Source organism: Phaseolus vulgaris, chromosome 8 (assembly GCF_000499845.2).
Source record: "Phaseolus vulgaris cultivar G19833 chromosome 8, P. vulgaris v2.0, whole genome shotgun sequence".
Taxonomy (NCBI): Eukaryota; Viridiplantae; Streptophyta; class Magnoliopsida; order Fabales; family Fabaceae; genus Phaseolus; species Phaseolus vulgaris.
The window spans coordinates 2571784-2701105 of record NC_023752.2 but is presented as its reverse complement, the minus strand read 5'-3'; the positions used below and the strand labels follow the sequence as shown (position 1 = coordinate 2701105).

Sequence of the window (129322 nt, the reverse complement as noted above, 5' to 3'; positions counted from 1 at the left end):
TAGTGATTTAACGAGTCATGGTACGATTTATAAATAGTTGAAAACAAAAGATGTTTAAGCATAAAACTAGGCATTAAAATGGTGAAAATTGAAGTTGTGTCTGAATTTCGTTTGACATATATTTGGTTAAGTTAGCAGGGTGTTCTCACTGAAATTGTGGTGTGTTTTGTATATATTTGCGTCATGTATGTATCTCTTGCTTCGGAACTCAGAAGTGTTGATATCTTATTTCTTTCTCAGTGACCAAACTCTGAAACTAGTACCATCACACGCTCAGAATCAATAAATGTACTAATTATGCTGCACACGTGTCCTTTTAACTGTCTCTTCTCACGCCAAGTAAATAATTCAACTATTATTATTCCATTTTTTTCTTGCTCGCTATTTCAATTTCAGTTTTTCAAAAATAATATTTACTTTATCTCAGTTTGCTTTAAAATAGCACTAAAATCTAAAATAAAAGTGTCCAAATGAAACATTTCCAAAGAATAAGTTATTTCAAAAATCACAAAATACAAATACACGATCCTACTGTGTAAATATTCCTACACATAATACCATGTCATCATCATCAATTAATTAGTTGATGCTGCTCTTTTATTAAATAGGTAAAATAATTCATTGAATTAAAATATATATTTAAAAATAATTATATATAATAACAAAAAAATTTAACAATGGAAGAGAAAAGTAAACATTATAATTAGTTATATAATTCATATAATCAATAAAAAATTATTAATTTTAACAAGAATTTGTTAACGGAGGTTACAATAAATAACCTACAATAAAACACTATGTAAGGGAGTTTTTTCTAATCCATGGTAAGTGTTGACGTTTTTTTAATAAATAGTAAGTTTTTATTATTTTAAAATTTTAAGAGAGCGCACGGTACTATATCTATAAATATTTTTTACACACTTCATCAAGCTTACACAGTGCATGAGATTCATTTGAGGCAAATCATAGACTTCATCACTTTTACGCAACACAAGTTTCATTTTATAACTAATCGCGTTTTAGTTCGTGAATATTTTTTTTATTGTATATATCTTTTAATTGATATTTTCTCTGTTTGTGTCAATTGATTTTTCAAAATTAATTTTCACTTTTCCCATTTCTCACATCCTAAATCATTATCTATGATTAACTCTTAATATATTTTTGTTTTTTAACAAATTATTTTTATGTAGTGCATTGTCATTCTAGATTGTGGTGTGTTTTTTTTTAGAACTACAATGCTTTTCTTGGATTCGATGCCTCATGTCTTTCTGGTTTGTTTGTTGTTTCATCTCTCGTTTACGTTGTGTATTTTCAAAACTCGACATTTTATCGACTAAATTTGTTTTTTTTTGGATTTTTTTCATTGTTATATATATTAGTATTATATTTATGTTTTCCTTTATGTTTAGATTATTTGTTTCTAATAGTTTAGGATAACAATGTATCATCTTCTTTTACTGGTATATTTCATTATTTACTCATATAGTGAGATACTCAGTAAACTACATGATTTTTGGAATCATCATTTGTATCTGGCGTGACTGATAAATTTTTATAGAAGTAGAATGGACTAATAACTCTTTAAGTACTTTTGAGACTCCATCCATATTTGATTTTAAAAACAATAAGTTTATTTTATAAAAAATATGAATAATGGTGTGTTGTCAGACAAAATCATGGATCTATATATTATATTAATAGGGTCCTTTAATTTTATTTAATTTTTTTATTAATTATTTATTGGTTTATTGTTTTGCACTAAGAGTATTATATAACTGATAATGAAAGAATAATGTTTGTCATACTACTTATGTGTTACGAATTGACCAAAGTCGTAGTGTTGTGTCACGACTTTAACTTGAAATGCTTATAAGCCGAAGTCGTATTATGTGTTATGAATTGACCAAAGTCGTATTGTTGTGTCACAATTTTAACTTGAAATGCTTATAAGCCAAAGTCGTATGCATGTAACACAATTTTTATTTTTATTTTTTTTGTAATATGTAAAACAAATTTCACCAAAATTGTGCTAAAACCAACATGAAATACTTACTTGCTTAACCTTTAAAGAAAATTCAAGAACTATGAAAGAATAATATATTGTGGTTGCGAAGCCAAAAGAAAATGTATAGTGCATCTAATAACACAGATGGAATGTATAATGAATGTAAAGAGGATTGAATTTATACCATGGAAGAAAACAAAAATATTATAAGAATGCTGACAAATTACTATTGATATCATATTAAAAATATATAAAATAATTCATTAAATTAAATGTTTGAGAAAAATAAAAACTATATATAAATATCAAATATACTAATAAACTGAATATAAAAGAAAACTGAACTAATTATATATGATATCTAAAAATAATTATAAATAACTAATTATATATAACATCTAGAAAGTAAACAACTCATTATATATAATACCTATAATATCTTAAAACTGAATAATCAATTATATATAATATCGAATTACATTTTTATTCTAATATCCTTTCCTAACCTGATATTTAAAATTTGTTTGACTATATTTTTTTATTCTAATATCCTTTCCTAACCTGATATTTTAATAGTTTTTCACATTATTTAATTACAAAAATTTTCTTTTATAAATTTTTTCAAAACTTTACAACAACCCGTTGTGGATGTATATTTTTTCTATAACTTGAAGAAAACCATGTCTTAATTGTAGTAGGTGTTGATATTGATGAGTTTCTGAGTGATTATGAGGTCCTTGAAAGTTTAACTTTATTTTTGTTGACCATTGATGTTGAAATCACTGTACAACAACGGAAAAAAATAAAAAGAGGGAAATATAAGCGCGTTTGTTGAAGCTTTGTCTGAACGTAGCACAGCACATGCAAGGTTACAGAAAGCTTTTTGCAGCTGAGATTAACACGACATGCATGAATCCCAAGCACCACAGACACCAGACATTTTTTTCTACCTTCTCCTCATCGTTCATTCGCCATGGGAAAGCTATTTTGTCATCACACAAAAAAACAATCATGAATAATAATAATAACTTGTCTCACTCACCTCATCAAACACACATAACGGTAGACTTAACTAAGAAATGACACTAATGTTCCACTATATGTACATTATTAAAACCAAAGTTATTAATATTCACAGAAACAGTTTTCTAATATAATAATTAAATTTAGATTAATATTTATTTCACAACGTATAACCTAATAAATATTAATATTTTAATTATTTATAAAAATTTATAATTTTATTATTATTTAAAAAAAAAAATTCTTTTACGTTTTGTATGTATTTTTATTAAAGTTTTTTTTTATAAATATTAATATTTGTGGTTGTATTTTCACGTTGGTTGTGAAAATATCATAACTTTTAAATTTATGATAATCTAGGATGATTATGTTAGACTCAAGTAATATTGTTCACAAAACACGCAACTAAACAAAATTATACAATATGCATTGAAATTTCAAAATAACCAAATTTTTGAAATATTCAAGTTTTGCTTTGAATTTGCTTATGAAAAATGTCTACACTCATCATTCTTTTTATTTAACGTAAAAAAACGTAAAAAAATACTAAAAAATTATTAAATATTAAATAGTAACTAAATTTAGAGATAAAAAATAATTTGTAACTATATTGAATAAATTAGATACTAATATAAAGACTAAAAAATTATTGATATTTAATGTGATTTCTATTATTAATAAAATGTTATAAAATGATTTCTAAATGGGCATCTAAATTAGCTATCAAAATTTTAACTACCAATATTTTAGATTCTAAATTAGTCTTTAAAAAAACTAATATAAAACATAAATAATTAATAGATAAAACCTTGGTAGCTAATAGTTAAATACCAATTTATAATTTTTTACGAATAATAGAAATTATTTTAGATACTAATAATTTTCTAGTTTATAAAATGGTCTATAACATAATTAATATACTAGCTAATTATTTTGGTATCTAAAATTATTTTTATTTAATAATTTTCTTGTAGAGTTAAACGAGTTTTTTTTTTCTAATAATTTTTATGAAAAATATAAAATTAATTTTTATATCAGTTAAAATGAACTATATATAAGTTAAAAATAAATATTTTGAAAAATTATATAAAAGTCTCTATAAAGTTACTTGTGTATAAACTAATTTTAGCCAATCTTTTTTTTCCTTTTGTAAAAACCCTTTACGCTATAATATACTCTTAATTCCTAATCTAATTTCATGTTTCAATGGAAGTCAGAGTCAACGCAGGATAGCAAGAATTTAGCTTAAGAGTAAAATATCTTTCCTTCGACACACTATTGAAGGAGTCCTATTTTCCAAATTAGACCTTAAACACATTATTATTTTCTTTTAAAAATTAAACAAATATACGTTAAAGAGATTAATTAGAAGGAGAATTATCATTTTACAAAACAACTACATGTTAACCTCATTTCAATTAGAAAATATTATGTTAAAGTGAGTCAGAAATATTCAATAAAAAATACCATTTAAAATTTAAATTATTTGCATAGTGGTTCTATCAAATAAATTGGTTATCATAGCTGTAATTATAAATATGAATACATGTTGGTCCAAAGACATGTGTAATAATTTCTAAGAGGACCATTTATTTTACTGTACAAAAATGTCAAAGATATGAATGAAGTCGTCGGCTATAACAAACTATATTTAATGCAACCACGGACTCTTATTTTGAGTAATTAAGAGTGTGTGTATATATATATATATATATATATATATATATATATATAGGTTTCATATTTGTATAATTGTATTTGTATACGAGTTTAATCACATATTTAATTTTAAGTTTTTAAAATTCAACAAGTTTAATATAGTTTTATTATATTAGTTAGTTATTAACAATAAAAGATGACTTAATAATAGTAAAGTTTAAAATCATTTTCTATTAATAATTAAATAACATATTAATGGTAAATCAAAATGAATGGATTTTTGAAAAATTAACAACTAAAATAGGGGATTAAATTAAATATATTCAGGAAACGAAGAGAATATTGAACAAGTGGATTAACAGAAAGTAATGTGTTTTTTGAAGTATTTTAACTTTTGAAATGTGTGTTTGGTGAAAGGAGAAGCATTGAACTACACTGTGATAAGGATGCAGGGCGACATAATAGTAATTGGTACAGAAGGCACAGAGAAGAGTCCAATGTCTGGAAGCTAGCGACGGGAAAAACAAAGTTCTGAGAGTCCCATTAACCTACGAAATTAGAATTGTTGAATTTGAGTTTGAGGTGGTTGTTTGGTCCATTTTGAGGTAGCATAAGGCTTTGATTATTTGGTGTGAAATTGTGGGGAGAATATGAATTTTATGGATGAGAAGAAGGATATTGTTTGGCATGTGCAGAGAGAGTTTGAGTGCATGTGGTTAGGGAAGAACATGTGAAACGAGGTGGTATGGGGTGTTGTGATACAGCAGTGGAAAGTGTGGAGTCATGTTGGTGCAATGCAGTCAAGTGGAAGACAAACAGTGTTGTCTCAGGCCTCCAACATTACTGTTGTATGCAATAGTTGGTGAACAAAACAACACTTTTTTCTTCTATGCAAACACTTTATTTTATAAAACAGATTTTGCTTACTTCACTTCAAAACCTGTTTTCTTCTTTGGTATTTTACTTTTTCTATATCTTTTGAATTGAAGTGTGATTAATAATTAGTCTATGGTATCTGTCAGCAGATTCTAAATCATTAAGATCAATTTTTTAGAAAACTATATATGAGATTCATCAGTGTGCCTACCTTTCATAATAAAATATAATTATTTCTTTATTGAAAATCAACTAAATATAAAATCAAATTATAATATAGAAATATCATAACTTAATTAATTTTTAATATAGTATGAGAGAATCTATTGTTTCATCTATTAGTTGGCCGATTTGTGTTGCAATAAGCATATAATAGAAGCCTAAAGCACAGATTCTTCTCCTAAGTTGCACCGTGTGTCTACCCAATAGAATATGAACTATGCACGTCAACTTCATCTTAATAAGTGTTCAACCCAATGCAAGATAACAACAAATGTTCCTCATATTTTTCTTGGGTTTGAGGTTGTAATTATGTCAAGCACTCGACAATGTTCGATGAGTCCAAATAATGCTTCAACTTGTTAGTGGAAATGGTCCTGTTAACACATTAGTTGGTCAGAAGTGTGAATATTCTGAGTTATATCTGACTAAATTTTCATATTATAATGCAACTGACTTCACTCTGCTTAATGCTTAGCTCCTTTACCTAAGGTTTCTCTTCCAGCATCTGCTAGTGTCATCTTCTCTACTTCATTGTTGACATTGCCATAATCACTGCACAATCGATTACAATAAATAGGCTAACTTTTTTTTTTATCGACAAAATAGACTAACTTACACTACCAGAAAAAAAAAGGTATTAGCTTTCAAAAAAAAGTGGCATAGATGTTATTATCGTGGGTTAGAAGAAAAATAAATTCTAAGTATAGTGTGGGCCAAAGAAACAACAACAGTAATAATAATAAAAATAAATATTAAAGATAGGTTTAAGCCACACTACCATTTTTGTAAAATATAAATAAAAATAACATAATAATAATAAAAGTTATGAACAGAAGTTAAGAAGAAAATTGATTAAAAATAAATAAATTTATGAGGACTTAACAGAAATTATATTTTATTTATGTTAGCGTGGGTTTCACAATGTTGAGGTTGAAAAAAACGTAATGGGTTTTTTCTCACATCCACAATCCTAAGGCGCGTCTTCCCTATTCTTATTCTTCTCTGAATCCCAATCCTAACATTGCTTTCCACAATCCCTAATTTGCATCTTCCTTCTTCTCCTCCCAATCTATCTCAAATTTTGGAAATCCTAACATAAACCTTGCATGTTTGAATCAGTGAGGATTCGAAGGTGAAAGTAAGACGCACTTGATGAGGAGGCAAAGGCTTCACCGTTCTTGGTGAGGAGGAGGAGGCATGTTATATTGTAGACCTTCAATCATTCAAACTCCCAACATGGTCAGAATCCACGCATCCCACAACTAAGGATCACCTGTTCATTACCAAAAATAATACCTTTTTTGTGCCCTTTAGTGCTTTAAGAGTTGAAGTTCTACTGATTCCAATCTCAAGTAGGTAATCAATGAGTTAGGGAATAAAGGCACACAACTCAACTCATTATTAATTCCATCAATTTTCTATTATTGATTATTGAACGTAATTATTGTACGCAATTAATTTGATGATGATATAATCTCATTAGTAGTGAATCACAAACATAATTAGTTTGTGTAAGTGGGAGAGAGAAATGTGTGATTTGATTATTTAATCATATACGCAATTATTATTGAACGCAGTTATCATACGTTATTAATTTGATGATGATAGAATCACTATATAATTAACTTGTAAGCTGGAGAGAAAAAATTTTCATAGATACATGTGGTGGGATTTGATTATTGGATGAATTGAACCACATTCAAAATATTTTTATAAATTTGTGAACGACTTGACAACTTTTTAAGATCCAATCACCAATCTTCTTATATCCTATCATTTTTTCTAACATGCACAAAGATTAATATGTCTTTAGATGTTTTACTTTTTCTAACAATGTTAATCATTTTAGAAAATTAAGAGAAAACTATTTATTCTTTAAACGAATGTCCTCATTTATTAGTATTTTGTTATAAATTCACAATTATAACACTTTTTAAATTAATAATTTTCTTTAACAATATACAATAAAAATAATTTAAGACAGAAGAAGTAGAGTCTTGTTTATGAGTGTGGTATGAATATTAATTAATAAATCATTATTTTTTTAAAACTATGATGAGAATATATTAATTTATAATAATACTAATTATTATTACTATTATGATGAGAGTTTTAGATATTTTATTTAGTTAAAAAAAATCAAAATCAAACTATTAAATAAGTTTGAAATTTTTTTGAATTTGAGTATTTTCGGTACAAAAACTAATTTGGGTTCATATACCTTTTTTGTTTTGTTCACCTAAGTTTTTAAGGAGCACCACTAAAGGCCTAAAGCTAGAGGTTATACATATTTTTCGTGGCTCTTTCTTCCTGCACCTCCATCAATAGCTTCTCCCACCATCCATAGGTCAGGTAAAAGACTATTTTATCCTTTAAAAAATATATTATCATTCTATTATCTGAAAATATATTTTGTTTTTATCCACATTTTAAGTTGTAGAATTTGAAAATACATTATAGATTATTAAATTAAATTTTTGAAAAAATATATTATGGATTAAAAAATTAAGAAGATATTCCCAATTCAAAAATCCAAAAATGTGTTCTAGATTCTATAATTTTCAAATTTCATAATTCAAAATATATGTTTACAAAGTAATCCCCTGTAGATTATAAAACTGAAGTTTTTCCAGATGACTAATTCTGAAATAAAAAACACCAATAAAAAAAATACTTTTAATATTTTAAGAAATATACGGTGACACGAGAATGGAGGTAGGAAAAAAAAAACATAACATTTTTAGTAGGTACAAATGAAGTGATTAAGGAGGAGTCTGGAACACTTGCTTCTAAGATCCACTTTACGCATTTTTTATTTTATTGTTAGTAAAAAAAAGATTTAGGTATAAATACCTGCGACAACAAAAATAATTATAATGGAAGTTTGGATTTTGCTTTTCAGGTTTATCTTTTTAAGTTGACATTGTATCAAACACTGCTATTTACATAAAGAGTTGTTCTGCGGTCCCTGGAGCATTCATTTCTGCCTCTTTATTGACCCTTGAAAACTCTGTATTACCAAAATAACACCCTTTTCAAGCACCAAAAGGTACGAAAATGATATCATATCTACAAGGGAAGTTTTGCTACCTTTATAGTTTCAATGAGCTTCACCATCATTCCTTTGACTTCATTCCCAAAGCTCTCACAGGATTGGCCTCTAACACTGCTAAGCACCCTCCAACCGTTGACAAAATACAGTGAGTTATGTTGTGTTACAATCACTATAGGAATTTGAACTTGCACTGCCCTAGATTACCACTGTAAACTGCAAATTTTATTACATTATAGAAAAATCACAAAACTCAATTCCACACAGCAGATGAGAGATACAGAATTTCAGAAATTACTGCAAATTAAAACATTGACAGGTACTAGCATCATAATTCCTTGGACATTGTTGATCATTTTATCTTGTCCAGAAATTAACTTGTGTACAACTTATATCATGAGTCCTTATCTGCTGTGAATCCACCACAAGAGATTACTGTAAGAGTTTCCATCATCAAAACCTTTCAATGTTCTTATATTCTGCAGTGCTGTTTGCTTATCATAAACTCCTTGCAAGGCATAGGTCATTCCCTTCCACCCCTCACTACTTAAAGAGGGAAATGTCCATTCCACAAGCTCCTTCACATAATCAGCATCAGAGAACAGTGTCTCAGTGATAGGCAACAAGGGTAGCACTTGGATTCCAAGTCTGCATTCTCTACAGTCTGCACCGGCCCACCATAACTTACTATCCCTCTTATTAGCCCACACAATCCCCACTATTCTATTGTCTTTTGCAAATTCTTCTTCGTACAAGTTGTCTTCCACTTTCACATGCCACCAAGTTTGTGCAGCTAGAATTTCCAACGCCACCAACGTTGACCCAGTGGCAACAAGACTCGAGTCACCATATGCCAGACCCACCAACGCTGCTGAATAGTATGCATTCACAGCTTCACTCGTGCTTTCTTGATTCCTACCATCTTCAAATTCAGTCACTCCCGCAGCCCAAGAATGTAACGTATAAAGGTCAAAACACCTTAGACGTGGATAATTTCTGTTATACCTTTGACCCAAGTTCATAAAATCTGTCACAAGTGAATAAACTTGTGGCTTGTATTTTTGTCCCCACTCGGGATCAATCTTTGCAAGAACCGCAATTCCATATAGAAAGTACCCCAAATGGTAATGGTGATCATTGTAAACTCCAAACCCAAAATCAGCGCTTGAATCCGTTGACCCCAGTTTGGTTACAAGTCCACCCCATTTATTTTCATATAGAAAACCGTTCCCTTCGAAAGTTCCATCTAACCAAGGCTCAATGGCCTCTTTAAGAAAATCCGTAACCGTGGGAACAACCTTTGAAAACGACACTTCTTCCGCTATCAATGCCAACCTTGCGGCCCTTCCAACGCGCTTTCCATAAAAATAAGATGAAGTTGTTCCTATTGCTGAAGAATTAAGCGCTTGCACGTCCTTAACAAGCGCTGAGACAATCTCATCATATGAATTTGTTTCCACTCCGTTGTTAGAATACCATGTCACAGGAATACGATCCGTTTGCAATATCCATGAATCTCCAACAACACCAACAAGATCACCATCAATGCTTCTGTACTTAAAATCACTCAGCAAAGTAACATTCCCGTTATTATTATTTGATAAAAGCTTAACATGAAGAGGGTGAGCCAGCATGAGCAAATCCCCAGACCCTTCCTTTTGCCATTGATACACCACACGGGAAGGCTCCTCTAGTGTTGCATCACCCAACAAAGGGTAACAAGAGCTGTACTTGTCAAGAATCGTCTCATAGTTAGGATTTGGCAGCACTGCTACACGAATGATGCCAGAAAATGGCTTGGACGTAGCCTCTGAAGCATTATGGTTGAAATGGATGGGGGAGGAGGTGTATATGAGCCATGTCTGAGTGTTGTTAAGCTTAAGGGTGTACTTGGTGTTGTTCTCATTGTTGGAAGACAAAGAGAGTATGGTGTACAGTGTTGTGATAGAAAGAGATGTTGAAGAAGTGACGGAAGCAGTTATAAAAGGGCTTCCTCTTGAGAGAAAGAACCTGAGGTTGGAGGAGGGAATATCCAAAGTGACACCAAGGTCACTGAATGATGAGATTACACGGTTTTGTTGCTGTGAGTGTGTTTGAGTGGAAGAGATGGTGAGATCTGGCACAAAAGCTTGGTACAAGAGTGCTGTGGTGAAGAGGAGAAGAGGGTATGAGGCTGATAGTGAGGAGTTTGTACTTTTGATGAGGTAAGGGTGAATGTACTCAGGTTGTGACCCGTTTGGGATAACATAGTTTTGGAAGAAAGAGTTTGTGGGAAGTGGAGATGAAAGAAGGTTAGAGGAGAAGTAGGTTGAAGGGTCTGGAAGAACTGTGGATTGAGTTTGAGGGAAGAGAAAAGAAGATGAAGAAGACATTGTTGTTTGTGAATGCTTCTTGCAGTGTTGTGTGGTGCCGCAGCCTAAGCCACTTTATAAGCAAAGAGATAAGAGTTTGTTTGGCATATTGGTTGACTTTTATAAACGAGAAATTCTAAGGTATAATGAAGAAAAGAAGAGTGATACTTAAAACTTCTACCACTTCCTAACAACTCTTAATAATAACTATTTATTAAAATTTAATTTATGTCTTAGTTAAGGAAAAATATCTTATTCATTAAATACATTACTTTTAACTGATTTTTCTAATAAAATACTGTATTCCAATAAAATAGTAATATATACAATTACAAGATGAACGTTAAGAAAGAAATACTTTTAACTTAATTTATTAATTTATTATTTTAATCGCAGTTTTGATATGAAATTATTTATAAAAATTGGTGTTAAAATATTTTTTCCCTTAGAGAAAAAAACTATTTCAAACATGCATTTACAACCATTTAATAATTCTATATACTAATAAAATATTGAATTAGGTTATTTAATTGAAATATTAATAAAAGTAGTTGCAAGAAGGGATAATAAATCTTGAAGTGTTAAGTTAACACAACACTTCCCAAATTTATAATCTTGCCCGGCTGCCACTGTGCAGTGTTTATTATTAAAATAGTTTCATTAAAAATAAAATAATGTGTTGATCTTATTATTTCTTATTCTTTTAATCGTTACTAATGCTGAATGTCATTTTAGAGTCTATAAGTGGAAACAAGCAAGATAAAGAGAGAAAAACAATTAATAGATATAATAAAGAAGATGAAAGAACAACTAGATGTATGATAATCATATATAAAGTATAGGTCAAGTTTGACATTAGCATATGATAAGCACATTATCACATTTTTTAACACGATTAAAAATTTGTCAAGTTTACAAAGACTACAATTTTGTGGGTAGATTATTGATGAATCAATAAAGAGGTTTCAAATAATTAGTAAGATAAAGAAATCTTAGAGATCAAGTTTAAATCTCATTCAATCCATTAGTTTATTAGATATATAATTATTATCTTGTAAGTAATATATTTGTTATATAGCAGTCTAAGTTGGATATGTAATACCCTCTCTCAAATTCAGGATAAGATTTATCGACATAGTGATTGCAAAATTAAACATTTGTATGTAATTTGAACAACAATAAACAATGTATAGAAAAGATTTTAACATTATCTCAACACATGAATTTAAATTTAATTAAATTTCACATAAATTTATAAGATGAAGATTTTAAATACAAATTCTCATGAAGATAACTAGATATAGAGTATTAAACATTTTACATGTTATTATTATGGAGTTAAACTAAATTCAATCTCAAATTTTAAGAAAATATTTAAATATATTTTAAATCACTTATTATGTTATTCACATGGTAAATCCACTAATATTAAGGATATGATGGGATATACTATTTTTTTAAATATTTCACATTAATTATAAATAAGATAATAAAAATGTGGGGAGTAATCGATTATGAGCGAGGTCGAGCGAAAAGAAAAGTTGAGAGAATTACTGAAACAACATCTTTACCTTCTTGTTTTATAAGTTCTCAAGTGCTTAGAGTGAAAAGATTCATGAAAAATATTTTTGAGATATGGTGAGTTTGAGAAAACATGTCCACCTTCTTCTTTTATAGGTTCGTAGGCGCTTACAATGAAGAAGATTTGTGGAAGATTCTTGAGATGAGGTTTGAGAGATCTTCATATCTAGGTGAAAGAATAAAGTAGGACAAAGATTTGAATTTTTTAGGTTTAAGGTTGTGAGAGATGAAAGGAAAATGGAAAAAGAACTTTATCTCATGATTGAGAATGTGAATTTTTTTAACATCCTTAAGGATAAAAGCGTACAAATAATACAAATTGAAAGACAACAACTTCATATGCGCCAAAATAAGGGGAAAAAGCAAAGTATAATGGAACATGGAAGACAACACATGATTGACGAACTTGCATATGTGAAAGTGGTGAAGTCAAAAGCTACTACACAAAAATGGAAGTCAAGGATGAGACTTCAAGACCATGTTGAGAAATGTAATGATACGATAATAAATTCAGAGATGGAAGAAGAAAAATGACTTACAGAAAGTTGGACGAGAAGAATCAAAGACCTAACAATGTTTGATAAATTAAACTACCAAGTATTGGAGTGGATTTGTGGAAAATGAGAGGAATTATATTATCTTATTTTAAGGACAATCCAACTTGTGATTTTTGGACAAGAGAATAAGATAAATGACATGTTTTTTAGTAAAGGGGTATAATTGGGGGCATGTTCAATAATATTTACAAGTAAAACTCATAATTGTTATTAGGTAATAAATTAGTATGTGATTAGCCTTATGATATTCCTTTTTTTTAGCAAGAGTGTTGAATGCATAAAAAAAGTGGTAAGAATACGATGTACATTCTTTTATATAGAAGGACACAATAAATTCCCCATAAAATTAGAGTTGAGGGGTATTCATTAGGACATCAATCCTATATCAAGTTTCTCATAGAAAAAAAGCTTTAGTGGAGTTATCACCATGGAGGATGATGACCAAATTGTATCAAATGATAGATCATAGGGTATGAACCAATGGAGTTTGAAGATTCATCTATGGCAAGCAAGATAAGTGTGGAAACTAAGTCACAATGGTATGATACTAAAGATAATTGGGTGCACTAGCGCAAAAATGCTAATCAAATGCGGCTATTTTACATTTACAAATGCGGCTATAGAGCCACATTTGTAAATGCGATTTACGAATGCGGTTATTTGAAATAGCCGCATTTGTATATTCTTCTGAATGAGCTAGGGTTTTAGGGGCACGTTGTTGGTGAAGAGTGGAAGGGGAGAAGAGGAAACACGGCAACGGCGGCGGAGCGGCGAGAGCGAAATGCGACAGCGACGGAAGCAATGGAACAATACACCTTCAAAATGTAGAGCGAAACCCATTAAAAACGAAAGCAATATGGAAAGCGAAAGCCATTGGAGTTCAATGCAGTTGTTAGGGGCAATGGAAACAAGAGAATGAGGGGCAATGCAGTTACGTACCTTTGAAAATGCAGAACTTCGCAACCAGAGAAAACGAAGAACAGATATGAGCACAAACAGAGAATGAACGAAATTGTTGAGCGCGTAAAATTTTTAGGGTAAAAACCATTTACAAATGCGGCTAAACGTAAAAACCGCATTTGTAAATCAAGCTTTTTTATTTACAAATGCGGCTATTTGAATAACCGCATTTGTAAATCAAGCGCTTCGATTTACAAATGCGGCTATTACTTTTAGCCGCATTTGTAAATGGAAGCTCTTGATTTACAAATGCGGTTATTTAAATAACCGCATTTGTAAATCAAAATAATTTCAAAAATGCCACCGCGTTTTTTACGAATGCGTTTAAGCGCTGAACCGCATTAAATAAGGAGAGCTCTTTTCTTATTTTTGTACTAGTGGTGGAATGGACAATGGAGGAAAATATACATAACATGCAATGTGGGAAGAGGAACAAGGTAAAAAACCAGGAAGAATCAATTGTACAATTAGCACAAAAACCTTTAGACCATAGTGTTACGTCTAAGGAAAGTACAAAGATAAGAGATATAACACAACAACCTACAAGGAGTGAGGAGGAAGCTAGTGTAAGTGTGTTTAGATGGCATTGGGAATGCCAAAACAAGAATGTGGAGGTCTTAAGTGGACTAATGAATTGAGCCGAACAAAACAAAACATTTACGATAATGGAACCATTCTGTATGGTCCAAACATAAATATTGTGTAATTATGTTATCAATCTAGGTCAAATTGGACCAAATTAGCAAGAGTGTCTTTAACAGAAATATAATAAATAAGTATGAAGATGGGAAAGTCCAACAATATGATAAACTTAGAAACAAAACACTTATGCACAGTATTGGGACAAAAGGTAATTTGTTGAAAGATAACATTAGGTCTTTGCATATACACATGAAAATAAGGAACAAACTCCATGTTTGGAGAAATGTGTATGAGGGTGAGAAAAACGAAGGCAACAAAAGTGGAGAGAGCCATAATAGACCTAAGAGAGTTACAAAGAAAATAGACAAAAAAAATCAACAATAGTACAATGTCATTATGAAGATAACAAATGGATCTCCTCAATCTAACATTAAAGATTGCACTAATTACTACCTTTCAATAAACATATTTCCCTCTAATAGAAATAATCTTAATGCTAATGTTAATTCCCAGAATAATATATTATATAAAAACAACATATAAATAGATAAAAAAAATTGGAACATTTCAAGAAGAGGATGTGTTTAGGTTTGTTGGTTTGTGTGGAAAAGACACAACCAAAGGTTAAACCTTTCATTTGGAGACTATTATGGATCTTGCTGCTGAACAAATACAATATGAGAAGGATGGACATTGTCCAAGGAGAGGAGGATTTTGTATGCCCTTTGTCCAAAGTTATAGGAATCAACAAAACATGTATTTTTTCTTTCATGTGTTTCAACTTATGATATTAGGAAATCATATTATAGGTGGATTAATGCTTATAGTGTTCTACACCGTGTGATCCAAAAATACATTTGTGTCAACACTTCTCTAGAAAAAAGTTTAAGAAAATAAATAGAAGATCCTATTATATGTTGTCACATGGACCTTGTGAAAACAATACAACATATGCGTTTTTCAAGGTGAAGAATTTTATAAAGATAATGTCAATCAATATGTTAATTAGTTGGTCTTCATTAGCATATATAATGGAACCATGTCATTGTTCACTTTTATTTAATGTGACTCTTCCTCGTAATTATGTTTCATAAGATAATGTTTGTGAAGTATGTTATATTGTTGTAGACATTTTAAAATTGATTGTTTTGATTATTAGTTATTTTTATGTTTTGAGTATAAATATTCAGTAGTAAAAAAATGAAACTTTCATTAATACTTTATACCTCTTATATATATATTTATTTATTTTACCAGTTTTTTTATAAGACTGGATTAATTGGAAACTCAAAATTTTAAGAAATTGTACCACTACAAGAAAATCATGAAATAGAAACCAATTTTTAGAGACCAAAATAATTAGTTACAATAGGAACTAAAATAAAGACCATTTTAAAAACTAAAAAAAAATTAGTTTCTAAATTAGTTTCTATTATTTTGTATTATTGTTAAATAGTTTCTAAATTGGTATCTAATTAACAACTAAGGTTTTAGATACCAATTATTTAGTTTCTAAATTTGGTTTCTAAAACCTTGGTTGCTAATTAGATACCAATTTAGAAACTATTTAACAATAATAGAAACTAATTTAGAAATCAAATTTCTTTTTAGTTTCTAAAATGGTATCTAATTTAGTTACTATTGCAACTAATTATTTTGGTTTCTAGAAATTAGTTTTTATTTCATGATTTTCTTGTAACACGTACATTAAAAAAAACAATTGATATCTTTCTTTATATTAAAATGATTATAACTTGTTATAGTTCATTCATATCTCTCGTTTATTACATTATTTATTTTTTAGCATGCGTATAATTAAAATTAATAAGCTATTTTGGAAAATTTTAAATAATAAAAAATTATTCATAGAAAACGAAAAATAATACTACTTTCGAATTAGTACTTCCATTCTCATTTATACGCATAAAAAAACTAATTTTACATACTACATTAATTTTATTAATCTTTTAATATTTCTTAAATATCCTTCTCTTAAAATTAAGCATTATTTGATAGTGTAACCAAAATTCAAAGATTAATTAAAGTCAATTTTTTAAGATTATTAAATAAAGTAAGATAAATAAAAAATATATATTCAAAAGTAATAATGGTGAAGGTAAAATGTTCTTCCTTTATCTCCTTGTGTTACAATTGGTCCTTACTAATAATCTGGATAGGTGGAGTATAAAAAGTATTTTGATATCTAAGTTAAAGTTTGATTTGAGGTAGATGAAAATAATAAATATTATTTAATATATTTATTTGTGTTGATTGTTGTGTACATTTATAGAAAAAAGTTGTAAATTTCTAACATTAAACTGAATCATCAAGTTAATTTCCGATTTTAGATAACATTTTATACTGTAATTACTTTAATAATTTTGTGTTAAGGAACATTTGATTTTATAAAAATTATGTCAATTATGTCATCATCACATGGTATTTGTTTAATGATATTGTCTGAGACTCTAAACCTACATTAAACGAAATAAGATAAATAAAATATATGTTTAAAAGTAAATATTCTTTCCTTATTAATAATAATCGAGGTTTACCTTTGTTTATTAATTTTGGATTTAGTTGTAGAGTAAGTTGGAGGTCTGAATGATTGATTATATTTTATAGCATAAGTTTCCTACCCTTACGAGGCAGAGCATGTGTTCATTTCCAAGGCACATGAAATTCCAACGATGGAACCAAAACTTTTTCATTGCATTCTTCACTAATGTCTTTCTTTTTTTTTTTCTTTTTTAAATACCTCCGATTAATGTTTACATGTGCCATGTTCGAATAACTTCTGTTAATTGATTGAGCCATAATAAATTATCATCTAACTCTACTTTACTAAAACATAACACACTATAACACATATGTTATGTTTTAAATTATTGTATAATCGAATTTAAGTTATACCTAATCTCTTGAGAACATATATGTTATGTTCACTTTAATATTAGGATTTTATTTTAATAATTTGTATTTTATTATTAAAAATATGTTTTTAAGATAGAAAAATTATATTTTATGTTATATTAGTATATTCTAATGTTAAAATTTTGTAAAATCTAGATCTACAATTGTGATCTCAATGGATGTATATTGTTACCATACCAAATCAATTAAGCATTAGTTATCGGATTCAATGTGGAATAGTATTGGTTCATATATTTTATAAAAAGGACGGACAATATGGTTGAAGAAGGTCTTTTAGATATTTTTATTGGAGATAATAAATAAATTCCTCATTTCAATTTTAGTGAATATATAATTCATGTATAGATAGATATATTACTGTTAATGAAGATGAATATTCTTTGTCTGATGTGGTGCATCAAATGGAATGCATGTAATCACACGAAATCGCAATGGAAAAAGAGAGGTTCTGATGAACCCTAATTGCAAATGAAAAAGAGACAATGACTGAGAAAAGAAAATACAAAAGAAACTTTTATTTACTTGTGTATTAGAGAGTAAAATACGTGGTGTATATATAAAAAAAAATAAAACCTAACTAAAACAGAAAAGGAAAGTTGGGTCAAACGAACAAAACCCAATAACTTAAAACATAAAAACTAAATATGTTAACAAGATAAAAGTAATATTTGATATTTTAAATTGATAATGGGATAGAAAAAAGTAGTTGTGATATCTTTATCATGATTTTATTTTCTATCAATTTTCACTTATTTAATGATGCAAACAAAATTATTTTCTTTTATTGTTGGCTCTTAATTACATTTCATATAAAGAAACTTCTTTTTGTAAAAATAAAATAAAATTTATATCTATCAAAGTTTTTTTTTTTTCTAAACATTTTATAAAGATAATAGATTTTGTAATTGTCATGAAACACTACCAGCAAAATATGTAAAATACTAAAACCTAAAAACTAAAAATCGATTTAAAAAAGAATGAGTAAAGTTGAACTTACTCTAGATATAAGATTCTAATTAGACATTTTTGTAGTATTTGTTGTCAGAAGTTCGATAATGAACTTTGGTCGATGACGAAAATTCAAAAAGTTAAAAAAAAAAGACAAAAGAAAAAAAATTTAAAGAACAATTATTCTTTTAAAATAAATTCTGAATATTTTTTTATATACTTTTTCACTTTAATAATAAAGTATTTAAGTGGAATAGTATTACTATTATAAAATTACTTTTAGGTGCTTATATATTAAAAACCATCGTTTTATTATATAACATAACATATAACTTGGCTTAGGAAATCATATAAAAATATTTATTAGTACAATGAAAGCCTTTTGTTTCTGTTTTTGGAATAAAAAACAAGTAAGTGCATATTTGAACTTTATTCAATTATGAAAGCCTTTTGTTTCTCTTTTTCGGAACTTTGAACTTTATTCAATTTGATGATTGGAAATTTATACAAAGAGAAACATACATTAAGATTTTTTCACAAAAAATATTTTTGCATGAAGTAATTAGAATTTTTTTAATAAATGAATTAATCATGTAATTTAAAAAGTAAATTATATTTTGAAAATATTTTATGAAGAGGAACTGCTATTATAAGTAAAAGTTATATATGTATTAAAAAAATAAAATTGATATATTTGTGACGAAAACGAATTGTGACTTAACTTTACTTATAATAACGTTAATAGTTCGAGAATTATAATTATGAAAATGGATTTATTTGACCATCTGTCCTAACTCGAGAAATAATTTCTTAATAATATCTATAAAGATGATTTATCAAATATAGAAAAAAAAATAAAAATTCCCCTTCAATATACACAGTCCTTTCTGATCTTATCCCCATCACATGCCATGAAACAATCTTATACCTTCGTGTTAAAATTCGAAACTGCTTCAAGCTTTTTCATACACAAGAATTCAAACTTTTCAAGATTTTCTATACACAACATTGTTATAATACCTTAAAAAAGACTTCAAATAGTCTCTTAAAGTTCTCTAAAAGGTTGATGCATTTGAGACCACCTTAAACATGCCTTCATATAAATGATAAAGTTAAGTAAATGCTTTTATTTTTTTTATCTTCAACATGATCTCTTTTCTATTCGGTCTAAAGATGTTATAGACCATATTAAAAATCTTAAACAAGAGTTAAACTTCAATGTAACAAGGAGCAAAGTCTATATATAAAATATTTTATTTTCCAGAACAAGTTTAAAAATATCCATAATAACAAACTAACATAACTGATATGAGATTCAAGGTTCCATGCATATGTAGCTGCAACCTCAATTATTGAATTGAAACATTTTATTTGTTCAAACTTATGTGTATCATGAGTTCTTATCTGCTGTGAATCCACCACAAGAGATTAGTGTAAGAGTTTCCATCATCAAAACCTTTCAACGTTCTTATATTCTGCAATGCTGTTTGCTTATCATAAACTCCTTGCAAGGCATAGGTCATTCCCTTCCACCCCTCACTACTTAAAGAGGGAAGTGTCCATTCCACAAGCTCCTTCACATAATCAGCATCAGAGAACAATGTCTCAGTGATAGGCAACAAGGGTAGCACTTGGATTCCAAGTCTGCATTCTCTACACTCTGCACTCGCCCACCATAGTCCACTATCTCTCTTATTAGCCCACAGAACACCAACTATCCTATTGTCTTTTGCAAACTCTTCTTTGTACAACTTCTCTCCCACTTTCACATGCCACCAAGTTTGTGCAGCAAGAATTTCCAACGCCACTAACGTTGACCCAGTGGCAACAAGACTTGAGTCACCATATGCTAGACCCACCAAAGCTGCTGAATAGTACGCATTCACAGCTTCACTTGTACTTTCTTGGTTCCGTCCATCTGCAAATTCTTTCAACCCTGAAGCCCAAGAATGTAACATGTAGAGGTCAAAACACCTTAGACGTGGATAATAAGCGTTGTGTTGGTGGTCCAAATTCATAAAATCTGACAAAAGTGAATAAACTTGTGGCTTGTATTTTTGTCCCCACTCAGGGTCAATCTTTGCTAGAACCGCAATTCCATAAAGAAAGTAACCCAAATGGTAATGGTGATCATTGTACACTCCAAACCCAAAATCAGCGCTTGAATCTGTTGACCCCAGTTTTGTTACAAGTCCACCCCATTTATTTTCATATAGAAAACCGTTCCCTTGGAATGTTCCATCCAACCAAGGCTCAATATTCTTCTTCAGAAACTCCTTAATCGTTGGAACCACGTTTGGAAAAGACACTTCTTCCGCTATCAACGCCAACCTTGCAGCCCTTCCAATAAGTTTCCCATATAAATAGGAGGATGCTGTTGCTATTGGTGAAGAGTTTAGTGCTTGAACGTCCTTGGAAAGTGCTGAGACAATTTCATCATATGACTCTTTTTCCACTCCTTTGTTAGAATGCCATGTTACAGGAATATGATTCATTTCCAACTTCCATGAATCTCCAACAACGCCAACAAGATCACCATCAATGCTACTATACTTAAAATTATGCAAAATAGTGTCAGTACCAGTATTATTATTTGATAAAAGCTTAACGTGAAGAGGGTGAGCCAGCATGAGCAAATCCCCAGACCCTTCCTTTTGCCACTGATACACCACACGGGAAGGCTCCTCTAGTGTTGCATCACCCAACAAAGGGTAACAAGAGCTGTACTTGTCAAGAATTGTCTCATAGTTAGGATTTGGCAGCACTGCTACACGAATGATGCCAGAAAATGGCTTGGACGTAACCTCTAAAGCATTATGGTTGAAATGGATGGGGGAGGAGGTGTATATGAGCCATGTCTGAGTGTTGTTAAGCTTAAGGGTGTACTTGGTGTTGTTCTCATTGTTGGAAGACAAAGAGAGTATGGTGTGCAGTGTTCTGATAGAAAGAGATGTTGAAGATGTGACGGAAGCAGTTATAAAAGGGCATCCTCTTGAGAGAAAGAACCTGAGGTTGGAGGAGGGAATGTCCAAAGTGACACCAAGGTCACTGTGGGATGAGATTACATGGTTCTGTTCATTTGGAAGTGTTTGAGTGGAAGAGATTGTGAGATCCGGCACAAAAGTTTGGTACAACACTGCTGCAGTGAAGAAGAGAAGAGGGTATGAGGCAGAGAGTGAGGACTTTGAGGTTTGGATGAGGTAGGGGTGAATGTACTCAGGTTGTGACCCGTTTAAAAGGACAAAGTTTTGGAAAAAAGAGTTTGTGGGGAGAGGAGAAGAAACAAGGTTTGAAGAGAAGTAGGTTGAAGGGTCTGGGAGAACTGTGGATTGAGTTTTAGGGAAGAGAAAAGAAGATGAGAAAGACATTGTGTATGGAAGAGCAAGGGAATGATTGATCCTTATGCAATGTTCAGTGTTGCCTCCTTAATATACAAGAGATTGTTTAGAACATGAAGATTGAATTTAGAATCTCAATAAATATTGCTATATATAAATAGAAAATGTAATTTTCCATATTTATTACTAAATTGCACTTATAAAAAAGAAAACAAATGGTGGTGTATAGAGGAGAACAAATGTCTATATATATATATATATATATATATATATAGACATACAAAATTAACAAAGGAAAGGAACAGATTAATAAATGAGATTAATACTGAGATAGTTTTTGTATTTTTAAATTTTGTTATATATACATATTAAAAAATATTTAATTATATAAATATTTTAAAAACTTTAATTGAGGATAAATTAAAATAATCATTTAAAGTAATCTGTTATAATTAATAATTAAAATTAATTTATAGAAGTGTTTATGATTTAAGTTATATTGTTTTTATAAATTTGCATTCTTTAAATAATATAGTATAAAAAATATTTTATTTTATTTTTAATTTTAAAAATAAGCTAGTGGTGTCCTATCAATTTGACGAGTTAGATGAGACAAGTTATGTTAGAAGGTTAAAAACAGCATATCAAAATTTGGCAGGTTAGCGGGCCAAAAGTCCATTTTACCATCTAAATCCATACAAAAATTTGTTTTACAAACCAATTTAAAATTCGGTCCTTCCACCAAATTCCTATACGTACTTTTTTTTTAAAGAAGCTTAATTTTTTCTAAATAAATTAATATTGTGCATTCATCAATTCAATGAATTATTAAATAATTTAATTGATAAATTATAAAATAAAATTAATAAACAAATAAATAAATTAATAAAAAGGAAAGGAATAAATTATTAAAAAGAGTATGAAAATGTGTACATTGTTTAAGGTTAAAATGGATAACATTAAATTGAAATAAAAATAATTTAAAGAGACTATAATTAAAATAACATGGACATTATAAGAAATAAAAATAAACTTTTGATTTTTATAGAAATTAAAATCAAACTTAACAAATTAGATAATGATTCAAACTGTAAAGTTAAAAATCACTCAGAACATAGAATAAAGCTCGTGAGTGGAGAGTATATATTGAGAAAATTGGAAATCTTTAAGAATCTTGACAATATTATTTCAAGATATTGAAATATGTTGAGTTACACCATCACTAAGTAATTGTTGAGTGAATTTAATCAAGAAACTATTGTGGGAGTGGGTAATACATAGTTAAAACAACATAAACAAAAAAATTATTAACTAATATTTAATACATTATAAATAGTGTAACCTCCTATATTTTCTCATATCTAATAATTATAATTTGTATTAAATATTAAATAAAATATATAATAATACAAATATATTTACAATTCTTTCATATTATGTTTCAAATTATCTCTCTTTATAAGACTGGAAATATTTACATAAAAGAATTAAAAACAAAATTTCAAAAGAAAATAAACATTTTTCATCATTCATCTTCTCACTGAGAAAACTTGATCACCTGTAATATCATCTGCTCTCGTGTAAAATACACGATCATCACAGATCAAAGAAAAACAACCACAAAACAAAACAAAGGGTAAGCTAGGTATTTTTAAAACTTATAACATAATATAACTATAAAATCCACATAAATCCATCATTTCTCATGCATTCCACATAACCATCAAGTGTCTATCAACAATTTCAATATTCATCTTTCTCATGTCAGACTTCTACTGACTCATAACACATAGACACTTAACTCGTACTTCTTGAAGACTCGTGCGTTGACTTAGACTCAAAGATCTGCACCTGTCATACTACATCACTGTGAAATCCACACAACTATGCGCATAATTAATCTCAATATCATCTCTCTCCTAGTATGACAGGGTTAACTCATATAACAGGTCAAGTTAGTTATCTTTCAAACAACTTACCCATTCATATGAACCTCCTTCGACTTTCACCACCTTAATAACTTCATCTATATGATTCCATTATTTCAGTAGAGTCAGGATATCTCCTTCTAGACGAATCCCTAGTCAATGCACATCCTAAATAATCTTAACACGGTATTTTCTTTCCTGAAAATACTATGTATTGATTAAAATTCATATTTTGAACCTCATAATATCCAGCATCAAACAATCAAATCATACCAATGTTTAGAATATCCAAAATACACAACAATTCATTAACTAATCATATAAATGTCTAATTAAAGAGATTTTCAATTAACTATACATGAAATAAAAGTTTGCATACTTTATAAGAAAAATTATATAGAATTAAATAAATCAATCTTTTAAAAGCAAATAAAAATTAGTTTAATATTTTTATTTTCATTTATTTATTTATTATTATTATTATTAAACTCTAGCTTGAGCTAGAAATTCGCCAGAGAGCAACCTGAATTTTAGCTTGAGCTAAAATTCGCTAGCTTGAGCTAAAATTCGCTAGCTTGAGCTAAAATCCACCAGAGAGCACCCAGAATTTTAGCTTGAGCTAAAATTCGCTAGTTTGGGCTAAAATCCTCTAGAGAGCACCAAGAATTTTAGCTTGAGTTGCTAGCTTGGGCTAAAATCCTCCAGAGAACACCCAGAATTTTAGCTTAAGCTAAAATTCGCTAGCTTGAGCTAAAATCCTCCAGAGAGCACCCATAAGTTTTTAGCTTGAGCTAGAATTCGCTAGCTTGAGCTAAAATCCACCAGAGAGCACCCATAATTTTTTAGCTTGAGCTAGAACTTGCTAGCTTGAGTGAAATATACAGAATTCTGCATAACTTAATATACCTATTAGATTATAAATCAATACCTCATTTAATTCATAAATTATAAATCTACACATTACATTGACAGTTCTTGTTCAACATGATACAATCACTCTCATTGAATCATTGAGTTATTATGTCCATTTATACATTTATATGATTTCTAATTCCAAAACCATTTAAATCAAACAACCAATTCTCAATCACAACACTTCCAAATTCAATCAAACTACAATCTACTCATAACAAGAAATCTTGCAACAAAATTTGGAATTGGTGACCACGTCACACTCACATTCAAATCTTCTAACCTAAGGTTCTATTGAAGATTTTAAACTAGCTTCCCTTACCTGGACTTTAGTAGATGCTCACTAAGAGCTCCAAACCCACCAAAAGCTTAAGGATACCCTAACTTGCACCACAAAGTCCTGATCACAAATCCAACTATATCACTAAGACTCTGAGCTAACAAAGACTAATTCTGAAGATAAAAACCTCACATGCAAACTTAAACTAAAAGGCAACCTAACCAGATCAAAACTAACTCAAAGGAAAATGAGTCAAGAAAGAACTTGATCTAAGATTTTGATCGGTCAATCTTGTAGAGTTCACTGCCAAGAGTCCAATGGCGGACTCCGATCGTTGATCTGATGAGCGAGGAGGTCGGGATTTTAGAGATAAGGCAGAGGAAAGGAAAAAGGAGTTTTTAGAGAGATGATGGTTCTTTTTAAAATGAAACCTGAATAACTAAATTTCTATTTATATAGCATTTTCACTTTAATAATAAAATATTCAGGTGCCATTTTAATTGTACCATTTCTACTCTAAGACTATTTTTCTCTGTCGTTACAAATAGGATGTAGTAGATATATTAGATGATAAAATATATTTTTAAGAAAATAATAATTATCAAATTATACTCAATTTATTGTATATGCAATTAATGTAATAATGATAGAATCTCATGATTAGAAGACACAATTAATTTGGAGAGAGTATTGCATATATTTTGTGTACATGGAGTTATGAAAACACAAGAGAATAAAATAAAGACATCTTCCATTTTTTTTACCATCTTTTTATATAATTTTTTTTATCAGAGCACCGATATTGGTGCTTTTACTGCCTCTCCATTTTTATCCGCTACTAAATAAGAGATCATGTCTGCCAAAAAAGGCACCAGTAACAAGTCCGATGGAAACTTGTACAAGGTTTCACTGTCGAGCAAATTCAACAATTGGCAAAGGCGATTTACTCGCTCGAAATTGGAAGACAAAGTCTCTTTCGAATTTAATCTCGCAAGACTTTCCACATTCGCATTTAAATGTCATCCATGTTACTGAGTTTTATCATTCAGGGTATCCTGTAATAATACAAAGAACATTAAATTAAATTTTTTGAAATGCATTAAATTAAATGTTAATCAACCTAACCTGAACCAATTCTATCGGTTTCTTATCTTCAGATCCCCGATTATTTCACCCAATTTACGTTGTATTTTCCTTAACTGCACTATGCGTGTCTGGAATAAAAAACATCAACAATTTCGTACCCGTGCTTCAGTTTCTGGATTTTAACCACCGCGAGAACCAGCAAACCCAGAAGGAAATAATAATGATAGAATCCATTATTAGTGGATTCCTATATAATTAGTTTATAATTTGGACAGAGAGTATTCACTTATATATATTTCATATATTTTCTGTACATGGAGTTATGAAAATACACACAAAAGAATAAAATAAAGACATCTTAATTTTTCTTACCACATCTTATACCGATGGAAACATAATAGAAAGCTCCACTGTCGATCAAATTTAGCAATTTACAATGGCTATTTACTCGCTTAATCAGAGTAAAGAAGCTTAATTTTTTTCTAAATAAATTAGTATTGTGCATTCATCAATTAAATGAATTACTAAATAAGTTAATTAATAAATTATAAAATAAAATTTATAAACAAATAAATAAATTAATAGATTAATAAAAAGGAAAGGAATAGATTATTAAATAGTATGGAAATGTGTACATTGTTTAATGTTAAAACGAAAAACATTAAATTGAAATAAAAAAATTTAAAGAGACTATACTTAAAATAACACGGACATTATAAGAAATGAAAATAAACTTTGATTTTTATAAAAATTAAAATCAACTTAATAAACGGTCTAAGAAGAATGAAATACTTGTGACACGAAATTTATAATTATTTATGTTTTAAACAAAAACAGAAGATGTTGAAGAGAGAATGATTTAAAATCATTTTTTATAAGAAATTACAAAGTTGAAAATGTCTCATTCGAGAACATAGAATATATGACATAAAGCTGGTGAGTAAAGTTTATATTGAGAAAATTGAAAATCTTAAGATTCTTGATTTAAACGATATCATTTCAAGATATTAAATATGTTGAGATAGACAATCAATAAAGTAATGGTTGGGTCAAGAAACTATTGTGAATAATACATAGTTAAAGCAACATATACCATAAAAGTGAGAAGTTACAAAAGTTTATTTTATTTTTCAAAAAATTATTAAAGTGAAAGTTGATTTATTAGTATGTTGTCTAGGTGAGAACCTTTGTAGATTTGAAGGAGATCGAAATAGCAGAAAAGCGTAAACTCATCATTGAGAATATGTCGAAGGTAGGACTGCTACCTAGCCCACGATATGTTCTTTAATGTCTTGGCATCCTTGAAAGTGATATCTTCATAAAATATTTTTTGTTTTTGTAAAAAATATATAATAAATTTTGTACTTAAAACAAATATTACTAGACACAGTTTTGTTTTTTTATTACATTTTAGTTACAAAAGTTTATTATATTTTTCAAAAAATTATTAACTAACTGTTATTACATAATAATATATTTTTAAAACACTCAGTTCTTCAAACATATTAAGAAAATAATAATTATTAAATTATATGTAATTATTGTATGTAATTACTGTACGTTATTATACACAATTATATGCAATTAATTTAATAATATGATAGAATCTTATTATTAGAAGATCCCTACATAATGTAATTTGGGGAGAGACATAGTTAAAACAACATAAACAAAAAGTGGAAAGTTACAAAGGTTTATTTAAGATATTGTACGTAATTATATTCAATTAATTTAATCATCATAGAATGCCATGATGATTAGAAGATGCCTGCATAATTAACTTATATTTTGAAGAGAAAAAATCTCCATACACTTGAAACTTAAAGAGAGAATGATTTAAAATCAATTTTATAAGAAATTGCAAAGCTCAAAATGTCTCATTCTAAAACATAGAACACATAAAGCTGGTAAGTAGAGTATATATTGAGAAAATTGAAATCTTAATATTCTTGACTTAAACGATATCATTTCAAAATATTAAATAGGTTGAGTTAGACAATCACTTAATCAAGAAACTATTGTGAAAGTGAGTAGTAATATATAGTTAAAGCAACATAAACAAAAAAAAAAAGAGTGAGGAGTTACAAAAAGTTTATTTTATTTTTCAAAAAATTATTAAAGTGAAAGTTGATTTATTTGTATGTTGTCTAGACAAGAACCTTTGTAGATTTGAAGAAGATTGAAATAGTAGAAAAGCGTAAACTCATCGGTAAAATATGTAAGTCGAAGATGGGACTGGTAGCCATGATATGCTCTTTAATGTCTTGGCATCCTGGACGTGATATCTTCATAAAATATCTTTTGTTTTTGTAAAATATATATAATAAATTTTGTAGTTAAAACAAATATTACTAGACACAGTTTTGTTTTTTTATTACATTTTAGTTACAAAAGTTTATTATATTTTTCAAAAAATTATTAACTAACTGTTATTACATAATAATATATTTTTAAAACTTCAAACATATTAAAAAAATAATAATTATTAAATTATATGTAATTATTGTATGTAATTACTGTACGTTATTATACGCAATTATATGCAATTAATTTAATAATGATAGAATCTTATTATTAGAAGATCCCTACATAATGTAATTTGGGAAGAGACATAGTTAAAACAACATAAACAAAAAGTGGGAAGTTACACAGGTTTATTTAAGATATGATACGTAATTATATTCAATTAATTTAATCATCATAGAATGCCATGATGATTAGAAGATGCCTACATAATTAACTTATATTTTGAAGAGAAAAAATCTCCATACACTTGAAACTTAAAGAGAGAATGATTTAAAATCAATTTTATAAGAAATTGCAAAGCTCAAAATGTCTCATTCCAGAACATAGAACACATAAAGCTGGTAAGTAGAGTATATATTGAGAAAATTGAAATCTTAATATTCTTGACTTAAACGATATCATTTCAAGATATTAAATATGTTGAGTTAGACAATCACTTAATCAAGAAACTATTGTGAAAGTGAGTAGTAATATATAGTTAAAGCAACATAAAAAAAAAAGTGAGGAGTTACAAAAAGTTTATTTTATTTTTCAAAAAATTATTAAAGTGAAAGTTGATTTATTTGTATGTTGTCTAGACAATAACCTTTGTAGATTTGAAGAAGATTGAAATAGTAGAAAAGCGTAAACTCATCGGTGAAATATGTAAGTCGAAGATGGGATTGGTAGCCATGATATGCTCTTTAATGTCTTGGCATCCTTGGACGTGATATCTTCATAAAATATCTTGTGTTTTTGTAAAAAACATATTATAAATTTTGTAATTAAAACAAATATTACTAGACACACTGAAAACACACAACACACCATGAGAATAATCATCAATAGGATGTGTGAGGTCATGGACTGATCCCAATCATGTGGTTAAATGGTATTAGTCTCGATCTTTGGAGTTAATGGTTATAAACTTATCAACTTTATCGTCTTATGTCTGAAGCTGAGAGTTGTGAGGTTATGAGCCAAGGTAAAAACAGACCTAATACCGATATTTGGAAATGATGAAAAAAATATCATTTACTCATCATACATCATAAAGAGGAAGAGTACGTTAATTACATATATTGATTGAATATGCGAGATTGTTATTAATTTGGAAATATAGCTTAAAACAATACCAGATACAAGAAGAATGGGGAAAACACTATTTTTTTTTATCAGCGATAAACAATAAATTAAATATGAACCACTCAGGGTAGTCCAACCTACAGAACCTGACAAACCTCGCAAACCAACTCTAGTGCTACCGTGGCAAAATAATTCATCACATAACTAGTCTCATACAAACCAAATGATCAAAATAAGAGAAAAAAAAGCAGATTGTGACTTGGAGGTAACTCAAGACCAAACCTTTAATTGAATCATAGCGAACAATTCTAAATTGTCAACCACACCCCATTTGAAAATGACATTATTCATTATTCATGTGCTTCCAAATCTCACTAACTACTACAATCTAACCTAAATTGAAAAAAGTTTAACAGTGGTTCATTGTGACTCACTGACTTTACATCAAGTCAAACAAAACATTGACACTGTACTGACCAAGCTATTCTGCACTCAAAAAACAAGTGGCGACAAGTCTCTTCCTCCACTACACAAAGACTACACAAAAGACTTTCAACCGCGATCCCACGCCTTTCTAAATTGACCCTAGTAGTAATCTTATTTTCCAACACCGGGGAGAAAAACTATTGTATACAAAGAAAAGAAGATGACCTAGTCAAGAAGAACAACTTAACTAAAAACCACTATATCTGACTAAACTAAATGTTTGAGTTGACAAACATCCCTCCTAACCAGATATAAAAAAATTATTTATTCAATCTTCTATCCTTCCTTTTTTGTTATTTAAGCTTTCCCTTTCCTTTTTAAGTCTTCTTCATTTACACTTACTTTTATGATATAAAATAGGTTGTTTATTCATGTTACAGGACACTAAATAAAAATGTTGAAATTAAAAATACTTATATATATATATATTAAAAGATAATATTTTTTTCATTAATATTAGTATAGTTATTGTTTACATAAACCAAAATAATTATTCAGTGAATTGTATTATAATTAATTATGAGTTGAAAAATAGAATATTAATATTTATAATCAAAGAATTCATTTTTTTTTTACCTTAGATAGAGTGAAATAGTAAACTTTTTCCCAATCTTTTCCAAAAAAAATTATAAGAAAAATTTGTGAACGGGACTTAATGGTTTTTCTTTTTTTGGCTAAATATAATCATTGTTACTAAAATATATGCTTCATTTCTATTTTGTTTAAAGTATAATGTGTATGTTGGATAAGAAGTGTGTGTTTTAAATAATATGAATAAATTAAATAAAGGAAGTTCTTAATTAGGTGTAAGTTACATTTTTTTAAATTACCGAATTGAATAATTTTTGTTTGTGCATCTAAATTTTGTATTTTTATATTTTGACTCATTTATAATATGTATTTCCTGATCTCTCGTTATTTAAAAATGGCCAAAATTTGATTAATGTCATTGATTAGCTCTATTCTGATAAGTTGTCATCAATTCTTTGTGTCATTATTTACTTACGTATATTATTATTAATTTTTACTTAATTTCTAAATACACAGTACAAAAAATCGTAGTGCCATAAAAAGACAAAAAAAAAATCTTAGTTTGAAGATTTGAAGCTGCAATAAAGGTTTTGTAATTATCTCCATTATCTTCTTGGGAATATGAAAGTTAAGAAGCATAAAATAATAGGCCTGCTTAGAAATTTTTACTAAGTAGTTGTACGATAAGAAAAAAATTTATAAATTAAAAACTAATTTAAAATATAAAAAGTAAAACATACCATAACTTATTAGGACACAAATATTAGAATAAGTTTCGAATTTTCCATGCTAAACAGATCACTCTCAATCTAAATTTAAGTTCTACCATCAAACTTTCATTTCAAATATAAATTAATGATGCACAAAAGAGAGGGAAAAAAATCATATCATAGTATCCGTATTTTAGACTCTGAATCAATATGAGATAAGCAAATATTGACAAATTTTTCCTCCACTGGATTTTAAAAATCTGGAATACAATTCAAAAATTAAAAATTTATTTGAAAAAAAAATATTGAAATATAAAAAGTACATTCCAAAAAAAAAAATCAAAACACTAGAAAAATATTTTTGGAAAAAATTAATGAAATTCAGAAATATGTTGTGGAAATCTAGATCTGATAATATATTTTGAAAAAAAATTATGAAAGTATATTTTTTATTTACTTTCCTTCCTTTAAGGTCATTTTCGTTATTTTATAAGAATATTTTGTTACTTTAGAAAAAAATGGTACAGTTTAAAATTGATATGGTGCAGTTTAAAACTGATATGGTGCAGGAAGAATTTTCCCAAACTATTGGATTAGGTTTATAGATCTTAATCTCTTATTGGACCCTAATGGCCCATTCTCTAAAACACCATGGCAGTTTCTTCCTGTACTCCTACGTTTTTCTTCTTGCACTCTGCACTCCTACGTTTTTTTCTTCTTGCACTCCCCCATTGTTATGCAAAAATAAATATATCCCTAATATTTTTAAAAATCCTAAAATGCAACAACACTCACCCCCTACTCTTTCTTCTTCCTTTGCACATAGGCTACACACACGGACTGCATTGCTCTCTCAACGACGGCACTACTCTATTTCTTGGCATAGGAAGACGTTTTTCTTGGTGGTGACCAGTAGTGTCTCTAACGACTTAGTGGTGGTTTGGTGGTTTCTCTTGACAATTATCTATTCGAAGAAGAAGGTAAGTAATTTTTTTGTTTGGTTTAAGGATCTATAGTTTTGTTTTTATTGTGAATTCTCGTTTCTGCAGTACATATGTTGTGATTTCAGACAATGCATTCCGCTTGATTTACGGAATAGGGAATTTCTACTTTGTTTTTTATCTTCCAAAATAATGAATCTGCAAAACTCCCACCTTGGTGCATCTATAAATCTTTCGGATTGGTGAGTCCAATAATCTTCCAAATTTGTGGATCCGTAATATGTTTCTGGATTTCAGAATCTGTAATGCAAAAAATGCATTCTAGATTCACAAATCCATAATTCAAAAAAATGCAGATACCCTTTTTCAAATAAAAGATCAAGGCTAGTTTTGAAATTTAAAAAATTGTGAAGGTGCGGAAGAAAAATATAGACGTGCAGAAATAAACTCCCAAAATCCATTTGTTTTAAGTTAAGCCTATTGTTAATTACTAACTAAACCTTCTCTAATAATTAAAATAGTTATTAAATCTAATATTGGGATGTTACAGCGTGACTATGACCAAAAAACTTTCCATATGCATCAATCATAATATCACGGATACAATATTCTCAAACTTTTCTAACTTTCTTCTCAATAATTGGTCTGCAACATTCAACTCTGTATTTCTAATGAAAGTTTTTCATCATGCACACAGTTTCCGTGAATTGAAAATATACTACTCCACTCACCTAAATAAAATAGTTCTTTTTCATGTGAACTCTAAGGTAACAACAAGTTCTTTTTTAATCATTTTTTTCTCCTTCACAGTTCTGGATTCATAATAATGCAATATTATTTATTGTCAAATCTGATGAATCTGCACATGCCAATCTTTTTAGTTCACAAAAATGTCATACATTCAAAGAACACATGGGAGAAGATAGCATTGGAGCATAGATACCACAACAAAATTATTTAACTCACTCACCAAACACATGGCCCCTATATTTGTAGCATAGTTGCTTCTTGTAGGTATTATACATGAACTATTATTTTTGGCTTTTGGGTCATACATGGCTGCTCAAATTATTCACAAGCTTGACTTATGCGTCAATTCCAGGATCTGGACAGCTTATACAAAATTTCATAATTTAATACTTTTTTTAAAGATTAATTTCTACATTTTTAAAAGACTAGACAACAATTACGTTAAATTAATGAAGTAAAACATATTCCTGTGATACAATCAAGCTTAAAGTTACTAATATTTTTGGTGATACAATCAAGCTTAAAGTTACTAATATTTTTGGTGAAAGAAATACGTGTGTTGATAAGTTGGTTAATTTATGATTTATTAATAGAGAATCATTTCATTGGTATAATAGACTTCCATCTAGTATGTTCTTAGAATTCTTTATGGATAAGTATAGTCTACCTATGTATCGTTTTTGTTAACGTATGAGTTTTGGTCTAGTCCCCCTCATATTTTTTTATTTTTTTATTTTCTTTTTTTTTTTAATAATATTTTTTTCATGTGATGACAGATGATTGTTGTTACTTGAGGTGTCAGCCTTGGTAAGATGTCAAGTTGTATAATGATGCCTAACATGAAAATTTTTTATAAAAAAAAATAAAATATTTCAATAACTTGTGATTATTTTTCAATAACTTTTTTCTGCATTAGCTTTATAGATACTCTTTTTATATACAAAAACCAACTTTTTCATATTGAAATAAATTAATTATCTTGTAATTTTTTTTACTGAAGATAAACGAGTATTAACGGATTATAATTAGTTATAATAATTCATTTTTACAGCGTAATAATGACATATACTATGTATATAGTGTTCTAATTGTAAAAGCGTTAGTATGTGGAAATGCTTTAAAACTATTAAAATAAAAAATAATTGACACAATTGTTTATATGTAATTTTTTTTTACCGAAATGTTGTTGAAGAAAGGAAATGCTGTAGAAAAAAATATACACAATGAATTACTGAAACAAATTAACTTTTACTAATATACCAAACAAAACCTAAAGAAAGAAAAGAACACTCTTTGCAAGTGCAAAGCACGTTATTGAAAAAGCAAGACTTTGTTGCTTTTATTGAAACGTCAGTATTGACTAAAACTGAAAATCAAACATATTTCAAAGCAATTGCAGGGAATTTAAGAAAAACTATTTTTTAAAAAATTTAAAATAATAGTTTATTTATTAAAAAAACATTGTTTATTATTTTTTAAAGTGTTTCTTTTGAAAAAAAATATAATTGTTTTACTTTAAACTATTTATTAACAAAAAAATTAATTAGTTAATTAATTCAGGGATTTTGTTTGATAAATAATAATAAAGAAAGTTCAACGGTGGTTTTTTATTTTGTAGTTTGCTTTAGAATATGTAAAAGCACTTTTGTCTGTGAGTTGAACACATTTTTGTTTGTTGTTTAACGGTCACCTGCTACGTCTTCTATAAGGGAGCGTTGTAACGTAAACCATCGATATTTGATTTCGTACGGACTACGTTTTTTATTTTTCATTTTTAATTGAATATCTCTTTTAATTTAATATTTCAAAAAATAAATTTTCAACATTCCCTCTGATTTTTTCTTAATTTCTTAACCAGTGTTTTAAGACACTACTCAACCCGATTCATAATATTATATTATAATTTAACAATTAATGAAGAGTTGAAGATTATTGGAATAATTTACATTATATTAGTTCAACGGTCATATACATCATGCTGCATCTTACTTACAACAACTACTTATTTATTTCTCTCTACACAATTTTAATTTGATTTTTACTTAAATAATTGTTTATAGATTTTCAAAGAAGAATACATTTAAATATATTTTTGCTAACTTGAATTTTTTTATTTTCGTCTAGAATTTTTTTTCTAGTCCTCACATTCAATATAATTATTGAGTTTTTTTTTTTATCCTTCAATATATCCTCAAGTCGATCTAAATATACATAATTTTTGCAATTTCTAAACACTAGAAATAAAATAAACACTGAAATAGCAACATTAAATCTACAACTCCAGAAAAAAAAAATACTTAACCCTAGCTAATGAACAAATTTTTTTATAAGAACAACTTAATAAGATGATCAGATAAAAGTTCACAATGATTAGAAGAAGAAAAAGTAATTCAATGACACTTTTAGCTGATATCAATAGTTAATTATGAGTAACCAATTATATTATGGGTTATACTTTAAAATAATAGTTAGATAAGAATAAGTCTTTCTAAACCCTCTAACAAGTTCTTCCTGCTACTTTTCTTTAATTGGTATAGTAGATAAATAAATATATTGAGCCATTTATGTTTTCTTAAGATGTTAAATATTTTTTTTATCGAATATTGTTTATAAATATTAAGATGATTTATACAAGAATATATCATTGAATATTAAACAATACATTGAAAACTACAGAGAGAAAAAGAGGTTTAACAAAGCGAAGAAAAAAGTTCCTCAATTTGAATAAGCTTGGAATCCATCATCCATTATTTTCCAACCAAACCGCTGCCAAACACAAACCAACAAATGAAAAAAATACACAACTATTTATAATTTATAGAATGAATGTTTACACTTTATAGAATTATTAACTCTGCTTTTCATTTTTAATATTTTTGACTGAAGATTTTTCTATTAAGTGGCATCAGAATATAATTAACATGTTCATTTTTTTTCTTTTGGTTCAATAAATTTTATATGTGTGTGTATATTACACATCACTTAATTATTATTGTATTGACAGTCATATACAAATTCTGCAGTTTTATAAGAGAGAAAAAAACTATTTAAGCTTAAATTATAAATGTATAATTTACCTACTCAATACTTAATTACATAGCTTTGAAGTGTGAGAAGATAAATGTGGTTTTACCATTGCTTAACCAAACACAAGGATTAAAAAGCATTATTCTAAAGTCAAGTTGGGAGGTGAAAGAAGCTTAGTTTGGTTTATATAAGAGACAACAAGCATTGCAGGAAGCAATGTCACAATTCCCCTTCTCTTCCTCACAAACAATGTCTTCTTCTTTTCTCTTCCCTCAAACTCAATCCACAGTCCTCCCAGACCCTTCAACCTACTTCTCACCAAACCTCCTTTCATCTCCACTCCCCACAAACTCTTTCTTCCAAAACTTTGTTATTCCAAATGGCACAGTGCCTGAGTACTTTCATCCCTACCACATTCAGTCCTCAAACTCCTCACTCTCTGCCTCCTACCCTTTTCTCTTCTTTACAGCAGCTGTGTTGTACCAAGTTTTTGTCCCAGATCTCACCATCTCTGCCTCTCAGACATACTCAAATGCACAAAACCGTGTAATCTCTTCCTACAGTGACCTTGGTGTCACTTTGGACATTCCCACTTCCAACCTCAGGTTCTTTCTTGTCAGAGGAAGCCCTTTCATAACTGCTTCTGTCACAAAGCCAACCTCTCTTTCCATCACAACCGTGCACACCATACTTTCTTTGTCTTCCTATGATGACAACACCAAGTTTATCCTTCAGCTTAACAACACTCAGACATGGCTCATATACACCTCCTCCCCAATCTATTTGAACCATGCTGCTTCTCAGGTTTCATCCAAGCCATTTTCTGGCATCATCCGTATAGCAGCTTTGCCTGATTCCAACCCCAACAATGTCGCAACTCTTGACAAGTTCAGTTCTTGTTACCCTGTGTCGGGTGATGCAGCACTCAAGAAACCTTTCCGTGTGGAGTATAAATGGCAAAGGAAAAGGTCAGGGGACTTGCTCATGCTAGCTCACCCTCTTCATGCTAAGCTTCTATCACACGATTGTAACGTTACCGTTCTGCACGATTTTAAGTATAGAAGTGTTGACGGTGATCTTGTTGGTGTTGTTGGAGATTCATGGGTGTTGGAAACGGATCCTATTCCTGTCACATGGCATTCTAAAAAAGGCATCGATAAAGAGTCATTTGGTGAGATTATCTCAGCGCTTAATAAGGATGTGAAGGAGCTAAATTCTTCTGCAATAACAACACAGTCATCTTATTTCTATGGGAAGCTTGTTGGAAGGGCTGCAAGGTTGGCCTTGATCGCAGAAGAAGTGTCTTATCCTAAAGTGATTCCCAAGATTAGAAATTTTTTGAAGGAAACCATTGAGCCCTGGTTGGATGGAACTTTCAAAGGGAATGCTTTTCTATATGAAAGAAAATGGCGTGGACTTGTTACTAAACAAGGCTCCACGGATTCAACTGCTGATTTTGGGTTTGGAGTGTATAACGATCACCATTTTCATTTGGGGTACTTTATTTATGGAATCGCAGTTCTTGCAAAGATTGACCCTGCCTGGGGCAAACAATACAAACCGCAAGCCTATTCACTTGTGACAGATTTTATGAACTTGGGCCAAAGATATAACACAGATTATCCGCGCCTAAGGTGTTTTGACCTTTACAAGTTACACTCTTGGGCTTCAGGGCTGACTGAATTTGAAGATGGAAGGAATCAGGAGAGTACAAGTGAAGCTGTAAATGCCTACTATGCAGCAGCATTGATGGGTCTAGCTTATGGTGATAGCCGTCTTGTTGATACTGGATCAACACTGTTAGCATTGGAAATTCGTGCTACACAAACATGGTGGCATGTAAAAGTGGAAGACAACTTGTATGAAGAAGAATTTGCAAAAGATAACAGGATAGTGGGTATTCTGTGGGCTAACAAGAGGGACAGTAAGCTATGGTGGGCTCCTGCAGAGTGCAGAGAGTGTAGGCTTAGTATCCAAGTTCTACCCTTGTTGCCTGTCACTGAGACCTTGTTCTTTGATACTGTTTATGCCAAGGAGCTTGTGGAATGGACACTGCCTTCTTTGAAGAACAAAACAAATGTAGAAGGCTGGAAGGGATTCACCTATGCCTTGCAAGGAATTTATGATAAAACTACAGCATTAAAGAAAATAAGAATGTTGACAGGTTTTGATGATGGAAACTCATTCAGTAATCTCCTGTGGTGGATTCACAGCAGATAAGGGAGCAATGTAGATAAGTTTTTGAACAAGTTCTTGCAATCTTACTCTTCAATTTGATCCTTGTCAACGCGTTTTGTTCACTGTAATTTACGAAATTCTACATCAGTCATTGTTAATGTGGAGAGGTAAATTTAATATTTAATAATTTTCAAGAATTTTACATACTTTGCAGTTTAGCAGATTTTTCCTACTGTAATTTGAGGTTCAGTTCCCTGTATTTTTTAACAGAATTTCTAGAGCAGACAAAACTCTTTTTATGTTTGGCGTCAAGTGATGATGGAGCCTAGTGAACCTAATTAACAAATGATGTTCAAGCTTATTGATTTCACAGCAGCACTTCAATGCTTTTAATGAAAACTGAGTAGTTTTAATTTTCAACAGAGTTTTGAAGTTCAATTTAAATGATCCAAATTGAATGATAAGCCAACCTCATAATATCAGTATAAAACTCTTCTAAACAAGAATTATGTCTAAACCACTCATCAACTAGTCCAAACTGATTAAACGTTTTGTTACACCAAAAAGATCTGAAAATCTGATATATTGTGTTGAGAAAAGTAACATTAGACACACAATTCATAGAAAAATCTTCACACATTCTTTGTGGTTCACTGGACAATGCTTGAGTTGGAACAAAAATATTAATAATTCATGTAATTGATCCCCATTCAACTTCGGTAAGAATCTCCAAGAGTATATTACCAAGGTAGAGAAGCCAGAGACATGCACAGTTTGTTCAGAATTTGGCTTAGCTACCAGAAGTGTTATTGAGAGATTGCAGAACTGAGATTCAATAAACAAGTTAGAGCTTTCATTAGCAACTTAAGCTCGCTTCCTAATTCAATAATATGTAATAAAGAAATGATTGAGACAAATTTTTGGTCTAACAGTGCAACAACAGAAACAGAACTCAAAGTTATTGAACAAAAGAAATGAGATTAAGCGTGTGTTTAAATTAACTTAAAAAATTTCGTTATCAGTTCTAAAAACAAACTTAAGTGTGATATCTTGAATCAAAATTAAAATTTCATCCTGATAATTAGTGTCAGCTTTTATCAAGCAAGTTATTGAAGTCAGAGTAGAACTCTAACTTTAAGGATTAGAACCCAAAAAGCATCTAATATATTATTATGTTTGTTGTCCACTTATGTATCCAAAGAAATATCTATATAAAACATAATTAGAAGAAAAATAAATCTTATTCTTGTTTGTGTGCACACTTTAAAACTGTAGCATACATTACAACATACTATTCGCAGACAAATAGCATTGACAGATACTACCCAACACACACTGCCACCAAGCACCACGAAGCACGCCACATTGAAAATTTTCCTTCCCCAATCACACGTTTCTTCAGTCATACAAATTATGTCATATTCACTAATTCATTCTCATGAAAAAGGAAGAGAAAACGCATGCACCTCTAGAATAATATTTTGAGACACACTTTATCATTAATTAAAGTAATAAAATCATAACTGGATTTCATTATTGAAAGAAATTATTCTCCCATTTGACATTCAACCAAACGGTTCAACCACGTCACGTGAAAAATAAGATTCTTCAATGCATAATTTAGGATACATATTTTGTTGTCTAATTCTTCCATCGTTGTATCTAATCGATCCTTATACATTTGTGAAATTTATCATTTCAAAGTAAAAAAAGTGTTGAAAACAATTGCATTTCTCTTAGACCCAATCAGCAATTTTCCAATATACAAACACATCAAATGGGCTTTTTCTTCCTTTATCTCCATATTTTCGTTCCCTATCTTATAAATATGTAATTTTTTTTTTATTATGCAATTTAAAATTTAAAAATGTTTCAAATCATATAATTTGGAAGAACTTTTGGATTATACACTGGAAGTTATTTTTTTTGTTTACATATTATACAAGTAATTTTTTTCTTAAAAAAAATCTCCTATACAATTTGAAAACTATTTTTTTCTTTAAAAGAAAGCTTTTAATTGTACAATCTAAATGACTTCTAAATGTGTATTCAAAAGTAAAAAATAACTTCTGTAGTTTGAAAGTAAAAATTACTCTGAAAGTCAAAGATGATTTCTGAAAACTAAAAATAACTTTTGAAATTTTCATACTTTAGAGGTGCAACACAAAATATATGGAGGTGGAGGAAGTAAAGAGCTTTAAGAAGGAAGGAGCCACAAAGTTCCCTGGACAATGCATTCATATTTTCTAGCTGCACCCATAAAATTTGAAATTCCAATTTTGCTCTTTTAAGAGATTATCAAATGCCTAAAATATCCTTAAATTTTTTATTTGAAATAAAGAAGTGAGAAGCTTGGTTCCCAAAATTGGGTTGAAAAGACCTTTTTAGAATAAGCAATCTAGAATATTTTTGTATATTTTACTTTTAAGAAAAGAGAATTCGAAGTTGATTTTTAAATAGAAAACCTATTAAAAAAGGAAAATCCAAAATGTTAGTTATATTCTAGAATATGAGTTTTAAAAGAAGAAATTTGACTTACAAATTTGAATTTCCGAAAGATTTTTTAAAAATTTATGAAAATATTTATGTCATTTTATCTCTATGATATAGTGTAGGTTGCAAAATGATATAGAAGAAAACAAAAATCACTTATGAATTGTATTTTTTAGAAAGCTAAAAGTTGTTGTATTTTTGTTTCAAATTATATTCCAAAATACAAATCCATAATGTATAATTCTAGAACGTGCACTTAAATTGTATTTCTAAATCTAGAATTATATTTTAAAGTGTACATTTAATGCATTAATATACTTCAAATTACATATTTCAAATTAATATATTTTATATTGTATATTTCAAAATCTATTCTTAATCCAAAAACATATTTATGGATATTCAATTCATAATGTATTTTTTTTTTAATAAACTTCATAAAAATTTAAATTTTGTATAATTCGAAAACAAAATTTCCAGATGGTACATTTGGTTATACACATTTTGTATTATAAATGATACAATTCATAATGAGAATCTAAAATATAAATTTCAAAAAGAGTAAAATTAAAATTTCAAGTTTTATAGGAGATAGCTTCAAAATATGGTACACAATACATCACTTCAGTGGCATGTCTTTCAAGCATGGTCACCGTGGCCTATTATGAAGATTGTAGGTCAGAGACACTCCAAAGTGTGCATGGTAACCACACATTTTAAGGCATTTATAAGCATCTACATCACCATCTACATCACCATTATTTACAAGAAGAAGCACTCCATGGGAGCAAAATAAACACCATTATTTATAAGAACAAGCACTCCATGGGAGCAAAATAAACATTCATAAATTCTTAATCAAGACTCATTTTCTTAGTTGTGCTTCAAGTTTGAGATATATCTGCGTTCATGAATGAGATTAAGACCCCTAAACATATCAATTATATATTTTTATGAAATATAAAATAATACAAAAACAAAAATTGATTATAACTTAAGATTTTATTAAGTTATAATCAATCTTTCCCTTTCTTAAAGATAGATTTTTTTTAATACTATTTCATTTGTAAAATATCCAAACAATAAAACATGAAAACTCTTTTTTGCTCGCTTTTGTTAGTTTAAAGTGTAGACACTAATTTTAACCCCAAAAAAATTGTAACATGAATTTACCACTAGGGAATAAGAAGAAGAAGAAATTGAAGAAATTTAGGTGGAAGGAAACTAATAAATATCAGAAAAATGAAAACTAGCCAACAAACTCTAACAAAATCATTGTACCTCCCGTTCTGAGGGACAATAACAAAGGGGAAGAATACCTGAATAAGAAATCAGATTCTTTAATAATAATATATTATCTATGATTTCAAAGGATGAACTGAACTGAACTTAAACATAAGATGCAGATTAGAAGTCAAGGTGAGTTCAAGAGTGAACATAGGAATCAATTGAGTAAAAAATTAATGACTCATAGATTGGTTGGTTCTTTCTCTTGGCATCACAAAATGCTTGGACTAACAACAATATGCTTCAATGGGTTTGCCACGTCACCGCCACCAGCATGCTTAACAAACTCTGAAGGGGTGAGAAAACTGCCATGGCAAACACACACTATTCTCACCTCCTCACCTTTCCCATACCGGTAAAGAAAACCTTCCACTCTTCTTCCATTAGGACCATCACCTTTTGTGGAGACACAGGGCATGTCCTCCAACAGGTTCCTCACAATGTCTTTGGTTCTGTTCTGGGGTGGTGAATGTTTGTTAGATTGACTTCTCATAGCCACTGCAGCAGCATTCTTTACTGCGTTCTCTGCAACACTTGCTTGGGTGGCAATTGGTGATTTCAGCTCCCTGTCTGGCACCAAGTTGGCACTAGTAGGGCTTCTAACATCCATTGGTGTTGGTCCTGAAGTGTACCAAAAATGGGTTACAAAATAATTTAAGATACCAAAAATGGGTTTGCAGACAGACTAGTAATTAGATCACAGAAATGTTATAGATCAACTTGTCATGATAGAGCATGCTCAATCAAAGCATTTCATGAATTACAATACTTCTGTGATTTCAAGGCATTCAATTGTCCACGTAATATCCTTGTAAGGAATTCAAAATAAAACAATGTAAAATCATGATCATTGGCATATTTATACAAGGTATATTATTATATAGAAATAGAATTAACTGCACCCTCTAATGTTGTTGTTAAGGTTAAACTATGAAAGCAAATTCTTTTAAATTTTTTGCTACAATTTAGCTTACTTATCAAACCTTATATACAGTAAAATTTTCAGTAGAATGCCAAATTCAATATATAGATCTGTTGGAACAAACCTTTCTGAATTCTTCACAGGAGGCACTTAGAAGATATTATTGTGTAGCGCTACCAAACAGTGGCAGAAAATCTAAAGAACTCGGCAACAGTGATTGTACACAACCATTTCTTAAAGCTTACATGTATACACTACAGAGTAGCCACAATGGAAGTAAAGGGTAATGGTATTTGCTCTAAATTAATGAGCATTACAGGAAAAATAACAATTAAGTTTTCAACATTCATGTTCTCCCACTTTCTAAGCACCTGGATTCATTGTCTGCAGCCATCATGCCTCCAGGATTGGTATTTGATGATTATAAAAGGTAGATATTTTGCTGCACCACTACTACTCCCACTGGCATTTATCAAGGCAGAGTAAAGAAAATTGAAATTTATCGAAGTGGAATAACTGCCTCTTTCGGGAAAAGAAAAATAATGACTGCCTCTTTATGTACATGCATGTTAACCTCTGGCGTTATGTTTATCTTTTTTTGGAATAGTAGGTCCATGTTTTGGGGTCTTTCTCAACATAACAAGTGTCACCCCAAGGTATGCATGCACAGAGGACCACGGTATACTGGTATACTAGCCACTTCCGATGAGGCTAAGAATGAAAACAATTACCAATCCAAGATTATCAGTTCAAATTAGAGGCCAGATTCAGCTTAAACAACAATAGTTGGGTTGTTACAAAAATTACCTAACAAATACAAAAGTGAATTAAGACAAAACTTAGATTCTTTTTTTCTGGCACAGACATGATCTGACATCTGCATAAAAACTCACTCGTCTTGATCATCACATTATGTAACAAATTAGCATCTGATAAAAAACAGTCCTTCCAACTTTCATTTAAGAGTTGAAAAGTTAAACCCCAACCAGAGGCTGACTTCTCCCAATTTCTCTTTTTTGGTAGAAATTGACAAACCCGATATCATAACCTAGGACAGTGGGGGACCCTAGTAGGTCTCACCCTCCCCTAACTTATTTCCTCACTAGAGGTGAAAAGTTAAAAAATAAAAATCAGCAAAAATATTTCCACTTTTTTCCAGATGACTAATATCCCAAAAAGAAAAACAACAGGAAAAAAAATGAAAAAGGACCAAAACCAGAACAGTGAAAGAAAAGAAGCAAATGCAAAAACAATAACCATAACCCCTTGAAAAAAAGTGCAAAATAAAAATAGCAATTAATAATTATTACCTTGACCTTGTTGAGACTCAAGTTCTGAGGTCCCCGAAGAACCAATGGAACCCTGCGAAGGTGATGGAGGCGCCAACACTACTCCACCCTTCTCCTTCTTCTCTTTCTCACTGTCCCCATTCAAACCGAGTCCACAAACGCGTGTGGTCAACGACACGGTTCTCCCCAAGGGTGCAACCTCAGGGTGAGCCCCTGCACCTTGATCCACAGGATTATTCCCTTCAGACCCAACCCTCTGTTGCTGTTGTTGTTCTCTGAGAGCCTTCAAATTCCTCTGCTTCTCGGAGCGCTTCCTCCGAGCCTCCATGCGGCGCAGCGTCTGCAACTCCTTCCTCTTCCGCCACTCCTCCTCCGTCTCCGTCGGCAGCGAGCACGTCCTCACCAGAGTCCCCGTGCACCCCACCACAGCGTACCCCATCTCCTCGTCTCTCACGAACTCAGGAATCGACGTAGTTCTCTTTATCTTCTTGGCAGTGGGGTCCACCCCAAATCGACCGTTCATCGAAAGCCCGAGACTTAGCTCCAAGTCCTCTTCTTCCTCTAACTTCACCACCGGCACAGGCAAATTCTGATGATTAACATGGTGGCCGTGATGATTGTTCACTCCCATGAAGGTTCTCAACAGATCTCGCGGCAAATTGGTCATTGGAGATTGTGCTGTTGTTGTGGGTGTTGAAGAAATGTAATGATGGATGCTGTGAGTGTTGTCTCGGTCTCGTGCTTGTGGCATTGAAAGAAAGTAAGAGACACTGAGAGAAACAGAGAGAAGCTAAAACCAGGAAAGAAGGTGAAATTTGAGGTGGTACTATGTGGGTAACGCAAGATGATTCATTGTGAAACCGACCAATTCATAAGTTTCTGTTTGGAAAAAAAAATATTGCATTTCTTACATTTCAGTGTGTTGCGAGAAGGGTAGAGAGAGAGAGAGATGGGAGAAATAAGAGAATTAACGAGATAAAGTGAAAAGAAAGAAGAATGAAAACTGTGAAATGACGAGAATGGGGTTAAGGGATAAGGAAACGACACGTGGGGAGGGGAGGGAGAGTCTGAAGGAACACGTGGCAGTGTGAAAGAGTGGTGAGGTGGCGCGTAAGAGGCAACTGTGTTGTTGGGTTGTGTTTGTTGAGAGGTGGAAGAGAAGAAGAAGTGATGGAGAAAGATTGTTACAATTTTCGATGCACACGTGTCGCTATTATGGCAAGAGTGAAGGAAACGAACTACACGTGATGGAATGAGAAGGTGACACCTATTGGTTAGAATGAATACTACGATACAAGATAACGTCCATACCCAAACAACACCCAGCTAGCACTCACTCTCTCACTCATTTTCTCTTCTCCTCTAAAGATAAAACAAAAATTTATATTTTATTTTATTTTATCTATTCACATGACTGAATCAATCCCAGATTTTATGTCATCTATAATCTAACACATATCTCTGTCTCATTCTATTTTTTCAACACTTCCTAATCCTTTAATACTATTTTATAGTTTCTTAACTCATATTTTTATAGTGTTAAATGTCATAAAATCAATTTATCAAATGGGTATTTTTATAGTTTTCTAATTTTTGTTTTAAATAATTATTTTTTCAGTTTTTGAATTTGAAGTTAAAACATATATACGAATAAACTGACTGAACGAGCTTGAACATGGAGCCTACATGGACAGACAGTGAACAAGGAATGATCAATACATGTGCTCCTGTCATTCATGTTGCCATCCTTTTCAATAAAATATATTTATGAACCTTTTTTCATTTATAGTTTTGCATTCGTCTTTTTAATTAAAAAAACATGTTTTATTTTCTTTCTTGTGACACATAATTTGATGATTACTCTGAATAGGTAATGATGTCCCACCAGTTAATTGAAGTTAATTTTGTGTCTAAGTGAACAAATAAGAACAAATCGATAGGGTTTTCTTTTTCTGTACACTATACCAACTAGTTCAATTGAATGCTGAATCATCACACACTTTCATCGGTTATGACACCTTTCTTTGCCAATGCATGTTCTTGCGTCTTTGTTTTTCTTCAAGTACGTTTCTACAACAACCTTCCAACTTCAAAACCCTATGCTCTCAGACACTCTCGGACACGACAATTTTTTTCAACAATTTCCTTTGGCTTTTCCTTTCACTCGTTTCAATCACCTCTGCACCATTTGTTCTCTCTCTCATTCTTTCCCTCCCGAGATCTAATCTAAGGCCGTGTTTGCCTTCTACTTAATAAACTATGCTTTTGTCTACCAAAAAGTGATTTTTTACTTCTGTTCAGTTAGTGTTTGTTTCTCGAGCCTATTCAATCATGGTTTTATAGAAGTATATATTTTTAAATAAAACTAATCGGAGTATGTTCCATAACCACCATTTCATCTCTTGAAAAAGTACACTCTATTTTTAAAAAATCTTTAGAAGTATGTTTGGCACACAAACCTATCCAAACACGTCTTTATAAAATTCCAATGTTTTGATAAAAACAAACTCGGAACTTTGCCACGAACACGTGTAGTGTATATGTAGTAAACCTTAATATTTTTATATACATTGTAATATTTCCAAGAATGGAACAAAAAAAATCAAACATCGGAACAAATACAGGTTTTCCTAAACTCAAACGCTACCATGAACTCAAACTTTTTGCTAGCATCCAATGTCTTGAAACTTGAAAATTGCATGCAATTCAAGTAGTTCAAAATGGTCCAAGAGATCACGATTTTTCATGAAAGAAAAATATTCCTATAAAATATTTCAGTTTTAATTTGCGTTATTCTTCCATGAAATTCACATATTTCGCAATTTCGCATCTGTATTGTCATACGTATGTAATCATTTGGAATAACAAAAACTTTGAGAGATTAAAAATATATGAAACTTATAGAGAAATGAAAACTAAATTTTTTTAATTGTTTTTTACTAATGTTTGTTTAATGTGTATCAACAACACAAATATTTTCATTTATTAAATTTTCATTCAAACAATCACTTCATAATCAACATCTTTTTTTTTTCTATTATATATTCTCTTACCCAAATCTTTTTATTCCTCTCAATCAAACAATTTTTAAAATGACTTTATTCTTCATAAACTTGTCTCTTATTTTATTCATTCATTCTCGTACGAGACAGAGTATTAGTGATTTTTTTAACCAATTGCTATGAATTTAATCAATCATCTATCTTACATTGCTTGCTTGGTATATATTCGATTATTTTTTTCTGATCATGGTTCTATTACTGTTATTTTGAATGATTATAAGGAGCAGAAAGTATATATAATTGTGTTGAAGGGTATTTGAGTGAAATATATAATATGTTGAAGTAATTGTTTAAAGGGACATGTACTAGTATAGAACATGGTTAAAATCCAAATATAATAGTGTGTGAAAGGAGTTGTATTTACATTTTTGTCCTCGCAAATTAGCTAGGATCACATAAACGTGTGTATAGATTGAATGAAAAAGAAAATTGGTAGGAGCAAGTTGTGTGAGGTAGGGAATCGTGGAGCGTACGTTAGAAGAGGATGATTGGGATCGGAGGGTGGAGAATGGTTGGGGACAGACAGAAACCCAAGGAATCTCCGGACAACACGGCAGCAGATGAGATATTGAGATCCGGCGGTGGGACCCAGCAGAGAGGCCAACTTGCACTTTTCCTTTTCTGCGTTGAGCGGGTGAGTGCCACGCGTCCATGTACGGTTGGGGAGAGGAGCAAGTTGCAGAGAGAGGGTGACGTGGCTAACGTGAATGTGGTGAAAAAAGCGTAGGTTGTGTGTCAGACTGAGGTGACTGGTGGAACAGAGTTATTAGTCTCTACAACGCAACCACCCATCTCTCTTCGACACGTGTCTTCTTCTCCTTCCTTTAAACCCACTCCCTCACTCACTTTTTTTTTACTATCTACTAGATACATACTACATACAAAAATATATATAATATTTAATATGTTAAAATAAATATACGCGGTATATTATATAATTATAAATTATATAAATTGATAAAAAAAATATAAATAAATATATTTTAAATTTTTTTAAACAGTCAAATATTTTTTTATTATTTAAAAAAATTATTTTTTATTTTTATAATCACAATAAAAAAATATAATAAGTTTAAATTTTAAAAAAAATTAATCTATATATTTTTTTTAAATTATATTAAAACAGTATTATTAAAATTGTCAAAATTTAATAAATATTTTTTAAATTACATACTTCACCTAGTCTTAGTTTTAGTATCTAATACAGAGACACATAAAGAAGAAGAAGAGTGTCTAAACTGGAAACATAAGATGATTTTGATAGATTATCATAGTTTTCTAACAACTCAATATTTAATCGAACCAAAATTTACATTTTCTTCTTTTAATTTTAGTTTAATGATTTACTGTTTCTTTCTGAAGAGGTTAAGAGAAGAGAAATGGAAAAAATTGTAAAACAGATAACTCAATACAAAACATTGACCACTAAACTTTCTTTGTTAATGCTTTGAAGATTTTGTGATGAAAGTTTAGATAATCAATTATACTTTATTTTAATAATTATATTATTAATATATCTTGATATTTATAAAAATATTTTAGTTTATTTTTTTAACTATGATTTTAATAATTAATTTTTTTATTTAAAATTTATTTTAATTATAATTTATATTTTTCAAAACTTTATATTAATTTTTTATTTTATCACAATAATTAAATTATTTATAAACTTTCATATTACTCTCTACTTAAAATTATTCACTTTTCCGATATTCAAACAATTTAAATTTCTATTATATTTTCCTTCCTATCTTTTTCTTTTCACTCTCACCCTAATCAAAACAAATTCTGTCTTTTCTACAGTATCAGATACTTATTTCAACAGACACACGCATGATTAAACCGAACTCTTCGACAAATACTTAGCTTTTAAAAAAAAATGATGTGAGGGACATCAAAATATACTCTCTTTTTTCCTCACTTTTTATTCTTTTTTAATCCTTGTATTATTCTTGTAAAGTATTTATCGAATTTCAATCACATTGTATGTTTTTTATTTTAAAGATTCGGACACAAACATTATTCATAGAATTCAAAGTCAGTTCCGCATAAGCCAACATGTTCATACTCACTTTTTCTATATCAATCCAAGTAAATATTAAGCGTGTGAAAATAGCTTTTAAGTGTTATCGAATTTTTATTCGATAAACACGCGTCATGTAAAAATTATTGAAAGGTCAAATAACCAATTTTGTTATTAAACAGGTAAGATGTTATCAATTTAGTCCTTAAAAAATTAAAAATTAATTTGAGTTTCTAAATATGTAAAAAAGTTATTAAAATATAATTATAAAAACCAAATCGTGAGTAAATCATGATTTATTCTATTATAAAATTGATACTATTTTAATAAATTAGATTTTTAACTTTTTGAAGATTAGATTGGTAGTGTTTTACATATTTAAGGATGAGATTAGGAAATAAATAAACAGCTTTAAAAAAAGTGATTATAGAACCATTTTACCACTTTACCAATATAATATTAACCGTTCTCACTTCTTCCTGATTCAACCAGCTTCCATCTATTTCTTCCTCTGTAGCATCTTGCAAACAGAGCAGAAGATATAAAACATCAAACAAAAATTGGAACCAATAATAACCCTTTTTAAATTAAAATCTGAAATTGGATGTAAAATTGTTGCATGATGGCAACGAATAAAAAAAGGAGTGATGGTTAACCTAATGTGAATTCCAGTGACAGCATCTGTTTAAATTTAAAAAAAGAAAAGAGTATACCTATTCCTGATCACTACTAACTCACTAGGATGAAAGCAATAACAACTAGAAATACTACAACTGTGCAAATGCAGTGCAAGAAAGATGAGAAACTTTGGAAGGTTGAGAGTGGGAAGATAATTCCAAGAATATGCATGCATGCTTGTAACTGACTGAAAAAAGGGGTCACAGAACAATCTCCCAAAAATCATCCACTACTTCAGTTCGAAACAACGGCATTCTGTTTTGGTCCGCTTGACCGGCCACCTCTCCCTCTTCCTTGGTGATAGCTTTCACCATGACTGCGACCTCTACCAGAAAACTCACCATCACCATGACTGCGACCTCTACCAGAAAACTCACCATCACCATGACTGCGACCTCTACCAGAAAACTCACCACCACGGTTTCCATAATCATTTCGACCGTATCCGCGACCGCCGCCGTAGTTCCCACGGCCCCTGAAAGAGTCATTTCGTAATCCACCCCTACCGGGTGGGATCCTAGGTCTTCCAGTATTGCTAATGCCACTGCCAACTGAAAGAGAACAGAGAGTTAGAATTGTGAACTATAATGGAACTGTTTTTATTATAAAAGCAGTTAATTCACTCTTTATCTTCTTTGTGGAATGAATGACAACAATCTTATTCATAATAGTTAAGCATCAAATTACCTCGAGTAGTGGTTCTCTTTATCTCGACTACAGCTTGACGCCCCCCAATAGGAATAGGTGAAGCCTGAGAAAATAAACTGTATTAAATAATGCTCAAAGATCTCAAGATTTTTGCATCAAATTTTTAAGTAACAAACGGAGAAATCATTTAGAAAACACGGATAACTTCAAACATGATATAAAATTATGTACATTGAGATGTGCCAATACAAATTACAAAAACTGATCAACTGATTTACCAGACTGGAAAATCATTCTGCATTATATTTCATCGACCCCATTTGCCCTGAGATATAATACTCTTTCCCCTTTGAGGAAAAGATGAGGAGAGAATGGGGAAACCACGGATTTGCAGGTAATATGTGACCAACAGGGTAGGCCAATGTTATAAACTCATTTCATTTGAGTAAAAAATAGAACACTAAAGAGAAACAGTGTTAATGAAAATGTGTGACTCTTCCAACAATTGTCTAAGCTATGATACATTTTCGCAAATTTGTGACTCTTCCACAAAATATAAAAATTGTTACAGGTTTTATTTGTAATACACGTATGGTTCTTACACACTCGAGAAATATTCATCTGCCGTGATATATAGTTAAATAATCATTCATAATGTTTATGCACACACTAAATCCAAAATACAATAGAAGACAAATTAATTAGATGCCATATCAAAACACATGAAGATCGAAAGAAACCCAAGGACACTAAACCAGGATATTACTAGAAAGTACTAGTATAGCACAGATTAAAGAGCTGTCATTGTTTTAAAGAATATATGTACAATAGAGCAGCGCAGCTGCAGGGAGCTGTTCTTGCCCACTACAGGTGCTGCTATGGCGGAGCAGTTCAGTGTAGTGGCCACATAGACCGAATAGTGAGATAAATGGCGGCACTATGTGTTGATTCCAAAAAGGAGGTTAGAACAGAAACATTAGGGCTTTTCTGGAGGGCTAGTTTGGGATTTTAATTTTTCAAAATTGAAACTTATAGATGTAATAATAGTGAAAATGATAAAAGACTTGGATTTAGAAGATGATACTCATAATTCCAATCTAGGAAATGTGTATTTGACTTTTGTAGGAGCTGCTTACTTGTATGTTTTGTTGAAGACACCTATGACTTTTTATTGTTAATTAATTATGAATGTTATTATTTTTGAATAATTTTATCAGTTTTGAGAATTTATATATAAATTCAAAATAGCGGCTATCTATCTATATGCTATCTCCATACAGCGTTTTCTGAGCCGACCGCCATCCAAGATTGCCTCAAACTCAAACAAGTGCATTGTAGAAACTACCACCAGCTAAATGTAGAACTATTGCACTACCAAGAATGAGTCAGCTATAAAGGAGCTGAGTTGTAGGCTTCCAGCTTGATGCAGAGATGGTTGAGGTTTGTGTCAATAGAAGACTTATGTAAAAAATAGAATAAGCTTAAGTTTCAAGTAAGATTTTTCTTTATAATTTTCTACATATAATTTATATTATGCCAAATTGTTACCATCTAATGGGGCGCGGATATTTATAAATTATACATACAACTGCATCCAAGTTCCAAATTGAAATTACTCCCATTTTCAAGCAGCTTCAACATAATAAATATAGTTAACTACCATGATTAAAAGCCAACATTCTAGAAATCTAAGCTATCCACTGGTGTAATGAGGACCATACCTGAATTGCACTATTCATAGAATTTAGAGATAGGAACTCAACAAAGCCAAAACAGTATCCCTGCTGCTGTAAAGACAAATAAAGTGTTTCCAACAAAACTGCATTAGGACTGAAGATTAGGCAACAAGACAATTTGAAAGCCTCAACCTGATAATCACCTTGTTATTTCTGACTTGGATGCCGTCTGGCTTGATGGATCCAAATTTCTTAAACTCCACTTCCAACTGACCAACAGTCACGTTTAAAGGTAAATTTCGAATATAAATGGAGTGTCCTTCAACTGTTGGCAGAATTTGTTTATCAGAAAGAAGCACAAATATATTTAAGAAAAAAATATGGCTGAGTTGCAAACAGAGAACTTAATGACTTTACAAAATTAAATGATGTGTTTAAAATTAATTATCTCCAGAACTTTGAAAGACAAAACATAGCATGACGAATGTGAAAATTGAAACAAATAACATGTACCTTCCTCATGAGCATCACTACTTTCAGGGTCGTTAACACTGTCCGAAGCTGCTTCAGGAACTTCACTAGATTCTACTGGCTCAGCTACCAGGCTCTCAGTTTTGTTAGACCCTGACTTTAGCGTATTAGTAGGCACATAAACTTTAGTTGGTACCGAACTCCCTTTTTGGACTTTCACCTGACAACAAAACTAATAAGCTTCAAACTTGGAATAATAACAGTGGTTGTAAGAGAATAAATACTTGTAGAAATACTTACAATTGATGCATAAGACTGCTTTGGAGCATCCTCCTGGGCTAAAGAATCCACTTCTGTGGCCTGAGAATCATCATTTCCATTTGACTGAAAATGGGATTCTACATTGTCTTCATTTTCAGCAGGTATCTGTCTCTCGTGATGATTAGATGGAGCATAAGCCTTCTCCACAACAATTTGACCCTTGTTCACAATAGAATTTGTGGAGTCTGGGGCAGGAGAATCAGCAACATGACTGGATTCTGTAAAGAAATAAGAACATCATGAATACAAATCTTGAATAAACTCTACCAGAAGATACAAACTTTTAAATTATAATCTTGCCTGGTTCTGGGATTATTTTAACAGCAGCTGCATCACCATCTCCATTAACTGGAGGCAGTTCTGATGGTTCATCATCTTCTACATACCTAAAAACATCATTAAGAACAAAATAGCCATTGTCTTGTGGAGCAAGAAAGAACGACTGTGCAAATTTTCTTCTCATGTTATCCTTGCCAGTCAAGCATCCAGTCACCAGCACAGTTACTCCTTCCTGGTATGATTTTTGAGCATCTGCAGTCTTTATCTCTGCTTTAAATTCCTTGAAATTTAGTGAAACAATCTTCTCATTAATGCCCTGCACCGTAAACACTTACACTTAGAGATTGGCAGAAAGCTTGCGATATATCCACTAAACATTTACAGAAGCACCATAAAATCTAAATGAATAATGTTTCACCCTTCTAAGATAAAACAAAGGAAAATAGATGTATAAGTTAACCCATCAGCTGCTTGAAGAATATAATATGAATATGAAGGGGGTGGTGACAAAAGAATTAGCAATACATTAAAGTCTAGTAGATTAGTATGAACATACAGCCGTTTATTTAACTAGAAATTAGATATCAAAAGGTGGAATTACATTATATTTACAATGTTTCTTCTCTTTCAATAAGGCATCAGAGGAAACAATCTTAGGAATAACAAGAAGTTATAGAGGCACCAGTTTTGTATCAAAAAACTTACTTTCATGGTTGTAACTGATGTCATCACACCATTGGAATCAGGACGGCTTATCACACTAGAGTCCTGGTAAAACCGATAAACCAAATCTGGTGAATGGTGAAGAATGTGGTAATATTGTTCAACAAATGCATTACCCACGACTTGGGCACTGGGAGTAGTTGGAGGAGTAGCTGTCTGCAAGGCCATCTGTCCAAAACCAGTTGATCAATATTTCGAACTCGAGAAAATCTAGATACACAAAAATTGAAAAAACAAGGAACGTATTTCTATTTAGTTCTGAATGTTCTCTCCAAAATATTTTTTTTTGGACAAACACAGTGGTATCATTTGATCCAAGTAATTGAACTCACCTTGTGAGAAAGGGCGTTCGTTGTTGTTGTATAGAACAGATATGAGTTCTTTTAGAGAAACATGATCCATATGTTCAAAGTTCAATATGTATAAATGATAAAATAAACCAACAAATCTCAGCTAGGCATAACATCTCTAAGATCAACATGTCAAGATATCCAATACAACAATGAGAGGTATATCAGAAATATAAACCATGTAATTGCTGTCTAGGTGATATAATATTCCTACATTGTTTTTGTATGACATGTAGGAGCAAGTAAATTAGGCAAATTAAGACAAAAGGGAAGGCAAGGGTAACTATTAGAAGATGAAGCCTGACTTATAAGAGATCGGCTAGCTAGATTAAAGCTGAGGGGATTAGAATACTAGAAGCAGTCCTTGAGATAACTTCTTAATTTTACCAGGTTGGAGGCATAAAAAATTCCAACTTAGTTAAACTAGCTGCGAATCCAAGAGTCGTTATGCTTCAGTAACTGACTCTGATGTTTAACTTTCAATTTTATGACCACTTAAGAAACTTACAGTAGTAAGTAACAAGCAGCATGCATATAATCTATAAGCAATCTTCCCTACAAGACTGAATGTAAGAAAAGGAACACAGTTAACGCAGACGCATAACACTGATGGAAATTTGGGTTGACTAATCAATCGTGAATAAAAAAGGTTCGAAAATAAGAAAAATAATATAACTAAGAGAAAAGGCACCATATAAAACGACAACAAAACACCCACATTCTCAAAATGAAGTGAGATCACCTTAATTCATCATGAAACCAAATACATACATTCCAACGAAAAACAATAATCAAAGAACCTAGTTGTATTACCGTACTTGTCTCGGCAGATTACCCCAGATCCGACGAGAAACAAAAACCTCAAATCTAAACCCTAAACCGAACTCACAGCACGAAACAAACAACACCCATTTGAACTGCCAAACGAATCATTCATTACGCACATCGAAAAATCCAAACTTGGACGAAAGGAACAAAACTTCAAAAAGGAACTCATTTCACTTCAGCCAACAATAACATCCCACAATCACTAAGCCGTCAACAATGTCTGATCAATACTAAGAGAGAAGAGAAAAAACGATGTCATTGTCGAACCGCTAACATAAGAATCACGGATTTGCGAAGATAAAGGAATCCGTAAAAGGGAATGAAAAAAAAAAGTGTGAAAAACTAGGGAGACCCAATTGCAAGGAAAATGAGAAGAGAGAATGTAGAGTACCTGAGAATGTGGTGGTCGCGGAGAAGGGTGTGATTGTGAAGATGATGACACAGTGAGAATGTGATGGGAAGTGCAGAAGGAAGCAAACAACAGGAAGAGTTTGGCCACGAAATAAAGGGAGTGTGCGAAAGCTACCTGTGACTGTGATCAGTGAAACAAACTAAACTCTTAACTCACTCCAAACTTATCTTTGGGTCAGGTTGTTAAATTAACATGTACCAGAATCGAATCCTAGAACTTAACTAACACATATATAGTTTTTTTTTATATTATTGTTTTTTTATCTAAATCACATGATTGTTAATTTAAAGATCATTGATAAAAAAAAAAATAGGGATCCTAATAGAAAAAGTATGAAAAAAATAAAATTAACTTTTTCAGAAATTAGAATTTGTAAAATTATTTGGACATACTTTTTCAGAACTTTTAATAAAAAGCAATATGAGAAATTGAAACTATTTTTTCATAAATTAAAAATTGTGAAACTAGTTGACAAGTTTTTTAAGGATTTCTAATAAAAAAATATGATAAAAGAAATTTAACTTATGCATAATTTACAAATGAAGATTAAAATTAAAGATATAGAAAAATTATATGATAGAATTTTTGTGGATATATAATTTCACTAAGTTAAAATTCTTTTCAATGAATTTTTGTTTTTGACATAAAAACATGGATATGAGACTTTACTAGCATGTGATTATAAATCACCAACTTTTCTTTCTTATAAAAACTTTATGATCACAAAAATACATCTATATACAATAAGTCATGATTGCAATTTAGTTGTTCCATCTTAATTAAACTTAAACAATGTGTCCTACATTATATGCCATTCTCACAATATTAATTATTGAAAAATACACTCATAAAACAAAAAAATACTTTATAGAATTCAATATTGAGATTCTTGTCGTGTGATTTCATTAATAACCGAACATGAAAATGATTGTGTCCTTCTAAATATGTCTAGATTCTCTTGTGAGGATTAGATATTTATTGTTACCAATAAATTAAAGCATAGGATCAATTTATCGATAGTAGAACACTTACTATATTTAATTAAAAGAGGTTTCAAAATTATAAAATAGATTTTTTTTAGTTCATTACCTACTAATTACAAATTCACTTATAATTTCTTTTACAAATATTAATTCGTGGCTTCCAAAGCTTAATTTGTTAGAACTAGTACACTGCTTAACTAAGATTAAAAATAACCATCAATTTTACATCAATTGTAATAAAAAATTCAATATAAAATAAATTAATAAAGTCATTCGTTTTGTTTGGATCAAAGGAGTGGATAAAGAAAGAAAAGAAGAAAAAGTGAATGAAAAAAATGAGGTTATTCAAGGGAATATAATAGAAAGTGAGAGAAAAGTTTGTAATAATTTTAATTAATGTGATAAAATAATTTTTATATATATATTAATGTATTTAAAAAATAATTTAGTATAAAAATAAAATTTTGAAAATAAAAAATAAAAAAATTAATATTTTAATATATAAAAACTAAATTTTAAAATAAGAATACATTAAATAAATTATTTTACTTGGTATTAAAATTAAAATGAATTAATTTTATTTATTTATTGTTTTAATTATGTATTTACAAATTATTAAAAAAAATAGTTATAATTTTATACGATTGTAAGATTAGATATAACCAGTTACATGAATTGCTTTTTTTCTTCTCAATCTTATATGAAAGATTAAAAAAATTCTATTTTCTTAATTTTTTATTGACTTTTTTTTTCTGTGTACTTTTAAACAGGAATTTAAACTAACCCATTTTAAAAGGAAAAAGCTAAATTTGCAACAAAAATCAAAGTAGGAAACAAACCAAAACATCTTAATTTGCAACAAAAACCAAAGTAGGAAACAAACCAAAACAATTTAATGCAACAAAAATCAAAATAGGAAACAAACCAAAACAACTTAATCTGCATGTAAATAGATCAATTAGATAGTTATTTATATACACATACCTTAAGCACAATTGCATCAAGCTTACTAATAGATTTTGAACATGTGGTCACCAAATTTCTACCAACAATAACGTTAGTTTCTTCCATAAAAAACATTGAAAAGAGTTTGTATTAATAAAGTATAAAATTTGCATACACTTTTACACGAGATTCCTTGTAATATAGAACATACACTTTCACACATCAAATTAAATTACATATTTTTTTCATTCTTGCTTTCTATCAATTCTTCTTTTAATTCTTGTCACATGTTTGAACAAGTTCTTTTGTTGGTACCAGAAAATAAACACTGCAAGATTGTCATAAACAACATGCAAAGTAACTATGAAATGCATCATAAGTTTAGTATTCAAGGATATATCTGAATAAGAGAGAGATATCCTGTGAAAGGAGATATTTTATAGCTCTGAAATCCTGCTTCCATAAACAGTTTCTTCCACTCTTCTTCTTTTCTCTCTTTTCCATTAATAAGACATGTCATGCTTACATCCATGAGAAGTTTTAGTTCATTAAGTTCTTCCTCATCTTCGTTCGTGTTCATCACAGCATCTACCACGATTACTTTTCCTCTTTTACCTTTATCAAAAACAGCTTCTTTACAGTTTTCTAATATCTTCTTGCAATCCTTGTCATTCCAATTATGTAAAACCAACTTCAAAATAAAAAAGGTAGAAGATTACAAATTTGTTAATAACATATGTCATCCTATATTACATGAAAATAATTAAATAAATATTAATTTTAAAAATAAAAACTAATTAATTACTATATTAACTAAATTATATACTATTTTAGAGACTAAAAAATTATTGATATTTAATAAATAGTTTCTAAATTAATATTTAATTAGCTAACAAGTTTTAGTTATTAAAAAGTTTAGATACGAATAATTTTTTATCTTCAAAATAATATATAATTTCATTCATATAGTAACTAATTATTTTTTATCTAAATTAATTTTTATTTAATAATCTTAAAATTTTAATAATGTAAAACAAAATAATAAATATGTCTTATATATAGGTATAATGCACACTATAAAAGAATTTTACTAAAATACATTTTGTTTATATTAAATAAATAATATAATTTAATAAATATACAAAAGATATATTGTATTTTTTATTTAATTTATTCCTATGATATCTTTTAAATATTATAAAAAATATTCTCACATTAAAGCTTAAGTATAATTTTTTCATTTATTAATATAATAATAATTTGTAACTTTGATATTTTACAATTTCAAATTAGGTTTGTGGTTCTTGTTAAAAGAAATACTTTTAGTCTACACGTATGACCATAGGTCAATATATAATAAGTTTATAAACATAGCACATGAAACAAAATAAACACTAATGACCAAGAACACAACAACTTTGAATCACACATAACATATTCTAATACAAAAAGAAACATGAAACAAAATATATAGATCTTGATTTGCAAAAATAATATAAAAAACTAAGTAGAAAAAAGTAATGCAAGTGGAGTTTTTATTGTTATCTCCTAATAAACTGGGGTCTAAGTCACCACTTCTCCCAACTAGGCCTAGAGCTAGACCTGCTCTTGTGAGAAATGAGTTATGATTTGGAATAGTTAAACAAGTTTAGTAAATATTTGTCTGCAAATGCATACCTTAAGCAGAACTGCATCAGCCTTTGGAATAGATTTAAACATGTCTCCACCAACATATGTCAAATTGTTGGTTCCTGACAAGTTTTCTATAACACCTGGACGTTCCAACACAATGCATTTCATGTTAGGAAATGCCTCACATAGTATCTTGGCTGTGATTCCAGTTCCACCACCAACATCCACAATGGACTCCACTCCCTCAAACACCCAATTGCAACCTTTCAATGCCATGTTCATCATCTTAGAATCAGCAGCCAATGTCTCATTGAATGCCTCGTCAGATGCAGGATTTTTATCAAGAAATTCCCACAGATTTGATCCTACTGAGACACCAAATAGTGTGAGATCATCCTCATAAGTCCACTTCTTCAGGTTAGACCATACACCAGTTAAACCTGGGTCAACAAAACCCTCTACCGTTGGTGCTAGACAAAGGTCACTGTCTTTGACAAGAAGCTGTGATGCAGCAGTTAGAGCATATGCTTCCTTTTCCTCCATATTCTCATGGACACTAACTATCTCAAAGAATCCAGTGTGTGCTAGGTAGTGTATGAGACTCTGCACACCTCTAACTTTGGTTGGTGAAACTTGTAGAATGGACACCAACTTTTGAAATGTAATAGGTTGACCATGGTTGTGGATTATGTCTGGTATGCTAAGCTCAACCATCCATTTAAGACTCATAGCATCTATTGTATGGGCAAACAAGTGTTTGTACAAGTGAACTTGACCTCGAAAGATTTCACTTGCTTTACTGCCATCATTTGAAACCATAATTGCATGTGATTTGGTTGTGTTTGTTGTGTTTCAGCCCTTTTATAAAGTTTCAATAAGCTATAATTGATATCTTAGAAACTCTAGTTTTAAACTTTCCACCAATTTAAAATGCAGTGAATGAATTGAAAAGTGCTGATATCATAAGTACTCAACTTGAACGCAAAATCTTTTATACTGAGAGTACAAATAAATTATAGAGTTTAATTATATAATTTTTCCAGAGTTAAATTTTTTAATTTAATGGGCTGAATATTGCCGGCCTTTCTATTTTAAGTAAACGTGTGGACGGCAAGTGCTCATGTATTTGGTACCATATATATTTGTCGCAAATGAAAATATTTTAAGATTATGGAATCTTGGTTAATATCTGTTTAAGAAAAACATTGGAAAAGTTCAAAAGTAAAATAGTATAAGAAAAATGGAAGTTTGAATTGGAGGGTTGATTGGTTTATTGGTCTGTACGTAGGATTACATTTAATTAATAAAGTAAATTTTTAATAAGTTTTGGGTTTGTTATTGTTGGTGTTTCCGAATTTGATCTGATTGGGTTTATATGTTGGTACAACAAAACTACGACTGTTTTCTCCACTTCTATAAATTTTTTAATTTCCAAAAATAGTCCTCTATAATATTTTAGATTACGTAATTTGGAAGTCATTTTTTAAATTTGTAATTAACTTCCGGATTATATAATCTGAAAGTCTTTTTTCATATGCATGATTACTTTCTGAAATACATAATCTGGAAGTCTTATTTAGCTTCCAGATTATGTAATTTGGAAGTCTTTTTTCAAATGAGTTTCTGGATTACATAATCCGGAAACTACTCTATGGGGGTGACACAAAGGATAAAAATGTATTTTCATATTGTGTATGAAGGTGGCAGAAGAAGATATGAAGGTGCAGGAAGAAACAGTCCAAAACTACCTAGGAGGTGGATGATCCATAACTCCAATTAGGTAGTTGTGATGTTTGTATGATGATGCATGTTTCTCTTCTATACGTGGTGGTGTGTCCCACTTGCGTGGCACAAGTTCTGGACAGTGTCACATAAGGCAGTTTCTTTCTGTACCACTACATTTTTCTTATGCACTCCCATAATTTTGTAAATTTCGAAATTGACCTCCACCTGTTATTTGAATTTGGGATCTGGAAGTGTGCTACGGATTCATCAATTCGGAAGTGAATCATGTTTATTTCCAGATGAGGGGGTGTTCCAGAAATAAAGTTTGCATAAATTGTTGATTTTCGGATTGTTGAATCCAGAAGCCTAATTTCTATTACGGATTGGTGGATTCAGAATGATTTTTTTTTCAATTACGGATTTCTGAATCCAAAATGCATATTTTGAATTATAGATTGGCGGATCTGGAATGGTTTTTTCAATTATGGATGTTCTGCATTTTTTTTTATTTTGGATTAACACTGTCATTCATGTACTACCAAAAGCACCAATTCGGGAGATTACTGGACGCGTCAATCCAAAATTTTACTAGAAACGTCAATCCAAAAATTTATCGAATTTTATAATCAGGAATACAAAAAAATAAGTGTACAGTTTTATATAAGAACAATTTTGTCTTTGCACAACCTTATGGGAATACAAGAAAAAAAATGTAGGGGTGCAAGAAGAAATTTCCGTCTCATAAACACTAAAAGTATTATATATTAGTATACTTCTCTTGCAACGACATTCACTACCTATAATAATATTGGTCAATGTTAATTACATTGACTAATTAGATCGCAACTTTATCTATCTTTTTAATTGTAATTTAGTTTTTGGAAAAAAATATTGCAGTATTAGAGGAAAAAACAAGCCTTCATCTAATTAGTTAGCTTGATTCAAATTTGGATAAATTGAATAAAGCATTAAGCATACTAGAAGCATAAGCAATCACGGTCAAATGTTTTCTATAATCTATCTTTCCTTCTAACTTTCTTTTTTTTTCTTGGCATCCAATGTCTATTTATTTCCTCTTATATTATATTTGAATCAAATATTTATTTAAATATCATATTATACTAAATAATTAATTGAATGATTACATATGTTGAAATGTATCGTTGACACGTTAAATTTTTTTTACATGGCAAACAAATTTTCAATGTGAAGTTTATTAAAACGTTCAGATGGAGTCATTGCCCACGTCAGTAGAATCTTTGAGATATTATAGATTTTATTCTCTTATTATTTTTCTTAAATTTTATTTTTTGTTTTGATTCAAAGAAACAACTTGACCTTTCTCATATTCGGTCCACTCACAAAGGTCAAAACTTTCTTCTACTCTAAAAATACAAAATTAACATAAATAATAATTAAATAAAACCAATAAGATTCATCTCAATTAAAACAATGAATTTATTCATTATTAAAGTCCAATAATCTATGATTATAGTCCAACAATATGCCATATGTCATGTGCTAGGATATAATCGAGAAAATTTGGAGTTTGATATTCAGGAGATAGTCAATCCCCATCTCTGACGCCAACCTATATTGTTTACGGTCAAATTAAATGAATGGTGGTGTCACTGTGGGGAGTTTCAAGTTCATCGCCTCCCTTGTCTTCATGTCATTGTTGTCTGTTCCTATTGTCATTTGCAACTAAAGACGTTTGTTCATCCATTTGAAAGTCTCCAGATTAATTATAGGGCTTATGAGGCCCAAATTTATCCAATGCCAAATGAGGATTACTGGTATGCTTACACTGGACTGAATTTCATTTCAGACTCCCACATGAGACGTACAGAATTTGGAAAACCTACAATTAGATGCATCCATAACAAAATGGATGAGTCAGACCAAAACAAACTAAAAAATATGCTTTTACTGTAAAAATAAATAAATGACACAGTAGGAACAATTGTTTGTATCGACATTTATAAACAAACACATGTCTGTTTTCTTATATTATTTATTTAGCATAATATGTCTGTTTTCTTATATTATTTATTTAGCATAATTACATGTCATTAAACTCATTCATGTAATTACCAAATATAGATAATATCATAATTTACAAACAATTATAAATTAGCGTATTATTACATATAAATTTTTCTATTCTTTTCACTTATATATATAATTAGTATATGCAATGTACTATTTAAATTACAAGCCTTAAAACATTAACATCATCCCCAACCCTAAACACTACACATTTAGACCTTAACTCTAACCTTAGAACTAAACCTCAATCCCTACAATCTATTAACCCTAAAAACCTAACATTTAAATTCCAACGACTACACCATTAACATTGTTCTTTATGTTAACACCAGGTTTTATTTCTTCTTTCACTTACCACACATAAGTCATGTATGTCTTATATAAATTAAGTGTAAAAATAATACAACTAAAGTCCTACATGGATGACATGACTTTATTTAAGCCTTAATTTTAGAAGTTAAACAAATTCGTTCAGCCCTCCTGACTTCTATTTCATACGATTTCAACGAAAGTCGTAGATAAGTGACACAACTTTGGTTAATTTAAATTCCTCTAAAAGTATACCAAAAAAAACACAAGAATTAAGAAAATATAAAAATTTAATCTTTTATATAAAGTGGAGAAGAAAAAAATAATTGATGTAATTGGTTATACTAATCTTATAACTCATTTTAAAAGAAAAAAAAAAGCTAAATTTGAAACAAAAATCAAAGTAAGAAACAAACCAAAACAACTTAATTTTTATATAAGTCAATTAAATCATTATTTATACACATACCTTAAGCACATCTGCACCACCCTTACTAAGAGTTTGAACATGTTCTTACCAAATTTCTACCAGCAATAAGGTTAGTTTCTTCCATAAAAAACATTGAAAAGAGTTTATATTAATAAAGTATAAAATTTAAAGCTCACAAGTCACAGTGAAGTAGAACATACACTTTCACAACATACATTTTCACACACCAAATCAAATGACATAATTTTTTTATTCTTGCTTTCTATCGATTCTTCTTTTAATTTTTGTCACAATTTTGAACAATTTATTTTGTTGGTACCAGAAAATAAACATTACAAGATTGTCATAAACAACATGCAAAGTAACTGTGAAATGCATCATAAGTTTAGTGAGTATTCAAGGATATATCTGAATAAGAGAGAGATATCCTGTGAATGGAGATATTTTATAGCTTTGGAATCCTGCTTCCACAAACAGTTTCTTCCACTCTTCTTCTTTTCTCTCTTTTCCATTAATGAAACATCTCATCCTTACATCGATGAGAAGTTTTAGTCCAGTAAGTTCTTCTTCATCTTCACTTGCATTCATCACAACATCTACCACAATTACTTTTCCCCTACTACCTTTATCAGAAATAGCTTCTTTACAATTTTCTAATATCTTCCTACAATCCTTGTCATTCCAATTATGTAAAACCAACTGCAAGGAAAAAAATGTAGAGGAGTACAAATTTGTTAATAGCATATGTCATCCTAATCCTCAAAATTCAATAATGTGAAATAAAGTAATAACACTACAAGAAAATCATGAAATAAAAACCAATTTTTAGATACCAAAATAATTAATTGTAATAGTAACTAAATTGGAGACCATTTTATAAACTAAAAAAAAATTGGTTTCTATATTAGTTTCTATTATTGTTAAATAGTTTCTAAATTGGTATCTAATTAGCAACCAAGGTTTTAGAGACCAAATTTAGAAACTAAATAATTTGTAGTTAAAAAAGGTAATGCAAGTGGAGTTTTCATTATTCTCTCCTAAACTGGGATCTAAGTCACCACTTCTCCCAACTAGCCCTGCTCGTGCGAGAAATGAGTTATGGTTTTGAATAAATAAATTTGGTATAATTAAACAAGTTTAGTAAATATTTGTTTGCAAATGCATACCTTAAGTAGAATTGCATCAGCCTTTGGAATAGATTTCAACATGTCTCCACCAACATATGTCAAATTGTTGGTTCCTGACAAGTTTTCTACAACACTTGGACGATCCAACACAATGCATTTCATGTTAGGAAATGCCTCACATATTGTCTTGGCTGTGATTCCAGTTCCACCACCAACATCCACAATGGACTCCACTCCCTCAAACACCCAATTGCAACCTCTCAATGCCATGTTCATCATCTTAGAATCAGCAGCAAATATCTCATTGAATAGTCTATTAGATGCAGGGTTTTTATCAAGAAATTCCCACATATTTGATCCTACTGAGACATCAAATAGTGTGAGATCATCCTCATAAGTCCACTTCTTGAGGTGAGACCATACACCAGCTAAACATGGGTCAACAAAACCCTCTACCATTGGTACTAGACAAAGGTTATTGTCTTTGACAAGAAGCTGTGATGCAGCAGTTAGAGCATATGCTTCCTTTTCCTCCATATTCTCAAGGATACTAACTCTCTCAAAGAATCCAGTGTGTGTTAGGTAGTGTATGAGACTCTGCACACCTCTAACTTTAGTTGGTGAAACTTGTAAAATGGACACCAACTTTGGAAGTGTAATGGGTTGACCATGGTTGTGGATTATGTCTGGTATGCCAAGCTCAATCATCCATTTAAGACTCATAGCATCTATTGTATGAGCAAACAAGTGTTTGTACAAGTGAACTTGACCTTGAAAGATTTCACTTGCTTTGCTGCCATCATTTGAAGCCATAATTGCATGTGATTTGGTTGTGTTTGTTGTGTTTCAGAATTTGGTGCCCTTATATAAAGTTTGAATGAGCTATAATTGATATCTTAGAAACTCTAGTTTTAAACTTTCGACCAATTCAAAATGCAATGAATGAGTTAAAAAGTGCTGATATCATAAGTACTCAACTTGAACGCAAAATCTTTTATACTGACAGTACAAATAAACTATTGAGCCTTTTTATTTTAAGTAAACCGTTTGGACGGCAAGTGCTCATGTATTTGGTACCGTATATTTTTGTTGCAAATTAAATTATTGAAGATTATGGAATCTTGGTTAATATCTATTTAAGAAAAACATTGGAAAAGTTCAAAAGTAAAAATAGTATAAGAAATGGAATTTTGAATTGGAGGGTTGATTGGTCTGTATTTATGATTTTTTATAGTTACGTACTTTTGAACTATAAATATCTTAATAACTGTTTTGATATTCATAATATTGGTCTATGTTCATTATATTGACTAATTGGATAGCAACTTAATACATATCCTTTTAATTGTAAACTTTTGGTAGGAAATTTGCAGTTTAGTCTCTATTTGACTAATATAAATTGTTTTAGTTTTGTTTGTAAAAGAGTTGAGATATCTTGTCTAATTTTATTTACTTATTGTTAATAAAAAAATTATAATTTAGTATTTAAAAAGAAATATTGAAGAAGTATATTATTTTGAAATGACTCTTTAACATGATAAAGTATTTAATTATTTAATTAATAATTAAATAAATTTAAAATTTATTTGCCAAAATAGACTCTTGTATATAAAGAAATTCCTCTATACAAAAACCTTCTCTTTTTGTCAAATAAAGAAAAAGATCGTGTATATTTACAAAAATAAAGTAAAAATAATAATTAATGCCATTGGTTATAAAGAAAACTTACTTATACTTTATTTAGTTGAATATCTTATTTTATTCGTTTTTTGAATTGTCTATTTTACAGTAATCATGTTAGTCACAATACAAATTTAAATGAACTTAGTTAATAAGCTATAATAACTTATAAAGATATATCTATCCATGGATAGAAAAAAAAAATACACAAATCAATAAGAAATATAATTTTATGTACAATAGTGGAGAATTATGGGAGAAAAGAAAATCCACTTGATTTCATATATGTTACAGCTCAAAGCCATTGGTTTGAAGAACGAAAGTATATACCGAGAATATATAAAAAAGATTAAAAAAAATATGAGATTGTATAAAAAGTTATATACAAATTCATAAGAATATCCTCGAGAATTGGACAGATAAAGATTAAAAAACAATTTATTTGATTGGCAACTCTAAATAAATTGAATAATTAGAGACAAATATGTAAAAAAAAATGTGTGAATAGAAAACTAAATCTTCCTAACTTACAAATGCTTACACCCTAATATTTATTTATCTTAAATTCCCTATATTTATTTCTTATAAAACAAAAATTATTCTCTTTTTATTGTCCAAAATTTATAACACCATACCTTCTGATTGATTAATTATAAAAAAAAATAGCACTTAAATAACCATTAAACTCAAGTATTTGCGTGTCATAGTAAAATAATTAATAACGTAGCAATAAAAGATGAACAAAAGAGAAAAAAGAAATAAAAAATATGAGAAGGAATATCTATTTGTTCTATTTTTCTTTTCCTTACTTAAATCAAATGAGAAAGTCTAAATATATATAAACAATACACTCATTTTAAGTCTACTTAAAGAGATATAATGTAAAACAAAAAAATCAATAAATGGTAGAATAAGAAAAGACAAAATAAAAACTAGACATGTGTACTTAGAAAAATAACTAAAAATTATTAAAAACAAAATTAATATTAACTTACTTCTAGAAACTTTCTATCCATATCTTTGTTAACTTAACCATGCATCCACAACAATGTCAACATCTTAAAATGAATTTCTATATTTAACACATCTTTATTATTCACTTAAAGTTGCACGGAACAATTATAGAGATAATAAGATGTTTAATTACCAAAAAATAAATTTAGAAACTATTTAATAATAATATAAACTAATCTAAAAATAAAAAATTATTTTTGTTAATAAAATAATCTCTAATTTAGTCATTATATCAATTAATTATTTTTTTTCTAAAATTTGTTTTTATTCAATTTTTATTGTAACGCTTACTAATAGATTTCAACATGTATTCCCCAAATCAAATAAAGGGAGGATGCATGTCATTCTCTGCTGTACACTGCATAATTATGCAGTTTAGAAAGTGTTGTTATATTGTGCAGGGAGCAATGTGCAGTTTTTCTCTGTTTTTGGTGTTCGTATTGGTAATGTGGTTGTTTGTTAGATGGAGAGAGAACAGATTAATATGCATTATGCAGTACCGAGAGAGTCTGCAGCAGTTCAGCTTTGAGCATGAGAGGAGCTGTTTTTGCAATAGATGGACCTGAATCAAACTTGGGAAGAATGGAGTGAAGGTGCAAAGATGCAGATCAAGACTGGAAGTGATATTAGGCAGCTATTTAGAATTATGCTTATGGAGCTGGAAATATTTGGAGAATTCGATGCAGGAAAATGTGTTGGAGATTTCACATATACTAGAAATTAGAGCTTTACATATTATATAAGTGAGTGCAAACCTCACTTCATTGAGCCAGTTTTACGGAGTTGAGTTAGACTTAAAGTTCAATTCTTAACAAAGTGACAACTGATGTATGGTCAATTATAAACACTAAATTTATCAGTTCAGAAGGGATCTATGGGCATCTCAGAGGTCTGCATACTCCAGTTGTTGGTGAGCAGTAGTCTACTTCAAAGCCAGCAGTATTCTATTTATGCAGGTTGATTTGTGTTGTTTTTTTTCCTTGAAAGTGAGAAAAATATTTGAATATGGATTCGAACATTCTTGAAATTGTTTATTTTTTAATTTATTCAAATTTCTACCAACAATAACATTAGTTTCTTAAAAAAAAAAAAAAAAACATTGAAAATAATTTATATTAATAAAGTATAAAAGTTACAACTCATAAGAGTGAAGTAGAACATACACTTTCACACGAGATTCATTGATAGAACATACATTTTCACACATCAAATTAAATGACATATTTTTTATTCTTGTTTTTTATTAATTCTTGTCACATTTTTTAACAAGTTCTTTTGTTGGTACCAAAAAATAAACATTGCAAGATTATCACAAACACGCATGCAAAGTAACTATGAAATGCATCATAAGTTTAGTATTCAAGGATATATCTGAATAAGAGAGAGATATCCTGTGAAAGGGGATATTTTATAGCTCTGGAATCCTGCTTCCACAAATAGTTTCTTCCACTCTTCTTCTTTTCTCTCTTTTCCATTAATGAGACATGTCATCCTTACGTCATAGAGAAGTTTTAGTTCATTAAGTTCTTCCTCATCTTCGCTTTCATTCATCACAATATCTACAACAATTACTTTTCCCCTTTTACCTTTATCAGAAATAGCTTCTTTACAATTTTCTAATATCTTTCTACAATCCTTGTCATTCCAATTATGTAAAACCATCTGCAAGAATAAGAATGGTTCAAGATTACAAATTTGTTAATAAGATATGCCCTCCTAATCTTCAAATTTCAATAACGTGAAACAAAATATTAAATATGTATTCCTATTTACAAATACATTGCACACTGAACATAGAAGAATTCACGAAAAACAACATTTTGTTATATTAAATCAATAATATAATTTAATAAATGTAGAAAAGATATACCGTATTTTTTATTTAATTTATATGCTATCTTTTAAAAAAAAAATTGCCTCACGTTAAACTTTAAGTATAATTTTTTTTATTTGTTAATATAATAATAATTTTGTAACTTTGATATTTTACAATTTCAATTTAGGTTTGTGGTTGTTGTTAAAAGAAGTACTTTTATTCTAAGTATGATCATAGCTAAATTGATGGAAATTATGGGACAAAGTAGGTAGGTACGTTGATCCGCATAAATAAAAAAATAATAATTTTTTAAAAAAAAAAAACATATCTCATACATCTATTATTATTGTAGTGTGACCTTTATTTTATTTTTAAAAATTGAATCTAATGTACTAAAAAAAATATATTTTATTTTAATCATCTAAAAGAGTTAGTATTAAGAATGACAGAGAATTTAGTTTTAAGAAAAATCTTATATTTAAAATTTGTTAATAAAAAATAATATAAAGAAGATATTTTAATAGAATGGTTAAAAAATTAGTCATCTTTCATTAAAATATTTTGTAGCAAAACTTTAATAAGATACTCTTATACATTACATAGATATATAGGAATAAGTTTTTTTATAATTAATGAAATTTTAATTTATTACAAAGTGGACTTTAAACTTAACTCAACCCCATCAAACCGACTCATGGGATGAGATAACATATTATGGATGGTCCAATAACGGTCCGATAGGGGTGACCTGATAAGCCCAACAAACATTCGTTAGGATAGGCTTTAAATGGCTTTGATATCATATTATAAAGTGAACTTTAAGCCTAACTCAACCTCATAAAACCGGCTCATGGGATGAGGTTTGCACTCACTTATATACAATGAAATACTCTAATCTCTAGTCGATGTTGGACCTCCAACATAATTTAAAAAAAAAATTATTATACAAGCTGGCCTGCAAGCCCGTGGATTACCACATAAGCGGGCCATTGAAATGAGCGCGGAACAGACCAACTCGATCCACATTTTATGAACCAAATGTGGAACTGGTCTATGCGGGATGAGTCTATACATAAAAGACAAACCCTCATTGTCACCCCTAATAGAATAATATATCATAATAAATTTATAAACATAACCCATAAAAAAAAACACTAATAACCAAAAAACAACAACTTTGAATATTTTAATATAAAAAGAAACATGAAACAAAATATATAAAAAAACTAAACAGAAAAAAAAGGTAATGCAAGTGGATTTTTCATTGTTTCTCTCCTAAACTGGGATCTAAGTCACCACTTCTCCCAATAACTACTAGGCCTAGAGCTAGCCCTGCTCGTGTGAGAAATGAGTTATGATTTAGAATAGATAAATTTGGTATAGTTAAACAGGTTTAGTAAATATTTGTCTAGAAATGCATACCTTAAGTAGAACTGCATCAGCCTTTGGAATAGATTTAAACATGTCTCCACCAACATATGTCAAATTGTTGTTCCTGACAAGTTTTCTATAACACGTGGACGTTCCAACACAATGCATTTCATGTTAGGAAATGCCTCACATATTGTGTTGGCTGTGATTCCAGTTCCACCGCCAACATCCACAATGGACTCCACTCCCTCAAACACCCAATTGCAACCTTTCAATGCCATGTTCATCATCTTAGAATCAGCAGCCAATGTCTCATTGAATGCCTCGTCAGATGCAGGATTTTTATCAAGAAATTCCCACAGATTTGATCCTACTGAGACACCAAATAGTGTGAGATCATCCTCATAAGTCCACTTCTTCAGGTTAGACCATACACCAGTTAAACCTGGGTCAACAAAACCCTCTACCGTTGGTGCTAGACAAAGGTCACTGTCTTTGACAAGAAGCTGTGATGCAGCAGTTAGAGCATATGCTTCCTTTTCCTCCATATTCTCATGGACACTAACTATCTCAAAGAATCCAGTGTGTGCTAGGTAGTGTATGAGACTCTGCACACCTCTAACTTTGGTTGGTGAAACTTGTAGAATGGACACCAACTTTTGAAATGTAATAGGTTGACCATGGTTGTGGATTATGTCTGGTATGCTAAGCTCAACCATCCATTTAAGACTCATAGCATCTATTGTATGGGCAAACAAGTGTTTGTACAAGTGAACTTGACCTCGAAAGATTTCACTTGCTTTACTGCCATCATTTGAAGCCATAAGTGCATGTGATTTGGTTGTGTTTCGTTGTGTTTCTGAATTTGGTAGCCCTTTATATAAAGTTTCAACAAGCTATAATTGATATCTTAGAAACTCTAGTTTTAAACTTTCCACCAATTCTAGATGCAATGAATAATTTCAAAGTGCTGATAAGTACTCAAAATCTTTTATATTGAGAGTTCACTCAATTAATTATAGCGATTAATTATATAACTTTCCACGAGTTGAATTTTTAATTTAATGGAAATAGTTAAACATTGCCCAACTTTTTATTTTAAGTAAACCGTGTGGACCGCAAGTGCACATGTATTTGAAAAATAAATAAATAAATAAATAAATAAAATATATATATATATATATATATATATATTTATTGTATTATTAGTATACTTCTCTTGCAAGGTCATTCACTGTCTATACTAAAATCGGTCAATGTTGTTATTAGTATTAATATCTAAATAGTTTTTATTAATAATAAAAATTTATAAAATAATTTGTAAATTAATATCTAAATAAATTGAATAATTAGAGAAAAATATGTAATAAAAGAAACTAAACCATGTGATTAGAAAACTAAATCTTAGTAAGTTAGAAATGCTTACACCCTAATTTTCTTTTTTAGAATTTATAGCTCTATAATTTGATAATAGAGCTTCATCTCATTCGCAGGGCTCTCTGATCCAGATGGTTTCAATTTAACTTCATTCAATTTTGTTCGGAGTGTCTTAAGGATGATTTCGTTTTGGCAGTAAAATATTTTCTGGTCAACGGAAAGTGGCCTAGGGGTTCATATGCTTTGTTTATTTGTTTGATCCCTAAGACAGATAATTCACAACAAATTAGAGATTTCAGACACATATCGCTGGTAGAATGCGTGTATAAAATTGTCTCGAAGATTTTGTCTATTAGGCTAAAAAGGTGATTAACAAAGTCAATGATGCTAGGCAATCTGCTTTTCTTAAAGGAATGGGGCTTATGAATGGTGTTCTAGTGGCCAAGGAAGTCTTAGATGAGATGAAGAGGAAGAAGAAAAGTTGTAGTTTCTTCAAGGTGGACTACGAAAAGGCTTATGACTCAGTGAGGTAGGATTTCATTCATTATATGTTAGGCAAACTTGGTTTCTACGAAAAGTGGATCTCATGGATTAAAGCTTGTTTGGAATCAGTGTCGATGTCAGTTCTCGTAAATGGGAGCCCTACTAAGGAGTTTATTCTGAAAAAGGGCTTGAGGCAAGGAGACCCTCTTGCAGCGTTCTTGTTTCTTATAACGGCTGAAGGTTTTGCTGGGGTGTCTAAGACCACGATTAAGAAAGACTCGGTGGAGAATTTGGAGATTGGCAAAAAATTGATTAGGGTTAAACTGCTCTAATACACAGACAACACCTTGTTCTTTGGTGAAGCAAGTATTAAAAGTGTGTATCACATAAAGGTCATTCTGAATTGTTTCGAGTTGGCTTATAGTCTTAAGTTGAATTTTCTCAAGAGTAGAATCGACAGGATAGGGGTAGATAGATTGAGATTCTCCGTTTCGCAGTTATTTAAAATTACGATGTGGTGAAAACTCCTTTCAAATACTTGGGATGCCTGTAGGGGGTGTCATAAGAGAGGAGTGTTGTGGAACGAAGTGGTTAGTAGAATAAATAGTAGATTAGGCAAGTGGAAGGGTAGATTCATCTCGATGGCTGGGAGGATCTGTCTAATTAAATTTGTCTTGTCATATATCCCACTGTTTTATCTCTCTTTGTTCAGATTGTCATCTATTATGTTGAAGAAGATAGTGAGTTTGCAGAGGATTTTTTTGTGAGGGTGGAGGTCTAAAGGGAGGAAGATTGCATGGACTGCTTGGGATAAGGTTTGCTTGTCCAGGGATGCGGGTGGTCTTGGCATTATAAATGTTAGGCAGCTCAATATGGCTTTGTTGGAAAAATGGATTTGGCGTCTGAATTTAGACAAGGGTGGGTTGTGGAGGGAGGTTATTGAGTCTAAGTATGGGGGTTGGAGAAGTTTGAAAGATCAGAGGGTAAGGAATAACAAAGCCTCTCTATGGTGGAGAGATTTTGAGGAGATTTGGAAGTTCGGGGAGTAGGGAGGGAAGTTTGGAGACTATTATAATTGGGAGGTTGGAAAAGGGAGAGATATTTTGTCCTGGGAAGACGACTCGATAGATTCCCAAGTTTTTTTTCTCTGTTTGACAATAAGGATACAAAGTTAAGCAACTACGGAGTTTGGGTCAATAATGTTTGGCATTGGAACTTAACTTGGAGAAGGGGGCTTTTTTCTTAGGAAGAGTCTCAGGTATGCCAGTTGTGAGTCTTAGAATTTTCTGTCAAGTCTGCTTACAGTTTATTAAGGGGGGAGGAACTAGAGGATTGTTCCAGGATGTATGACTTTTTCTAGAGGATTAAGGCTCTTCCTTCAACTCATGTGATTGCTTGGAGGGTGATTGAAAAACAAGATTGCTACCAAGGTCAACCTGAAGAGACGAGGGGTTCAGGTTGAGAGCAATCTTTGTTGTTTGTGTAGGGTGTCAAAGGAGTCGACAAGTCATTTGTTCTTCGGTTGCAAAGTCACTTGGCTAGCTTGGAATCTTTGTTACATTTGGTTAGGAGTGAGTTCAATAAATTTTCTCTCTCTCGCGTCACATTTCGAGTAATTTAAAATTCTTTATGCGACCACTTCAGTTAATCTTATTATAGGTAATGTTTGGATTGCGTTGGTAAGCGAGATTTGGAGAGATAGAAATAATTGTTTATTCAATGGAGGAGTGGTAGACTATTTCGAAGTCTTCTCCTTAACACATATTAAGGTTTGGTCTTGGATCTCGTCAAAGGTACCTTCAGCGAGTTTCTCATTCTCTGATTGGTGTCTAGAACCTTAATAGTTGCTGATAGGGTGGAGGAGTTGGTCTTTGAATCTTAAGTCATTTTTTAGCTAGTTGTGACGGAGTAGGGAGTTGAGATTTTTTTTAGGTATATATCTCTTTTAGTTTGTAAGAGAATCAACCATCCTAAATTGAGTCATATTTATTATTTTTTTTTTCTGATAAAAAAAAATATATCAATAGAAATAGTTGTTGACAAAAAGAAATTGTTGTGATAATTTAAAATTATCAGAAAAGGCAGGTTCGTTAAAAAAAAAAACCTTTTGAGCCAAAATTTATCTATATCATTATAAGATTGAATTGAATAAAAATGAAATCAATGTATGTTAGAGTGTGCATATTATTACCGTCTTTTTATACCAATTATTTTCAAAATGACACTGTATGATTGATTGATTATAAAAAGTTTAGCACTTAAATAACTATTAAACTCAACACATTTGTTGCATTAAATTGCATTATGGTCTGACAGTTTCAATGTTTTGTAGCGTTAAATAAAGAATCCTAATTTGTTGAGACTCTAAAATATTTCCAATCTCATTATACAATTCCTTTTATTACTTTTATATTTAATAATTTAATTATGGTTGTTATGAGAATGTCAAATATGAACAGTGGTGTGACAACATCATTATCATACCAAACAAAAACCATTAATAAATTAAACAGCTTACCCTGAAATTATTTGTCTTAACCCTCACCAATATGCCAGCAAATTAAAATAATTTTCATTTATATAACTCAAATTTTATGTTCACATATTTTATAGTATATTTTATATTATATTTTAATTTAAGTTTTATTTATTTATTTTATAGATCGACCTAAGGTTAGATTAAATCTAAGAATCATTTTACTAACAATCATATATGTGGGAATTGGATTATATATTTACGTTTCGAATTTCAAATATATATATATATATAATAAGAAATTAAAAAGGAAATCAATTTGTAAGCTTCTCTTCATGCACAAGAGAAAAAAAGAGATAACATGGTCTCTTTGATTTTTACAAAGAAAAAAAAATAACATTGTCTATTGTCTATAAATAGGTAAGAGTGTGAAAGAACCATGGTGATGATTAATAAAAGGGAGAGATAAAACACGAGAAAAAGAAGAAAAAGTAAAACTATTAGACTATATAATTACATAGTATCCATCCAAAAAATATTCTACTAGAAAACAAAATACAATCACCTGCTAAAAATTCTATATATTACAAAATTTAATTTATAATCTAAATATTAACTAATAATACTAAATAAAGAAATAGTGTGTATTATATAATATATGTATAACTATTTTTCTTTCTGTGACTGTATTTCACTCCTCAAATAAATTCAGCAAAAAAATTTCTTTACAAAAATGTTCTTTTCTGAACCAGCACAAAAACAACATAAGCAAGTAACTTATTCCAAAACTATAATTATTCCCTATTTTATTCATATGGTACTTGAATTCATCATTGATTTATAAAATGTTTTAGGTAGAAGTAATAACACACCTTTTTTATTTATTTATATTATGTGGTAAATTTTGTATACCTATTTCTGTTTTTCTAAACAATGTAGAACTCAGCCACACTCATTCAACACAACTTTCTCTCTTTATGTTGCATTCTTTATGTTGCATTCTTTAATTTCTCCCATCATTTTCCCTTTTTATAATGCCACAACACAACTATTAAGCACGTGCATGATCCATACTTATTAAATATATAGTGCATATATAATTAAACAAGTCAACAGATCTCTGTTGAGTCAATGTCCATACTTTATACATTTCACATATTTATTTTTCCTCAATTGTATGTTTTGATATTTAACTATGATCAATATTTTAAACTTTTTCACACTTCATTATTTTTTTGAATTTCTAATAAAATAATCATATTTAAAAGTCAAATAATTGTAAAGAATAAAATTAAAATACATCTAAATATAATATTTCATATTTGTCTTCTTCTTTTACAGTTTTTAACATGAGACGACTTGGTAAAATAACAAACCAGCAAGTTGCAAAAATGGAGTACAAAACTCTCTTCACATCGAGAACGTTGAATACAACGAATTTTCTCGTCAACCCACACACGCTCAAATGATGGAATTGTTCTCTCAAACGCTATAGATAAAGAAGAATAGAAGTCTCGTGGTTGGAAGAGAATGCGAAGATGTAACTGAGGTTATTTAAAAATATGAGATTATACTTCATTTAGGATTTTTTTTTTTTTAAGTTTAAAACTGACTTTTAACAATTAATATGGAGAAAGGAGAATTTGCCAATATTTTCATAGGTGTATCATGCAAATCAATCGGTTCTCTTTCTTACTCATATTCTTCCAAGTGCATCTTTTGGTAGTCTTAATTAAAAACATAATAAAAATTATAAAAAAACTCAAAATTGCATTGACTACATCAATATCAAATAATTTCCTCCTAATGTCATGACTAAGTTTTCTCTAAGAAAAGCATAATTTCATAATCAAAGATCATCCTTTAATTAGTTTTCTAATATAAAACTAGAATCCGTGTTATTAAGATACCTCATGAAAAACTCTTCCTCATATTGTTGAATGAACAAAACAACAATATTTTCACAATCATAAAAAATATCTCTATTATTAATTTTCCCTAAACCTTTTTAACTTTTTGTTGGCAACTTCTCTTTTATTTAGTTCTTTTTTTCTTTCCTTCTACATTTTTTCTTGATTTTCCTTTTCCTTGAACTCCTTTTTAATTTCTTATTATCTCATCTTTTCCTCTTAATTTTTTTTTCTCTCAAAATTCTCCTTTAATTTCCTCTCCATTTGTGAAACAAAACCATCAACAAACAATCTGTGAGCTGCATTAAGATGAGGAACACATTTAACACTTGTACATGCCATAAATCTAAAAAATTAAAAAAAAAAATTGAAAAAAAAAATCTTATTAAATATCTTTGATACCCTCTAACCAGTTACTTTCAAGTTACTTTGATAAAATCATATTCGAATTCATATAACTAGAGCTCCATAAAATTCTAAAAAAAACTCAAATTTATTTTAAAATTAATCTATCTTTTCGTTGCATTACAACTATATACTTTTATAGCCAACATTATATAAGTTTTATAAATTCCACATAAATTCCTATATGCGCTTATTTTAAATTCCCATTAACACTTGTTTTTTACTATTCCTCATTGCCCACTACTTATCATTATGATTTAGGAAACTTAAAAATACTATAAAATTAACCTAAGAAATCTTAAAAGACATCTGAAGTATTTAAATAGAAAGAAATACGAAAATCACATTAAAAATTATAAAAATAGACTTAAGCAATTATTTAGTCAAACTACTTAAATTCTATAAATTCTAGCTCGTCAATCAATCTTCATGTGGATTTTGACTTCATATATTATCTTGAAATTAAGCTCAAATCTTCATATACATGTAAAAATAATATATTTTTATAAATATATCATGCAAATCAGTCAATTTTCTTTATTTTTGTTTCTTTTCCAAAGTTTTCTTTTGATACTTTTGAATAAAAGCATAATAAAAAATTTAAAAGAAATCAAAATTACAGTAACTTCATCAACATCACGTCGTTATGATTATTTTATTTTTCATATGTTAATGGCAATTTTGTTTATGCTATATTATTTTTTATTTTTTTTATCAGCAATGCTATATTATTTATAAGTTGGTAGGATTCTTCTAAAGAGAGAACAAAATTAGAGATTATGAATAATGGTTAATTTTTTATATGTTTATTTTGATTTTTATTATATAATTACTCAATGCATATATGTATTACGAAGTGGACTTTAAGTCTAACTCAATCTCAGGGGTGAGGTTTGCACCTACTTATATACTATGAAAGGCTCTAATTTAGTCGATGTGGGATCTCCAACACACTCCCCTCACACCGAGAGTGACAGCTCGTGCGTGGGATAACATATTATGGGTGGTCCGATAATGGCCCGATAGCGGGTGACCTGATAAGTCCAACAAACACTCGCTATTATAGGCTCAAATCTCGCTCTGATACCATATTAAGAAGTTTCTTAAGCCTAACTCAACTCCATAAAATCGGCTCATGGGGTGAGGTTTGCACCCACTTATATACTATGAAAGGCTCTAATATAGTTGATATGTGATCTCTAACAATATGTAATTGTGCAGAAAAATTTACCAAAATTCGTGAATTCTAAATTTCATTTCAAACAAGAAAATGAACCTCGATAATAGTGATCAATAACTAATGCAAATGATATATTTTTAAATATAATTTATTAATTAAAATTTTATGCGAAAATATAAAGTAGCTTGCTGAAAAATATAGTACATGCAAAAAATTAGAATTATTTACAAATGTGTAAAATTCATAAGTTTTTTATATTAAGAAATACTTGTTAAAAAATAATCACAAAAATCATAACATTTATAATAAATCATATATAAATTCTCTTTCTCTGAAAATATAGAAAAAAATGGGTTTGTGCACCAGTATCTATGCCATGAAAGGTCACTATTATTGTTTCTGTGACATAGTACCTAAGTATTCCCAACGTGTTACACAAGACAGATATTTTATAATTGTTAGGTTTTCACCTACTTTTTTCCTCTGTGTAAAGTCATTTCTTATAATTGACATATCCATAGGTTTTTCCTCAATATTTTTTATAAATCGCTTAAAAAAATCATCAAATTTCAAGATCTAATAAATCTAGTAATTGAAAATCACTCTTCAATTTTTTTTCTTGTGAAATATAGGTAAAAATGAATCTTTTACCATAAATAAAAGTTTTCCTTCTTTTCCATTTTATTATAGAAACTAATTTTGAATTTTTATATAAATATTTCGAATTTTTGAATATTTATAAACGAAATCCATCCAATTTAAATAGACATAAAGGGGACTGGTTTGATAGATTTAAAAATAATTATATGCATTAGATAAAAAAGAGCATTTTGTAAATTTTATTTTTTTATATAATGTATACAATGTTGAATTCAAATCAATATCATATCAAAATACATGTATTTATTTAGCATATACTATATACAAGACCAAATTAGATTAAAAAAATTTAACATAAAGATATAAATTTGTGGTTCTGTACTGAAACGCCTTCCGTTATGGATATTAAACTAATAACTATTTATACAAATTAAATCGTTTAATAAATATTTTGGCCAAAGAATTTTTTTGAAATTCACTGTTTTTTTTTTCTCTTTCTCATTTCCTTTTTTATTCAAAGCTTGAAAACCATTTTTATTTTATTTTCATTATAAAATATTGTGTTTTTATCCATAGTATATATATTATTTGGATCTAAACAAATTTTAATTCTCAGTTCTCTATTACCTCTAGCAGATAAAATGTTTTCGCGAACAAATTAGAATTATATTTTCCTTTTTTTTCTCTTATCTTTTAATCTATTGTCATTGTAATGTATTTATCAAAACCTTTCTTATTAACATGAATTTTTCTGAGTATTTTTTTTTATCAATTTTGCATTTTTTCTTATGAATTAATAAAAGATCCACTATTTTATATTTAAAAAAATTATTTATTATTTTTCCTAGACAAACGAACTGGTTTAATAACAAATAATTTTTTTTCTAAATTTATTATTTTTGTTTTTTCTTAAACCTGAAAAAGTGAAATTCTTCTAATTTAAAATTATCACAATATTTTCTCCTAGTTCTCTTCTTTGAATAGAGGCTACATTCATTTTTCTTAAATTTGTAGTTATAATATTTTGATATTATTAAAGATCTTTGAATAGAGGTTATAGTCATTTTTCTAAAAAAAATCGGTATAATATTTTGACATTTTTAAAGATCTTTTGATTTTTTTTCCTTTATAATATTTTTTTTATCCCTTCCTATTGTTTTCAATGTATTATTGATTTTATAAAAAAATTCAAGATTTATTAAATCGAGGTATTCGATTTCTAGTCTCTAACTTCAATTCAATAAAAAAATTATGCTCTAAAAACATTTTTTTTTCATTCTAATAATATTATTTTCATTAACATTTTTATTTACTTTAAACATTTTAGAATTAAATAATGTAATTTTATTGATATAATTTGCATATATTTAGTACCATCCATTTCTATATGGATTCCCATCTAATCCAAATTTTTTCCTATTCAAATTTGTTCCTTTCTATAATAGTAGCGTCTTCTACTATATCATTCTTGATAGAAATATTACTTGTTCTATTAAATAAATATTTTTTATACAGTACTGTAATTAGAAGAAATCAATGTGTTTAATATACGTACGGTAATTATAAGAAATCAATGTGTTTAATGTTTCTTTTATTGAAATAGAGATTTATATGGATAAATATGAGTTTTTCTTATTTGTAGAATTCATAAAATTATAAAATAAAAGATGGTATTTATGTTATTTTTTTTAATGCGATTCTTTGTGGGTTTTTTTTTTTTTAAAGAATTAATAGATTTTTTCCATATGAATTTTATTTGGGTAAATTGGTATTTTGAGCTACACTGCAAAGTTGGTTTTGTTTGCATTGAGTGTAATGTCGAATTGAAGTTGATTTGTGGAGCTGGCAGCATCACAAAACAAAAGCAACAATCAGAAGATCCAAATAAATACCATCACCAGGATGTACAGGAGAGTACTTGTAGGTCCGTCATCAGTGGATACTATTTCCACTAGAACCTCTCGCTCACATTCTAAATTATTTTATTTTCTACTTAAATAATAATATAAAATAAATATAAAATCTAAATGATTTAATATTATACTTAAATAAAAATTAAATTAAATTCATAAATTATCCAAAATCCTAAATAAATACAAATCTTAAAATATTTAATGTTATACTTAAATAAAAAAATACATAAAATTCATAAATTATTTGAAATTCTAAACAACTACAAATCCTAAATTAGTGAATCTCATAAATAAAATTTTGGAATGACTAAAATTTATTAAGTCTTACTAAAATTAAAAATTGAAATAAATAAAAATTTCAAGTTTTACAAAATCCTAAATAAATCAAATTAATTTCATTATTAATTAAAAAATGAAAATAAAAAAAATTAATAAATTATTTAAAATTTTAAATAAATACATATCCTAAATAATTTAATGTCATTCTTAAATAAAAATATCAAATAAATAAATTTTCCTATATTTTTCAAAATCATAAATCAAGACAAAATCTTAAATTATTTTCTTTCCAAATTAAATAAAAATCTAAAATAAATGAAATTTTTAAGATTTTCAAAATCCAAAATAAATATAAGTCCAAAAAATATTTGATGTCATTCTTAAATAAAATTCAAAATTAATAAAATTTCTAAATTATTTAATGTCATTCTTAAATAAAAATTAGAAATTAATAAAATTCTTAACTTATTTAATGTGATTCTTAAATAAAAAGACTTAATTAAATTTTTATGTTTTTCAAAGTTGTAAAGGAATACAAATTCTAAATTATTTTATTTCCTACTTAAATAATAATTTAAAATTAATAATATTTTTAAACTATTTAAAATCTTAAATAAATAATTTAATGTTTTACACAAATAAATTATTCAAAATCCTAAATAAATATAAATCCTAAATTATTTAATATCATACTTAAATGAAAAAATAAAATTAAAAACATTCCTAAATTATTTAAAAATAAAAATAAATAAAAATTCTAAATTATTGAATATCATACTTAAACAAAAGTTTACAATAAATAAATTTCCTAAATTATTTAAAATTATAAATAAATAAAAATTATAAATGGTTGAATGTCATACTTAAATAAAATTTTACAATAAATAAAATTCCTAAATTATTTAAAAATTTTAAAAAATATAAATTATAAATTATTTAATGTCCTGTTTAAATAAAATATTTAAAAAATATAAAATTCTTAAATTATTCAAAATATTCAAAATATTCAAAATATTAATAAATAATAACTTTAAATTATTTAATGTCCTACTGAAATGAAAATTTGAAATAAATAAATTTCTAAAATATCCAAAATTCTAAATAAACACAAATGTTATGTCATACATAAATAAAATTTCAAAAGTTTTTAAAAATTCTAAATATATACAAAATCATAAATTATTTTACTTTCTACTTGAATAAAAATATAAAATAAATAAAATTTCTAAGTTTTTCAAAATTTCTGAATAAATAAAAAAAAAAGTGTAATGTCAATCTTAAATAAAAATCCAAAATCAATAAAATTTCTAAATTAATAAAAAATTTAAATAAATTTATATCCTAAATTATTTAATGTCATTCTTAGATAAAAATCTAAAATTAATACATTTTTATGCTTTCTAAAATTCTAAATAAATATAAATTCTAAAATATTTTATTTTCTATTTAATTAATAATTTCAAAGAAATAAAATTTCTAAAATTTCTTACTCGTATATACACATGTTTATTTATTAATAAAATACTTGCATTGTAATTTTATTTTTATGTTCTTATTTTTTTATTTACATTTATATATATATATATAATTATATTTTTATATAGTAAAAAGAAAGAAAACGCGTCAAATAAATCAACAAAACTTGAAGCAAGGTGAAATAATTTTATATTAAATGACTTCAAAGAAGACAATAAAATTATTTTTTTAGTAGAGGTTAACATATAAAATAATAAAATTCGAGTTATTTGACTATTAAGATAAGTCATTTTTTACCTAACCTTTTATTGTTACTTTCTTAAAAATTTGTGTCAGTTTATTATACTTGAATAATTTATTTATTTATGTTTATGTATTGTTTATATTAATTTTAGTATGCTTAGTTTTATTTATTTATTCGCATATGTTAATGGTTATTTCTTATATATTAATATTTGCTTATTTTATTATTTACATTTATCCATATACATGTATTTAAATATATAAATTACATTTTTATATATAATAGTAAAGGAAAACGTATGAATTAAATCAAAAATTTGAAACAGGATAAAAGAATTTTTGGAGGGTAAATAACTTCAAAAGAGAGGATACGATTGTTTTTTGAAGTAAATGTTAACCTATCAAATAATGAAATTTAAATTACTCTCTTTTTAGAATAAATCATTTTTTACATAATTATTTATTATTACTTATTTTTATTAAAAATTGTGTTAGATAGTTAATACTTGAAATTCGAATTATTCCTTTTTTAAGGAAGAATATTTTTTTACATAACTGCTTAATATTACTTATTTTTAGTTAATTTATTAATAATTTAACAATTTATTTTTATTAAATGTATTATTTAATTATTAGTTAATATATTTAGTTTATCTATTTATTCATTCGTATATACTTATGTTTATTTTTCATATATATTAATATTTGATTTGTAATTTATTTATTTACTTTTTAAAGAATATATATAATTAAAAAAATTAAAAAATAATTATTTATTTTATAAAATACCCGTGATGCACGGGTACAAGACGGGTACAACGGGTACAGGGCTAGTATTATTAGACTCTAACTATTCAGTTCATTCAAATTCATCAAACCCAGCTTGCAAATTTTGATGGTTTATGATATATATTTTCACCATAAAACCGGAGCTTCACTCTTGTTTTTCCAATCTTGAAAGAAACACAAGTTCTCTGCTTTCTCAACATGGCTTCCAACAACATCAAAATCCACCAACAGTGCAGGGTTGCTCCTCCCTCTGCACCCCAAACATCCCTCCCTCTCGTATTCTTCGACATGTTCTGGCTCAGGTTTCACCCTGTCGAACGCATCTTCTTCTATACCCTCCCTATAACCCATTCAAACCCATCCATTTTCTTCACTCAAGTTGTTCCAAAGCTCAAAACTTCACTCTCTCACACCCTCCAACACTTTTCCCCTCTCGCCGGCAACGTCGTGTGGCCCAATAGTTCCTCCAAGCCTGTCGTTCAGTACACCTCAAAGCTTGGGCTTCTCTGTGCAAAACCAATGATGATCACTCTGAGTCATCATCATCAACCCCATCTTTGCCTCCAGAGTTGGAGCCTTTCTTTGACAGAACAGTCATCGAAACAGTGAGTGTGTTCGGAAGCTCATCAAGTAATGATAAGCCCCTTCCCAAAAAATGGTTTGGTGAAGACAGCGACCCAAGATGCCTAAAGCTTCTACCTTTCCCTCCAAGATTGGAAGATCATGTTCGAGGGTCGTTCGTGCTTACGGGAGCAGATTTGGATAAATTAAGGAATAGGGTGCTGTCCAAGTGGGATAGTGTTGACATAGTCGAAGAAGAATCAAACGCAAACTCAGGGGTTTCTTCAAAACCAACCAAACTGTCGACTTTTGTCCTAACGTGTGCTTATGCTACGGTTTGCATTGCCAAGGCCTGGCACGGAGTTGAAAAGGAGAAAAATAAGTTTTGTTTTGGGTTCAGTGTGGATTGTAGGTCCAGGTTGCAGACTCCAATTCCTGAAAACTATTTTGGAAACTGTGTGTGGGGACATTTGGCGGATGCAAAGCCATCGGAATTTATAGAAGAAGAAGGGTTTGTTATTATTGCCAAAAGAATTCATAGTAAAATAAAACAGATGTTAGATGAGGGTGTTTTTCATGGGGCAGATATTACGGCTCGTAGATTTATAACTTTGGCAAAAGAGGGATTTGAAACCTTTGGAATTGCAGGGTCTAACCGTTTTGGGGTTTATGGGAATGATTTTGGTTGGGGTAAGCCTTCAAAGGTGGAGATAGTATCCATCGATAGAGCCCTAACAATTGGATTGGCAGAGAACAGAGATAACAAAGGTGGTGCTGAAGTTGGGGTTGTTCTGAAGAAACCTGTGATGAAACTATTTGCAACTTTGTTTTATGGAGGATTATCAGATGAGTGATTCAACACTGGAATGGAGTAGAAAATCACGTTAGTATCTGATAAAATATGATTATGTTCTTTTTATCTCTATACATTATAATAAATTTTAACAAAAATTATTAAATTATAATCTAAATATAAAAAAAAAACAGTGACTGATGTCTTAATTTAGTCGTTTCTACATGTTTTACTTTTTCTAAAACTTACATTTTATTAAATATATTATTTTTTAAAAACATTTTTTTAACTTAATTAGAGAATAATATCTAACTATAATTATAATATGGACTGTACGATTTTATATATCCAAACAATTATGTTTATGTATAATATACAATTTATCTTTTATTTTATGTGAATTACAGTTATTTATATCTATAGTGAAGAATTTAAATTATTAATAGCAAGGTTGATTCAAAATATTATTCTAAGAAATTCAGTAGCTGAATAATACGAGCTATACAAAACTTAATCATTTAAATTGTTAAAAATAAAAATAGTAATAGTGATAAAATAGAATGAAAGTTATATTATTTATTATTGTAGAGGTATTCAAATCACAATTGTAGGAATTTTGATAAGAATCCTTGACTGTATTACATCACAACAACGAGCATATTTATTAATATATTTCAGAATATAATTAAAATTTTGAAATAGGCTAATAATTTTGTATGAACTAAAAAAAACAGTGATCGAACAAAACAAACAATGAATAATGTAAAAAGATATTTGATATAATGATGATTTTTTTTTTAAATTATCAATGTCAGTTACTTCCTAAGTTCTAAGTTAACTATATCCAATTTTTTGTCGGTAATATTTAAAACAACTTAAGAAATTTGTTTTATTTTCTATATTTACATTTTTAATATTGATACATGTTTATATAGTAAGTTTTTAATCAAAGAAGTGTGGCAACAAATTTTGGACATCAAAATAAGCATATGTGATTCCTGTAGAATATAGTATAATGTAGATATGTTTTTTGTCTTATTTTGTGTTTTGTGAATAATGTGCATGTTTTCATTTGTATATTTCATAGCACTATTCATCTTATACTGGTTTTTTTAACTCATAAGTGTTTGAGTTTCAATTTCAATGTGTTTACTTTATATATTTTATATGAATGTTATATCTATTTATTTGTTTTATTTATTAAAAAATTACTTTAAAAAGTATAGATAAATAAATACAATAGATGTAAATAATTGTGGTTGAAAAAACACACGAATGTTTAAATGATAAATAAATAACAAAACAAATGTTCATAGTTCTTAAACCTATGATGTTTTATGATAGTTCTGAAACCTATGATATTTTAGGAAGGTTTTGAAACCTATGATATTTTACAGAGATTTTGAAACTCATGTATTTTACAGGGGTTTTAAAAACCTATGATATTTTACAGAAATTTTGAAACCTATGGTATTTTATGGAGGTTCTACAACCCATGGTATTTTATTAAGGTTTTGAAACCTATGGAATTTTACGTAGGTTCTTAATAATTTAAAGGAGGTTTGAAAAGTTTTTCCTGATGTTTAAAAAAATCTTGGATAACATGTTCTCCAATGATGATTTAGTGCGGGAAACTGCAACCCTGACTAAATGATTTAATGGAAGTTTTAACCCTTTGTAATGTAAAAAAATAAACACCGTTAAAATATTTTTTTCTTGTATAATATATATATATATATATATATATATATTATCTTTGTCACACATAATATTTCATATGTATCTCTAGTTTTTCATGAGGATTTTCATTTTTATGATTTTTCCATGAGTTAATAATGTTAAGTGGACCACTGATTCTCTCTGAAAAAGTACTGAACATTAAGAATTGGTTAAAAGTTTAATAAAAGTGAAAAAGATAAAGATTTTTTTCAAAATATTTTATTTAAATAAATTTATTTTCAATTTTTTTTTAAATTAAACTTATTTATTGATTATATTGAGAAATTAATTTTCAGAAAGGTGAATTCTCAATTTATCCACTCTGTATAACAAATTAATTAGAATTCGGTTATTGTTTTTTATTTTTATTTGAAAATTGAAAAAATAAGGGGAAAAAAACTCACTCTAATTTTTAAAGTGTAATCTAGTTTAAAAATTGAAGTAAGAATGACTTTTTTTAAAATGGATATATTTTAAAAGAATTAAAAAGTAAAAAATAGATTTTGACTAAATCATAACTATTTCACTTTTGCTATTTTTTATTTGTGTATTTATTATATTTGAACTTTTTTCCATTTATTTCTCTGGTAATTTTTTACAATTTTTTATCAAGTTCATTATTATATTTTCCATTTCTATTTATTTTACTTCCATTCCTCTTGTCCTAGTTCCCAAAAATAAATAATAGAATAATTAAAAATTGACCAGTGTTTATTTTATATCAGGTAACTATGCACAAATGAACTAATTGGCTCTAACGCAGAAGAACTTGGGAATATTTCTGACAATTCTTTTTATTTTATTTCTGTTGTTAATTAAATGTTTATGCAATAAAATATGAATGAGTTGAATTCCTGTTATTTCTTACCGATAATATTCCACCATATAAACCTCTCCATGTAATAAATTTTCTCTTGTTTATTTCAATTTGAGACAGTAATGGAAAGTTAAAAAGAACATATTTAAAGTAAAGGATAAAAAAAATGAATATTTCATTCATAAACTATGGAAATTAAAAGTTAAATCATTAAATAAAAATTATTTTTTTAAAAAAATTATATATATTTTATTGATTAAAAAAGCATTTATATATAAAGTAGTTTTTATTATTATAAGTTAGAGTTATTTCAAATATTAATTAAGTGAGAACGAAATTTAGAAACTTTAAGTTATATAATTACGAATATAAATCGAAGTTAGTTTATATTTCAATTGTGTGATTTCTTCTTCTTCTTTAGCTTTGTCATTCTACGTAGGTTTAGAGTTATTTTTATTATTAGTTTATTATGTATGTACTAGACTATTAAGTGAATTTATATTGTGAATTATTCACTTTAATTTTTAAAGGATTCTCAAGTTTAATAAAATTGCATTTATTAAAATAGGTATATGATATACTAGCAAAAATATAAGTGATATCGCTCCAGTATATTACCTTTTTTACAGTTTTAAAAAGTTATTATTTTTCATATTAAATACTATAATTATTTCAACAAAATTATGAAATAAAAACTAATTTTTAGTAAAAAAAATAATTAGTTGTTATAGTGACTAAATTAGAGACTAAAAAATTTGTGGTTTCTAAATTAATTTCCATTATTGTTAAATTGTTTCTAAATTGGTATTTAATTATTAACCCAGATTTTTGCTTTAAAACCTTGGTTAATAATTAGATACCAATTTAGAAACCATTTAACAATAACAAAAACTAATTTATAAAATGGTGTTTAATTTAGTTACTATAACAACTACTTATTTTTTGTCTCTAAAATTGATATATATATATATATTTTATGTTTTTCTTATAGTGAATTAGAAGTTGTGAAAATTCTTATAGATTTTAATTTGATTTCATTTTTTCCATATAAAAAACATTAAAATAACAAGTTAAATATGCAAGTAATGTTTACCGTTACAAAAAAATCCGTATTATCTACGGATTTTTACCCACGAATCTGAGTCCGTAGGTAAATTCAGAATTACCTACGGATATTACCTACGAACAACATTACCTACGGACATTACTCACAGATTTTGAATCCGTACGTAAATCCAGCATTACCTACAAACTATTATCCACAGATCTTATTACCTACCAATTTTTACCTACGAATCTTCATTACCTACCAACTATTACCCACGGATCTTATTACCTACTAACTTTTACCTATGAATCTCTATTACCTACCAATTATTACCTACAAATCTCTATTACCTACGAACTATCACTCACAAATCTCTATTACCTACCACCTATTATCATAATAATTATATACATAATATTAAAAATATTAATATAATATGAAGAATTATAAAATCATAATATTAATAATATTAAATCATATTAGGAATATTTAATACTATTAATAATATTTAATAATATTTAATACTATTAATAATATTTAATAATGTCAATAATATTTAATACTATTAATAATATTTAATAATATTAATAATATTAGTAATATTTAATAATATTAGTAATATTTAATAATATTGATAATATTTAATAATATTGATAATATTTAATAGTATTAATAATATTTAATAATATTGATAATTTAATAATATTGATAATATTTAATAATATTTAATAATATTGATAATATTTAATATCAATAATATTTAATAATATTAATAATATTTAATATTTAATAATAGTTAATAATACTAAGAAAATATAATAATTTTAAGAATATTTATTAATATTAAGAATATTTAATAATATTAAGAATTTATAATAATATTAAGAATATTTTGAATATTTAATAATATTAAAAATATTTAACAATATTAATAATAATAATGATATTAAATATATAAATAATGTTACTAATTTTTATTTTATTAATTATATTAATATTGATAATTATACTCATAAGTATAATAATAATCATAACATGACAACAAAACTTGATTGGTGCAATGATTAAAACTTGACATTCTTTAAGGAAGTATTACCTATAGACTACAGTTCGTAGGTAATGTTGATTTACCTATGAATTTTGGTTGTTGTCTACATATTTCTTCCGTAGATAAATTGATTTTTTCTTGTAGTAACTAGTTATAGAATATATTTTTTTTTTTAAAAGTCAGTATACATGAAATAAAGAAATTTCATTATATATTACTATATATATTAAACTATTAATAATGAAATATTAATTTTATTTACTTAATATTAGATTGCTAGTAACGTATAATGAATCCAAAAATACTTATTTTTATCTAAATAGTAATATACAAGAAAATCATGAAATAAAGTTTAGAGAAAAAAAGTAATTACTTACTATTGATATTTAAATTAATTTTTATTATTAATAAATAATTTTTAAATTGGTATTTAATTAGCTATCGAAATTTTTGTTATCAAATTTAGAATCTAAATAATTAGTAGTCAAAACTTTGATAGTTAATTAGATATCAATTTAAAAATTATTTATCAACAATAAAAATTAATTTAAAAACCAATATTTTTTTTTCTAAAATAGTTTCTAATTTAGTCAATATAACAACTAAGTATCTTTTGTATTTAAAATTAATTTTTATTTAATGATTGTTTGGTAATGAAAACTTTGTATTTAATTACACAATATGACAAATATTTCTAATTACAAAGATGCCCTTAATTATTTAATATGTGAGAATGAGTTTTATCTATTAGTTAAAGCATACCACAATATTATCTTCTTTTTTTTAAATTTTTTTTTTTCTCAAGTGGGTTGAGTTTTTTAAATAATTTACCTATGTGATAAAGCAGAGAAAAATATAAGTCTAATGTGGTTGTTGATGTTTAGTGTATTTTTTATTATCTACTCTTGGAACTAAAATTTGTGACTTAGAATGCATGGAAGAATTGTATGAACATGATGTTGGACATGTTATGTTCTCATACTACACCTCATGAGTATTTTAAACATGATAAATATCTGGTTAAGAAAAAAAGGACTTCGTATTCCTAAGAGCTCTATTAGAAAAAATCTTATTAAAAAGACACATCAAAGAAAATCATTTTGATATTGAATTTGGAGAAAGATATCAACGTCACACTCAATAAAAATAACATAAAAGTGAAATTCTTCTAATTTTGAATTATCACAATATTTTAACTTAATTATATTCTTTAAATAAAGGCTATATATAGCCCATTTTTCTTAATTTTTTTGATATAATATTTTGACATTGTAAAATATTTCTTAATAGAGGTTATAGTCATTTTTATTAATTTTTTTCTTAAAGATCTTTCAACCTTTTTTTTTCATTTTAAAAGTAAACTAAAAAAATTTTATTTTGTAGTCTCTAACTTTAATTCAATAAGTTATTTTCCTTTTGCTCTAAACATCTTTTTTTTTTCTAGTAATATTTTTTTTAAAGTTGTTTTCGATTTTTTTTAATGCGATTCCTTATTGTCCCTTGTAAAGAATTAATGGTTTTTTTTCCATATAAATCTCATTTGGTTAAATTGATATTTTGAGCTGTACTACACATTTAGTGATTCTATTTCTCTATCACAGTGTAAACTCAATTAAAAACACCACACATATTAAGTAATGATATATATGGAAATTATGCGTCTACTTCAATTTCCTCTTTAGTTTAGTTGAGTACAGATTAATAATCTACAACAATTAAAACAACATAAATAAAGTAGGTTTAATCTCTTAGAATTTGTCATTGCATGCAATTCTAACTCGTAATTTACAGTAAATTGACTAGAATGCCCACACCAGAGAAGACTGTAGATGTAGAAATGTGTACTTTCTAGAAGAAAAAGAAAACACGACAAGAAGGGTATTAGAAAAATAGCAAAGAACACTTTTGTAAATTCACATATATTATTATTATTATTATTATAATTAATTTTACTTAACAAATATTATTTCTAAGCTGTGGTCAATTTTTTCTGCTTGCCGTCTCGGACGGAACTAGATCAAAGCAACAACAAAATTTTAATCATCCCTCATGTCATTCTATATGCCTTAATAATTAAATATAAACATTATTTGTACCGTTTTTTCTGTTATTTTATCATGTCACTTGTTGTATTCATCGATCGTTCTGCCTTTTATTCATATTTTAGAAAAATATAAATGTTTATCCCAGATTTAAATGGTAGACATAGAAAAAAAATTGGAGGAAAATAATGCAAATAAGTAATATAATAAAAGAAAATAAATATAAGAAAAAAGATAAAATGTTAAAAAATACTATATTTTGAGATACCCTTTTGTGTTGCAAAAAAAATTAGGAACATTTAGGATGAAGTTAATCCAAACTATAATAAAAAACTGGTAAAAAGTCAAATACAATTTCAAGGTGATTTTTTTTTTAATTTAAATTTTTTGTATTTGATCTATTTAATTGGCTTTCGGTTTAAAATCAGTAACGGAATCGAATCGCTGATTGGATTAATATATAATATTATATATTTTAAATTAATTAACAACTAGTGAATATACATAAATATCACTAAGGGCCGTTTGTATTTGGGAGTTAAAAAGCATGGAAAAGCGCATACTTACAATAAATCAAGCAAAGTGGAAAATCAAAGAAAAAATTAAGATAAACAAAGAAATTAAGATGTTTTTGGCACTCAAAACTTTCTGGAAAAAATTAAGAAAAACACAGAAATTAAGATGTTTTTGGCACTCAAAACTTTCTGAAAAAATTAAGAAAAACACAGAAATTAAGAAATTAAGATGTTTTTGACACTCAAAACTTTCTGCAAAAAATTAAGAAAAACACAGAAAAACCCTAAACACTTATACTTTCTCTTCATTTCATATTGAAGTTGAAAAGAGTGGAAAAAATGCATACTTGGTGTACATTAAGGAAAGTTCGCAAACCAAAGGAAAAAATTAAGAAAAACACATAAATCAAGATGCTTTCGGCACTCAAAAGTCCAAACAAAGCATAAGAGAAAGGATTTTAGTATTTGATTATATTATATATGTGCAATTGAAAATATACGTATCAAAACATGAAAATGAATTTATATTACAGTTTCTGACTGCAATATAATTTTTTTTTAGAAAAAATATGATATTGTGTAATTTATTTATGAATAAGAGACCACAATTAAAAGATAATATAACAATAAGTATAAAAAAAGTAATAATAATATTTTATTAAAGATTAATCAAAATTTTACAAAAACAGAAAACACAACAATATTGGGAACTGTGTGGGGCATTTGAATTATCTAAATTTTATATTTAATTAGAATAAATTTTTAACAGAAGAAAACAAAATCATACAGTCAGCTTTCAGGAAAGAATATTGAGAACTGAAAATTACCGACCAATCTGGGACCAAATTCAGATCCAGAAATCAACCCAGCTTGCAAATTTGTTGGTTTACGAATACACAGTTTCTCCATAAAACCAAAGCTTCACCCTTGTTTTTTTCAATCTTGAGAGAAACACAAGTTCTCTGCTTTCTCAACATGGCTTCCAACAACATCAAAATCCACCAACAGTGCAGGGTTGCTCCTCCCTCTGCACCCCAAACATCCCTCCCTCTCGTATTCTTCGACATGTTCTGGCTCAGGTTTCACCCTGTCGAACGCATCTTCTTCTATACCCTCCCTATATCCCATTCAAGCCCATCCATTTTCTTCACTCAAGTTGTTCCAAAGCTCAAAACTTCACTTTCTCACACCCTCCAACACTTTCCCCCTCTCGCCGGCAACGTCGTGTGGTCCGATAGTTCCTCCAAGCCCGTTGTTCAGTACACCCCAGGCGACGCCGTTTCAGTGGTGCTTGCAGAATCCGAAGCCGATTTCGACCATGCGTTGGACAACGCACCCAAAGAAGCATCCGAGTCACGTTGTTTGGTGCCCCACTTGGAATCCTTGGACTCTCGGGCCTCTGTTATGGCTCTCCAAATCACTCTGTTCCCTAACAGAGGGTTCGCCATAGGAATCAGCACCCACCACGCCGTCCTTGACGGAAAATCTTCAACTCTTTTCCTCAAAGCTTGGGCTTCTCTGTGCAAAACCAATGATGATCACTCTGAGTCATCATCATCAACACCATCTTTGCCTCCAGAGTTGGAGCCTTTCTTTGACAGAACAGTCATCGACACAGCGACTGTGTTCGGGGGCTCATCAAATATTGATAAGCTCTTTTCCAGATTGTTGTCAAATGAAGACAGCGATCCAAGATGCCTAAAGCTTCTACCTTTCCATCCAAAATTGGAAGATCATGTTCGAGGGTCGTTCGTGCTTACGGGAGCAGATTTGGATAAATTAAGGAATAGGGTGCTGTCCAAGTGGGATAGTGTTGGCATAGTTGAAGAAGAATCAAACTCAAACTCAAGGGTTTCTTCAAAACCAACCCAACTGTCGACTTTTGTCCTAACCTGCGCTTATGCTACCGTTTGCATTGCCAAGGCCTGGCACGGAGTTGAAAAGGAGAAAAATAAGTTTTGTTTTGGGTTCAGTGTGGATTGCAGGGCCAGGTTGGAAACTCCAATTCCTGAAAACTATTTTGGGAACTGTGTGTGGGGGCATTTGGTGGATGCTAAGCCATCGGAATTTATAGAAGAAGAAGGGTTTGTTATTATTGCCAAAAGTATTCATAGTAAAATAAAAGAGATGTTAGATGAGGGTGTTTTTCATGGGGCAGATACTGCGGCTCCTAGATTTATAGCTTTGACAAAAGAGGGAGTTGAAATATTGGGAATTGCAGGGTCTAACCGTTTTGGGGTTTATGGGATTGACTTTGGTTGGGGTAAGCCTTCGAAGGTGGAGATAGTATCCATCGATAGAGCCCTAACAATTGGATTGGCAGAGAACAGAGATAACAAACTTGGTGTTGAAGTTGGAGTCGTTCTGAAGAAACCTGTGATGAAACTATTTGGCACTTTGTTTTATGGAGGATTGTCAGAGGAGTGATTCAACACTGGAATGGAACATGTAATCTGAAACTGAAGAATGTGCCGACAAACTTGCCCTTTTCATCTTCATCACAAAATAAAAAGTTCTGCATTTGCTAGGTGTGTTTCTTTCAACGTATGAACTGTTGTCGACCGAAAATTCTTAAATAATCATAAATAATATTAAAATTATCTGAATATATAAATTTGACTAACAAATATATTTAATTATATTATTAATAGAATAAAATAATTTTAATTAATAAAATAAAATTTTAAAATTTACATAAAAATAACTCATTTAATTTTTATTTTTTTATAAAAAGATAGATAAATTTGTAATATTATACACCAATAAAAAAGAATTAAAATACTTTCACTCGTATACATTAATAAATTTTGTTTATAAATTCACTGTAACATATCACAGTCCTCAATTTTCTATTTCTCAATTCAAATAAAGCATTAATAAATTATTTATCATATATTTTACTTTTTTTCCTTCTCAATTTTATTTTCTTACGATGGTTTCTGAATTCTTAAAAATATCTATAATTATTGATATATTTACCTTTTTTCCTTCTCAATTTTATTTTCTTCGGGTGGTTTCTGAATTCTTAAAAATATCCATAATTATTGATATAATTATATTAAGTTCTTAAAAAATATTGACCTCCTTTTTTTTGTTTATAATCATCATCTTTTTATATATATATATATATATATATATATATATATATATATATAATCTTGTTATTGAGACTTCTCATGAAACTCTTCGTCACATTGTTGAGGGAACAAAACAAATTGCACAATCATAAAAAAAAAAACATCTCTATTATTAATTTTCCCTAAACCTTTTTGTTGGCAACTTCTTTTTTATATATTTCTCTTTTTCTCTTATCTTCTACATTTTTTCCTTTTCCTTCAACTCCTCCTCTTTAATTTATTTTTCTCTCCTCAAAATTTTCCACTCCTTTTGTGAAACAAAATCACCAACAGACAATTTGTGAGATGCATTGAAACGATAAACACTTTTAACACAAGTACCTCCCAATAAATCTAAAAAATAAAAATAAAAATAAAATTGAAAGTAAGAAAAAAATATATAATCAAGAGATGAAACTTTGATACCAACTAATGAGAACACAAAAAAAAAAACTATTCTAACATTCAGTTTGAGAAAAGACATTAACGTCATACTCATTCCCCTAAAACTTGATTTTCCACTATTTCCCATTGTCTATTATTTATCATTATGGTTTAGGTATACAACGGACCTATTACATCTTAAAAGACATCTAAAATATTTAAATAAATAAAAATAAGAAAATTATATTAAAAATTATGAAATTGAACTTAAGAAATTATTTAATCAATGTACTTAAATTCTAACCCATTAATCATAAGTTTTTTATATTCAGCAATACTTGTTAAAAAATATAATTACAGAAATCAAAACATTTATATATACTTCTTGCTTCAAATAAATCATATATATATATATAATTTATTTTCTCTGAAAATATAGGTCATAAAGGTCACAAGTCTTCTGGTTTGGAATTATTGCTTATGTATTAAAACAACATAAAGAAAGTAGATTCAATCTCCCAGATTTTGTCACTTGTCACCGCGTGAAATTCCAACTGGTAATTTACTAAAATACCCACACCAAACAGAATACTATAAATGTTGAAATATGTACTTTCTAGAAGAAAAAGAAAACACGACAAGAAGAGACAGGTCAACTTTTGCTTGTCACCAAAAACAGAGAATTTAACAAAATATCAACTTAGTACAAACTAGCAAAGAACAATTTTGTATATTAACATATATTATTATTATTATTATTATTATTATTAATTTGTTTAGCAAATATTATTTCTAAGCTGTGGTCAATTTTTTCTGCTTGCCGTCTCGGATGGAACTAGGATCAAAGCAACAAAAAAAATTTAATCATCACGTCATTCTATATGCCTTAATAATTATATATAAACATTATTTATACCATTTTTCTATTATTTTACCATGTCAATTATTGTATTCATCGATCCTTCTGCCTTTTACTCATATTTTAGAAAAATATAAATGTTTATCCCATATTTAAATGGTAGAAAATGGAGGAAAAATCATGCAAATAATTAATATAATAAAAATAAATATAAGAAAAAAGATAAAATGTTAAAAAATACTATATTTTGAGATACCCTTTTGTGTTGCAAACAAAAAAAAAAGGGACATTTAAGATCAAGTTAATCCAAAATATAATAAAAAACTGGTAAAATGTCAAATACATTTTCTAAGTGATTTTTCTTTAATTTTTTTTTCGGCTTTCGGTTTAAAATCAGTAACGGAATCAAATCAGTGATTGAATATAATATAAAATATTATATATTTAAAATTAACTAACAACTATTAATAGACATAAATATGACTAAGAGAGAATTTTAGTATTTGATTATATTATATATGAGCATTGAAAATATATGTATCGAAACATGAAAATGAATTTATATTATAGTTTCTAACTGCAATATAATATTCTTTTTAGAAAAAATATGAAATTGCGTGATTTATTTATGAATAAGGGACCACAATTAAAATATAATAATAAGTATAAAAGAGTAATAATAATATTTTATTAGAGATTAATCAAAAATTTACAAAAACAAAAAACACAAAATGACCAACTCAAACATCAATATTCAAATAGTATATTAAATTAAAAATGAATTATCTAAATTTATATTTAACCTAACAGTCTACAACTTTTAGGAAAGAATATTGGGCACTGAGAATTACTGACCTGGCTGGGGGCCTAAACATTCTGGAATATTATTACACTCTAACTATTCAATTCAAATTCAGATCTAGAAATCAACCCAGCTTGCAAATTTGTTGATTTATGAAACACATTTTCACCATAAAACCAAAGCTTCACCCTTATTTGTTCCAATCTTGAAAGAAACACAAGTTCTCTGCTTTCTCAACATGGCTTCCAACAACATCAAAATCCACCAACAGTGCAGGGTTGCTCCTCCCTCTGCACCCCAAACATCCCTCCCTCTCGTATTCTTCGACATGTTCTGGCTCAGGTTTCACCCTGTCGAACGCATCTTCTTCTATACCCTCCCTATAACCCATTCAAACCCATCCATTTTCTTCACTCAAGTTGTTCCAAAGCTCAAAACTTCACTCTCTCACACCCTCCAACACTTTCCCCCTCTCGCCGGCAATGTCGTGTGGCCCGATAGTTCCTCCAAGCCCGTCGTTCAGTACACCCCAGGCGACGCCGTTTCAGTGGTGCTTGCAGAATCCGAAGCCGATTTCGACCATGCGTTGGACAACGCTCCCAAAGAAGCATCCGAATCACGTTGTTTGGTGCCCCACTTGGAATCCTTGGATTCTCGGGCCTCTGTTATGGCTCTCCAAATCACTCTGTTCCCTAACAGAGGGTTCGCCATAGGAATCAGCACCCACCACGCCGTCCTTGACGGAAAATCTTCAACTCTTTTCCTCAAAGCTTGGGCTTCTCTGTGCAAAACCAATGATGATCACTCTGAGTCATCATCACCAACCCCATCTTTGGCTCCAGAGTTGGAGCCTTTCTTTGACAGAACAGTCATCGAAACAGCGACTGTGTTCGGGAGCTCATCAAGTATTGATAACCTCTTTTCCAAATTGTTGTCAGATGAAGACAGCGACCCAAGATGCCTAAAGCTTCTATCTTTCCATCCAAAATTGGAAGATCATGCTCGAGGGTCATTTGTGCTTACGGGAGCAGATTTGGATAAATTAAGGAATAGGGTGTTGTCCAAGTGGGACAGTGTTGACATAGTTGAAGAAGAATCAAACTCAAACTCAGGGGTTTCTTCAAAACCAACCAAACTGTCGACTTTTGTCCTAACGTGTGCTTATGCTACGGCTTGCATTGCCAAGGCCTGGCACGGAGTTGAAAAGGAGAAAAATAAGTTTTGTTTTGGGTTCAGTGTGGATTGTAGGGCCAGGTTGGAGCCTCCAATTCCTGAAAACTATTTTGGGAACTGTGTGTGGGGGCATTTGGTGGATGGTAAGCCATCGGAATTTATAGAAGAAGAAGGGTTTGTTATTATTGCCAAAAGAATTCATAGTAAAATAAAACAGATGTTAGATGAGAGTGTTTTTCATGGGGCAGATACTGTGGCTCCTAGATTTATAGCTTTGGTAAAAGAGGGAATTGAAATGTTTGGAATTGCAGGGTCTAACCGGTTTGGGGTTTATGGGATTGATTTTGGTTGGGGTAAGCCTTCGAAGGTTGAGATAGTATCCATCGATAGAGCCGTAACAATTGGATTGGCAGAGAACAGAGATAACAAAGGTGGTGTTGAAGTTGGGGTTGTTCTGAAGAAACCTGTGATGAAACTATTTGGCACTTTGTTTTATGGAGGATTATCAGATGAGTGATTCAAGACTCGAATGGAACATGTCATCTGAAATTGAAGAATGTGCACACAAACTTGCCCTTTTCTTTTTTATCATATATTTACTTTTTCTTCTTCTCAATTTTATTTTCTTCTGGTTGTTTCTGAATTGTGTAACTTATCGAGATATTAGATACTTTGCATTACAGCATAAAAAGTGAAGTAAGAGTATCCATAATCATTGATACAATTCTATCATGTTCTTAAAAAAGGTTGGGAGCCTTTGTTTTATATTAGATACTTTGCATTACAATGTACTTTTCTTATCTTTTAGCTGTAGTCTTCTTCTGCTATTCGTCCACCAGATTAGAAGAGTGAGATATCGATATTCCAACATTGAAGTTACTTGAAATATTGATATATCTGTACGAGTTTAAAATTATAAAAGTTATTATAAAGTCTATTTTTATTAAACTTTGTCTTTTATAAAAATTATTATAGGTTCAATAGTCTTTTAATTGTATTTTAATATCTTTAATTTGATTTTAACTTTAATTAACCTTTGAGAAGTAATGATAGAGAAATTTTGGGTAAGTAACTATCGATTTTCGGTAGGATATATATATTATAGCTTCGTCACACGTACAAATATTTAAGCTCTCTTGTTTTTCATGGGGATTTTCATTTCCATGATTTCAACGAATTAATAATTTAAGTGGAAGTGGACCCACCATGAGTTAATAATGTTAAGTGTGTACCACTGATTCTCTCTGAAAAAGTTTTGAAAACTAAGAATTGGTTAAAAGTTTAATAAAAGTGAAAAAGATAAATATTTTATTTCAATATTTTTTTATTAAATTAAACTTATTTATTGTTTATATTGAGAAATTATATTTTATAGCGGTGAATTCTTAATTTATCCACTCTGTATAACAAATTAATTAGAATTCACTTGAAAATTGAAAAGACTTTTTTTTAATGATGTATACACAAGTTTATTTCTTTCTTATTTTCATCTCCTTACATACAATTTTCTTATATGGTATTAGAGGTATTTGAAATCTATCCTAAACATGTGTTTGTTAGGCTTAAAGTCCACTTAGTTATATGATTAGTAGCCTTTTGAAGAAATTATTTATAAATATAATTAATTATATTTTAAATATAATTAATTATTTTTTAAATAAAATTAATTATTTTTTAAATATAATTAATTAATTATTAAATATAATTAATTAATTCTTAAATATAATTAATTAATTCTTAAATATAATTAATTAATTCTTAAATATAATTAATATTAAATATAATTAATTATTTATAAATATAATTGATTATTTACTTTAAATATAATTGATTATTTACTTTAAATATATATTTTATTAGAAATGAAAAATTTAATAAAAAAATTATTTTCATTTTTTCAATTTTTGAATTTCATTTTTCACACTTTCAACTTGTTAAAAATTATTCTAATTCAAATATATTCGTACATACTAAAAGATACATTCTACTTCTTATTCTCATTGTCTTTTTTTTTCCTCACTCATTTACCTACAAAACTCATATCAAAATTAAAAATTCTACACCTCTCCCACCATTGTTCTAAAAAAAAGCTCAAATGCCTAATCCAAATTAACAAACATCAAGTTTGTATAAGACAAAATCTTTTTTTAAAACTTGTTACACAAATTATAATTCCTTATACATCATACGGTATATATGTGGAAGACAATTATCTAATCTTTTTGAAAGATGGTAAGTTTTTGTTTAATTTAAAGAAAAATGTTAGTAGTTTAATGCTTTAATTAAGGAAATTATAAATTATTGAAATATTTTTATTTTTCATATATTTTAAATAATATAAATAAATTATCAAATAACCACTTACTTTTCTTTAGAATACATATAGCAAAGCAGACCATCGCCAGAAATTCATATTTCTATTTGATCTCTTATGCATATATAATTAACATCTTTACTATCTATATATTTGTTTATCTAGTATTTATATATAACCATATTCGAACTCTTTTACTGAATTTGAAAATGATATTTCATAACATGTTTATTTAACAAATTAGTAAAACATATACTAAAACAAAGAGCGTTGATTAAATTAATATTGGGTATATATAAGTTAATTAAAGTTGTCCAGATATACTTTAATTTTGAATTAAAAAATACTATAAAAATATGTAATTGTTACGAAGTGGACTTTAAGTCTAACTCAACCCCATAAAACCGGCTCATAGGATTAAGGTCTGCATCCATTTATATATTATGAAATGTCCTTATCTCTAGTCGATGTGGGATCTCCAACTGTAATTATATTAAAAGTATTTAAATTCTTAGGAAATTTGATAAATTAATAAAGGAACTTCTTGTTGTGTCAGTGACCTGAGGGAACTTCCCTACGAGGTAATGGCTGTAACCCTACAAACTCTACAATTATTACAATCTGATTTTTTTCATAAATAAGAGAAAATATTTTTTTATCCATAATTAAGGCACCTAAAGAGGAACACGTGGGTATAATTCAGTCAAGTAGGATTTGTAATGTAATTTATTATTATTAATAAGATATTGTAAGTCTAAATTTACATTCATTGAGTATTTATTGATGTATGTGTATTAAATTTAAATATTTAAAATTTGGAAAATAATTATTTTCTTCAATAAGGGTTAGAGTTTAAATTATTTAATTTATATTTATTTAGTGGTCACGTATCTTTAATCATATCATTTAGCAAATAACAAAAAAAAAGGAATAAAAGTTTTGAAAAACAAATGAAAAAATATTATTTTAAATGCAGAAAATGATTAAAATATAAAACGATACTCTAGTATTTACTGTCTGTATATTTTGGTTAATTAAAATTGCTTAAAGTGTCTGGTTGGATATGGTGAAAATGTAGACATGGAGTTCATTTGAATTTGTTTGATAGCACAGAGAATCAAAAGATAAATAAGTTTCACTAATATTTTTTTTATAATTTTAATTATTTTATCTATTTTTATCGACCTTGTTTATTTTCTGAAAATATCAGGACATTTAAGTGTTTTAATTGAAGGAACAGGTGGTTGTAGAGAGTAGGAGCCTTCTAAACAATTTCCTCTCATTATTTGTTCACTTATATTGGATATTTCTGAAACAAATATTTACAGATTTTTCTATATATACCTATAGATTTCATGGATATTTGTAGAAAATAATATTTTTTAATTTTAAAGAAAATTATTTAAAATATAAAGTCAGATAAAAAAATATTTTTATAGTATAATTCAAATAAAAGTTTATAATAAAATATTAATATAAATAAATTTAACTTTTCTAAAATATAAATTTAAATAAGTTGAATTATGATATAGTTCCTAAAGCTTGAGCAAAAGTTTTCTTTTGTCCAGACTTAGCATATACAGTCTTCGCAGGAGATACTTCCCTATCCTTCAAACACTTCCATGGGATGATGAAACCATTAGAACCCTCTGCCATTTCAAAAGCTCACCGCACCACCGCCACACACCACCGCCACGCACAACCGCCCCGCACCACTGCGCATAGACCTAGTCGCGCGCCGCCCTCACAGCCCCTGGTCGTCGTCGTCCGCTGCACCTGGTGAAGAGGTTCGCACAAAACGCGATCAGAACCGCCGTGCTGGTGGAGAACGTGAACGCACGCCCGCCGCCCCTGATCGCCGCTCCTCACTGGTCCGATGGAACGTTGTCGCGCCTCCGCAAACCCTAAGCGCGCCGCCACAAACCCTAAATGCGCCTCCGCAAACCCTAAACGCGCCTCCGTTTCGTGCTCTGTGCTTGTTTTCAAGGTCGATTAGAATTGTTGTTTCAATTCTAAAGAATTCACAAAAAATAACGACTATAGACTTTTCAAAAGAAGTGCAACACGAGGACTTCCCAGGATATTCCTTTGTCCGAGTTACCCACTCCTTATATTAAGGGAGACATGATTGTGGTCTGGATCGATGAAACAGAATACTTGGCTGGCCTTGAGGATTGCAAGACTCATTTACATGGTCGGGTTATTCTTTCTAAAGGAGATAAACCTCTCACACACCTAGACTTAACTAAAAAGTTGCAGCCGGTGTGGAAGGCTCTTGGACCGTGGAAAGCAATTCCTCTTGGGAAGGGTTTTTATGAGTTTGAGTTCGCTTCTTTAGAAGACATGCGGTGGGTTCTCGGGATGGGTTCCTTGAAGTTATCTCCGGGTTTCTTGGGACTTTTTGCCTGGACAAAAGATTTTGTTCCAACTACCATGAAGAGTACAAAAACTCAAGCCTGGGTTAGAATCTATAGTTTGCCTTTGGAGTATTGGAGGCCACATGTGATTTTTTCAATCATAAAATGTCTTGGTACTCCTTTGGTTTTGGATGAGAATACTATGAGAAAGAAAATGGGTATGTTTGCTAGAGTACTGGTGGATATTGATATGTTGTCCCCTCTTCCTGATCATCTCTGGGTTGAACGCTCAGACTTTACCTTTGTAGCTGGTGTGGAATATGAATGGCTCCCTCCGTTTTGTTCTCACTGTAAGGTGATAGGCCATGAGCTTGCTCAGTGCCGAGTGATTCATGATCAGGGTCGTGCTCCTGGGTCTCAACATAAATCTTCTCATAAGATAATTGAACGAGATCAGGGGAGGACTGAGGTCCCAAAACAACGTAAAGAGTATCGTAAAAAAGATCCGCAGCCGAAGCACGTGGAAGGTTACACTGATAAATTGAACATTAATGCTTCTGCCGGAGCTAAAGCAGGGTCACTCTTGGATTATACTGCTCTTGATAAACCAGGTGGAGTGGAGGACGATTTTGCTGATATGCCTTCTCTTGAAGATGCCTCGGATCATGAATCCAGGCAGGGATTGCCCACTCACACTTCGAATTTCCCAGAAACGAGGACGCTAAGGAATTCACCTGCCCTTATGCAAGCCAAGGGCTCCGATCATGTGGAGGTCTTGACTCCTGTGGTGGTATCACCTTAGTTACGTCCCATCTCTCCTCAGCGGGTTAAATCGCCTGTTCATACTACAACCCTATCCAATACTCCAATTGATGGTCATCATGCGGAGGTCTCTGCTATTGTGACTGTACCATCCCCGTCGTTGGTGCTAAAAAATCACTTCTCCTCTCTTGATGGTTTAGACACTACTGATGTGGGAGGTGATCCTTATATTGGTACGTCTAGTGCCATTGTTGAACCTCATAAGGCTAAATCTTCTGCGGATGTTAAAGCACTATCGTTGGTCCTACAAAATCACTTTTCCTCTTTTGATGGTTTGGAAAATACAAATGTTCTTTCAAAATTTTGGGCTGATCCCAACGAGATGGAGGAGGATGACAGTGATACTGGGGAGGAAATAGTTTGCACTAAAAGAAACCCAGGGAGACCACCTAAGAAGAGTGGTAAGTCCAAAAAAACTGCTAAGGCAGTTCTCTCCACACCGTCGCAATGAAAGTCTCTTCATTTTTCTGGAATGTTAGAGGATTGGGAAACCACAAAACTGTGGAGATGTTGATTAGTTTACTCAAACTACACAAACCTCTTCTGGTTTTTCTTGCTGAACCTATGGTGCCGTACACTGATGTTTTTGAAGTCATTTTCAAATCTGTTAATATGCATTTGGTGGCTACGTCTCCTATTGTTAATAAAGCTGCTAAGCTTTGGTGTTTGTCGGTTCCGAATTTGGTTCGAAATTTCTTGGTAAATGAACAATTTATTTCTGTAACTTGTCATTTGCATGATAAATGTTTTAGTTTTGCAGGTGTTTATGGTGCTACCACATACGTGGCTAGACGGGTTTTGTGGAGGGATCTTAGTTCCTTCATAGGGTCTTGGTGTATTATGGGTGATTTTAATGCTGTGCTCTCAGCCGATGACTGTAAAGGAGGGGTGGCTCCTAATCAAGTTTCTTGCAATGAATTCCTTGATTGGATTAATACTAATGATCTTTCTTGTATGCCTTTTACCGGTACTTGCTATACTTGGTGTAATGGAAGGAGAGGGCTCCATAGAATTCATAGAAAATTGGATAGGGCGTTATGTAACGAAGTGTGTTTGGATGAATGAGATTCTTGTACTTATCAGGTTCTTGTTAAAAATTGTTCTGATCATTCCCCTATTCTTACTAGTCTTGCTAGTAATTCTTTGAAGAAGGTTAGCAATTTTCGTTTCTTTTCTATGTGGCTTCAAGACGCTTCATGTATGAAGCTTATTCATGATTCTTGGGCTAATAAGGTTGTTGGTTGTCCTATGTTTATTTTACATCATAAGTTAAAAAGGTTGAAAGTTGAGCTACGTGACTGGAATAAAAATTCTTTTGGTAATGTTCACAATGCAGTTCTTCTTAAACAGGGTCTTCTGCTTGGTATTCAACAAAATTTAGAGACTGCTAGTATGTCTGATATTGATGGACTTCTCTGTCAAGAAAGGATCGCTAAAGACGAGCTTGATCAGGCTCTTCACTGTCAATATTTGTTTTGGAAAGAAAGGGCTAAAATGCTTTGGTTTAAAGATGGGGATAGAAATACTGCTTTTTTCCATGCTGTGGTCAAGAGGAGGAATAATTTTAGTGGGATTCATCGTCTACGAATTGATAATGTTGTTACTGAGGATCCTACACTCATTGAGGAACATATTTTGGACTTTTATAAAACTCTTTATGCCGAGTCTATTTCTCATGATCAGGATGCAAACAATATGGAAGATTTTATTGGTACTTATATTCCTGAGCTGGTTTCCTCTGAGGAGAATATGATGTTGCTTAAATGTCCTGATTTTTTGGAGATCAAGAATGCTGTTTTTAACCTTAATGGTAATAGTGCTCCAGGTCCTGATGGCTTTGGTGGTGTTTTTTATCATTCTTGTTGGGATATTATTGGGACAGATGTTTGTAATGCAGTCCAACAGTTTTTTAAACAAAACTGGGTTCTCCCTGGAATGAACAGTAATGTGGTATCTCTTATTCCTAAGATTCAGGGTGCTAAATCTATTAAAGATTACAGGCCGATTGCTGTTGCTAATTTTAAATTTAAGATTATTTCCAAGATTTTGGCAGATCGGCTTGCTCTTGTGGCTGCCAGAATTATTTCTCCTAATCAGTATGGGTTTGTGCAGGGCAGACAGATTCAAGATTGTATTAGTATTGCTTCTGAAGCTATTAACTTGCTTTCTAAAAAGGTTCACGGAGGCAATGTGGCTTACAAAGTTGATATTCACAAAGCTTTTGACACTCTAAGTTGGAAATTTTTACTATCAGTTTTGTCACGCTTTGGTTTTCACCCCTCGTTTGTCGGTTGGATTAATACTATTCTCCGTTCAGCTATGCTTTCTATCAGAATAAATGGTAGTTTGGTGGGTTTTTTTCCTTGTAGTAGAGGTGTTAGACAAGGTGATCCTTTGTCTCCTATACTTTTTTGTCTTGCAGAGGAAGTTCTTAGTAGAGGTCTCTCAAAGCTTGTGAATGATAAGAAGATTCTACATATGGCTAGTCCACAAGGTTTTCTCACTCCCTCTCACATTTTATATGCGGATGACATTTTTATTTTCTGTAGGGCGGATACTAAGTCTCTTAGAAATTTGAGAAATTTTCTTAAAACATATGGTGATTTCTCTGGTCAATATGTTAATAATTCTAAGAGTAGTTTTTTCACCATGGATAATTCTACAAGATTTGTCACCAAAATTCAGCGTATTCTTTCTTGTAGTCATGGTTGTTTGCCTTTCACTTATTTAGGAGTGCCTATCTTTGTTGGTGCTCCAAGGGGTCGTTTTCTTCAACCTTTGGCTGATAAAGTCAAATTGAAGCTAGCTTCTTGGAAAGGTAAATCTCTTAGCATGATGGGTCGAGTTCAGTTGGTCAATACGGTGATTACGGGTCTTATAGCTTATAGTTTTAATTTGTATAAATGGCCTGTTTCTCTTCTTAAGCAAGTTGAACAGTGGTGTCGAAATTTTATCTGGACTGGTGATATTCTGAAAAAAGGTATAGCTACTGTTAAATGGGATACGATTTGTTCTCCCCTTGAGAATGGAGGTTTGAAAATTATTAACTTTCACCATGAAAATAATGCTTATCTTCTTAAGCTTGCTTGGAACTTTGCTTATAGCAACAAGCCTTGGTCTCTGCTCTTGAAAGCTAGGGTCCTTAAATCAAAATATGAGTTTCGAATGGTTTATAGATCGTCATCTCTTTGGCCTGGAATTAAGCAGTTTTATTCTACTATACTTGATTATACTTCTTGGACTGTTGGTACAGGTTCTCTTATTAATTTTTGGAATGATAAATGGTGTGCTACTTCTTCTTTAGCAAATATTGCAGGATTATCTGATGGTGCTAGTATTCTGGATACAGTCTCTCAGTTTTGGACAGGTAGTGATTGGAGTATTCCATTGTCTTTACAGCAGATGCCTCATCTTTTTAGTCATATCATGGTTAGGGCGGTACAGGATATTCCTAATTGGATTCTAGATGAGTCTGGTCGTCTCACTCTTAAATCAGCTAGGACTTTTTTCTTGGATCCAGGGGTTTCTTGTGGTTGGGGTAAATTTATTTGGTCTTCATATATTCCGCCTTCCAAAACTCTTGTCCTTTGGAAAGTTTTTCATGGGCGGCTTCCTACAGATCAACATATTCAAAATAAAGGTTTGCATATTTGTTCTATGTGTACGCTTTGTGAAAAGCACGAGGAATCTATTCAACATTTATTTTTTGAATGTGCTAATGCTTTGCGTATTTGGAGTTGGGTTCAACACATTTTTCCTACTTATCATTTCTCTAATAAGGATGATCTTCTTTCTTTTATTAAGAGTGATGGTAGTCCTTTGGTTAAATTAATTAAGCTAGCTGTGATAACTTTTTCTATTTGGATGATATGGCGTATGAGGAATTATGCTCGTTTTCAGGATAAGATTGAGGTTTCTAAGGCTATTTTGGTTATTAAAGACTTAACTTGTCTAGTGGGTAATTCGTCTAAAGCTTCAATGAAGAATGATATGTTTGATTTCAATGTGCTAAAGTTTTTTGGTATTAACACTCGTACTGGTAAAGTTCTACGTCCTCTTCCTGTTAGATGGGAGTTTCCTTCACCAGGCTGGGTAAAAATTAACACTGATGGGGCTGCTAGGGGATATCCTGGTCTTGCTACTTGCGGAGGTATTTTTCGTGGGAGTATGGGGGAATTTATTGGAGCTTTTTCTGCGTTTCTTGAAGTTCAGACTGCTCTGGTTGCTGAGTTTTATGGGGTTATACATGCTATGGAGGAAGCTCAAAAGATGGGGCTTACTAATGTCTGGCTGGAATGTGATTCTGCTTTGGTTTGTGCTGCGTTTACTGCTAGGACAAATGTTCCTTGGATGCTTCGTAATCGATGGAATGCTTGTCTTAATTACTGTGGGAAAATTAGGTTTACAGTTACTCATATTTTTCGTGAAGGAAATGCGTGTGCTGATAAGTTGGCTAATTTAGGATTTTTTCATAGAGAACCTTTTCTTTGGTATAATAGGCTTTCACCTTGTCTGTTCTTAGAATTCTTTATGAATATGTATAGTCTACCTATGTATCGTTTTTGTTAACATATGGGTTTTGGTCTAGTCCCCCCATATTTTTGTATTTTTTTTTTCTTTTCTTTTTTCTTTTGTTTAATAATTTTTTTTTTCATGTGATGGTAAATGATTGTTGTTACTTGAGGTGTCAGCCTAGCTGAGATCTTAAGTGGCATAGTGATACCTAACATGAAAGTTTTTATTAAAAAAAAAAAGTTGAATTATGATATATAAATTTTTAAAAAATAATTATCTTAAACAAATTTAATGTTATAGATATAATACAAATATATAATAAAAATTTTAATAATTTTAACAATTAATATTCTTTTTTAAATTTTATTTTGATAATTTAATTTTTTAAATATTTATACAAAATTTATTAATAACAGCAACAGAGTTTTGGCGGAGTTATAAAATATCTAGTAGAGATTTTTTTGCAAGCCTACAGGAGAGGATTGGCCATGATTTTAGTTTAACTTTTAATTTTTAAATAATTCCATTTAAAAAAATATCTTTACTTTTTTATAATAATTACTGTCAATGAATAAATAATATTTCTTCTAAATTATTAATATTTTTAAAAGTTTTATTTTCTCATTTTTTTTATCAAGAAAAATGTTTATTTTTAAAAAAATATTAATATTCCTTAATTCAGAATCATATAAACTAATAAATGTTTTATTCAAATTTAATATCTTCTCATTGATCTAAATTACGTTTTTTATTTAGTTTCTTTCCAAATCAAGTTTTCACTTTTCTCAACTTTGAACTACATGATATAAATATTAATGTAATATATATTTACGGTATCCGGTCAAATCCCACCGGCTACGTCTAGAATTGTAGTGTCTTCTTCAGGTAGAAAACTTTGCGTGTTGAATATTACCATTATTTTTTGTTTCTCGAAAGTGGTAGAAAACTTTGCGTGTTGAATATTACCATTATTTTTTGTTTCTCAAAAGTGACGTAACACACCCTTTGACACAAACATGAACCAGAAGCACAATTCTACTTAAAAACTATCTCCTTGCACAAATCATCTAAATCTAACCAATTAATCAAAGTACAAAAGGATTTGAAAGTACTTTTATGACTTGTTTGGAGAAAAAAAAAGTTAAGGAACTGAAAAAAACAGAACAAAAAATGCAGTTATTTAAATTAAAGGATATTCATAAAATTAAAAAAATTATATTTATTTATTTATTAATATTCACACTTTAAAATTTTAATCATATATTATTGGAATATAATTATTTCTTTTTATTTATTTCATCTAATTGGGTTAACTGTTATTTATTTATGTTAATCTTATAATTAATCACAATAAATTGTAAAATATTTTTTAAAGTAGACAGTTTGACTAAATGGTCAGATAAAAATGTCTAACTAGATGGATTAATAGAAATGTGTGATTAGACCGTATGAATGAAACGTCTATTATTGCAAGTAGGTCAAATCATACAAGAGTTAAAGTTACTTATTTGAATAATTTATTGGTTCTTTTTCGGCGTTTCTTGAAGTTCAAACTGCTTTGGTTGCTGAGTTTTATGGAGTTATACATGCTACGGAGGAAGCTCAAAAAATGGGACTTACTAATATCTGGCTTGAATGTGATTCTGCCTTGGTTTGTGCTGCGTTTACTGTTAGGACTAATGTTCCGTGGATGCTTCAGAATCGATGGAATACTTGTCTTAATTTTTGTGGGACAATCAAGTTTAGGGTAACTCATATTTTTCGTAAAGGGAATGCGTGTGCTGATAAGTTGGCTAATTTAGGATTTATTCATAGAGAATCTTTTCATTGGTATAATAGACTCTCAGCTAGTCTGTTCTTAGAATTCTTTATGAATAGGTATAATCTACCTATGTATCGTTTGTGTTAACATATGGGTTTTGGTATAGTTCCCCCATATTTTTGTATTTTTTTTTTCTTTTTTTAATAATATTTTTTTTCATGTGATGGTAGATGATTGTTGTTACTTGAGGTGTCAACTTAGCTGAGATGTCAAGTTGCATAGTGATGCCTAACACAAAAACTTTATAAAAAAAAAAGTTACTTTATGGGTTTTGGTCTAGTCCCCCCGTATTTTTGTATTTTTTTTTTTTTTTTAATAATATTTTTTTTTCATGTGATGGTAAATGATTGTTGTTACTTGAGGTGTCAGCCTAGCTGAGATCTTAAGTGACATAGTGATACCTAATATGAAAGCTTTTATATAAAAAAAATCAAAATAAGATACACAATCCGAAGTCAAAATTAGAAAAAAAAATATACATTATCTCAAAAATTAAATTGAAAGTAAATATTCTATAAAAATATAAAAAAACAGAATTCACGATAAAACGGTAAAATAATTCGAAAATTTTTGAAAAATTAAAAAGTGAGAAACTATAAACAAAATCTAAACTACTATATTTTCTTATATAATTTGAAAACAAAAAAATCTATTGAATTCACCATAACAGTCACTAGTATTTAAATTCTTAGGGAATGCACCATAACTTTGAGTGTTTGTCATCGTACCTATTGAATTTAATAAATTAATAAAGGAACTTGTTTTGTGTCATGACCTGAGGGAACTTCTATCCATAACAGTCTTAGCTTTCCATATGTTTCCCACCGGCTACGTCAAAACTTTGCGTCTTGAATATTACCATTATTCTTTATTTCTCGAAAGTAACGTAACACACAGAAATGAAGCAGAAGCACAATTGTACTTAAAAACTATCTCCTTCCACAAATAATCTACATCTAACCAATGAATCAAAGTACAAAAGGATTTGAAAGTACTTTTATGCCTTATTTGGAGAAAAAAAAGTTAACGGAATGAAAAAAAAACAAAAAATGTAGTTGTTTAAATTAAAGGATATAGATAAAAATAAATTAAATATATCTAGTTATTAGTAATATAAGAAAAATATAAATATTAATAAAAGTTAACAGCATAACATACAAATATGTAATTGATTATGTTTTTTTTTTCTATAAAAATTAGTTCAAACTTCAAGTAAAAAATAAATTAAGTCATAATAAACTTGTTCAGACTAATTCAAAATATTAAAAAAAAACTATAATATATATAAAAATAGTTTTGTGTCATCCATACTAAATCCATTTATATAAGAGTGAGTAAGTTTTAATTATATTAAGTTTAACCAAATCATAAATGAAACACAACCTATTTTAATTAGACTGAATTAAGTTGAATTAGATTATCAGATAACGAACTCAATGAACATCCACGTAATTTTCGTAGTTCAAATTAGACAAACTATTTTTAAAGATAATTTAATAATAAGGACAAATAAATAAAAATAGAAAACAGAAATAGTAAGTATAAAGAGATTGAATAATTTATTTTGTTCCCAAAAGAAAACAAAGAAGACAGAGTAAATTTATATATTGTAGGCTTAATTTATCACTATGATTTCAGATCAGAAAAAGTTAACCAAATGATAAAATAAAAGATACAACAGTTTTCATAATAATAGCTGACCATGATGGGGTTATTTTTTTTTTTTTACCAAAATAGGGTCCGTTTTAAAAAAATTACAAATTTAGACAAGTCGTGCCTAATTGGGACGATTTCAGGACGACTTCATATGCAGAAGCCGTCCCAATTAGGCACGACTTCTGCCATGTCATACTAAAGTCGTGTCAACTTGGTACGACTTCTGTCATGTCATACTGAAGTCGTGCCAACTTGGCACGACTTCTGCCACGTCATAATTTTTTATTTTATTTTTAATTTTATTGTTTATATATTGGGTAGTAAGTTATGTAATGTTAAAAATTAATTTATTCTCATCATTACGTGTTCTGTAAAATTATTACTTCTCAAACTATTTATTTTGCAAATTCATAACAATAATTCTCTATTTATTTTTCAAATATAATAATTTTTCATTTATCTATTTATTTCCAAATTCAATAACAATTTTCTTCATTTTTTAATTAATCAAATAATCAAGTTATTGTATTACGTCAAACATGATCCATACACGATTATCCAATTTTTTGTTCCTTAAAACTAACACTCTTAGAAAATTATGTATCAAATTAATTTTTAACATTACATAACTTACTATCCAATATATAAACAATAAAATAAAAAAAATAAAAATAAAATATGATGTGGCAGAAGTCGTGCCAACTTGACACGACTTCCGCCAACTTGACACGACTTCTGTATGACAAGGCAGAAGTCGTGTCAAGTTGACACGACTTCAATATGACATGGCAGAAGTCGTGCCTAATTGGAATGATTTTTGCATATGAAGTCGTGCCGAATTGGCACGACTTGCCTAAATTTGTAATTTTTTTTAAACGAACTCCATTTTGATAAAAAAAATAAAAATAACCTCATCATGAAAAAAAATCACATTTAGTTAATTTCACTCGTTAAGAAAACTTAAACTTATAATATATTAAACATACATGAACATTCATTGTGTTTTGTCTCAATAAGATAAACATAATTCATATGTAAGGTCTTAAAAGCAAAATAAAACACAATTCTTATCTTGCTTTGCCTCCAGTTTTATTGTTGAGAGAAGAGAAAAGTCAAGATTGAAGGGAATCGAGAAGGAGAGACCCAAAAGTGAACATTGCTTCTTTGGTGGACACAAACCCTATCTCAACACCATCACCACTTCTGCTATCTGATAAACAAAATGCCCCAGTTTTGTCTATGGAAGCCATCTCAACCTTCTTTGGTCTTCCCCAACCAAAGTCATTACTGTAAGCATCAAACCTTGGTGACCCAGCAATGCCAATCATCTTCACATCACCTTTCATACCTTCAAGCAACAACCTTGTCCAACTTTCTGCTCCACTCAGCGCTCCCTCCTTCAGACTTTCCAAACCCTCATTCACTGCATCCACTGCCACAATCAGTCCTTCCTCTCCCAATATCTCGCTTGTTTCAGCAATTGCAAACCTCCCCCCTACACAGTTCCCAAAATACGTTTCGGGAACTGCTGGCTCCAAACGCGCCCTGCAGTCAACGTTCAAAGCCAGCATCACCGTTTTGTTTTTTGTTTCCTCTGCTCTCACCCTGCAAACCCAAGCATAACCAACGGATAACACAAACGTTGACAACCGAAGGTTGCTGCTGTTTCCTTTCTTCTTGGACACCACAATCTGCTTCAGCTTTTCAAGATCTGAACGAGAGAGATGAAACACGCCTCTTGTTGCATCTTCTGGGACCTGCAGATCCCAAACTAGGAGGCTTCTGTTGTTGGGTCCATCCTGTTTTAACCAATCACTGAGATATTTTTGTTCTAAATGATTGGGGTCTTGGACTACTTTCCTGTCATAAAATGGAGAGAGTTCGGGTGGTAGAGAAAAGGGTGATTGCTGTTGTTCTCTACAAAGATAAGCCCAGGATTTGATAAACGATGTTGAAGTCTTGCCATCTAGAACAGCATGGTGTGAGGTTACTCCTATGGAAAATCCAGAGTTTGGAAATAGAGTGACTTGCAAGGCTAAAACATTTGCTTCATCATGGGATATGGTCAAGTGGGGTAGAAGGTGGTGGATTTCTCTAGCCTCAGAAAGATCCGTGCCTGCTAGATGGTTGAAATCAGCGTGAGATTCAGCTACAGTTAGGGAAACGTTGTCACCGGTTTTGTAAGTGATGATGGGGTTTTGGGAGTGAAGGGGCCAAGTGAGATGTCCAGCAAGAGGGAAAAAGTGGGCAAGCGCAAGAGAGAGAGAGTGTTTGAGTTTGGGAAGAAGGGTATCAAAGAAGAGAGGAGTTGGATGAGGAAATTCATAGAAGAAGATGCGTTGAACAGGAGGCAACCTTAGCCATAATATGTCAAAGAAGGTGAGGGGAAGTGTTGTTTGAGCTGGTAACTCATTTGATTCTGAAGTTGGAGCTACGTTGAACACCTCTACCACTTTCATGGCTTCTTTTGTTGTCGTTCAAACCAGAGAAACAGAGAGGTTAAGTATGTCTCTGGTTTCTCAAATCCTAAGTATTCAACAAATGCGACCAGCGAATCTCATTTATGGTCTCTAACATCGTCTTTTGAATTCATTATTTATTTATTAGAGCAAAGTAATACTTCCACGATCTTTTAAAAGATTACATAATCTATATTAAAATTAAAAAGTAAAGTAAACGTTATTAAATATTACTTTAAGTTATCTAATGCATATTTTCGTTAAAGAATATTAAAATATCAGTACTTTTTATTATAAGCACATATTTGATACACATAATATGTTGATATTTTTAGATAATATCCTATTCATTTGACAATCAAAATATATTATTATTTTTAAAAATATTAATATTAATTTTATTAAAAAGCATAATATTTTATTGTCCTGGTATGGGCGAGGTCGAGACCTTAGAAGACTTGGCCGAAAGGCCGAGAGGTCGAGACCCTATAAGACTTGGCCGAGACCTTATAAGACTCGACCAAGACCAGTGGAATTTGGCCGATGGTCGACCCATACAATGGGAACTTGGCCGACGGCCGACCCCTACTACAGCTAACGCTAAAACCAAGATCAGTGAAGTTAACCCATCATCAAGAATTAGGTAATGCAACCCTAAGCGGTATCCACCTCGATAAGCGGGTCCAACAAGGTAGGTCCATTAGAATAATATAAATAGCATGCATTCCAAGGAGTAAGGTATGTCATTTATTACTGTTCACCTACCTGAGAGCTGACCACCCGCTTTACTGACTTGAGCGTCGGAGTGCCTTCACAGGTACCCCCACCATCCGGTGTTCAGCCGAGGCTGAGTGCCGAAGGAGAAGCAGGAAGACGAGAAGAATCCCAACTCACCATCCAGTCACCTGACCGACCGAAGGAAGGAGAAGAAGACTTCAATAGTTCTCTAGGTTCCATCTCCCTAGCAGGAACATTTATAATTAAAAAGGATTATAAAGTAAAAGTAGAAAAAGAAACCTAGTGTTCAGTAGTTTTTTTTCATAATTCAATTATATATTCGCAGACATATTAAGTAACTTATAATAATCATATACATAAATTTTTAAGTATGCATGCATGTGTACAGTTTAGTCATACATATTTTATTTATGTATATGGTATCATTCTATGTGTATCTTTGGATAATTAAAAATAATTTCTCATATGGTATCATCATGCATGAGCTAAAGTTTTTTGACTGGTGATGTTTTCTTCTTCTACTATCTAACCTGATACCTTCCTAGAAATGTCTAACACAAAAATGTTGATCTGCCCCACGTAATTTATTTTGTATTATGGGCAAGTCACCCTCATAACCCTTACCCTCCTCACCTTCACCATCTTGGCCCTGTTCACCTTCCTCACACGTGTCCTTCTCACAATCAGCCAGCTCACCATTGTCCTCCGAACACTCACCCTCACCTTCCTCACACATTAGCCTCCTCACCATCATCAACATAGTTGGTCTGCTTCTGAATTCCTTCATCATTACCACTCTCAACCCTTAATTCTAAAAAGTGATGATTGAAACCACAACTTCTCACAAAGGTGTGCCACAAACAAATGTCCATATATAATTGGAATGTTTACCATATTCATTACAACACTATCATGAAACAATAACTCCAACCTATCTTTTAAGTTAGAACACCCACCACATCAATACCACAACTCTTCCAGTGTGAAATAGTCTATTTCCAAATGCTTAGTATTTGAAAATAACTACATCGGAGTCACAAAACCATCTACTGGTCTCACCAACATATAATAAAAAACTTATGTAATAATATTTGAAAAAACACTTATTTAAATGATATATAAAATTAGATTTATTAAAGAAAATTTTGAATATTAAGTCAAAAGTAATTAAAGTTTTATTTATATTAAGTTTAAAGGTGCATGGAAACAAAGTATATTAAATTGAAGAATATGAACATAATTGAAATGCAATTAAACTAATTGACATTTAATTAAGCTTACTTTACAAGTAAGTTTTATGAAATCATAAATTCACTGATATCAAAGCTATACAAAAAAAAAGTTATCTTACAAAAATTTATTAAAATTATTACGGCAAATTTCATCGGACTCTATAGTATCTTCTAAAATAAAGTATTACTTCGAAAGTGATGATATTAAAATTTGTAAAATAATTTATAAGTAAATTTAGAAACGTATTATTTCCTTAGTAAATTTCCTAAACTTAGTTAAATTCAATCACTAGAAAATTTAAACTTATATATGTGATCATTTAACTACAAGAAAATCATGAAATAGAAACTAATTTTTAGAAATCAAAATAATTAGTTACAATAATAACTAAATTAGAAATCATTTTAGAAACTAAAAAAAAATTGGTTTCTAAATTAGTTTATATTATTGTTAAATAGTTTCTAAATTGATATCCAATTAGCAACCAATGTTTTTCTACTAAATTTGGAAACTAAATAATTGGTAGATAAAACCTTGGTTGCTAATTAAATGGTTTTTTGACCATGATGGGGTTATTTTTTTTGTTTTTACCAAAATGGGGTCCGTTTAAAAAAAATTACAAATTTAGGCAAGTCAAGTCAATTCGGTACGACTTCATATGCAGAAGTCGTCCCAATTAGGCACGACTTCTGCCATGTCATACTAAAGTCGTGCCAACTTGGTACGACTTCTGCCCTGTCATACTGAAGTCGTGCCAACTTGACACGACTTCTGCCCCGTCATACTGAAGTCGTGCCAACTTGACACGACTTCTGCCACGTCATAATTGTCCGCACAGACAAGCTTAATAATAAAATTCAATTCAAGTTTGATTATTAATTTCCTCATTTTCTTTATCTATGTATTTATTACTTCATAACACTCATAGAACATTCATTTTCTTTATCTATCTATGTATTTATTCATTCAATTCAAACATGATCCATACACATTATCCAATCTTTTGTTCCTTAAAACTAGCACTCTTAGAAAATTATGTATCAAATTAATTTTTAACATTACATAACTTACTACCCAATATATAAACAATAAAATTTAAAAAAAATAATGACGTGGCAGAAGTCGTGTCAAGTTGGCACGACTTCAGTATGACAGGACAGAAGTCGTGTCAGGTAGACACGACTTCAATAAGACATGACAGAAATCGTGCCAAGTTGGCACGACTTCAGTATGACATGACAGAAGTCGTGCCTAATTGGGACGACTTCTGCATATGAAGTCGTGTCGAATTGGCACGACTTGCCTAAATTTGTAATTTTTCTTAAACGGACCCATTTTGGTAAAAACAAAAAAAATAACCCCATCATGGTCAAAAAACCTAATTAAATACTAATTTAAAAACTATTTAACAATAATAGAAACTAATTTAGAAACCATTTTTTTTTTAGTTTCTAAAATGTTTTCTAATTTAGTTAATATTGCAACTAATTATTTTGGCCTCTAAAAAATAATTTATATTTCATAATTTTTTGTAGTGTTAATATCTCGGTTGGTTCGTATAACTGTGTTTTGGCTGAATAATTTTAATTTGGTAATTAAGTGAAAGATAAACATAATTTATACATAAGCTCTTGAAAGCAAAATCAAACATGAGATGAAATGAAAGTGGGATGTGAGTGAAAAAAATCTTATTTTGCTTTGCATCCACTTTTATTGTTGAGAAAAGAGAAAAGTCAAGATTGAAGGGAATTGCGAAGGAGAGACCCAAAATTGCGCATTGCTCCTTTGGTGGACACAAACCCTATCTCAACCCCATCACCACTTCTGCTATCTGATAAACAAAATGCTCCACTGCTGTCTATGGAAGCCATCTCAACTTTCTTTGGTCTTCCCCATCCAAAGTCATTACTGTAAGTATCAAACCTTGGTGAGCCAGCAACTACAAATATCATCAAATCAGCTTTGGAAAGTTCAAGCAACTCACTTGACCAATTTTCTGCCCCACTCAGCCCTTCCTCCTTCAGTTTTTCCAAACTCTCATTCACTGCATCCACTGCCACAGTGAATCCATCCTCCCCCAATATCTCGCTTGTTTCAACAATTGCAAACCTTGGCCCTACACAGTTCCCAAAATACGTTGTGGGAACTGCTGGCTCCAAACGCCCCCTGAAGTCAACGTTCAAACCCAACATAACCCTTTTGTTTTTTGTTTCCTCAGCTCTCACCCTGCAAACCCAAGCATAACAAACGGATAACACAAACGTTGACAACCGAAGGTTGCTGCTGTTTCCTTTCTTCTTGGACACCACAATCTGCTTCAGCTTTTCAATATCTGAACGAGAGAGATGAAACACTCCTCTTGTTGCATCTTCTGGGACTTGCGAATCCCAAACTAGGAGGCTTCTGTTGTTGGCTCCATCTTGTTTTAACAAATCACTGAGATATTTTTGGTCTAAATGATTGGGGTCTTGGACTACTTTCCTGTCATAAAATGGAGAAAGTTCGGGTGGCAGAGAAAAGGGTGATTGCTGTTGTTCTCTACAAAGATAAGCCCAGGATTTGATAAACGATGTTGAAGTCTTGCCATCTAGAACAGCATGGTGTGAGGTTATTCCTATGGAAAATCCAGAGTTTGGAAATAGAGTGACTTGCAAGGCTAAAACATTTGCTTGATCATGGGATATGGTCAAGTGGGGTAGAAGGTGGTGGATTTCTCTAGCCTCAGAAAGATCCGTGCCTGCTAGATGGTTGAAATCAGCGTGAGATTCAGCTACAGTTAGGGAAACGGTGTCACCGGTTTTGTAAGTGACAATGGGGTTTTGGGAGTGAAGGGGCCAAGTGAGATGTCCAGCAAGAGGGAAAAAGTGGGCAAGCGCAAGAGAGAGAGAGTGTTTGAGTTTGGGAAGAAGGGTGTCAAAGAAGAGAGAAGTTGGATGAGGAAATTCGTAGAAGAAGATGCGTTGAACAGGAGGCACCCTTAGCCAGAATATGTCGAAGAAGGTGAGGGGAAGAGTTGTTTGAGTTGGTAACTCATTTGATTCTGAACTTGGAGCTACCTTAAACACCTCTACCACTTTCATGGTTTCTTTTGTTGCCGTTCAAACCAGAGAAACAAAAAAATGGTTAAGTATGTCTCTTGGTTTCCCTAATCTTGTACCTCTCACTAGTTCATAAATATAGCACAAATTCTACCAGCACGATTCTCATTTACCTCTCCAACATCGTCTTTTGAATTCATTTTTTATTAGAAGCAAGTACATAATATAGGAGGAAAATATCTATTTCAACTCTTGTTAACATATTTAATTTTCTATTTTAAATTATTGGGCTTTATTGGTGTGGTTCAACTTTCCTTTTTTATTTCAGTTAGGTATTAATCTTTTTCTTATATATAAACAATGTATTTTACTCTTTAATATATAAGTTAATAAAAGTTTATTTTATATTTAGTTTTCTCTATAAGTAGGGTTTATCAAAACTTTTTTTTTTCTCCATTACGATTAGGTGCGTACGTACGCTACATTAAAGCATCACATCAGTCAAGGAATATTCATCTTCATGTACTGCAATATAGTATCAGAGTCATTTCGAGCCTATCCCAGCGAGTATTTGTTGAGCCTATCGTGCCACCCGCTATCGGGCCGCTATCGGACCACCTATAATATATAGTCCCACGCATGAGTTGGCAGTCTCGACGTGAGGGGTGTGTTGGAAATCCCACATTGACTAGAGATCTCGACGTGAGGGGTGGGTTGGAGATCCCACATTGACTAGAGATTAGAGCCTTTCATTGTATATAAGTGGGTGCAAACCTCAACTTTATAAGCCGGTTTTATGGGATTATAATTTAGATAAAAGAAATACAATATTTTTTAAAAATTTAAAATTTGTATAAATTTTTATTTTAATTATATAAATAAAGAAAAAATCTTATATATAGTAAATAGTATTTAAATTATATATGTATTATTGAGATTTTAAGGTTTAGATTTATAATGTGAAAAATTTTAAATTGTTAATTTATCGAATTTTAATTAAATTGTTTTTTTAATAATAATAATTTTTTTTTCATATAATTCATAATGACGTGTTGTGTCCGATGTGAGTAAGTAGCCATAACATATAACTCAATTATGTACATATTAAATAACTTACAATTGTTATATGCATGGGTCTCTATGTATGCATGCATGTTTACATTTCAGCCATGCATACTCTGTTTGTTTCTGGTGCAATTATCTGTGTATCTCAGGATGATTAGAAATAATATACAATTTATTTTTTCTTGTTTTGGTTTTTTTCTCTTCTTACAGACACACACACGGAAAAAAAAAATATTAAGCATACTTTATAATTCAAGAAGTTAAGATAAACGATTATAGAATGTCACAATTTTTCATGATGTCCGTTTATTAACATCAGGAATATTATCCATTCTAAAAATATGGCTAGATAAAAAAAATCTTCAAAACATTATTCTATTTATTATCAAAAAAATTTAGTAAATTGATAAAAACAATTTAATATGTTGTATATGGATTTCACACTAGATGAAATGGAGGTAAATATTTATTTACTATTAAAAATATTTGATAATATAATAGAAACTGTTATATAATAAGAATTTCATGTTAAATGAAAGGTTTGCCATGAAGAGTAGAATAATATAACCATAACACAATCTAATAGTTTTTTGTTTTTTTTTTTAAAATAAGTTTTGTATAGAATGTTTGAATTGTTAGTTACCACCACTATTATTTGAATCTGACACAAGTTAAAGAAACAACCTTTTATTTGAATTCTCTATTTTTAAGATTATTCCAAGTTCAATTTTCCAAACTTAACAAGTTCCCACAAATTGACTTTTAGACTAATTTTAACACTTTTAATAATTCTTAACAAAAGAGTTTTTCCTTAAACAAAAAATTTATTAAATGAAAAAAAAAACTGTATTTGTTATTGATCATGGATAACCGAATATTCCATTACATGTTTCATCTTTTATCGTTTGTCAAATTGAATTCTCAACTTTAAGTTGTTCTCCTATTTATAATTTATATATAATAATTGTATTGACTTTACCTATATAGATGATTAAATTAGGCCTAAATGGACCCAAATTTTCCCCATCATAATTTTGTAGATGGTTTATTATTCAATATTTGTTAATTACATTGTTAAATTCTTAATTCTTACTAAGAGATCCTTATTATATATGTTGTCGCGATACCAAGTAGATTCTTCTCAGTATGTCGAATACTCAATTGTACTAATATTTTCATAAAAAAAGAGTTGAAACACTTAATTATATTATTTTCATAATCGAAAGTCTTTTTTTCGTTTTTGAAACATATTTTTATTCATATTCTTTTTCATCTCTTGTTCATATTTTGATACTTATCTTAATTTTCTGCAATAAAAGCATATAGTGTAATAAAATTAAATTTTAAATAACATAACACTAAAAAAAAACATTAAATAAAAACCAAATTTATAGACAAAAAATAATTAGTTGCTATACTAACTAAATTAGAGGTCATTTTAGAAACTATTTTTTTTTTCTAAATTAGTTTCTAAAGTAGTTTCTATTATTGTTAGATGATTTCTAAATTGATATTTAATTAGCAACCAATGTTTTTCTATCAAATTTAGAATCTAAATTATTGGTAGTTAAAACTTTGGTAGTTAATTAGATACCAATTTAAAAACTATTTAACAATAATAAAAACTAATTTAGAAACTATTTTTTTTTAGTTTCTAAAAATGGTCTCTAATTTAGTCATTATAACAACTAATTATTTTTTGTCAGTAAAATTGATTTTTATTTCATGATTTTCTTGTAGTGTAATATAAGAAATTGATTTTTTTTTAAAAGTAAAAGTAAAAACACAAATGATTAAGAGTGTTAGTTTTCCTTCTGGAAAAACTAAATATTAAAATGTAAGTGGATGTGAATACTGAAAAAACTAACCATAATATAAGAATAGTAAAAAAGACTGGAGGGAAAATTATTAAAATATACCGTTGTGATATGACTTGAATAATAAATTATTAAAATTAAAGCAAATAAAACAACAAGATTTTGATAAAAAAAAAAGTGGAATCTACTAAATAATTATCTTGTGAATGTGTTTCTCATCTTCTTTGTCTCTCTTTGTGGGTGTTATCTTTCTTTTTGGTGTTGTTGTTGTCCTCCATCTCACTGTAATACACCACCGTGAAGATGTCGCATACGACAGCGGAAACGTGGTGCATGGTGGTTGAGACATAATAATGGCAAGGAAAAACTATATCTAAATAAAAGGTTTGTTTGTTTTAATCACCGTCGGACCCAAAATAAAGTTTAAGATTTCGGATCACGAGATTCATAGTTTAGTTGTATAACCACAAATATTCTATCATATTTTTTGGTGCGTGTAAAATATGGTAAAGAAAAATTGTGACTAAACGACAGTGTTACAGTGATTTTGTATCTTAGAAAATTAGATTTCATAGGTTAAAGAAAAGCAATAGATGTTGATAGATGCGTTGGATATTTAGGAGATAGAAAAGAAGATTTTTTTAAATCCTAATAGCGAGTTTTAAGGCTCTTACATGTGGCTGAGTGGGAAGAAATTTTTTAATCTTAATAATGTGTTTGAAACAGAGTGTTTAGGTATAGATTCTTCTATACTTTATTATTTAAGAGTAGATGTAATGTAATTAAGATCAAATTGGAATATTTTATTATTTTAATATAAAGTTTATAAATGGTTAATTATTTAAATTTTAGTTTAGAAAAAATATTATCTTTTTTTAAAATAAAAATTCTACTTTTTCTCTAGATTTTTAAAAGATATATTTATCATTCAGTAGATTATAGTTCATCTTATGAAAAAAACAAGTCTAGCTAATCAGAATTTCTTTTAAGGTAAGTTTCTTTTTGTTTATTTTCTTGATTTGGTTTTGAGAAGTTTTACATGTATGGGGTGTTTCTATGATAAAGATGGACCTCTGTAAGTCTATTATTATATTAGTATATGTTTAAATCATTAATTAATGTTTTGTGTGTATAAGCTTTCCATGTGATTCGAGAAGTTGAATGTTTGACTTTAAAATAAACAAGCTTTAATAATTAGTACCTTAAGCTTTATTATATCAAGTTAATCAAGTTTTTTTTTTAAGGTAGTTGATATGAATGTGAATGTGACATTGACATAATATTTTTATGTAAAGATCGTGTATTGTTTGAATATATTTAAATTGTTTTAATCTTAAAATAAATGTTTAGTGATACGTTGAAGATTTTTATGGTGTAATATGATTAAATATATTTTTTTAGACAATTTGGTTAGTTATCTATGGTGTCTAGGTGGAGTTGGCTTCATAAATGGGAGTTGAATAGAGCCTCGTACTCTCTTTTTGCAACGAATAATTAGATGGTCTAATTAGACCATCTAATGAGTCATATAGTAAAATCGTCTAATAAATTGTTTAGTAAGACTAGTAAGTCATCCAATAGTTAGAATTAAGGCAACAAGGAGATTAAAGAGATATCAACACACAAGATTTGTCTTGATTCACTTAAATTTGGGCTACATGCAGTCCCCTTAAGCAACTGGTTATAACAAGTATTATCACATTTTTTGGTTCAACAAGTATTAAATAAATATATAAACTCAAAAAATGATAAAAAAAATTAAAATATTTTTAAAATAAAAAATACTTACTTTATGTTCTTGCAAAGGTCAATAAAGTCTTGTCACTTACAATACGACTATTCTTTTATGAGTGTTTTCTATGTGAACTTGGTCTTTAGTTTTCGACCTCTCTTAGCACTATAAGAAAATCATGAAATAGAAACCAATTTTAGAAACAAAAAATAATTAGTTGTTATATTGACTAAATTAGAGAGTATTTTAGAGACTAGAAAAAAATTGGTTTTTAAATTAGTTTCTATTATTGTTAAATGGTTTCTAAATTGGTGTCTAATTAACAACCAAGGTTTTTGCTACCAAATTTAGAATCTAAATAATTGGTAGCAAAAACCTTGGTTGCTACTTAGACACCAATTTAGAAACCATTTAACAATAATATAAACTAATTTAGAAACCAAAGTTTTTTTTAGTCTCTAAAATGACCTCTAATTTAGTCAGTTTAGTAACTAATTATTTTTTATTTCTAAAAATTGATTTCAATTTCATGATTTTCTTGTAGTGTAAATCTTGATTATCGACCTCAAATTTTAATATCGATCAGATATAAATTACCTGTAAAACGCTAAAATTAGAATATGATATTAGAAGGTTTAGGACAGTTAATGTTAACATAAATATTTATTTGGAAATTAGAGGGGTTGTAAATACAATTTTATTAAAACACAGGATAGGTGTGTATCTGTTTCGAAACTACAAGAGGTGCGATGTTCCATAAATTATATGATATTATCATTATTGTAGACGTCTTTAAATCATATGTTTTGGTGAACTTAAAATAAGTTTCCTAAATATTATTGAGCACGTATTTAAAAAAATTGGGGACTTAAAATAATATTAATGTAAAAGACTGAAATAAAAAAATGTAAGTAATTTTCAAGATGAAATGTATGCTCAAGATAAAATGTGATCAAATGTATTTGTTTTTATAAAAGCGTCGAGAATATATTAAAAATAATTTAATTTTAGGATATCATATAAATTCAAAAAATTCCATAAGGTTATATTAATTGGAATAGGATAATTTTAATATATTAATCATGCAGTCAAATAATAATTTTATTTGTAAATTGTTTTCCAATGAAAATATAGATATAATGACGTTAGTATATTGGTTGGGCTTTAGTGCATTGGTCATTTTCCTTCCACATGCAATATAGGTAAATTCTTTCTGCACCTCTATACCTTCTTTTTACAGTTTCATATTTTATTTAATTTCAATTTTACCTTTTTGAGTATATGTTATGGAAAGTATTGTAACTTCTTTGATAAATATTAGTAATTGAGATAAGTTTTATGATGTGTTACGTTTTTTTTTTATTTTTTTTCGTGCATAGCGAATTGTAAAATTTAAGGGTGGGCAAAAAATTTAAATTACAAAATCCAATCCATAATGATCCAAATTCATATTAGTTTTAATCCATTTAAATGGATTTATCTTAAATCCAAATCCATATTTTTGGATTTTAAATTCAATCCATTTAATTGGATATGGATTAGATATGGATTGGATACATTTTTTGATTATCCAAATTGCATTTTGGGTTGGGTTTTGACTTGGCCTAATCCAAGTTGAGCCAAGACAATCCAGGCCGATGTCGAGTAGAGCAAACCCGAACCGATGTTGAGTCATTCGGGCCCGAGTCGTTGTCGAGTGTCCGGGCTCGGGCCGAAGTCGAGTCGTCCGAGCCGAGGCCGATTTCGAGCTGAGCAGGCCAAGACCAATATTGCATCGAGCGGGCCCGGGCCGATGTTGAGCCGAGCGGGTCCACACCAATGTCGATCTGAGCGGGCTCGGGCCGATGTCATTCTGAGCAGACACAGGCCGATGTTGAGTTGTACGGGCCCGGGCTGATGTCGAGTCATAAGGGCTTTGACCGATCTCGAGTCGTATGGGCCCAGGCTGATCTCGAGTCGTACGGGCCTGGGCCGATGTCGAGTCGTACGGGCCTGGGTTGATGTCGAGTCGTACGGGCCCGGGCCGATGTCGAGTCGTACGGGCCCGGGCTGATGTCGAGTCGTACGGGCCCGGGCCGATGTCGAGTCGTACGGACCCGTGCCGATGTAGAGTCGAACGGGCCCGGACGGATGTCGAGTCGTATGGGCCTGGACCGATGTCGAGTCATACGGGCTCGGGCTGATGTTAAGTCGTGCGGGCCCGGGCCTATGTTAAGTTGTACGGGCCCGGGCTGTTGTTAAGTCGTGCAGGCCCGGGTCGATGTCGAGTCGTACGGGCCCGAGTTGATGTCAAGTCATATGGGCCCGTGCCGATGTCGAGTCGTACGGTGCCGGATTAATGTTGAATCGTACGATCCCGGACTGATGTCAAGTCGTACGGGCCCGGGCCGATGTCGAGTCGTACGACCCGGGCTGATGTCGAGTTGTCTGGTCCTGGGCCTGATGTCTTGTCGTCTGGGCTCGGGCCGATGTCGAGCCAAGAGGGGCCGGTCGATGTCGAGTCGTCCAGGCCTGGGTCGATGTTGAGTCGTCCGGGTTCGGGTCGATATTGGGTCGTTTGGGCCTGGGCCGATGTCGATTCGTTCGAGACCAAACCGATGTCGAGTGGTCCAGGCCCGGGTCGATGTTGAACCGAGTTGGTCCGCGTAGATCCGCGTCCAAGTTGAGTCGGATTAGGCCCAGTTCGAGCCAAGTTAGTTTGTGTCCATATCAAAATGAATTTAATGTATTTGACAAAGTGGATTTAATCTAATTAAGAAAGTGGATTTAATCCACTTTAAATGGATTTAAGAAAAATCCAAATAAATTTGATCTATTTAAAATGGATATGGATTTTAAATTCAATCCATTTATTTGGATTTGAATTGGATTTTGAAAAATCCAATCCATGACCACTCCTTATAAAATCCATAACACGTCTTTACTATAATATACATTTTAAATTTTACAGTCCGAAAGATAATTCTAGATCCAAAAATACCTTATAAATCGTATAATTTAAAATATATTTTAAAATTAAATTCTAGATTGTATAATTCAGATTAAAAATATATTATGAATCATACAATCCAATGTATAATTCAAAAGTTATTACCAAATTTAAGAAGACCTTTATAGATTCTATAATTCAAAATAAAAAAAAAATTAAAGAAAAAAAATATGGAGGTAAATAGAAAATATATGGTATATTTTTTAATTCTACAATCCGGATGTGTAAATAGAAAAAATAACAGTTTCAAATTGTAATCCAAAATTTTTATAAGGAAAAAATAATTTTTTTACCTGATCTATAGAGTGCCAACAAATTAGGGAGGTGCATGAAGAAAGGCAGACAAACCACATGAAAAGCAAGTAAAAATAACCAAAATGGTTCCATGATATTGAAATCTCTGACAAACATGTTTCTTTTCTTTTAGAATTGCTCCACTGGAGATGCTTCCAGAGTTTTGTAAGCGGAAAATAGTTTTTTTTAGGAACTTTACCAAATATTGGAAATAACTTACATGACAATGCGAGTTTCGCGAAATTAAAATTAGTTTCTTAGTGAAGGAATTGGTGCTTGTTAATAAAAAATATTTTTTTTCACTGTAATTTGGAGGAATTTGAAGCCAAAGAAAGAGAAAAAATAGGAAAATGTGTGGGAGGAGAAACACAAACATGCGACTGGGACTGAATTTTCTTTTTTAATTAGGAAATTATTCAAAACAAAATTAGTATAAACATATGTTTCACTAAAAAAAATAAAACAAATTATAAGAGACATATGATGATATGTCAAAGACTATATAAAACTTTAGATTTAATGTTAAAAATTGGATGCACTCAGAGAGAGAGAGAGAGAGAGGAAAGGAGAACACAGAAACATCTATTCAAAAGTTTTTAAAAATAGTCTTGTATGATATATGTTATTAGAAAAATAGTCTTGTAAAATTATATGTTTTTTTCAATGTTATAGTTTTTAATTAAATATTATCATGCATTTTCATTATTATGTATTTCCTTTAAGTAGTTTGTAATTTTCATTATTTTTAACTAAACATTACTATGTTTTATGAATTTCTCATTTATTTAAACATATTCTACAAATTAAATAAACTAAACTTTTTTGAAATTTTAATACTAATAATTATTGTCAAAATAGGAGGGTTAATATATATTAAAGTGGGCTTTATACAGAAGAAGCTCAAAAAGAGTTTCTCTAGTTTGATCTGCATTTTACTCCATTTCTTCCACAGTAGCTTCAAAGATTTTTCATTTTGCCCTCATGGCTTCATGTGCAATTTTTTGTTTTCACGGGAAATATTCTTTTCTGTAGAGGTCAACTTTCATTTTTCTCCACAAAGATTGGTCAGTGATTTACTCGTTCTTGGATTATTCGAGTGATTAATTTAAAAGATACGAATGAAGTTATAATATATAAAAAAGTATGATGATATCTTCCAGCTGTTTCTTGAAGTATGTGTGGATATGGACGGTGGATATCCATAGATTTGTTGAACCTCTTCTTTTTTTTAAAATATTTTTCTCGTTCTACTTCAAATTCTCATATATTATATAATGAACAATGAACTTTGAAATAGATATCTTGACAGTAAGAGAGCAAAAAATAGTGATAAAAGTAAAACGCGAAAT

General features: G+C 29.8%; 13 protein-coding genes and 2 pseudogenes across 13 annotated transcripts in view; 6 read left to right on the top strand and 9 right to left on the bottom strand.

The window, feature by feature from the left end:
- Positions 1-9043: 9043 nt before the first annotated feature.
- LOC137826326 (glucan endo-1,3-beta-D-glucosidase-like) lies at positions 9044-11302 on the bottom strand. Its single transcript, XM_068632257.1, has one exon. The coding sequence runs from the start codon at positions 11210-11212 to the stop codon at positions 9245-9247; it is 1968 nt and encodes a 655-aa protein (XP_068488358.1). The 5' UTR covers positions 11213-11302; the 3' UTR covers positions 9044-9244.
- Positions 11303-20058: 8756 nt separating this feature from the next.
- On the bottom strand, positions 20059-22209 carry LOC137824149 (glucan endo-1,3-beta-D-glucosidase-like). Its single transcript, XM_068629615.1, has one exon. It carries the CDS (start codon positions 22179-22181, stop codon positions 20214-20216), a length of 1968 nt encoding a protein of 655 aa, XP_068485716.1. The 5' UTR covers positions 22182-22209; the 3' UTR covers positions 20059-20213.
- Positions 22210-36516: 14307 nt separating this feature from the next.
- Positions 36517-38777, top strand: LOC137824148 (glucan endo-1,3-beta-D-glucosidase-like). The gene has a single exon (XM_068629614.1). The coding sequence runs from the start codon at positions 36610-36612 to the stop codon at positions 38611-38613; it is 2004 nt and encodes a 667-aa protein (XP_068485715.1). The 5' UTR covers positions 36517-36609; the 3' UTR covers positions 38614-38777.
- A 3607-nt stretch (positions 38778-42384) lies between these two features.
- On the bottom strand, positions 42385-45693 carry LOC137824062 (ninja-family protein AFP3). The gene is made up of 2 exons (XM_068629494.1): positions 44584-45693; positions 42385-42972 (listed from the first exon to the last, which is right to left on the bottom strand). The coding sequence occupies exons 1-2, from the start codon at positions 45311-45313 to the stop codon at positions 42563-42565; spliced, it is 1140 nt and encodes a 379-aa protein (XP_068485595.1). The 5' UTR covers positions 45314-45693; the 3' UTR covers positions 42385-42562.
- Positions 45694-50207: 4514 nt separating this feature from the next.
- Positions 50208-56238, bottom strand: LOC137825862 (nuclear transport factor 2-like). Its single transcript, XM_068631655.1, has 9 exons — positions 56013-56238; positions 54426-54611; positions 53742-54036; positions 53421-53659; positions 53163-53340; positions 52853-52974; positions 52695-52760; positions 51013-51076; positions 50208-50876 (listed from the first exon to the last, which is right to left on the bottom strand). Exons 2-9 carry the CDS (start codon positions 54609-54611, stop codon positions 50560-50562), a joined length of 1467 nt encoding a protein of 488 aa, XP_068487756.1. The 5' UTR covers positions 56013-56238; the 3' UTR covers positions 50208-50559.
- A 2053-nt stretch (positions 56239-58291) lies between these two features.
- LOC137825674 (flavonoid 4'-O-methyltransferase-like) lies at positions 58292-60419 on the bottom strand. Its single transcript, XM_068631406.1, has 2 exons — positions 59639-60419; positions 58292-58652 (listed from the first exon to the last, which is right to left on the bottom strand). Exons 1-2 carry the CDS (start codon positions 60410-60412, stop codon positions 58350-58352), a joined length of 1077 nt encoding a protein of 358 aa, XP_068487507.1. The 5' UTR covers positions 60413-60419; the 3' UTR covers positions 58292-58349.
- A 4083-nt stretch (positions 60420-64502) lies between these two features.
- LOC137826744 (flavonoid 4'-O-methyltransferase-like) lies at positions 64503-66057 on the bottom strand. The gene is made up of 2 exons (XM_068632877.1): positions 65273-66057; positions 64503-64805 (listed from the first exon to the last, which is right to left on the bottom strand). The coding sequence occupies exons 1-2, from the start codon at positions 66044-66046 to the stop codon at positions 64503-64505; spliced, it is 1077 nt and encodes a 358-aa protein (XP_068488978.1). The 5' UTR covers positions 66047-66057.
- Positions 66058-69026: 2969 nt separating this feature from the next.
- On the bottom strand, positions 69027-72052 carry LOC137826743 (flavonoid 4'-O-methyltransferase-like; annotated as a pseudogene).
- Positions 72053-84343: 12291 nt separating this feature from the next.
- LOC137826754 (phenolic glucoside malonyltransferase 1-like) lies at positions 84344-85725 on the top strand (annotated as a pseudogene).
- A 7786-nt stretch (positions 85726-93511) lies between these two features.
- On the top strand, positions 93512-95315 carry LOC137826101 (phenolic glucoside malonyltransferase 1-like). Its single transcript, XM_068631955.1, has one exon. It carries the CDS (start codon positions 93764-93766, stop codon positions 95213-95215), a length of 1452 nt encoding a protein of 483 aa, XP_068488056.1. The 5' UTR covers positions 93512-93763; the 3' UTR covers positions 95216-95315.
- Positions 95316-97818: 2503 nt separating this feature from the next.
- On the top strand, positions 97819-99913 carry LOC137825818 (phenolic glucoside malonyltransferase 1-like). Its single transcript, XM_068631604.1, has one exon. The coding sequence runs from the start codon at positions 98188-98190 to the stop codon at positions 99637-99639; it is 1452 nt and encodes a 483-aa protein (XP_068487705.1). The 5' UTR covers positions 97819-98187; the 3' UTR covers positions 99640-99913.
- Positions 99914-103560: 3647 nt separating this feature from the next.
- Positions 103561-107399, top strand: LOC137823514 (uncharacterized; the record flags this gene model as incomplete). Its single annotated transcript, XM_068628689.1, has 4 exons — positions 103561-104565; positions 104617-105016; positions 105376-105518; positions 105699-107399. Coding segments are annotated over exons 1-4 (3249 nt in total), but the record flags the coding sequence as incomplete, so codon positions are not given.
- Positions 107400-113558: 6159 nt separating this feature from the next.
- On the bottom strand, positions 113559-115244 carry LOC137826567 (phenolic glucoside malonyltransferase 1-like). Its single transcript, XM_068632577.1, has one exon. The coding sequence runs from the start codon at positions 115065-115067 to the stop codon at positions 113721-113723; it is 1347 nt and encodes a 448-aa protein (XP_068488678.1). The 5' UTR covers positions 115068-115244; the 3' UTR covers positions 113559-113720.
- A 3361-nt stretch (positions 115245-118605) lies between these two features.
- Positions 118606-120248, bottom strand: LOC137826644 (phenolic glucoside malonyltransferase 2-like). Its single transcript, XM_068632708.1, has one exon. It carries the CDS (start codon positions 120116-120118, stop codon positions 118772-118774), a length of 1347 nt encoding a protein of 448 aa, XP_068488809.1. The 5' UTR covers positions 120119-120248; the 3' UTR covers positions 118606-118771.
- An 8681-nt stretch (positions 120249-128929) lies between these two features.
- Positions 128930-129322, top strand: part of LOC137826565 (phenolic glucoside malonyltransferase 1-like) — a 2166-nt gene continuing 1773 nt past the window's right edge. The window contains exon 1 of the mRNA XM_068632575.1: positions 128930-129322. This exon is cut by the window's right edge and continues 1773 nt beyond it. The gene's annotated coding sequence lies outside the window, so the exon portion shown is untranslated.

Bases quoted from the DNA above. Each gene is read 5' to 3' on its own strand.
- LOC137826326 (XM_068632257.1), bottom strand. From the start codon at position 11,212: ATGTCTTCTTCATCTTCTTTTCTCTTCCCTCAAACTCAATCCACAGTT.
- LOC137824149 (XM_068629615.1), bottom strand. From the start codon at position 22,181: ATGTCTTTCTCATCTTCTTTTCTCTTCCCTAAAACTCAATCCACAGTT.
- LOC137824148 (XM_068629614.1), top strand. From the start codon at position 36,610: ATGTCACAATTCCCCTTCTCTTCCTCACAAACAATGTCTTCTTCTTTT.
- LOC137824062 (XM_068629494.1), bottom strand. From the start codon at position 45,313: ATGCCACAAGCACGAGACCGAGACAACACTCACAGCATCCATCATTAC. The intron at 42,973-44,583 runs GTAATAATTATT...GGTACACTTCAG, and splicing joins TGAGTCTCAACAAGGTCAAG to GACCAACACCAATGGATGTT.
- LOC137825862 (XM_068631655.1), bottom strand. From the start codon at position 54,611: ATGGCCTTGCAGACAGCTACTCCTCCAACTACTCCCAGTGCCCAAGTC. The intron at 52,975-53,162 runs GTACATGTTATT...TTCTGCCAACAG, and splicing joins TAGTGATGCTCATGAGGAAG to TTGAAGGACACTCCATTTAT. The intron at 51,077-52,694 runs GTATGGTCCTCA...TTATTTTCTCAG, and splicing joins CTATGAATAGTGCAATTCAG to GCTTCACCTATTCCTATTGG.
- LOC137825674 (XM_068631406.1), bottom strand. From the start codon at position 60,412: ATGGTTTCAAATGATGGCAGTAAAGCAAGTGAAATCTTTCGAGGTCAA. The intron at 58,653-59,638 runs GTATGCATTTGC...TTTATTTTGAAG, and splicing joins CTGATGCAGTTCTGCTTAAG to TTGGTTTTACATAATTGGAA.
- LOC137826744 (XM_068632877.1), bottom strand. From the start codon at position 66,046: ATGGCTTCAAATGATGGCAGCAAAGCAAGTGAAATCTTTCAAGGTCAA. The intron at 64,806-65,272 runs GTATGCATTTGC...TTTTCCTTGCAG, and splicing joins CTGATGCAATTCTACTTAAG to TTGGTTTTACATAATTGGAA.
- LOC137826101 (XM_068631955.1), top strand. From the start codon at position 93,764: ATGGCTTCCAACAACATCAAAATCCACCAACAGTGCAGGGTTGCTCCT.
- LOC137825818 (XM_068631604.1), top strand. From the start codon at position 98,188: ATGGCTTCCAACAACATCAAAATCCACCAACAGTGCAGGGTTGCTCCT.
- LOC137826567 (XM_068632577.1), bottom strand. From the start codon at position 115,067: ATGAAAGTGGTAGAGGTGTTCAACGTAGCTCCAACTTCAGAATCAAAT.
- LOC137826644 (XM_068632708.1), bottom strand. From the start codon at position 120,118: ATGAAAGTGGTAGAGGTGTTTAAGGTAGCTCCAAGTTCAGAATCAAAT.